At 54.7% G+C, this 106,184-nt stretch overlaps 1 protein-coding gene across 2 annotated transcripts; it reads left to right on the forward strand.

The window, feature by feature from the left end:
* The first annotated feature begins 16,923 nt into the window (after positions 1-16,923).
* Positions 16,924-97,606, forward strand: UNC5B (unc-5 netrin receptor B). 2 transcript variants are annotated; one of them, XM_077894880.1, is made up of 17 exons: positions 16,924-17,057; positions 76,596-76,820; positions 80,697-80,840; positions 81,198-81,301; positions 82,075-82,255; positions 82,890-83,057; positions 83,824-83,988; positions 84,212-84,244; positions 86,240-86,434; positions 86,783-87,172; positions 87,830-87,917; positions 88,806-88,974; positions 89,116-89,349; positions 91,171-91,320; positions 91,957-92,121; positions 92,918-93,099; positions 93,923-97,606. In XM_077894880.1, the coding sequence occupies exons 1-17, from the start codon at positions 16,979-16,981 to the stop codon at positions 94,086-94,088; spliced, it is 2,838 nt and encodes a 945-aa protein (XP_077751006.1). In that variant the 5' UTR covers positions 16,924-16,978; the 3' UTR covers positions 94,089-97,606. The 2 variants fall into 2 exon arrangements, with proteins under 2 accessions (XP_077751006.1, XP_077751007.1); XM_077894881.1 differs by lacking the exon at positions 84,212-84,244.
* Positions 97,607-106,184: the final 8,578 nt, after the last annotated feature.

The following is a 106,184-nucleotide window of genomic DNA, read 5'->3' on the forward strand; positions in this document are numbered from 1 at the left end:
TGTTTTTGCCACTGCTTAGAGATGGGATGAAGGCAGGCCCTCCAGGAGAGATGGGTACTCTAACCCTGGAGGCCTAAAATAATTCAGATTGAAAGGAGTTACTGTGTGTCAGGCCCCCTGCTCGGCATAACACAAAGCTCATCTCATTTCCTTCTTGGAATGACCCCACAAGGCAGGCATCATGCCCGCCTCCTGGATAGGGAATTGAGGGTAAGACAGGTCTTGTTCAAAGTCACACAAGCGTCCGTCTTGATGAGCACTGAGTGGTGCATGCAAGCGTTGAATCACTGTATTGTACACCTGAAACTAATATAACACCGTATATTGACTCGACTGGAATTAAAATGAAATGAAATGAAATTTTTTTTTAGAAAAATCAGCCCAAGAGTCAAGGAGAAGAGCTCGACTCTCAGCCCAAACAGTCTGGCTCTACACCTCTGGGTCTCACCCCTGAGCACACAGCCTTCCCACAGGAGGAGCACGTGGTGTGGTGCTTCTTCTCGCACTTCAAGGTCAAGGCTATGCCAGGCCCCAATCTAAAGGTGAGCCAAAGGCCATCGGAAACAGCAGCCAAACCTTTTCCCAGCTCAATAGCAGGATCAAAAAGCTGCTCGTGGCACCTGAGGTTGAGGAGAGCACTAATCACAGGTGAACTTGATCTAATTAACACCAAAACCCAGCACCAGTCAACTCACCTCGGGAAGAGGCTGCCCCTCACCCCAAGGTGGAGGAGAGTGTTTACCGGCTCTGTGAAAGATATAAGCAAACAAAGTAAAATTATATTTCCGTCCTCACATTTTTCCTAGATAGTATTCATAAAAAGGAAAGAAATATTTTAATTAATACATATGAAGAAGTAGGAAAATATGCAGCCGTGTGTTGGAACCAGCTGTGCTCATGAGAGCCAGTTGAGCACATCTTTTCATAATTCCACTCCGTTATGTTACTCTGTTATGCTGATATCTTGAACTCAGCTATGGTGGGAGTATTTACACAACCGACATTGGCAAACACTGCCAGATAGAGCTGCTGGGGCTGTTTGTTCTTTTTCTTTTTTCTTCTCCTTCTGAGAGCTGGCTTTAGGCTATTGTAAATTATATTTTTGAAAATTTTGATTTACACTTGTTCATTGCCAGTATATAGACATACAACTGATTTCTAAACATACTGATCTTATGTCTGGCAACCTTGCTAAATTACTTCTTAATTCTTGTAGCTTTTTGTTTTTGTGTGTGAGAGAGAGAGGTGAGCGGGGGAGAGGCGAAGGAGAAAATCTCAAGCAGGCTCCACACCCGGTGCAGAGGATGACACAGCATTCAACCTCACAACCCTGAGATCACGATCTGAGCTGAAATCAAAGCAGGTGCTTAACTGACTGAGCCAGCCAGGTGCCTCCATTCTTGTAGCTTTTTTAGATTCCATCAGGTTTTTTACATAGACCATCATGTTGTTTGCAAATAAAGACAGTTGTATTTATTTCTTACCAATTGGCCTGCCTTTTATTTCTTTTCCTTGCCTAATTTTAATGGCTAGAACCTATATAATTTATTTAGTTTCACTGAGATGTAATTGACATACAACATTGTGAAAGTTTAAGGTGTACAGCCTGTTGATTTGATGCGCTCCTACATTGCAAAATGATTACCACCTCCGTCATGTCACTTAATTAATATTTGTTTATGGTGAGAACATTTAGAATCTACTCTCTTAACAACTTTCAAGTATATAATATAGTACTATTAGCTGTAATCACCATGGTGTACATTAGATCCCCAGAGCTTATTCATCTTGTAACTGGATATTTGTGCCCTTTGACCACCATTTCCCTGTTCCTCACACCCTGCACACCCTGGCAACCACCACTCTCCTGTTTGTATGAGTCGACTTTTATAGATTCTCCATATAAGTGAGATCATGCAGTATTTGTCTTTCTCCGTCTGACTTATTTTACTTAGCATAATGGTCTTAAATTTCATCCTTGTTGCAAATGGCAGGATTTCCTTTTTTTTTAGCCGGTGTATATATCATATATATATATAGAGAGAGATCATACCATATATTTGAGATATATATATACATATATATCTCTCAAATGTGTATATATATTTCAATTATATAAATATTTATCTCTCTCAAATCTCAATAGTGGGTTAAAAGCCAATTAAAAGAATGGCTTTTTTTTTACTAGGTATGTTTCAACATACCTTGTAGAATGGCTACAATTACAAAAAGACTGTACCAAACATTGGCAAAAATGTGGGAAAAACGGAACATTCATACACTACTGGCGGGAATAGAAAATGGTATAGCCACTTTGGAAACAGTTGATCAGTTTCTATAAATATACACCTAGTGTATAACCCAGGTAATCCCTTCCTATATATTTACCCAAGAGAAATGAAAGCACATATCCATATTAAGACTTGCACACAGGGGCGCCTGGTTGGCTCAGTCAGGAGAGCATGCAACTCTTTCTTGGGGTCATGAGTTTGAGACCTACACTCTACACTGAGTGTAGAGATGACTTTATTTATTTTTTTAATAAATTTATTTTTTATTGGTGTTCAATTTGTCAACATACAGAATAACATCCAGTGCTCATCCCGTTAAGTGCCCACCTCAGTGCCTGCCACCCAGTCACCCCCACCCCCCACCCACCTCCCCTTCCACCACCCCTAGTTCATTTCCCAGAGTTAGGCATCTTTCATGTTCTGTCTCCCTTTCTGATATTTCCCACTTGTTTTTTCTCCTTTCCCCTTTATTCCCTTTCACTATTTTTTATATTCCCCAAATGAATGAGACCATATAATGTTTGTCCTATTGTCAATGAAATAATTGATTTATTTCACTCAGCATAATACCCTCCAGTTCCATCCATGTCGAAGCAAATGGTGGGTATTTGTCGTTTCTAATGGCTGAGTAATATTCCATTGTGTACATAAACCACATCTTCTTTATCTATTCATCTTTCGATGGACACTGAGGCTCCTTCCACAGTTTGGCTATTATGGACATTGGGGCTATAAACATTGGGGTGCAGGTGTCCCGGCATTTCATTGCATCTGTATAGAGATGACTTTAAAAACAAAAACAAAAAAGACTTGCACACAAATGCTCATGGTAATTTTATTTGTAATAATTAGAAACAACCCACACATCCTGTGACAGGTGATTGAATAAACAAATTGTGGTATATCCACATAATATGTTACTGCTCAGTAACAAAAGGAAATAGACTACTGATACACTTAACACATGGATGAATCTCAAAATTAGTATACTGAGAGAAAGAAACAGAACAAAAAAGAGTACATTTTATGTAATTCCGTGTTTAGAAGATGCAAACTAACCCACAGTGAAAGAAAGCAGGTCAGTGTTTGCTTGGGAGGGCAGGGAAGACAGAGGGGCAGGAGGGAGGGATTACAAAGGAGCATCAGGAAACCTGCAGGAATGATAGATAGAGTCACAATCTTGATGAGGTCATGGTTCCATGGTGTATAAGGGTCTAAACTTACAAGATATACATATCAAATAGATGCAGATTATATTATACATTAACATATATGTATACTTTAATACAACTGTTCAAATTGTTCAGAGTATACGGTATGGTCCATAGGTACAACAATGATGTAAAGTTTATATTGATTAATTTGATAGATTTGCTTGCCTTTTCTCTTATTGCTCAAGGCAACTATATTTTCTATTTATAATATTGGGCTGTAACATATAAAACAAGTTTTTCTTATCATGTAAGAAAAAGTTGTTGCTATGGTAATTTCAGGCAAAGCAGCCTCAAAACAAAGTGTTACCAGCAATAGAGACATAACGCCATGATAAATGGTCAATTTATCAAGAAGACTTGACCTTCCTAAAAGTCTATGTTCTCAATAATGGAGCTTCAAAGTACATGAAGTGAGTACTCAGGAAATTAAAGGAAGAAGTAGAGAAATTATATCTGAACATTTTAACATTATTCTTTCCACATTCGAATAAGTAGATTACAAAGGATTTGAATAAACAAAATAGATTTGAAAAAAGCTATCAATTTGCTAGTTGCTTTCAATAAACTACCTGAAATTTATAGAATGTTACATTGAACAATCACAGAGTATACATTATTTATATATGCACACAGAATATTCATCAAGATATATATGTTATAGGTATTCATGTAGAAAACAAATTATAATAAATTTTAAAGGGCTGAAGTCATAAAAAGTTTGTTCTGTGACCATATTTGGATAAATCAAATATCAATAACAAAAAGGTATCTGGAAAATACCACATATTTGGAAATTAAACAGCACACTCCTAAATAACTCATTGATCAAAGAATAATGCCCCAGGAAATGAGATAATATTTTGAAGTAAGTGAAAATGATTTGAGATATTTTCCTCTTTTCCAATGTAAGTTTTCAGTGTTATAAATTTCCCTCTCCATGCTCCTTTAGCTGCATCTCACAATTATGTTGTACTTTCATTATAATTCAGTTCCAAGTATTTTTTTTTTTTAGTGTTAGGAGATTCTCTTGTTATTTTTCTGTTATTGAATTCCAGTTTGATTCTCCTTGTGGTCAGACTACATTATTTCAATTCTTTTAAGTTGTTAGAATTTGTTTCAAAATCCAGGATATGATATACTTTTCTACATTTTCCATAAGCACCTGAAAATAATGTATATCTTACTATTTGAGTAGAGTGTTTTTATAAATACCTATTAGATCTGTTGGCTGATGCTATTGCTCAGTTTTTCTATATCCTTGTTGATTTTCTGTCTGGTAGAGAGAAAGGGATGTTAAAGTCTCCAACTGTAATTGCAGGTAAGTCTATTTCCATTTCTCCTTCCAGTTTTGTCATTTTTTACTTAGCTTTGTTGTCTGATGCATATACATTAAGGATTTCTATATATTCTTGGAATGTTGTCCCTTTTATCAATATTTAATGTCCTTCTTTGTCTCTGGTAATTTCCTTTGCTCTGAAGTCCACTTGATCGTATTAATATATACACTCTGCTTTTTTTTTTTAAAAAAGATTTTATTCATTTATTTATTGAGAGGGAGTGCACGTGCATGCACAGGTGAGGGGAGAGGCAGAGGCAGAGGGAGAAAGAAAATTGTGAGCAGACTCCATGCAGAGTGCAGAGCCTAATGTAGGGCTCCAATCCAATACCCTGAGATCATGACCTGAGCCAAAATCGAGTCAGATACTTAGATGACTGAGCCACCCAGGTGCCCCACCACTCTGCTTTTTTTAAATTAGTTTTGTAGAGTATATTTTTCCCTCTTTTCACTTTCAGCCTACCTATATAGCTACATGTGAACTGGGTTTCTTGTAGACACCATATAATTAGGTAATTTTTTATCCACTGTGCAAATCTCTGTCTTTTAATTGATGTATTTAGATGACTTACATTTAATGTGATTATTGACATGTTATGGTTTACATCTACCACTTTATTATTTGTTGTTTGCTCATTCTGTTTCTTATTCCTCTGTTCCCTCCCCCTATTTTCCTTCCTTGAAGGTTATTTGAACAAACTAAGTGAAATTGTAAAGAAAACATGTTAAAATTAATGGAATGCAAATAAAGTGCTGCTAAAATAAAGTATAGCTTTAACTGCTTATGTTACATAGGAATAAAACTAAATATCAATGATCTAAGCATCCACATTAAGAAGAAAAGAGCGTGTTCCATAGTAAGCATAAGGAAAGAATTAATAGAGTGAAAAGCATTAAAAAATAGATAAATGAAAAATTCATCAAAAACAAATATGATCACTTGAAAGATTGAAAACGATCTTATCAAAAGGTTGACAACCCTCTAGCTGGAATGAAAAAGAATAAAAAGGGAGAGCCAGAGGACACTCAAATTACCAATACCAAAAGCCAAAAGGGGATATCATTATATATCATTATCCATCTTAAAATCCCACACAAATAAATATGACAATTCAGATGAAGTGAAAAAAATTCCAGCAAAGTACAGCTTACCAAAACTAGCCCAAGAAGAAATAGAAAATAGTAATGGGCCTTAGTCTGTTAAAGAATTGGGTTAACGTTAAAACCTTCAACAAAGAAAATACTGGTCTCAAGCGGCTTCCCTGGTGAAATCTTTCAACTGTTAAAGAAAGAAATGGTACCAATCTCACACAAACTTTTTTCCAAAACTAGAAAAGGAAGAAATGCTTTCCTACTCATTTTACAATACCAACATGACCCTCCACTGAAACCCCACAAAAATATTACAAAAAATAAAAGTATAGAGCAACATCCCTCATGAACGTCAATGCAAACATTCCTTAATCAAATATTGGCAAGTTGAATTCAGGATATCAAAAGGAAAACATATGATGACAAAATGTGATTTATCCCAGGAATGAAAGACTAATTTCTCACTTGAAAATAAATTGCTATAATTCACATTAACAGAAGAGAGAAGAGAAAAATTACAATCATCTCCATCTATGCAGATAAAGCATTTGACAAAATCTAATACCCATTCATGATACTTAAAAAACTTAGCAAAGTAGCAATAAAATAGAAGGGAATTTCCTCAATATGGCAACAGATAGCTACAGAAAGCTGACAGTTAACATCCTACATAATGATGAAATATGAAGGCCTTTCCCCTATGATCCAGAACATGTGAAGAACGTCTGTTCTCACCACTTCTGTTCCACATCGTCCTGGAGATCTTAGCCAGTACAATAAGGCATGAGGAATAAACACGATTCATAACAATTGGAATGGAATGAGTAAAATGCTTTTTATCCACAGATAATATGTTTGTGTATGAGCAGAATCCAGAAGAATTGAGAATAAAACAACTAGTATTAATTACTGAATTTAGTAACTCACAGTATACAAGGTCATTATACAAAATCAATTGTATCTTTATACAGTTAGAAAATGAGACTAAAATCATTTTAACAGCATAAAAGCCTGCAAGATTTATAGGAATAAATATACAAAGCCTCTATAATGAAAATGATAGATTGATGCTCAGAGAAATTAAGAAAGTGAAGGGATATCTTTGCTTGCAGATTGGAAAACTTACCATTAGGATGTCAGTTCTCCCCAAATTGATCTATACATTTGATGACATTTTATCAAAATCTTAACTTTTTAAATGGAAATTAACAAGTTGATTCTAAAGGTAGTGGAAACGATAATGCTCTAGAAGATGCAAAATAATATTGAAAAAAGAAAAAAAAAGAGGGTTAGAGAGCTAACAAATTAACTGTAAACCTGTGGTGGTGGAGATGGTGTGGTACTGGTGTAAGAATAGACAAATGGATTAATGAAACAGAACAGAGGATCCAGAAATAGATTCACACTTACACAGTTCATTGATTTTTGATAAAGGGGGCCAAAGCAATTCAATGGGGAGAAGAAAGTCTTTTCAAAAACATGATGTTGAAACAAGTGGATAAAGAGATGGGGAAAGAAATGACCCTCGACCTCCACCTCACACTAAACATTAAAAATAATTAGCGACAGATAATAGACTTAAACATAAATGCTAATTACAATAACCTTTCTGGAAGGAAACAGGAGTATATCTCTATGACACAAAAAGCATTAGCCATAAAAGAAGAAATGTAAACCATTGATCTTTATCAAATTGGAAAATGTTGGCTTTTTTCAAACACTCAGTTAATGAAATGAAAAAGCAAACTACAGATGACAGGAAGGAAATATTCACAGAACACCTCTCTGACAAAGGGTGTGCATTCAGAATGTTCAAGGAAGTCCTATAAATCAACATTAAAACACGAGAAACATCCCAGTAAACATTGGGCAATAGGATTGAACGGATCCTTCATAAAAGAAGACATACGAGTGGCTAATAAGCACATGAAAAGGTGACCAGCATCACTAGTCATCAGAGAAGCGCCAATTAAAACTAAATTGAGATACCACTTCACACCCACTGGCTTCATTAAAAACACTGACGATATCAAATGCTGGTGAAGATTGTGCAACTGGAGCTCTCATACACGGAAGGTGGGAGTACAAAGTGAAACAATCACTTTGGAGAAACAGCTTTGGCAGTTTTCTATAAAATTAAATATATACTTACCTGAGGACCCAGCAGTTTCACTCCTATTTACTGCAGAAAATGGAAACATAGGTTTCCAAAAAGAAAAAAGTTGTTCAAGAATATTCACAGAAGCCTTATTCATACTGGACTAAAATGGGAAACAATCCAAATGTCCATTACAAGAGAATGAATAAACAAATTATGGTGTGTTCAAATAATTAATACTATTTAGTAATAATAAGGAACAAACTTCTGTTACCACAACAACCTGGAATGCATCTCAGTCATTATGGTGAGCAAAAGGAGCCAGTCGCAGAAGGCTACCACACATTATCTGATTCCATGCATGTGGCACTCAGGAATAAGCAAAATTAACCTACACTGTTAGAAATCAGAACAGTGGTTGCCTCTGCAGGGTGAGGATTGACTGGGAAGGGGACAAGGGAATTTCGAGATGATGAAAATGTTCAGATCTTGATTGGGATTGTGGTTACTAGGTGTGTTCACCTGTCGAATGTCATAGAACTTTACACTCAACACCTGTGCATTTCATTGTATATAAATTACGCTTCAATCAAATTCCTAACAAGACAGAAGAGGAAGCAGTGGGCAGGAACGTGGGTGTAACTTCTAGTTCTTGAACCTTCCTTTCCTTGACCTTGATCTTCTCCACCATTTGGGATCTCCTGGCTCCCACAGGTCACCCCAACCAGGCAACACTGGTCGGAGTCCTGACTTCTGTGCGGGCCCTTGGGTGATGGTAATCTGGGTAGCAATCACTGGAATATTGTACAGCCCTCTTAACTGGGAGCAGAAGTTTTGACTTGTTTAAAAAAATCTCTCACCCTACAACTTACCTAACTACTTGAAAAGCTCAGCCATTTTAAGAAAGAATATGTATACACATGCACACCGACAGAGCCTGCTTAAAAGATGCCAGCAGTGGATAAAGAGTCATCAGGAATAGCAGATCTAGAAGCGACCAATGAAAAGCTACATCAGTCCAAATTCATAGCTCATGGTAGAATTGATTTTACGGCAAAAGAGTGGAACAAAGAGAAATCTAAATATCCAGAACCAGATGAGCTGACTGCTGATATTACAAGAAAGATAGAGCAGAGGAAGTGATGAGGGGCGCTCCCCATATGGCCCTTCACTGTAGAGTCAGCCTTCAACAGAAAGGAGAGGTCTCCGCTATCTGTTGCCCCAAACACCCCCCCCCCACACACACACACAGAGTCTACTGGGATTCTTGCCTCTCCATCTTCCTCCAATTAAGATCTTTGTGGCCCATGCATCCAGTTCATGTGAGGACCACCTCAAGAATACCTTCCACGGAAGAATTTCTTTGCCATTTATCCTGTAAAAATCAAAGCGAGTCACCTTCAAAAGAACCTGCTACCGAAAATTCAGAAGCATGGAATCCCCAAACACATGGGAATCTTGTCTCCCTTACAAATTCATTTTGAATTCTCTCTCATTTTTGGTTTAAGCGACTGCTAGAACTTGAGCGATTCTACTTTTGCCCAAATGAAAACTTTGCAGAGTTATAATTATCAAGATAGTGATTTGTAAATAAAGTTGATTTAAATATTAATCTCAGGGAGTGAATTATCTTGTCCTCTCTGGATAGTATAAATATAGCATTCAATTCGATTAGCAGCCCATTATTACATGAACAATACAGGAAGCATCACACGAGCAGTTCTGAAATGGCACTATGTGAAATGGCAAAAGGCATTTCTACACACCAAGCACTGTATTGTTATAGTTTGAAGATAAATGTCAAGTGCCTGGATGTTTGCATTAGACCAAGTAACTTGGTGTTACCTGAACACATTTCAACTGGGATGTTTAAAAGAGCACAAGAGAGTTTACAGGGTCTATCATGCTATTTGAATCGTGTCCTTGTTACACTGCACCCTCTCCTCCCTCTCCAGAGATAATTCCCCACTCCTAACTCCAGACAGGATCAGAAGAGGCTGGTAGAATAGGGTTGGAAAGCTCAGAGTCAGTCCTGACCAGTTGTCCCTGGTTCTCCCCCAGCCTCAGTTTCCATTTGAAGGACGCCAGGATCAACACTGACCTCCAAGAACAACAGAGAGGATGGACAGGAAATCACTCTGTTAAAAGAACTACCCAGGGAACTTAGGCAGGCGGTCGGTCCCCTGTGTGTGACAACTGTGCGGGCTCTGAAACCAGACTGCCACGGTTTCGATCTGGCCTCCGTCTCCCACTAAGCAGGGAAATCTGAGTCACAGTTTTCTCATTTTTAAAATGAAGATAAGCATAGCATCCACTTCATGGGTTATCGTGGAGATTGAAGGAACTGATTTGTGTACAGCTCTTGGCCCGGCGTCTGGCTCGCGGTAATTGCTTAGTGTATGTTAGCTGGCTTTGTTCGCTTTTAAGACAGTGGCCACTCCTCTAAGCCCAGGTCCGTCCTCCGTTCACACAGGTATGTCGGGAAGTCCACAGGCACCTTTAACTCACCCTGTCCAAACCCAGATTCTCCACCTTCTCCCCAGTCCACCCCTCCTCCTCTTTTCACTACTCCTCCTATTGCAACCCTGCCTTCCCCTGCTGGGCTCTTGCAGCCCCCATCCTTTCCCCTACCCCCAGATTCCCACACTCCATGAGGCTCAGAGTCCAGAGTTTTCTTTCTCCTTCTGGGTCCCCACCCCCTGCAGTTCCAGGCCTGGTCTCATTGCCTCAGGAGCAAACCTGACTGGTTCCCTGCCCTGGGCTGTCCTCCTCAATCCACCCCTACACCCCAGCCTAAAATATGCTCCCACAGCTGGACTCCCTACAGGTAGCACCCAGGCCTCCCCATTTCCGAGCAGAATCAGTCTCTAGCACAGCAGCCCCTGCCTTAGCTGGAAGATTTCCCCTCCTGCCTTCTCTGCCCTTTTGTCCCCTGGTGGAGAGACTAGGGCCTGGCCACACCCTGACCATACACCATCCACATTCCTGGCCCTACATCTTTCTCACACTGTTCCCTGGAATGCAATCTTCTAGCAGGTTTATGGTTTCCTTCCCACCCTGGGTCTGGAGTCCAGCACTCCCTCTTCAGAGCTGTTAAAGCCCCTCTGGGCAGTACTGAGACTCACCAGCCAGACTAGGGCATATCCCAGGCCCCGCTCCAGGGCCTTTGCCCTGTGCTATAGACAGGACAGGTTACCTAATTTGTAGGACCAAGTGCAACATTATTTTGAACAGGGCTCCTTGTTAAAAAATCATTAAGAATTTTGGGGCACCTGAGTGGCTCAGTTGGCTAAGCATCTGCCCTCAGCTCAGATCTCTCCCAAATAAATAAAATCTTTTCAAAAAATTATTAAGAATTTTAAGATGGACAAATCCCAGCTGAAGGACATTCTACAAAATACCTAATCAATAATCCTCAAAAACATCAACATTATAGAAAACAAAGAAAACCTAAGAGACTATCACTGCCAAAAGAAGTCTTCGAGGTCATGATCACTATGTGTAATGTGGCATGCTGGACAGGATTCTAGCACAGAAAAAAAAGGATATTAGGTAAAAATTAAGAAAATATGAATGTAGTTCATAATAACATATCAATATTGGTTCACTAATCGTAGCAAATATAGTACATACTAATGTAAGATATTAATGGTAGGGGAAACTGGATGAGGGGTATATAGGAACTTGCTATATTTGCAATTTTTCTGTATATCTAAAACCGTTTAAAATTCAAAGTTTTTTTTAAATTAACAGTAGCAACAACAAAGAATTTTGAGAAGGCAACAGCAGAGAAAATGAATAAATTGTCCAAGACAGAGCCAGGATTTAAACCCAAATCGGCCTGACCCCAAGGCTTTTGTGACTAACTGCTTCTGTTGCCTGAACCCCAGGGAGAGGACCCTCTCCGGGGGGACCACAGAAAAGATGTGTGTCCGGGATGGGAGTGGGAGGAGGGCTGTCACAGTATTTATCCGAGGTTAAGAGCCCAAGCCTGATGGTCACGTAGTGTTGTGATTCCATTTATATGAATTTCCCAGAATAGGCAAATGCACAGAAACAAGAAAGTAGACTCGTGGTTGCCAGGGGCTAGACGAAGGGAAGAATGCGCAAGGGAAGCAGGGGAGGTAACTGTTTCATGGTGTGGGATTTCTTTTAGGGGTGATGGCAATGCTATTGAATTAGATAGTTGTGATGACCGTACAACATCCTGGATATACTAGAAAACGCAGGGTCATACATTTTCATTTATTTATGTTTTAGTAAACTTGACGCCCAATAGGGAGCGTGAACTGACAGCCCCGAGATCAAGAGTTGCACGATCGGCCGGCTGAGCCAGGCAGGCGCCCTGATAGGTTATGTGCATTTAATCTCAATTGAAAAAGAAGAGTACACACTTGAGACCATTCTGTCCAGATCTGCATCTCCACTGCACCGTTCCCGAGCCGTAGGGGACCCTGGGCAGGTGACCCGTCTGGGCCGCAGTGCTTTACCTGGCAAATAGAGGTAGTAACCAGTACCTATCTCAGAAGGCTGTGGTCCGCACATAAAGAACCCAGGACAGTACCTGGCATCTAGAAAGCACCCTGCATTAGCTATAATGATCTTACTACAAAGACATGGTAGTGCTTTAAGGGGCCTTGGGGCCTTGGGGCCTCCCTCCCCACAGTACAGGTGTTTGGGGCATCGGACTGGATGGATCAGGGGAGGGATTCTGAACTCATTCTCAAACCTCACCTCCCAAGATCCTCCAAACCGAGTCGTCTGAGAGCCCGCTCCCCTAGACAAGCCAGGGTCCCAGGAACCACTCCTGGGCGCCCCCCATCCCCTGGGGGTCTGGCCTTAGGCTGGAGGCCGCGGCGGCCTCGGTGGCGATGCGAGCTGCAGCGCGCCCCCTAGTGGCACCTGCGCGCACACGGGGCCTGGCCGCCGCGGGAGGTGCCAACCCAGCCCGGCGCCGCCGCAACCCGCAGCTGCTTTTCAATCAGCTCGTACCCAACCAGATAAGGGGCTTTCTGTATGTTCTTTTCAATTCTAGGAGGTACGTAGTGTTTCCATTTTACAAGCGAGGAAACCGATGCTAGGAAAAGGCTCAGCAGCCAGCCCACCTTCTCCCAGCAGGTCAGAGCTGGCCCTGGTCCATCAAACATCAGCTCAACTCCAGATTCCAGAACTCTCCTCTGCCACATGCTCTTCAGGTTTGGGGGAAATGAGGGTAGCCCACGGAAGCATCTGCAGACTCCAGTAAGTGTCAGAACTGGCTCTGTGTTGTAGGAAGGCAGCCCCACCTCCTGCCCCTGGCCCCAGGCTCCCAGGAAATGGAGGGGGAGGTCAGAGGCTCCTTCTAGGGCCCATTTGACAAGGCTGTGGGTGCTTTGCTCAGTAACCCCTCTTTTTCCAGTCTCACTGATGTTCTGACTCAACCAATATTGATTGTAGGCCTACCTTGGATGCTGTCTTCCAAGCTGGATGTATAATGGTAAACGGGAAAGGAGGTGCCCTGCCTCCAAGCAGCTCACCACCTCCTCCTCCTTCTTAACTCACAGCAGAACACCTTTGCTGGGTTTGGGAACACTTTAGTAATTTGTAATCCCATTACTCCAATGAGTCATCCCGGGGCCCGGGCCTTGCCCATTCACCTATCCAAGGGACAGGTATGGGCTCTGGGTATTATGACTCCCCCTGCAATCCTTTCCCTGGCTGGAGCCGAGGGCCAGCACGCACACCATGACAGCATGGGAGGGGATGCAGGGGAATTATGGAGGGATCCCCCATGTAGTAAGTTCCCCACCCTGATGTTGGAGTCATGGAGGGAAAACAGGGCCCAGGACCCTCCCCCCATGCCCCATAGGCATATTTTAAGAATTGAAAGAGTTTTTAGGCTGGGGAGGGAAGTGGGGCAGACACCTGCAGGAGAGAGGGAAATAAATAACCACTCTTCTTTTGCTTGCCCTCTCATCCCCCCTTCCCTGCTGCTGGGAGTTAAACAAAGCCCTGAAACCTGACATTGGGCTAGAAGGGCCTACCTGGTACAATTCCTGCCTGAACAGCAAGTCCAGAGGACTGGAAGTTTTCAGAAGTCTCCAATTCCCACTGGCCTTCTGATGAAGAGAGAGAGAGGGAGAGAGGCGGAGGCTGGGGAGAGAACACCAGCCCTGTAGTCCCTGCATGCTCTGTTTCTGCTGAGCTCCCAGCTGAGTTATGTAGCATAGTGTCCTTGACCATGTGCCCACACCCAGGGGATGACAGTCAGTAGTGGGTCTGGGTACCTGTGTTCCTATATGTGCTTCTTTGGGGTAGCTAGGTATCTAAGTATCAATTTGTCTCTTCTTATGAGTCCATTTGTGCTTTTGGAGATGTCTGTGTGTGAGTCTGTGTCTGTGGCATGGGGAATGTGTGCGCTTTTTTTTGGCCTCATGTCTTGGGTTTGTGGTTGTCTCTGCAATGGGGAACCTGTTTGTAAGTGTTTCTAAGAGGGTCATTTTGCACCTGTGGATCTTTGCTGCATGTTTACTTGTGTGTACTTTTATAGGTGTCTATAGGCCATGTGTGCTTATAACTGTGCTTGGGGTTTGTGTATGTATGTGTGCTTGTAATTGTGAGGATGGGTGGAGTTGGCCACTACACTTGCCTGGGCTGTCCTGGGCCAAGCTAAAGATAACCTAACTACCTTTGCCCACAGGGACCTTTCTCAGTTGGCCAAAGTTCTTCCCAGGTATTTCTGCTCCACCTATATCCACCCTCCAGATCCTGAATACCCAGCCAGAGAGGGCAGGGGAAGTGGCTGACTACAAGCACCATGCTCCAGATGCTCCAGGCCCCACCTGTGCAGGGAGAGTGTGTGGAGGAGGATATTGGGGAGTACTTATTGCTTTTCTGCCCCCACCAGGTCCCCTTCCAGCCTGCTAGATTGGTCCCCAAGTCCTTTCTCCTCCAATCTAGGAATTGGAGTGTCACTGGGACAGGTATCACATGTGGGAACATGTGTCACTGCGGACACTTTGCCTGATTCCAGCCCATCCCCTACTGGCTCCCGGGCCTGGCTGGACCAACCTCTGACTTCCTTCACCCCTTCCTGAAGTAGCCCACTGCACTTGTATTTGAGGAACGATTCTAGATCCGTGCTCCAGAAAAATCCCAAGTAGAGACAGATCAGAGCTAGGGGACACAGGCGTTCCTGCTGGCTGCCAGCATCCTTCTCTTTGAGTCCAGCCCCAGAGGAGGTGTGGGGTGGAGGCTCCCCAGCTCAGAGTTTCTTTCCAACTCCATCTCCCCTGTCCCCTTCACTCACTTATTCTCTCAAAGCTGTGTGTGATCTTGATCAAATGACCTTACATCTCTGTGCCTCCATTCCATCATCTATAAAATGGGGATATAACTGGTACAACTCAGAGTTGTTGTGAAGACTAACTCGGGGGCACAGGTTTCTGCCAGGGCAGCTGGTCCACCGCTTCTGGTATCACTGTGTTTCAGTCTCAAGACACTACCATCCCTCCAGCTCCACCTAGTTCCATATGCCTTTTGGCCCACTCTTGGGTAGCCAGGACTTTCCCCCACAAATCAGACTGGCAAGGAGAGGAGATCTTGGAAAGAGAGATTAGTGACATTTATGCAGTTTCCATACATATTTTTTTCATTCAACTCTACACCCCCTTATGAGATAATTATAATTTTTCTCTATTTTAGATGATGATGAAGGAAGCATCAGAATGGTTAAGTAACTTGCTCAAGGTCACACAGAGGGTGAGGAGCAGAGCCCAAGGGCTGTACCTCTCCCCTCTGCCCTACTGTTACCTTGGAGGGCAGCTTTTTAACAGTAGCACCTAAGGTGGTACAGGAGGTTTAGAGGGGTCTGGTAAACAGTTCTGCCTAAGGTCACACAGAGAAGCCGAGCCATCCAGGATGATCCGCATCTATACCTACGTTCACATAGCTGTAAGCCCCGGCTCAACCGGGCCTGAAGTGTTTGAGATTTTTCCCATTTAGGGAGTCTTTTTCTTTCTTTTCTTTTCTTTTCTTTTCTTTTCTTTTCTTTCTTTCTTTCTTTCCTTTCCTTTCCTTTCCTTTCTTCTTTTCTTTTTTCTTTTTTTTTCTTTTTCTTCTTTTTCTTTCTTTTTCTTTTTCTTTTTCTTTTCTTTTTCTTTCTTTTTCTTTTTCTTTTTTTTTTTCTTCTTTCTTTTTCGAAACATCCCCGCACTTTGAAGGCACAGGTAATAAGGACCAAGGCAGCCAAAAGCGAGAGGCCTCAATTCAATCAGAGGAGAAAGCTGACGCAGCCAAGCCAAGGAGAGCTGAGATACATCTCCCTGGTTTTTGAAAAAGGAAACCTGGGCAGCCTGCGCCTGCAGCCACGTTCCCGCGGCCGGGTTTTCCAGCTCGCCGGGCCGAGCGTCTCGCGAGCGCCCCCCTGAAGGGCCCCCAGCCTCGGCGGAGGCCGCGCGGCGCCGGCCGTCGCTCCCCCCCTCCGGGGCCCCGCCCGGCCCCGCCCCCGCCGCCCCGGCCCCGCCCCCGCCGCCCCCGCCCCCGCCCCGCCGCGCGCGGTCCTCCCGGGCTCGCGGACCGACTCGGGCGAGCGGGCGGCGGCGCTCGGCATTGTGGCAGGCGGCGGGGGCCGGCGAGGGCGCCGGGGCCGCGGGCGGCGGCGGGGCGCGGGGAGGCGCGGGGCCGGCCGCCGCGGGGCCGCTCGGGGCGCTCACCTGCCGGCGCGTAACTTCGGAGCCGGGGCGCGCGAGCCCGCGGAGCGCTCGGAGCGCCGGGGCGCCGGGAGCGCAGAGGGGCGCGCGGGAGCCCGGCCGGGAGAGCGGGCGCCGGGCCCCACGGACCGCACGGGCTGGCGCGGCCGGGCGCCGGGAGGACGGCGAGGCGGCGGCGGCGGCGGCGGCGGCGGGGCCGGGGCCGGGGCCGGGGAGCGCGCCCCGCGGGAGAGGCGCCCGAGCCTGGCCGCGGGAGCATGTGGGCCCGGAGCGGAGCGCGGGGCGCGCTGCTGCTGGCGCTGCTGCTCTGCTGGGACCCGAGGCTGAGCCGAGCAGGTAGGGAGCGACCGGGCACGCGGGCGGGGGTCGGGGCCCGCTGCGCCCGGCTGCGCGAAGTTGGAGCGGTCGAGCGCCGCGTCCGCCCGCACGGGGAGGCGCAGGGGCCGCGAGTGGGAAGGTGGGAAGGTGGGAAGGTGGGAAGGAAGGCAGGTCTCCCCGCCCCACCAGCCACCCCCGGGGGCGCGGCCGGGTGCCCCAGAGGAAGCTCCCCGCTCCGCCGCCCGGGAGGACCCGGCCAGGAAGGCTGGCCTCCGGGGGACCCCGGGCTCCCCGCACACGGCGGCGGCACAGGAGGAAAAGACGGGGCTCCGGCCGCTCGGGCCAGGTGTGCGCTGGCTCGCGGTTCGCCGGCAACTTCCCAGCCGTGCTGGCGGCTCGTGCAAGCTCCTACGCGCTGCGCCCCCGAGACCCGCAGACGGGAAGGAGCGAGAGACCCGCGGGGCGCCCCGCTACCCAGGGAGGCCGGCTGTAGAAGGGGGAAGGGCCGAGCACTGCTCCTGGCGTGGCCCGCGACCGCAGGATCCGCAGGTCGGGAAGGAGTCTTTTTTTTTTTTTTTTTTTCTCTTCTTTCTGGGGTTTGGTGTGTGTTGGGGTGGGGGCAGAGTACGTAGCGATCCTGCCAAGTTTCCTTGTAAATGGGTCACTGACATCCCCCCACCCCCACCCCCACCCCCCGTCCGGGGAGCCGGCGCGAGATGCGCTTGCCTACAGTGGGCCTGCAAGATGCGTTAAGGGGGTTGGTAGGCTCCTAAAATAAAGTCCCTACCGCCACGGCACCACCCCCTCGCCCTGGCTGTGCACACCTCTCGCTCGCCTGGAGCTGGGCCCCGCGCCGCCGACTGGGCTGCGACTCCTAAGGCGAGCGGGAGGACGCACGGGAGCCCACCTGCCTTGGGTGCGGGAACCCGAGGAGCTGGACGCCGCGGCTCCTGGGGCGGGGCTGGGGCAGGGGGCCGTCCCGCGTGGAGCCCTCCGAGTTGGGGCTGAGAATGGGGCAGGAAAGCTGGCGCAGAAAGTGGACGAGGTGACGCAGCCCCCCCCCCCCCACTACACCCCGATGGCCAAAGACTCCTCGCTCTGGAATTAATGATTCCCACGGCCTGGGAGCGAGGGCTTGGTTTTAGCACATCCTCCACTTTTTCCCCCCCCAGCCCTCTGTTGTAAAGTTACGACACAATCATTTGATCCGAGTTAATTACGATTTGGGCAGACTCAGGTATTTAAAGCAGTGTTTTGAAGTTGGAAGGTAATGATGGGGGAGGGGGCAGGCTGCTGAATGACCAACCTTGTTTTAAAGAGCGCAGTTGAAGGTGGGAGTTGCTGGGCTGGGGTGTTGGTTTCTGGTTTGAGGGTGTTTGAGGGGAGGTGATTGAAGGGTAGGGTGAAGCCTCTGTAAACGCCACTTGGGCAGCATCGGGGCTTGGGAAACTGTTTTAGAACCAGCCGCGCAATGGGATCAGGGATAAATACTGAGGTTACAGGGGAGGGGAAGGGAGGGGAGAGGAGGGGAGGGGGGAGGGCCTCCGCTGGGCAGGAAAAAGGCAAGACTGGTTGGCCTAGAGTTGGGCTGGGGAGGCTGGGGGTGGCCTGCCTTTCCTGCTTAACAAAGCATCCAGCCCCCACCTTCCCCAGAGGAAACCCCAGGCCCAGGGCTTTGATGGATTTGGGCACAAACGGAGCCCAGCCAGAAGTGGCCTCTAATACCGGGCTTTGATTTCTCACTAGTGAGCAGAACCGGTGTTGGAATTGTGCTCATTACTTAGCGCGGCAGGGGCTGCCTGCCCACCAGCCTACAGTGGGCCCAACTGGTGGGGTCCGCGTGCAGTCCCCCCTCTGCCCAGAATCTGAAGCCCTTAGAAAATCTGCCTTCAAGGAGGGGAGAACATGCCCCCTCCTCCCACGCAGCCCGTTTCTCCGATGCCACAGGCACAGAACATCTGTCGGAATGTTCTTGGGGTCTGCCCAGTGGATCCGTCACGAGTCCCATTTCACTGCTGGGGAAAAGCAAGGCCAGAGTGTTGGCTCTTCTCAATCTTGCTTGACCACAGATGGCGGACTTGCGTGCAGGACTGCTCCTCTCTAATAGCCAGGCTGCTTCAGGTCACACTGGACGCCTCCTCGTGGCCCCATCCACCTCTGCCTGAAGGCATATATCAAGCTGATGGAGATAAGGCTGTCTCCACAGAGCAGGGCTCTCTCTGGGAGGTGTCCAAGCTCCGTCAGGTGGCAGGCACTTTGTCTCTTTTCCCTCACCCCCCTTCCCAGTGGATATGGGGATGAGCTCCCTTTACAGCACTAAGGGATTTTTAAGCCATAAAGTTTGATGGTGGAAAAATCAAACCCGGAACCATAAAATACAGACCCTTAGAAGGAGGAGGTGTCAGCAAGTGACTGGCCAGCAGAGGCCACTTCAAAAGCCCCTGTTGGCCCTCAGGATCTCCTCTCACCGTACCGTTAGCCTTTCCAGGAGTTTTTAAAGAGTCTTGCCTTGGCTTCTGGCTGGGATGGTTGAGAAGGGACCGTGGAATCATGATAACACATCTTTTTAAGATGCAATTAAAGTCAGAGTTTTCCCAGTCTCTGCTGTGTGTGCATGTGTGTGCATGTGGGTGGGTGTGTGCATGTGGGTGGGTGTGGTGCGGTGGCCCATTTTGCGTCACCCTCTACACTGTAGCAAACACCCATCTCAAACAAATGGAAAATCAAGAGTGTCTTAATGTGCTTTCTCATTAAAGTGAAAGTATCACTGCAGGGGAAGAAATTCGGAGGTAATTTCTCTCCTTCCTCCTCTCTCCACCCCCACCCCAAACTGGGAATTCCAGAGGACAAAACAGTTCCCCTCTTTTCCAACCCCTTTCCTTAACTGCTGAAGCTTTGGGACAGGCCCTGACTTGCCCTGGGGAGGGGGGGGAAGGGGGGTATATATGGGGACTCAGGGATAGATCTGGAATCTGAACTCAGGCCTCACAAACCTCAGGCTAGTTCTGGCTCCTTCTTTCCACCTGGCTGCATGGGTCTGGGACTGAGCTGTTGAATTGAGGCCCTAGGGAAGGCAGGCTGCTAAAGATAAGGTTTGTTTGGTAGTTAGGTCAGACTGAGACTTGTAGTGGGATGGGGAAAAGAGGTGGAGTCAGGAATGCTGACCCCAGACAGGTGTAAAGGGCTGGGCCAGAGGTCAGGCCCTGAGACTAGCCAGGTGCCCAAAGGTAGCTCCACCCCTGATCCCTAACCCATCCCAGGTGAGATAAACCACTGGCCACGCTCCCTTGGAGTGTGGGACTAGCTGGCTCTACATTTTAAAACTCTGCCTTCATTTGTATAGATGGGACAAAATATATTTTTAGTTTTTATTTTGAAGCTTTGGGGAGCCCATCTCCTCCCCACCCACTCTGTTGAGTTTCTGGCTGTCAGGCCTGAGATGAGATCTTCCCATCTCCCCTTCCCTTCCTCCCCACACTCTTCTAAAGAGGGTGTGGGCTGCTTAGGACTTTGGGGATGAGGGTAGAGAAGGACTCCCTCATTCCAAGTGCTTAAGAGAGTAAGGTTAGTGATTTTAAAGGGTCCGTCCTGGATCCCCCCTCCCTCTAAGTGTGTTCTTCTGACCCTCAGCCCTGGGGTGGGGTCGCAGAGAGACATCCATCCGGGAGCCCACCTAGCAAGGCCTGTAGGAAAGGAAGGGAGGCGGGGTCACGGGACTTAGGGAGTAAAGAGAACCTGCCACCAAGGCCGAGTGGCCCCCAGCAGAGAAGGGAGGGTGCGGGCATCCGAGGCCACAGCCGAGCCTCTCAGGGCCTCCTCTTCCTTCTCCTCCTCACCAGTTTCCTAAACAGCTTCCACAAATGGAGTCATTAAAACTGTGAAGGCAAAATGAAACCAAACAAGTGCCTTCTGTGCTTTTCTGTTTCTTGTCTTTATTTTTTTTTAAAGGGAAAATTAAAATTCCGTAATTAGAATAATAGGAGGAAGGGCAGTTTCAGGAAGGTCGAGGGAATCAGGTGCACTGGCCCCTTTGATTTGCTTCCCGAGTTGGGGCTGGGGCCCCAGCTGCCCGGGGGATGTCTCCCCACCCTCGTTATGGGGAGCCGCGGGCGCCCCGGAGCTGGCCAGGGCTCCCGGCTGTGAGCTGGGCGCGTGGCGGATTCGCACTCAGCCCCGCGCCCCCACCGGCCGGCCGGCCTGTGCAGGTCCCGCGGTGCCCCTTCCTCTGCGCAGCTTTTTCTCGATACTGGCAGCAAAAACACATGCTGGAGTGCGCGCATACAGCAGCCGCGTCCCCGCTCCCCAGCCCTTTCCTTCCCTCCCTTCTCTCCGAAAGCGCCCCGACCTGATCAGCGCCTCCAGGCCCGGCACGGAGTGGGCTCGGGGTGGGCTCCTTGCCTCCATAGTGCCGCTTACCTGGGGCCACGCATCTGGGCGCCCCGCCCCTCCACCCTGCGCCCCCTGCTCCGCGTCCCCCTCTCCTTCTCACCCTCTCCTTGCATCCCCTTACCTCCCCTCCCCTGCCGAGCTGAGTCCTGGGAGAGGTGGGGGGAGAGGGGGAGCCTCCTGGAGCTCCAAGCCACCTGAGCAGGTGAGGGTACCCAGCCCAGCCTCCATCCTCACCTCCCAGAACCGCCGGGCTGCCCCCAGCGCCTCATAACTTTCCCTGCGGGGCGAGGCCCGGTTTTCCGGGAAGGCAGGCTGTGGGTGTGAGAGAGTGTATCAAGGACTGTCGGTGTTGTAGGGGTGAGAACGTGTATTGCGGAGGTGGGAGTGTGCAGTGGGAAGGGAGAGTAGGTGTGGTGTTGCGTTGGGGTGTTGGGGAATGGAGATGAACGTGCGGGACCAATAGATGTGCCGATGAGGGTTGTGCCTTTTGTATATGGGTGCGTGCGATGGAGGTGACTACGTGTGTTTGGGGGTGTGGGGGTGTGTGCATATGGGCACAGCTGTGGTGTGTTTGTGTATAAATAGGTATGTGTGGTGTGGGGACAGTGAGTCACCACCAGGCATGAGAAGCTCCATCCATTGTATTCTGTTGGGGATGTCTCTTCCTGATGGGACCCAGGCCATTTGCCCTTTAGCACTATGGAGATCTTATTTTGCCCTGCACTGGGGGTTGTGAGCAGGATTTGGTCCAACTGCCAAGTTCTGGAGTTGGAAGGCAGAGGCCAGCTTCCCCTGCCCCCCACTACACACACACACACTCTTGAGGGCAGATAGGTCAGGTAGGTCCTGCTGCTCCAGAGGGAGGAAGGTCAACCATAGATAAGTCCTAAAACCAGTCCAGGAACTTGATCGATGGCCCCCAGGACGAGGGTCTGAGTCCTTGGGTCACCTTCAGTTGACTTGCAGCTTACCAAGAACAGTGGCAGCACCCGTGGTTTGGAGATCTGCTCTCTGACCTGGCTCAGCCTCATGCTGCAGCCCTCTGGAGACAATGAGGTCTCCTCTGGAATTTGCTAGAGTAGAGGCAGGCAGAGAGCTTGAGTGAGTGGCATCCCTACATAAGCAGGCATGGCTGGGGCTGGGGCTCTCAGTGGAGGCAATTGAAACAGGACACTTGCACACAGACACACACAAGAGCCGTACTCCACTGTCCTCACCACTTCCTTGGTCACCAAGAGTCCCTCTGCTTTCCCACTTCTGCCTATATTGATTGACTGCCATCCTCAGCTCTAGGGTCAAAGATGGGCCCTTGTGCAGCAGGGGGACCTATAGGAAAGTCGCAGCCCCGCTGCTGGTGCATATTGGTTTAGTTTATAAAAAAAAAAACCCAAACTCTCTTATAGATGGGACCTCACTTGGTCCTTGTAAGAACTCCACCGGCCAGGAGGATGGTCACCTAAGAAGCTGACCTGGATCCCAGGTTGGAACCAGAGCAGCCCTGGTGCCAACCCTCAGGGTGGTCACTGGGCTGGATGCTCATGTCCACTTCAAAACTGTTAGGACATTCAGAGAGTCTCAGATGCCAGGTGAGGGCGGTGATGGTATATGTAGGGAGAGCACAGCAAAGAGTAAACTTTCCTAGCCTTGGGGCTTCCTGGAGGGGGTGACGTGAGCCAGACCTTGACTCTCTTTTTCAGGTCTTTCTAAGAGCATGTCCTGAAAAGACGGGGTGGGGGCCTGCTAGCTGGAGCACCTGGGCAGGGGGGCCTGGCCCCAGGCCTCTCCCACTCTCAGAAAATTGGCCCTATCGGCACCTGCTCAGCCACCATCTTGGGCCAGCCCAGTCCTTGGTGGGGCAACCCCTGGTCGTATGTCCACTCCTGGGCCTCTCAGCCTCATCTGAAGGGGTGCGCCTTGGGAAACTGACCCTCAGCTACCTCTGACTGCAGGCTGGGACCTGGGGCGGAAGATTGAGAGGAAAAGCTATCTTATTCCTTGATTCTCTCCCTGTGGCTCTTTTTATTTAAAAGAATTTTTTTAAAGATTTTATTTATTTATGCGTGAGAGACACAGAGAGAGAGAGGCAGAGACACAGGGAGAGGGAGCCCGATGTGGGACTTGATCTCAGGTCTCCAGCATCAGGCCCTGGGCCGAAGGGGGCGCTAAACTGCTGCGCCACCTGGGCTGCCCCTCCCTGTGGCTCTTGAGGATGAGTGAGTCCAGGAAACACTTCTTAACCACTGGTCAGCTGACTTTCTAGAGGGGCCTCACTGGCCTTGGCAGCTCACCTTGCTGTGCTGTGCCTCAATTGCCTCATCTGTAAAATGGGGGTAATAACACCATCCTCATGGGGTGGTTTTAAGAATCACACAACCTGATTATGATAAAGCACTTAGCATGGGGCCTGGCACATAGCGAGTATGGACAGCCCTGTGATGCCAGAGTCAGCTTCCTCTAGGGGCATGCGAGGAGGAGAAAGGCCTAGGCCTAGCAGCTCCTGGCCTAGGAGTTAGGAGACTCTAGTGTTTGCTCTTATGCTGCTGTGTGATGGGGGCCTTTTACTCTCTGGGTTCTGGTTGGTCTCCCCTTCTGGAAGTTTGGGGTGGGGAGAAATGGAAGGATGACCTTTAAGGGCCTTGGGGTTTGGCTTTTGTTTTGCCTAGTTCCATCTGAAGAGGCCCCAGCAGCCAGCAAGAGGCAGAGGTAGCTGAGGCCCAGAAGCACTTGTGTTTACACAGGCCCCTCTAGAAAGTCAATATATCGACTGGAATGCCCTTGTGAACATTATGTGGCCCTGGGTCTCTCTCTCTCTCTTCTCTCTCAAGCCATAAATCACCCGTCGGGACTTCAGTCCCATGTTCGTGCTCCATGAGCGTCTCCTGTCTCAGAGGCCAAGAGCCCCAGATGCCAAGCAGGGCCCAGGGGCAGAAAAGGACCCTACAGGCAGAGGCAGCGTGAATATGCAAGAGAAGAGGCACTTGTTCCCACACACACACACCCTGCCACCCCCATCAAGGCTCAGGGGGCGCTGTGGAGGAGGTGGGGGGAACACACTCTCAGACCCAGCCAGACCATTCACTGTTTCATTTTGCAGGGGTAGAGGCTGGTCCTGCGGTTGGGGAAGGAGGGATCCTGTCCCCACATCCTGTTGGAACACCAGCCCAGCCCTGAAACTCAGGTGCATGTGCATATTCATCCAAATAGAGCAAGCACTGGGCGATACAGTCCAAGTGGGGCAGAGCAGGGGCCTGACCCTTGAATGGATTTGTGTCGCTTTTTGAGGCCTGAGCCATGTGCCCAATGTGTGCTGCTGGGGTGCAAGAGTGGGAGATGGTGCAGCAGAGAGGAGCTCACTCAGGTGAGCTGAGCCACACGCACGGCCCGGGAGGGATCCAGTGCAGTGCTTGGAGGGCAGGCTGTGCAGTCAGACCACTTGGGGTCAGGTCCTGGCTGGGGTCCCATCTGGCTCCAGGTCCGGGAGCAAGTCGTCTACCCTCTCTGAGCTTCAGTGTCTTCATTTGTAAAATGGGACTGCTAATAATGCCACACTCATCAGATTGTCATGGGGAACAATGAGGGAACATAGACAAGTACATTGCACCTTCTCGAGTGCTCAGTTGCATTCACGGTCCTCAGCAGCAATCATCATTACCGATGCCATGTATTGGGTGGTACAACAGGAAGTGCTGAGGCTGTTGAGAGAAGCTTCCTGCGGGAGGAGGAAGGTGGTGTTTGGCCTTTGAAGGAAGGACAGAGTTTGGGTAGGCAGAGAGGGCGTTCCTAGTAAGGGGGTGGGGGTGGGAACGTCTGGCTCATCAACCCAGGAAACAAATTCCTAATTCAGCCCCTGACTTGTATCTGATCATCTGGTACAACAGGAATTCTGGGCCCAGGGGTCCCTTGATACTTTGAAAGAGCCAGGCTTTGGAATTAAAAGCACTCACTCACTGAGAGCCTGGGCCAGGTGGCTCAGTGCTCTGGACCTGTCTGGAAGGTGACCTGCCACCTTCACTGGGCAGTGGTGTGCTGTGAGATGGCAAAGGTAATCCTGGCATGGAGTAGGTTCTCTTGATTTCTATTGCCTTCCCTCCTTCCTGCCTCCCCCCCCACCCCCCAGCCTGATCTATCTGGCTAACACCTGGGGTGAGGGTGCTGAGCCTTGCTTTTCTCTGTGCATCTCTGGGCAAGAGAGCAAGAAGACGGAGTGGAAGCTTCCAGGTTGACCTGAGAGCCAGGGAGAGGGGCAGGATGAGGGAGGCTGCCTGCCTTTTCTGGCCCCTGGTGTTCACCGAAGCCTGGCGGGTACCAGGAGGCATCCCCAAGGTCTGGGAGGCACATCTTCTGAGATCACCCAGGAGCCTGCAACCCCCAGGGGCCTCCAGTGGCGTCTTGAGGCATTACCGGGGTCAGGAGACAGGAGCTGAAGGAAAGCAGCTCTGTAATGCAATCAGAGGCGCCCGCCTGCCCAGCCTGGGGCCTGAGCACCCATGGAGGATGGAGAGCTTACAAGAAATTGAGTCAGAAATTCCAGGAAAGTTGTTCCTGGTTCCTTCTCCCATCCTACCTTTGGGCATTCTGTGACACAGCAGGGCAGAGCGAGACTCAACACAATGAGCAGTGGCCTGGGACCAGGTGGCAAATGTTGCAAGGGGCAGCCTCCCGCCCTTCCCTTCCCTTCCCTTCCCTTCCCTTCCCTTCCCTTCCCCCTCCCCTCCCCTCCCCCTCCCCCTCCCCTCCCCGAGCCAGGGCCCTGGGGACCTGGGTGGAGGCAGGATGGGGTTGAACAACTAGGTCATGAAAGAGCAGCTGTGATGCTAGGTGATGAGGGGACTGGGTCTGATTTTGTTCCCTCGCATGTCCCTGGTGCCAAGCACAGTCCCTGGCCCATAGAAGGTGCTGGATAAACAATTGTAGAATGAATGAATGAGAACTCACGGTCAGGCCTCACTCACGCAGGTAGTCGCTATGATTCAGTCCCTACCGTGCTGTGGACTTGCTGCTTGAATGTAACCAAAGAATCAAGAGATCCTAGTTGCTTCGCTTGCAGCCTCCCTCTTTGCCTACCTCTCTCCCTTCATTCTCTTCTGCTTCTATCTTGGAGCATTTACTAGGTACCAGCCCTGATGAAAGTCAGAGCCAAGTCTTCAGTGCTCAGAGCCCCTAGCTATGAGAGAGTTTAGTCACTAGGTCCAGGGGAGCTGCAGAGAATTAACCAAGCATCGTAGCCAAGTGCCTTCAGGCCCCTGTGTGCAGAAAGTGGCCTGGCAGGCATTTGCCAGGCTGGTTAACTTTGTACTTACCTGCAAGGTGGCCTTCACATGGGATAGCTGGCCCAGCCCCTTGCAAAATGTTTGTTTCCTACTTATATTCCCAACCCTATGGATCATTCGCCCCCAGCTTGCCTCTTGGAGCTCAACAGAATGCCCATTGCATGCGCAGGGACTCTGGGGCCTGGGATTACATGTGGGCTGAGAGGGTATTTCTTGAAAGCCCATGGGCAGGGTCTGACCACAGCTCTCAGCCCTCCATAGCAACTGCCACCAAGGATCTGGGTTTGGTGCAGGGGAACAGTTTTGGCTGCAGGGTCTGATGGAGCCAAATTCTCCCTGGCACTGTGTTCAGTGCCAACATTCAGGGAGCTTCCCTGGGAGATTGATCAACCCCCTCGGGTCCTTGGCCGAGGCAGCAGTAGGCCTGGCCAGTACCATGCTCGCAGCTGGGCACCCACTGGTTCTTGCCAGGAGCCCCGATCCCAGGCTGAGCTGGAATTACTGCCTGGTAGCCAGATAGCCTGGGGCTGCTGGGCATGATGACCCCTGCTGCAAATCTGATCTGGCCCCATATTTTCCTGCTGGCACGCCCCACTTCTGTACACAAACACACATACACTCACGCAGAAGAGACAACAGCAGAAAGAGCCCTGAGCTAAGGATTGGGAGGCCTCCTGGATTCTAGTCCTGTCCACACAGCTAATCTACAGTATGGCATTGAGGTAGGCCCTCTCCCTCTCTGGGCTTCAGTGTCCTCATCTGTCCAAATGAAGAGGGTCTGGCCTAGAATTAGAAAACTGCATTCAAGTCCGATATATCTGAGTCACAAACTGTAATTTCCTGAGCCTGTACCTCCTCACTGTAAAAAAGGAGCCCTGATTAGTTGTTGGGGAGACCAAATGAGATGGGGCATGGTCAGTAAATGTTGGTTTTCTTTTCTTTCTAGCCAGAAAGAAATGAATCTGCTAATTGCTGGTTTTAGCCCTCGCTTCTTTCTAGTAGTCCCCTTTTGGCATGGGAAATATCAGACATAAGATTCAGCGTGGCCCGCAGGGCGACTTGGTGATCCACCTGTGGTTACAGCAAGGGAAGAAGCCTGCATGTCATATGCATTTGGAAAGAGCACTGGACAAGACATCTAGAAGCTTCAGCTCTAAGGCCAACTCTATGACCAAGAAATCACTCCCCGTCTTTGAGCTTGAGTTTACCCATCAGCAAAAGGAATCAAAGCAGCTGCATGTCAGATAGGGTCAAAGGAGAATACACCCAGAGAGATGCTTTGGAAACTTCTGCAAACCCAAGGAGCTGATCTGAGGTGGAAGGAGGCGGGCAGAGCAGGATCTGTTGTGCCAGGGACTACGCAGTTCATCCGAGAGCTGTTTGCTGTGGGGCAGAGAGGGCCTACCTAGGTTTCCTTCCCTGGCTGGAACCCCCTGCCTGTTGGTGGGGCCTGGCTTCTCCCCTCACCTGGCTGGCCATGGCTCTTGAGCTAGATGACAGAGTTTGGGTCTCTTCCCATCCCTTACCATGCTGCACACCCCAGAGCAGAGGAGGCCAGGGTGCCACGTCAGGGAAGGTTAGTGTCAGAGCTGGCTTTGATGTGTCTGAGCCAGCACACCATCTGCCATGCCCACCAGAACTTACATAATCCCTCGGCCAGCTGCCCGTTCTTAGAAAACGGGGCAGGCAGGACCAGCAGGGAGTGAAGGGGCAGGGTTTTCTTCTCTCCCCTTTATTTCCTGGCAGCCCACACCTCCTCAGACTAGCATTCATTCTCTGAGCTGCTCCTACACTGTCTGGAGCCTGAGACATAAATGCAAAGTCAGAGTAAGGCCCAGGCTGGATGGGGTTATGGCAGGCCTCAAGGGCTGCTCGCTGCCTGGCCTCGCAGGCTTCAGGGGCATCTACAGGCTGCTTTCTGATAGCACTTGGCTAGTGTGCTGGCCAGCCTCCTCTCATCATTCCTCTGTGGGGCTCCAGTGGGGTGGGGCCAAGGGGGCAGCTCAAGCTTCTGGGAAGTAAGAGCAGATCCTCCCCCACTTCCTACAGAGATGTTCCCTTTCCCACATTTTATCATGTAATGAGCATTTTTAATATGTCAGAATAATAGCCAAATAACACCGCCCATTTATGACTAAGACCCAAGATCCAGTCATATCTTTTATTTGCTGACTGTGTGATGTTGGCCAGGGTGCTTCCACACTGTTGGTCTCCATTTCCTCATCTGGGAAATGAGAATAATAAAGCCTGCTTCCATAGCTGTCTTGAGGATTGAATCAGTTAATAATGCATGTAGAGGACAGAGAAGGGGTTCCACGAATGCTAGCCGTCATCCTTGGTACTCAGTTCCATATTCTCTCTCTCTCTTTCTCTCTCTCTCTCTTTTTTTCCCCTAAGAAAGTGATACAGAATGACCAACTCTGGGTCATTCTAGGAATGCAAGGTTGGTTCAAAATCCATTAATGTTCATGACATATGCCAAATTAGTATTACACACCAGAGTAATGAATCTAGGGAAACAAATTCATATGATTATCTCTAGAAATGCTGAAAAAGCCTTCATCAAAATTCAACATCCATTCATCATATAAACCCTCAAAAAATACCAATTAAGGGGTTCTTTTTAGCATGATAAAATATATACATGCCCTAATCCTAAAGCCAGTATCTTATCTAATGGGGAAACACTAAAGGCCTTTCCTTTAAGATCACTAATGAAGCATGGTTACCCACCATCTCTTTTCTTCAGCACTGTGCTAGAAGCATTCGCCAATGAGATTAAATGAGAAATCACTTAGAGGCACAAAAATGGGAAAAAATGAGGTAAAACCACCTTACCAGATGCTAAAACATACTGTAGCGCCTCCATAATTAAAACCGAGGCATAGGTGTGTGAATTGTCGGACAGACCAGTCAAACCTAATAAAAGTCCAGAACGAGACCCAAGTGCATAAAGAAATGCAGTATATGGCAAAGATGCTATCTTGGCCCACTGGGACAGAGACAGACTTTGAAATAAATAGTGCTGGGATAATTGGGTAGCTAGCCATTGGAAAAAGGTATAAGCTTTGATTCACATTTCACACCATAGAGGGAAAAAACAAACTCCAAATGGATTAGAGATCCAGACTTAAGTACTAGATGAAACCATGGGTGAATTTCTCCTTAACATTGGGGCGGGAAAGGCTTTCTAGCTATGATTCGGAATCCAGAGGCAATAAAATAAAAAATTGATCAAGTTTATTACATAAAGACTAAAATTTTTTTTGACAATAAAGCACCCTACACTAGTCAAAAGATGAAATATTTGACAAACCAGGAGGAGATGTTTGTGATATATTCCTCAGGCAAAGAACTAATACCCCAATTCAGAAAGCACTCTAAACTACTGAGGAACAAAGGACCAAAAGCCTGGTAAAAAGAAAAAGGAAGAAAAGAGACAATTCACAAGACAAGATATATAAGTGACCCTCATACACGTGACTTCTAGAACTCTTCCCTTCAGGTACACCTTTATTGATACAAAAATACATACGCCCCCCCCCCCCAAAAAAAATAACGCTCATCATTTGTAATTGCAAAATATTGGAAATCACTTGAGTGCTCTGAAATTCAATCAGCTATGGCACAAGCACTCATCACAGCTCTTCAGGAGCTGACAGGGTATGTGACTCCCAAGACATACTGACGAGCAAAGGAGGCACGAAATAGTATCTATAGGATGTTGTCTTTCATGAAAGAGAGAAGTGGGTGTGACACCAGGCCAGATCCAGATATCTCTCTCTCTCTCTTAAAGATTTTTATGTATTTATTCACAAGAGACACAGAGAGAGAGGCAGAGACCTAGGGAGAGGGAAAAGCAGGGTCCCTGCAGGGAGCCTGATACGAGACTGGATCCCTGGACCCTGGGATCACACCCTGAGCCAAAGGCAGGTGCTCAGCCCCTGAGCCACCCATGTGCCCCTGGACCTCTCTTCTCATTTTGTTTTCATGGCTGCTTGAATGCTTTCTGCTTCCTCATACACGCACCTCCTACTTTGCTCATAGGTCCAAACGGTGGGCCCCGCAGGGGAGAGAGGTTCCCCGTGCTATTCCCAGGGAAGATGGAGAGGGCAGGACCCACCAGTGCTGTCCCTGCCCTGTCTTGAATTGTGACTCCTGGCTCCGTGTGGGCCTGAGCAGACCCCTTCAGCCCCCTGGGACTCGATTTCCTCCTCTGTAAAATGGGTAATGAATCCTACAGCACTTGCCTCACAGAGAGGAGGTGGGATCATCACCACAGTTCATGTGTGTGCAAAGGGCTTTATTTATTATTTACCTACAGGGTCTGCAAGTTGCTATTTGGGCCTCAGATAAGCCTTGGATCTTCCTTTTCCAGTCCCTCGACACACACAGGCACGCACACACACGCACAACTCCCATTCTTTACAGAGCTGTACAACATGCTGACGTGGCTGCTTCGTTTGCTTTTACTTTGATTAGTGAGGGTCCCGTCCACACGCAGTCCATCTGTGTGCCAGGTGTGTTGTAGGCCCCCCAAGGCCCCGGCCACCCTCCTACTCTGGGCCTGTCCTCTTGCCCACATTCCGTTTCATAACTTGTAATCACTCTGGGAAGAAGGTCTCAGACAACCAGATGAGGGCTTGGAGAGGTGAGGTGACCCACCCCAATCTTCCAGATTTTATGTCAGAACCGGGTCTGGGTGTTACCCAGCCTCTAGGCTCCGAATTTAGTATTCCTTCCAGGACCCCACTCTGCATCCACTCCCCGGGCTGGGACCGGGTCTCACCCCCATACACCTCCCTGGACATCCCCCTGAGAGCTGGCTGCGCAGTGATGACTTGGGGAGTCATTGTGTGGTGAGTGCACAGAAGCCCCACAGCAGCTTTGTCAAAGGCAGCAGCCCCACCAGTGTGCCTCCGGTCATCTCAGTAAAGAGCTGATGGTCGGAACTGGGCTTTTCCCTGGGACCAGTCCGGGCCAGCAGGGCAGCCTTCTCATTCCAGCCTCTGCCTTTATAAAGGTTGGTCAGAGAGGGTGCGTATTCCTGTGGGAGGCTGGGAAGGAAGGGTAGCAGCCCCGAGGGCAGCTTGTCTGCATGCCTCAGGCCCCTGAAGGACAGGCATGGTCTGGGGGGAAGCGTCCCCCCCAGACCTGAGTCTCCCCAGAGAGGGAGGGGCCTTGGGCAGGCAGCGGAGGGCATAATTGCCGGAAGGTCATGCTCCAAGCCCTGAAAACTCTGCTAACCAGTCAATAAGTCGTTTATTACACCCTTGACAGCATCCTTCTTTGCCTCCGCCCTGGGTCCTGTGCAGTTTGCAGAGGGAAGGGCCGGGCCAGCTGAGGGTCTGGCCTCTCCAGGGAGAGGGGCCTCTGGAAGCCTGAAGTCAGTTGTCCTCCCCACCTTCCCACCACAGCCCACCGATCGCAGTGCTCGCAGAAGCCCCCCGGGCTGGGGGGAGCCCCGATCACTGCTGAAAAAAGCCAGCTAAACAAGTTTCCAAGTGCTTGAGCATCTCCACCTCCCTACCCTGGACTTCCTTTCCAAGGCTCCTTCTAGGGAATCCTAGTGCTTATCACGCAGGGTCAGTGTGCGGAGCTTGGCAGGAGCCATGGCCTGAGAGAGCTTCTGAAGGGGCACGTGAGGGCCCATTTTTTGGCTTTTCTGCCCATCACATGTCAAGGTGATGCCCATTGCTCATAGGCAGGGAGCACTTCGAGCAAAGAGCATCTTCACATGTGAATCTCAGCTGCTTAACGGCCCGGGAGGTCGTCAGGGTGATAGTTTGCACTTCCTTCTTGCCAGTGGGGGAACTGAGGCAGAGAGAGAGGGATGACTTACCCAAGTTTTTAAGGGACTTGCTTTGTGGCTGGCTGAGTTTTCACCCTTGCCAGACCTTTTCCACCCCAGCACAGCTGAGAAAGATTAAGAAAAGAAGCATTTTAGACTATTCTAGATTGTCTTTCCAGGGCCCCCATGTCTTACCTCTAGGACTTACCTCCAGGGAAGTCAACAGGAGATTGAGAGGAGCTGTCCGGGCTTTAGCTCTGAGTGTTCTGAGAGGGTAGGGGTGTATGCCCACTCATGAGCAGGCAAGCTGGTGGCCCTACAACAGGCAGTGCCTGGCCTCAGCCCTCCTGGCTATACCACATTCAAAGGCAGAAATCAGGCTTGAGCAAGAGCAAGCCAGCGGCCACTTCCAGCGGTCTGTCCACACAGAGTGACCTGGTTGACCCAGATGGCTCCTGGGCAGGGATGCTCCAGAGATAGCCATCACCCTTCTCTCTGCCCACTCTGCCCTCCCTGCCACATCAGGCCTCTGCCTTGGGGCACCTGGGCCACCTGTCCCCTCCCCAGAATATGTCCTACCCTTCCCTGGGCCGCTCACCATGGGTGGACAGCTGGGACCAGCTTTCCTATAAGGGAAATTCCAGATCCCACTAAATTCCAAATTCCATGGCCTTATCTGGCACCATTCTGTCTGGCCTGCGATGGGCTTCCTGGTGTGGGAGGAAGAACCTCCCTAACAGAGCAACTATTGGGGGGTGCCCGCACTTTCCCACCACCCAAGCTCCCTGGGTGTGTCCTGCTAGTTTAGACCATGGCTGGAACACGCAGGTCGCCTATATGGAGAGCAACAAGCAGCAGTTTGGGGAAAAGGGGGGGGCGGACAGTGGGCTTGGAACGGCAAGCAGGCCCCATAGAGGAGTCCTTGTCTCACATGTAACCCTTTTCGGAGCTGAGATGCCCATCAAAGCAAATCACAGCCTCTTGCTAAGCCTCGGTTTTCCCATCTGATAACTGTAGGGTGGGGGTTAAACTAGTGAACTCTGAGGCCCCTTAAAGCTTTCAGCTACACATTTTCTAAAATCCCTCTTAGCCCATCAGCCTGTAGAATTTCCCGAGGTCCCAAGAGGGCAGTTGCGACACTGGCTCTTTCCCAGTACTTCCTGTCTAGCCAGGACCCTGTAAACAGCTGACAAGAGTGGGTCCTGCAGCTGCAGGAATGTGCAGCCCCCATGTCAGCAGACATGCCTCTGCACGGAGTGACCCCCCTCACAAGCCACTGGATTTGCCATTGCTGGCTCCTTCCTGTCATCCTCATCCAGGTCTTGGCCCAGATATCCCTTCCTCAGAGAGTCCTTCCCTGATCCCCTGTCCCTTTTACTTTTCTTCTAGCACCTACTACAGACTGAGATGATTATTTGTGCACGTACTTCTGTGCTAGCTGGCTTATTATCTGTTATGCTGTGGCCTGTAAACTCCATGCAGGCAGGACGTGTCACTCACCCAGTAATATACCCACAGGGCCTGGAACAGTGCCTGGCACAGAGTGGGCCCTCGATGGGCAGGTGCTTGGTGAATGAATAATCAAGGTTGTACATGTGAATCTCTTAGAGTTTTTTCAAGATTCAAAATTTTTTCAAAATGCCTGGCCTTCACCCCTAGCGGTTCTGGTTTAGGAAGTCTATGCATATATGAATTTTGACCAATGCACCCTTGTTAAAGAAAGACCCGCTCAGTGGTTCTCACCCTTGGCTGAATGACGGACTCACCTCTGTCTGGGTTCCCCCCAGAGATTCTGACTTAATTGGTCTTCGGGTCTGACCTGGGCATGGGAAGCCTTCAGAGCGCCCCAGGTGATCCTGCTGTGCTTCTAAGGTAGAGGACCCCAAGATGCAATTCTCTCCAAGGCCTTTCTGACCCAAAGTTCTGCATTCTTGGAAAGCCCTGCAAGTTTAAACCACCCTGTGTTCCACATGGCAAACCCAAACCTCCAGTGGGGTAACCTCCTTGCCCTCCCCTCCTGCACAGATAAAGAGTGGCTTGCTATGACCCTCGTGGGCAATCAGGGGCATGCCCAGAGCCCTGTGGCCCTTCTCCAAGTGACTTCCCAGGAGCGCTGGTGGCTCTGTGCATAGCCCAGCACCTCCTTTTCCTGGCAAAAGGGCTGAGCTCTGTTGGAACCTGTCTCTTCCCCTCCCTTGATAGCACACAGTTTTAAATAAGATCTTCATTTACCAGAAGTTCACACCACAGCTTATGTGTTATATGAGAAGCAGCAATCTTGTGCGCATGGGGAAGTGCGCTGAGCCACAGTCAGGGGGGCTGGAGGAGAAGCAGCGGCAGAGGGGGTGCGGGAGGAAGGAGGAACCCGTGGAATCCGAGCTGGCACCCTGCCCCGGCCCTGGCAGTGCCATGCTCCTCTTGGCTCAGCGCGTGGCGGGTGGGGGAGGTGCCCTCGCTCTGCCAGCTGACCTCACGGCTGCTGGAAAGCTTGGGGCTGGGTGGGAGTGTGATGTCACCACCAGCTCTGCCAACTGCCCTCCCCTGCCCCCCACTGTGCTGCTCTGGATCATTTACATGTCTTCAGTTGCTTGAGAAGGGGCTCTTGCCCTTGACCTGCTTGCTAGGTGCCACTTGCCTTGCCTTGGAGGCTGTGATAAGGAAGGGATTTGGTGGCTGTGGACAGATGCCACTCCTCCCCCACGGTGTCCTGCCTCACTTCTTCCCACCTGGCCTGTGCAGCATCAAGATCAATAAACTAATTCCAGTTGTACAGGACTCGACAGTTTCCAGGGTGTTGTCATGCATTCCTCCCAGCTGATGTGGGTATGATTACCTTGCTTGTGCAGAGGGAGAAACTGAGGCTCGAGGGGTAAAGACTCTTGGGGCAAAGCTGCGGCCTTGTGCCAAGATCTCTGTTGGCCCTGCCTGTGCCCAGTGGGGGACTGGAGGGCAGGTCGCATCAGGTCTCTCAGTATGGTCTGCACTGTTTTTACTCTAGTGGTGTTTGTCTCTCCTGGTGACCTGAAAGCCAAGAGATCAAGGATCGAGTATCAGAGTGCCTATGACCTTGAGCCAGGCTGCTTCTCTCTTTAGGCCTCAGTTTCCCCAAAGGTAAACCAAAAGAGTTGGATTAGGTGGTTTTTTGGGAAGGTACTACCCTTCAGGTCCTCCTTGCAAGTTGTCAAATGTGCCCTCAAATTGAGGAGATGGGGGAAGAGGGTCTTGCAATGGCCCTGTCATGAGATCCGTGGTACTAGGCCGATGTGCATGTAATAAATATTGAGCCAACAAATGCTAAGCCGCATCCCCAGCCTCTGAATAAATAAAAAGTTGCCCAGAATAACAGCCCGGAAAATGCTCGGGCTCCAGCCAGCACTCACCTTCGCCCCTCCCACTGGCCATGCCTTTGTGCCTCCTCCTCTGGCTGCCTCCCATCCCCCTCCCTTCTGGTCCCCTCTCCATCACTCACTCCAGCCCCAAAGGCAGGCCCTGTCCCAGACTGGCCTTAGTTCATGGCTCTGCAGATGACAGCTGGAGGACAGGCCAGCCAGGCCCTCATGGGGCTAGGGGTGGGGCTGGGGGATGTACTTTTAATCCCCACTGCCAACCAGAAGTCTTTCCTTCTTTGTAGGACCCTCACTAGCATTTCCAGCCCCTTCCCTGGGAGATCTGCTAGCCAACTCCAGCAGAGGCCTTCGACTCTGACTGCCCCTGGCTGAGGCCAGCAGGAAATGAGGGCCAGGGTACCAGAGGTGGCCCCAGAATGCTCTAGGATATACTGATCACACTTAGTTTGATACTGCTTTGATGTGTATAGGAGTGTGTGTTTCCTGTCTCTTGCTGTTACAGTCAAGGTTTATAGGGGCAGGGACCCAAGTGTCAGGTCAAGCATAAAGGCACAGAATGCTAGAGCTGAAAAGGTATCTCTCTTTTCACAGTCAGGGAAACTGAGGCCCCAGGTAGGCAGGTGGAGGGTGAGAACACTTGCCTGGGGTCACACAGCTAGAAAGAGGCAGAGCCTGGATTTGAACCAACATCCAGGGCCTGTGCCCTTAGCCCACACTGACAGTGCTCTCCTCCCAAGGCCCATAGGTGACCCGCTCATCCTCGAGATTCAGTTTAGGTGCAGAGGAGCAGTCCAAGCCAGGGGGACCCAGGCTCCTTGGTTCTGTTCTTGGTTTATGGACCACCCTGGGAAGACAGTGCCTCATCAGAAAGCCTGCTTTCTGCTTCATAAAAGGAACCACTGTCATGTTATAGGGTTTCACTGAAAGTGTAGGGCTAGTCCCAAGAAGTAGCGCCCCTCCACGGCTTTCCTGTGGGCCTCCAAGCTGTGTGAGAAGTAGCTGGCAGCCTCTTGGAGTGGAAGGCTCTGAACATCAGGGGGAACACGCACCCCCTTTCCATGACCCTTCCTAGTCTTCACAGACAGGGTCTCCGTGGAGGATTCTAGTAGTTCAGTGCAAGAGGCAGTGGGGGTTTTCATCCCCATTCTACAGGTGAGAGCGCCAAGGCATGGCTAGTCAGGGAACAGCCGCAGTTGGAGGCTAAGACCCCGGCCCAGCCAGTTCAGTCTGGGTCTGGGTACCCTGCTGTCCTGCTGGGAATTTGGGGGACTCCCTTAGCCCCTCCTCCTCGTCCTCTTGTGGAGGTCCTGGTGCCAATCTAAAACTTGTGGGGCCTGTGAGCTGGCCTGGAGACTGGGTCATCTAGAACCCCTCCTGGGCAGGGCCAGATTCCCATTGGTCCTCAGGTTCGCGGAACAGACCACACTGTCCCCCTTCCTCCCCAGCACCCAGGGCAGGTCCCCTCCTCCCCCCCTGGCTGCGAATGCAGGGCCTCTGTTGCAGGACTCTTGCCCTGTTACTGCCTCTGACATTCCGCCCCAGTAGATAAGGATCCTGTCTGGCGCCTGAGTGCTTTTTTCCTCCTTCTTTCCGAATCTGTTCCCTGATTATCTGCAGACAGCCCCTCACTAGGGGGCCACTGGGGAGAGGGCCCAGCCCACAGAGAAAGACAGGAGGGGGTGGCGACCAGGAAGGCCTGTGGCCACCAACCGGCCCTTCTGGTCAAACCCTGCTCACCACCACCCCTCCCCATATGCATCTTGGGGCTTGACAGCCATGTACTAAGCCCCCCAGCTTAGCACAGAGCTGAGGGCTGGTTTCCCTGGGTGGACTGACCCACTTTAGTGGGAAGAAGGGGTATGTATGTGGCCTGGGGGATGTGCCAGAGTGGGCCAGAGGGTGGGGTCGCTTCCGTGGTCGGCGTTCCTCAGCACTGGGCCTGGACAGTGCCCAGAGGGGATGTGGTGGCGGCTACAGCCAGCCAGACGGCCACATCCTGTGGGAGACGTGGGCCCTTCCCAGGCCAGACGGGGGCTGAGGACACTTAGGGACAGGGGGGTGGGCAGTGCTCCAGGGTTCCTGGAGCCTTTCCCCCAGCTCTGGGGACTGGTCTCAGAGATGACCAGGGCTAGTGCAGCCTCCTGGCCTCAGCTTGGAAACGAGGGACCCCCCATCACCTGGGCCCAGGACATGGCTCCATGGGGCAACCCCAGCCTTAGAGTGCCAGGGCCGCCCCTAGAGAGCATCGGGTCACAGGCAGGCAGCGTACAGATAGGGAGGCCCGTTCAGACCAGGAAGGGATGCTGGCCGCTCGCCCACTGGCAGGCCGGATGCTCTTCCATCTTCCAGGGCTCCGGGGTCTACATCGGGGCCCAACCGCACTGGGAGTCAGCCCTGGGTTCAGGTCAGTGTGTCACCACTCACGTGCTGTGTGACCTTGGGCAACTTCCTCTTCCTCTCCGGGCCTTTCACTCTTCAGCTGTAAACTGGGAAGGCGGCCTGCGTGGCATGAGGGCATACGGCCTCGTGTGGGAGGTGGTACCCTGGCTTGGAGGAGGTGGCCCGAGAACACGCTCCTGTCCCGCCATCAGCAGCTCCGCAGCAGGAGCCGGGCCGGGCGCCGGGAGGCTGAGGGGTCCCATTTCTCTCCGTGCGTATTTGCTTATGCGGCTCCGGAAAAGGCCCTGCGCCGTCCCTGCTCCCAGCCTCCACTCGCCCTCCCTTCCCCCAGCCCCCTAAAACCATTTGGGGGAAGGGAAGCAATGCAAGATCATTTTTTATGGCTTCCTGGCCCCGGAGCCAGAGGGCTGGGGACTGGGTGGTGTGGGCTGAATTCCTGACCCTCCCCGTCCGAGCCTCCAGCTCGTAAATATGAAGCCCGGGGCCGGGAGGATCTGGCCGTTAAGCTGTCAGCAGAGCGCCCACTTAGAAAGTCGTAAAGTGGTTCTCGGAGCTCCTCGGAGCTGGGCCCGGGGCTCTCCCACCCTACCCTGGTGGGCAGTGGACTCCTCACTGGTGGGTGTGGGGCTCCCTCTGCCTGAGCCACCAGTGCTACCATTAGCTGTGCCTCAGTTTCTCCTCTGTGCAAAGGAAACCAACCCGCTGTGCTTCTCCTGTGGGAGGATGGATGGGGAGTCCGGGCTCAGGGCTCCCTGGAGCTCTTGGTGGGCTAGTGGAGGTCTCACAAGGCCTAGAGCGGCCCTGTTCCTAGATACCTCCTAAGAACAATGAAGCCCTGATTATTTCTAATTCCCTTCTCTGTGCGTAGCCTAAGAAGACCCAGAACCTGCCCCGAGGAGCCCACAAAATTGCAGTTAGGGGGAAGAGATGGATGCCTACGAAGAAAGAGCCCACGCTCTCTCTAGCTCAGAGGTGGAGGGTCTCCATGGCTGGGATGGGGAAGGCTTCCTGGAGGAGGCAGGCTTGTGGGCAGGACTCAGAGCGGGAATATGGGAGTGGGAGATGGGGCTGCCTGAGGTGGAAGGCACCTGGCAGCCCAGGGTGGGTGTGCAGTGCAGTGGCAGAGGCCAAGGAGCCAGGACCCAAACTTGGGGGGCTGTGAGAGCCATGGGGCTTTGTGAACACACTGCCCAAGGACCCCTCTCTTGGTCACCAAGACTCGTGCTTACGTGGACAAGCTCTGACAACAGAAGGGGTCAGTTGCCACCTTCCCCACTGCTTGGCCATGTGTCCCTTGGACAAGTTAGCACATCTGAGACTCCACTTCAACCTCAGAATGGAATTAATAGCCATCTATTCCTTATAGCATCCGTTGTCATAAAGTTTAAATGACACGTTGCAGGCGGAGTGGGGGGCAAGTATCACTCAGTGGTTAGGGTTCTCTGGAGTTGGGAGCCTGGATTCAAGACCCACTTCTACGTCTTACCACATGGCCTCGGGTGATGATGTTACTTCTGGTGGCCCCGGTTCTCCTGTCCGTGAAGTGGGGTAGGGTAGTGGGGATTCCACGCTAGCTGTTATTACACGAGGTGCATATACAGTGTCTGTTGCAGGGTAGTTGTCTCCATCCTCAGATTGTGGCCTCTGTAGGGTCGGGAAGGGACGGCTTTCCTGGGAGTAGGAATGGTCTTTATTGTGGCTCCTTAAAAGTTCTTTTTTCTGTCTCGAGAAATGTTTAGTGCTTACTTACTAATAAGGCAAGTAAAAACAATAAATGCCAGTCCATTTTCCTCATTTATGGTGAGCCCGGGGGGGGTCGGGAGAGGAGGGATGGTAACCTGAGCTGGGGAGGATGAGTAAGGTGGGAGCGAGCCCCACCAGGCAGGTAATTGGGGCCGGAGGGGACTCCTCTGTCTTCCTACAGTGGGTGGGAGGGAAGGCAGCTTCTGTGTCGCCTCATTAAACTCCACCGCAAATAGCCTAGCTGCCTGTAACTCCCTGAGGCAGAAATGGGGCGGGGGGGGGGGGCATTCAGCAATGAAATAAATAAATAGGAGTGTAATCATTAAAAATAAGCTGCTCTGGTGGCCCTGCCCCAGGTGGAAACACCAGTCTCCCAGCAGTTTGGAGCCCCAAGAAGGGATTGGTCACAGCACTCAGGGGTTGACCACTCTGGGGAGCAGCTGCTGCTCCCAAATGGGTCATGAAAGCCCGGAGGCTGGCCTGGCATGCTTGGTTATGGCCCAGGGAGGCCCTGTTCCTGGGCCACTCCCCACCCCCACCCCCAGCACCCCATCCCAAGATGCTCTTGTCTTCTCAAGGCTTCCAGTTCACACTCCTGTCCTCTGTCCTCCCCACTTGCCTTAGCCTTCCTCCATGCATTCCTTCTCCTCCCATTGCATCTACAGTCTCCTGCTGGGCCAACTGGGCTCAGATTTAGAAACTGAGGCCTGATAACTCCCTGCTAACTTCCCTGCTTCCGAGCTGCTCTGGCTGGTGGCCACCGGTCGATGGTGGTTGGTGAATGGGGCATGATGGTAGATGGTGGATGGTAGGGGAGAGGGCGGGTTCAGGTTTGAGTGGCCTCTCCTCCAGCCACCATAAACCTCCCCTGTGTCCCCAGGGAGCCTCTGACCCAGGAGAAGCTGGCTTATCACCAGTCCCCTCACAGACACCTAGCAGTCTAGGATTTAGAAGGCAGCAGATAACTTGGCCAATAGTGCAGTGGGTTTTAGCAGCAGCCCTGGGGCAACATCTTCCATAATGTTAGGTCAACAGAAAACTCCCCCAGGGAAACCCACTAATGGGGAATGGGGCTCCCAAAGCAACAGGACGCCCAGGCCCAAGGGATGAATGAGTCAGAAGTAGCCATCTCATTTGTGGAGTGGGCAAAAGAAGGGACAGCTGGGTGGCAGGCCGTGGTTCGTGCTGAGCAGTTAGGAGCTCCCCACAGGTGTCACTGGGCAGATCGCTTCACCTTGTGCCCTCTTTGCCCCTTACCAGCAGTACCTACCTTATGGGAGGCTGTGAGGGGTCAGTTGGAGGAGCCCTCCCTGACATGTTCAGCCCAGGGCTGGTAAATTGGAAAGGCTCAGAACGTTCCCTCCCAATGCCAATATTAGTATTTGGTGCTAAGCTAGACAGGGCCCAGCCAAGGTAGGCACCTTGGCCACCCCTACCCCCACCTGGTCCTGTTCTCTGTTCCGCAGTATGGGAGCAGACAGTTCCCCAGGTGGGCGGTGGGCAGCTGGCTCCTGGTCGTGAGTGACGGCCAGTGCCTGAGGGTCCCGGGCTGAGTCCCATGCGCAGATTTCTCAGCTTCATCGACTTCTTCCCTGCTTCTCCACATGCACCCTATGTATATAAACCTCCGGGCCTGCCCCTGGGGAGCCGCCTGCTAAACCCACCAAACTATTGGCCACAGGCTTGAAGAAAAACACACTGGTGTCCTCCATGGGGTGCTTGGAGGCGGGGCCAGCGCACTCTGGGGGCTTCAGACAGGTGCAGGAGGGTGGCACGTTAGATGCCGAGCCAGCCCCTCCGCTCCCCCTCCTGCACTGTGGTCCTTCCTCCCCACTGAGCTCTGCCTCCAGAAGAGCTCTGGATATCCTAAGCCATACTTCTCACGTGCCAGCCTCTGCTCCACACCCCTGAGCGGCACTGTCATTCTCCTGCCATGTGGCCCACTCCGTTTGGGGACGACTTGGACAGCTGTTGGTCCAGCCTGCATCTGCTTTTTCTGGCTCCCACCACTGGCCTTGGGCCAGCCACTTGCCGCTACAATTCCTCTGCTGACATAACCTGCCGAGCTGTCAATTCCCCTTTCCCCAGGACCCGAATATCCCCATTTCAGGATGGCCAGCACCCCCAGAAACCAGTGGTCCCAGCCAGGGAGGTACTGCCTGTGGCCTGCCTCCCATAGGCTCCAGCATGGGCGCAGGGCCAGCGCGGTGGGTGTGGGTGGTGAGGCCTGGAAGGGCCAGCTTTATCCCTCATCCTGCCTTCTGCTCCCTCTGCCTCCGCCTCCCAAGGGGCCCACGCATTGCTTCCTGTTAGGGTCACGGCAAGCAGAGGCCAGCAGCAACAATTTCCTCCCTGCCCAGCAGACGCCTGCCTTCTCTCTGACCGAAGCAGATACCCACCTGCCCCCTGCCTTCCCATATGCCCTCTGGTCCCTCTCCTGCTACGTTGTCTCCTTTCTAGGACACCAGGGGGAGGATAGGGGTAGGGGCAAGCTAAGGGCATATTTGATATTTCTGGCCATCCTGTCTAGCCTGAGAACGCCTATGGCTGAGAAATCAGAAGAAAGTTCCCTTTGATGGCCCTTAGAAATGAGAGGAGGCAGGCTCCTGGGTGCCAGTCCCCAAGAGCCAGAGACAACTTTGGTGGGGATTCCTGCCTGGAGGGGGATTTAGGATGACCCGCTAGGCTGCTTTTCCTTTTACAGCCTGGAGAGTCCACTGATTTTCTGGCTTTGGGTCTGGATATTTCTGAGTCTGTCATCACAGTGGCCCTCGTATATTGGAAGAACTGTTCCACGCACTCTACGTGCATTGGCCCCACTCATCCTGAAAGCCTCTTGAGGCAGGAATTCTGTCCCCATCTTCCAGACCAGCCGGGGTGCCCCCCTCTGGCAGCACGCCTCCAGACCTCACCCCGTAATCGCCACACTGTCGCCTGGTCTTCCGGGATGCCTGGCTGCCTTCTACGGCCCTCAGAGCCTATTTCTTGAGATTCAGTTAGCTGTGATTGGCTTTAGCTAGAGGAGAGGTTGCCCAGGCGTCCTTGAGGAGCCCAGTGGGTCACAAGTGGCCGAGGGGCCCCCTAGAGAGCCCGTAACTGCGGCCGGAGCCCCCATGCAGACGTCCTAGACGTTGCCTCGGCTTGTTGCAAAGGCCTCCCTTCCTCAAACACTCTGCGTCTGTGCTGCAGCGCAGCCCTCTGGAGTCCGCGGCTTGCGTCATGGAGCCTGGTGGCTGACCACGTCCAAGGTTAGTGCTTGCTGGCTCCGGTGGCCCTGGTCTGCTCAGGGGATGGGCCAGAGGCCACAGTGAGCACGTGAGCCCTAGGGCTGAGAGCTGCCCTTGGGGGTGGCCTTGCTGTCCTCTCCCCCCTGCTGAGTGCCGCCCAGGTAGCCCTATCTTATCTGGGGAGGGGGGAGGCAGGCAGGGGCAAAGTGCTATCAGGCGTATCTAGCTTTGACCCTGGGAGCATGGGCTGGACCCGAACAGCAGCAGTAGTAACTGGCACGGAGACGTGGGGCTTGCCTTCTTCTCCGCCTGGCGCTGCCCCAGGAGATCTCTATCTTCAGATCACAGGCTGTCAGAGCTGGAAGGAGCCTCCCATTACCATGGCCCAAGTCGAGGCCCTGAGCCTCTAAGTGCTACCCAAGGACACAGGATCATAATGGTGCTCCTGGGCCATTCGAGTGGGTTAAGGCCAGGTTAATCTTATAATAAACCTCTAACAATGGGGATGACAACAGCCCAGGCCTCTGCCCTGTTATCTTGCACATCACCTCTGATGAGATTATAGCCCAGAGAGGATGTGGGGCTGGCCCGGAGTCCCAGGATGGAGAGATGAGACTTTCCAGGAGTCCCTGGCTCCTAGTAAAATGCCCACACACGGTACCCTCAGGAGGCTGTACAGGGGAGCGGCCTACAGTGGCAGGCGTGTTCTCCACCTGCAATGTCCAGTATGGTAGCATTAGCTGCATGTGGCTGTTGAGCCCTGGAAATATGGCCATGCAACTAAGGAGCTGAATTTTTCATTTTAATTAATTAAAGATTAAACAGCTAGTGGCAGCCGTGTTGGATGGCGCGGCTCTGGAGGTTCTGGGAAGATGCCATCCATCGTGTGTCTAGAAATGCATAAGCATTCTGCTGGGGAGTTAGTCCTTTCCCTGCTCCCCAGAGACCACTCCCCACCCCACCCCGCCTGCGAGGCCAGGGCAGACTGGAAATCTGTCTGCTTGTCTCAAGCAGCATAGAGGGAAGTAGCAGCTGTGGTGCTAGGGATCACATAAAGTGGCGGCCGCTCTTAAAATCTCCTCCATGCCTGGTAGTGACGACATTCAGTGAGAGCTAACTGAGCAGCAGACACCGTGGGAAGGGCCTGACATGTCATGCTACTTAAGCTAAGCATTGTGCTCCCCGTTCTGTGGTTGAGGACACTGAGGCCCAGAGAGGGGAAGCAACTAGCCCGAGGGCACACAGCTAGTGTGCAGCAGCACCAGGATCTATGCCCAGGTTGTCTGTCTCCAGGGCCCATACTCTTTTCCTAACCACCCCCCCACCACTGTTGCTTCATCTATTTACCCTCCACCTATTCCTCTGTGGCCAGTCCTGGGCCAGGCGGTATTGAGGACACAGAATGATACGATATTGGGTCCCTGCCCTTCAGGTGTCCTTCACACATCACTCCCTGTACAGAAAGGGTAAGGGATGCCCCAGTGCCCAGTCAGGAGCCTCTGAGCCCCAACCTTCACGGGGTGCAGCAGGTCTTCTTGGCATCAGGGCCAAAGCCCGTGGAGAGGGGGTGTCTCCCCAGCCTGGGACCACTCAGGCTTTATGGCTACACCCTAAACCTGGATGCTGAGGTCTGAGTCCTCATCTCTTAAGAGGACACCCAGCACCCAGGAGTTTCCTGGCACTGCAGAAGGCTTGCAGCAGAAATCAGTTGGGTGACTGTTCTCTGGTGTTCTCTCCTCAGTGAGCCAGGCAGGAGAATCACAACTCATCTTTCAGGGGAGGAAACTGAGACTCAGAGGAGCCTCAAGGCTCACCCTAGGCTATGCCTTGCTCGGGGCAAGGCAGGAGGGCCCCCGGCTCTCCTGATGCCTGCTCCAGGGCTCCGTCTACCCCCTAAGGCTGCTTTTCTAGGAGAACCAGGGAGCAGGTGGAAGGAAAACACTCAGCTTGCGTAAAGAGGCAGTCATAAATATAAAAACATCCAAGAGGAGGAGGGAGGGCGGATGCTGAGAGCAAGGATGTCCGCTTCCGAGAACCTGTGTTCTCCGGCCCTGCTGTGAGCTAGGATCCTGCGGGTCACTGGGACTACTTTGAGAGACAGAGAGAATGTGTGTGCACGCGTGCCCCAAGTCCTGCTGGCGTGGCAGTGTGCATCTGTGGGTGATCACAGCACACAGACTGTCTCCAGCTCTCTCTGCCTCCCCCCCCCACTTCCCAGTTCTGCAGCAGCCAGATGTCTCCCAGATGTTTCTCACTTCCTGCCTGGCTCCGTGCAGTGCGTGTGTGTGTTTATTTTGGACAGCCCACTAAATAATAACCATTTTAAGAAAAGCTTTTCATAACCCTGTTCCCACGAGGAGTCAGAGTTCAGGAAATAATCCCAACTCTATTCACTATTGTCCCCAGGCTCTCTTCTCTCTGACCTCTGCTCCCCCCCCCCCCCCCGCCCTCAGGGACCACTTTTGAAAAGATTTCTTTTTATTCTACATGACGTGTCCTCTCCCCATGACGCTGGCTCTCCAGGAAGCTGAGGTTGGGTATTTCTGAAGAGCGCAGTGAAGCTGGGGCTCAGAGCAGGGAGCCCCTTAGAGCTATGCTACTCAAAGTGTGGTCCCCAGACCAGCTTCACCTGAGAGCCTGTTAAGCCTGTAAAGTCTCAGCCCTGTCCCAGACCTCCTGAACCAGAGTCTGCATTCCAACAAGATCCCAGGTGATTCCTATCTACTGCAAGTTTGGGAAGTACTAGTCTGGGCTTCTTGTTGATGGGTAATGGGAGCTGACTCGAAGTAGGATTGGGGGTCCTGCCATCAGGAGAACCCAGGTGGGGTCTAGTGGTACGAGGAGGCCCTGAGCTCACCCCAGGGCTTGGAGCCTGAACTGCCCGAACGGGTGGGCTGGGGGAAGAGACAGCCCAGCTAGCCCCTGGGAGGGGACCTGAGGGGGCAAATTGGTCTTGAGAATGTCATCATCCCACCCCTGGCAGCCAGTAAGGCAGCAGACTATGTGCCTCCCCAGGTGGCCATGCAGCATGGTAAAGAGGTCTTGGGCCAGCCCTACTGTCTGCTTCTTGGGCTCCTGTTAGTCCCTATCCTGGGCCTTCTGGAGATTGGGTGGGGCTCTCCATCCCCAGGTGATCTCGGCTCTTCAGTGGGGTGGTCAGAGTTTGCATACTCTTGTCTCTACGTGACCCAGCTTGTGGTCCTGCCTCCTGTGAAAATAGAGCAAATAATGTGAGCTCTGCTTGCTTCATGGGGGACCTGTGATCACTCCATAAAGTATCCCACCCTACATGTGCCCAATGTTATGTCTCCCCTTCCCTCCATCTCTCAGCAAGGGTTTGTGGAAGGCATGGCATACCTGGCTCGGGGTGGGGGCAGTAGATGCTCCAAGAGGCCTGAGACCGAGGCTTGGGCTCAACTTCAGGCAGCTAGTGGCTTAACTGGGAAAACGAGACTCCTGCCTTTGGAAGGTTAAGGAAAAATCTGACCCCAGGACTGGAGACCACCAGCTGGTAAAGGCTGCCCTTCAAGCAAGAACAGAGCTGACAGGAGTCTCTTCCTGGACAAGATGGGGTTGCTGGGAGGGGTGAGATTCTAAGGGGTGTGATGAGTTATGGGGAGGTTGTAGCAAGGCCCGCCCTTGTAGGGACTCTGGGCTCTTTCACCGCAGGTGACCACATCCTGTGTCAGAGTAGGTGCCCATTAAACCTCAGTAATCAGTGGATGGGTGGCCAGGTGTGACTGGATGGAGAGGGAGGGAGGGAGGAACAGTGCATGGTTGGACGGATGGATGGATGGATGGATGGATGGATGGATGTAACCATGCTAGCATTCTGTACTTGTCAGAACCCTCTCCCATCTGCCATGCTTTTGCTCCCACACTTGCCCTCTGAGGAAGAAGAGCCATGAGCACTTCTCCATGAGGTCAGTAAGACTAGGGCCCAGACCCAGAGGGGTACAGACCACTGGCCAGCATCTCCCATGAAGAGCACTTCTTCAGCACCCCAGTTTTCTTGTGCTCCACAGTGGGAGGGCTGGACACCTCATCATCCACGCTCCCTGGCCCATTCCCTGTGCCACCAGGATCCGTGCCCGCCAGGCCATCCATAACCCGTCTGATCACACCCCTGCTGCTTGGAGAACACCGGTGCCAGTGGTGGCCCCGCCCCAGCCTTCCCCAGATTCCGGCACAAATCAGATGAGAAAGTCAGTGGCCCTGATTGTCCACCGGAGGCATGTCCAGGCCCGGCAGGGTTGTCCAGGAAGCTTGTCGCTGAACATTTTCTGAGCACCAGCTGTTTGGCAGTGGTTCCTCGAGACAATAAAGGATAATAAAGGTCAGTTTGTGCTGCAGAGGTGCTCGCTGTGGTGTCTGAGAACAAAGAGGTCACCCTGAGTTGACAGCAGCTCAGGCTATGGTGCACACATCCCTGACACATCAGGGTAGGCTTCTCGGAGCAGGTGCTGGTGGAGCTGGGCCTGAAGGGAGGGTTGGGGCCCATGAGGAAGGCACTGTTCCATCTGGCCAGCCACTCCAGCAGGTCCCCAGCACCCCACCCAGGTAACATGCTGGAGAGGAGAGGTGAGTGAACAGGCCTGACTTGTTTCTTTCTCGCCCACCGAGGATGGATGAGCTCTCAGACAGTGCCCTGTCAGCTGGGGGCCTTGCCTTCTGAGCTCCCCAGACCTGATCCTCTGTACTTCTAATCTGATACCCATCCCCAGCCTAGCAGAGCTGTTTTGGGGACCTGAGACGGGGTCCTCCTCACCTCTGCACCCCTCGCCCCCCAGGCCCTGGCAAGGATATGAGCAATGACCATGCTCCCCAAATTAGAACCTGTGCATGGTTGGGAGTTCTGTGCCCTACAGGTCTATGAGAAACCAGGCAGCAAGTTGCAGACATCAAATAGAGAGCCTTAGGGAAGACATGCTTCTTTTGGTTTGCCTTAGGGTCCAGTGCCAGGGAACTAAGCCTCTCTAGTGATTTGGGGTCTTGTGTCCAAGAGACCCCTTTCGAGGCCTCAGGGAATAGGAGAGAGGACAGGGAGCATCATATCTGCCTTTGGCTAGCTGCTGGTACCCCCCTCCTCTGTGTCATAAGAGGTGGACTCAGTGACCCCCCGCAGCCCCTCTTTTAGTGCTGCCCTGCCACTGTGTGATATCTCGGGGAAGGAGATGCCAGGTTCACCCTGGGGACCTGTCTGAGGGCCCCGGACCCCTGGACCCGCTCTCATCTCCTGCCGGAGGAGCCTCTGAGTAGGAGGCAGTTGGGTTCCCCCGCCTCCTGGGCAGGCAGCCTTGCCTCTGGCCTCGGCAGCGCTTACCCAAGCAGGAATGCCCGGGGAGGCTGCCGCCAGAGAGGAGAAAGGAAGAGAAGGAGGGAGGCAGTACAGACAGTGCGGAGAGAGCAGTCCTGGAGCAAGAGGAGGCCCTCCCCTGCCTGGGTTCCTCTTGGGACCCGCACATCCTCACTCCATCCAGGAGGGATGAGCCGGTGGGAGGGCCCACCCTCCCTTTCTTCCCCCTGAGTTGGCACTTTCTTTCTCTGGGTGTTAAACTCAGCTCTTCCTTTTTCTCCCATTCCCTACTGCCTGTTAAATAATTTAAATATTTGGGCCTAAAGGGCCTCAATTATCCTTTAATTTACATTAGTAATTTATGTATTAGGCAGAATGGACACGCGGTTAGTGTAACAGCCCCCAGTAGACCGGCCAGTATCTGCTGCACTTTGTGTTCTTAAGAATCTCATCATTTTCCTTTGCAGCCCAGGGTCTTTGTTTTAAAAGCAGCTCCAATAATGCACCTTTACACAGCCCCGTGCACGCGTTCCTGTGTGCACACAGGATGCCTGAACTCACAGTAGACACTGACATGCACCTACTTATATGCGTGGACACGGGTTATACACACACACAGGAAGTTGTAAAACACACACCCCATTGGCCTGCAGTCGCCACTCCCTCTGTCCACCCTTATTTCTACAGGCAGTGGTGCACCTGGATGCTTGTATTTGCATCAGTTGGCCAGGTGGTCCCACACACAGCTCCTCCTGGCAGAGGTGGGTGGCTTCCACCGGTGCCTGACTGAGCCCAGGGTCGAACACACACATGAGAGCAAGATCACCTCTCCACCCGGCTCACATACCACGGACCGTCACCAGCTCCAGGCTCCTTCTAAGCAACTCTGACAGGCTGCCCACCTGGTCCTGGCACCAGAGCCTTACAGCCTGGGCACAGCAGCCTGAGCCCTTGCCCTGACACAGCCAGGCTGCCAAGGGGAGCCCATTTGGGATTGCCAGCTCCCAGCTGCTCCTCCAGGGCTAGCCCAGCTGCCCCGGTGCCAGCTTGCAAGGGCTGGGGCTTCTCAAGGGATGGGGACAGTAGTGACAGAGAACAGTGTTCTCGCCTGCAAGTGTATGTTTCTGAGCTCGTCAGCTGAGACGGGCCTCTAGCCCTGTGGGAACGTACTTTGTCTGTGCTGAGACCATGCTTTCCAGGCGAGAGTCTTTGGATCCGGAGCTGTTCTGGAGGATGTGGCTTGCTAGCTGTCATCCCTAAGTCTAGGAAAGCCCCCTGTGCAGCTCCTCCCTCCCATCACTTCCCATTTGTCCCCAACAACCCCGTAAAGCAGAGGTGGGTAGGAGGCAGGTAGCCCAATGGGCAGTGCAGACTTCCAGTTGAAGCAGCCAGTCGGTCATACAGAGGGTAAAGCAAAACTGCATCTTAGGGCACAGGACAGTACTTAGTCCCCTAGAAAAGTCCCTTGTAGGGTACTGGCCACATATCCCAGTGGCCGTAGGGCCTTTTGGAATGCAGGTTTCTCTCTTCCTGCTCTGGTACTTAGACTGCTGCCCTGCTATCTAGGATGCAGTGGGGATGTCCCTTTCTTCCCTGAGAGCATGTCTGGGGTCAGGAGAACAGTCTGAGGGAGCCGGGTGGAAGATGCATGAGCCACTGGTGCCCATTCCCTGCGCCCTCAGGTGACTACGGTGGCACAAGCATCCCCCACTCCTGAGCAGGCAGGGACACTGGGAGCCCGGGGTACACTGGGCCTGAGCCTGGGCCTCCTGGCTGCTGAAAGCCTTCATTGTGGGGGTCCCAGGCCCTGCTCCCAGGGTGGTCCTGATCTTCCAGCTGTTCTGCTCTCTCCAAACAGGATGCTCCCTTGCCTTGGCTGGTGTGCTCCTGAGGTCCTCCTGGAAATCACCCCCTCTCCCCAATCACGTTCCTCCCAGCTTTGGCCTCTTTCTCTTCCTAGCCTATCTGGTCTGGCTTGGGTGTTTGGGTGCTTCTCAAGTCCCAGCTTAATTCCTGCCTCTCCCAGGAAGCCTTCCCTGATAACCCCAGCCTCCCTGGTCCGGTAGCCCGTACCTCAAAATCTAGGGCAGCAGTGGCACAAAAACAGGTCACCTCCTGTGGCTGTTTTGAAACCCAGAGGGTGACCACCTGATGTGCTACATTCAGAAGAATTCTAGGGCCACACTTGATGTCATTTGTGAAGGTGGCAGCAGTTAGGAACGTCTGCTCTGGGCACAGGATTGGAGTTAGTGGTACTGAAGCCAGGTATGTGCCATCACGGGCCCAGAGCTCAGGCGCAGCTTTGTTATCACTCTCTTATGGCTGCACGAGGGCTTTTCCCCCTCCTGACTCCCAGCTCAACAACATAGGCTGTACTTCTGTGAGCAGAACTTACTTCTCCACCCCCCACCCCCCACCCCCCACCCCCCAGATTCTAACACAGGTCTAGATCTAGTGGAAACTGAAGAGGGGGGATACTTAGAGCATGCTCGAGGTGGAAGGACCCCAGAGACCATCCAGTTCAGGGGTGGCAGGTGGGCCTCCTCTTGTCTACCAACCCTAAACAAGCAGCAGTGACCTCCAGGAGCTGTGTCGATCCTGAGGCAAAGATCAGGCTCAGCTGATGAGAGTGCCGTGAGCAGCTAGTGATGTCTGTCACGGGCTCCGCCGTGGCAGCCACTGTACAGCCATATTGTACAGCCGTCTGGGTTTTATTTCAGTCTTCTGAGTAGGCTGGTATGGAGCTGGGAGCCAGACAGGGGTACTGTGTCAGACGTCATCCCATTGCTTGGTCGAATAGTTAGAGAATCCTAAGCTCCTGCTAAGAGAGTCAAGTAAAGAAGGCAGGTGTTTTTCCAGCACATTCTTATGAGTCTTCACTTGTACTTACAGGACTCACAAACTCACTGAAACACATACCCCCATATACACACATGCTCCCAAATATATACAAATACACCCACGCACACGCATGCACATGCATGCACGCCATCCTCTGCCTTCGTGCTCGGCTGGTCGGTGGGACAGAGGGGCAGCTCCAGGGAGCCCTGACAGACAGGCTGATGATGTGTCTTGTCTGAGTCAGCTCCCTTTAGCTGCAGCCTTCCAAAGTCTTCCTGCAGGTTTTAAACTCTTAAACTTTTACCTTTTACCCTTTACTATCGGAGGTGGCTGGTGCGATAGAAACACTGTAAATGGCACTCAAAGGCAGATTGGATTTTCTTCTGGCAGCTGCCCTGGACTGGAGACCCACAGGCCACAGAACACACCTCCCCGTCTGCGAGAGCAATTTTCCATCTGCCCCAGGATGGGAGATGAGACTCCGTGGTGGGCCGGTGTGTTGCAAAGGTGGCTTGTCCTATATAATGCGCTAGCTTTCCGACGCGGCCTCTCACGTGTGCTGCACATGCCTGCAGACGAAGTGATGCGAGTTGCAGATTGTACAGGGTCCCTGCGAAGACCCTGAGCTCTGTCTCCATCTGACCCCCCCTGCCACCCATTTGTGGGCAGACAAAGGGATGAATGAACCAAGAAAGCACTCCTGACCTGTGAGAGTCTCATATCTGCACGCAGGCACTCAGGCTCGAAAGAAGAGGCGATGCTATTTACTTTTCTTTAAGCCTTTTTTCCCCCCTTTTGAAAAAAAAGGGAAAAAAATCCACAGGCTGAGAGTGTGTATTTCCAGCCTATCATTTCGTTTACTGTCTGATTGACTATACTTTTCTGGGACTCTGCTGCTTGAAGTCAATCAGGTGTGCCAGTTTGGGAAGTAAATGAAGTGAGATGTAGTGAGTTTTGGAAGTACGTGAAGTGAGTGCTTCTCTCCCCCTTGGCAAAAGAGTGAGCTATGATCTGGATTAAATTAAGAATCATATGTATTACAATATTTTTCTAAATGTCTGTAACTTGGAAAAAAAAAAAAAACGGAAAGGGGGAAGGAGTTAACGGCTCTCTCAGTGGTACCTGAATCTTGCTTGAGTTTTATATTTCTGGTTCCACTTCCTTCAGAGCTGTTCACTTGCTGTGTGGTGTGACCCTGGCTGGTCTATTGCCCTCTCTGGGCCTCTGTGTTTTCACCCATCAAATGGGATGGCGTTGGGCCTGGGGCAGCAGAAACCGAGACAGAGCCCCTGGCCAAAGTACATGGCTCGCATTTGTGTCTGTACCGGGGCAGGGCAGGTTTGACCTGTGTGTCCCAGGGGGCCGGGCATCAGTCTCCGAGCACACAGCCTCCTGCCCTCCACCTTGCCCGCTCCTGTTGGCAGCGTGAATCCCTATCTCTCATCTCTTTCTCATCTCAGTCACTTCGCGAAGGCAGGGCTTGCACTGCATTGTACAAGGGAGGAAACCAAGGCGCCAAGAGGTTGCTAATAATAACAGCTATGAGCAATTTTTAAGATTTTATTGCGTGCCAGGCACTGTGCTGAACATGTATTAAATCACCCCCTTTGATCAGAACAGCGCAAGAGGTAGGCATCCTCCCATTTGGAGTGGAGGAAACCGCCTCGGAGATTTGGTGTGACTTGCCCCCGGCTAGAGCCCTTCCTGGGGACTTGCCTCGCTAGGCAGCACCTGTGAATTCTGGGGGAGCCTGCAGGCATTGAATGCATTACGGTGTATTCCGGAGACCAGAGCCTAAGTCCCTAAGTCAGACCCAGGCAGTCTGTTCTTCCCTGAGGAGCAGAGGGCAGGCAGGAGAGAGGGGTGGGGGCTGGGGAAAAGAGGGGGCTTTTCCTGGGGAACTCCAGGGGCACAGAGAGCAAGGGCAGAGCTCAGGCTGTAGGGTTCTGGGGTCTAAGGGCTTTTCCGCCCTGTCCCTCTTAGCTCTTGGCTCCTGCAGCTCAGACCCTGACTCCTCCCCCACACCCTCTCCCTCACCAGCTGTGGGTTCGGGGGACCCCCAAAGCACTGACTATTAGAGGTGCTGCACCCCACAGCAAGGCTATACTAGCCACCCCACTGTGCCAGGCCAAAGGCCCAGGAGCCGAAGTAGACCGTTCCCTGAGCTTTGGCCCTTCCCCTGGCACCATGCCCCAGAGATCCTGATGCAAGGAGCAGCAATGGCACTTCCCAGAGATGAGGCTTGCTTTCCACCAGTCCCTTATCCATTGCCAGGCACTGCCTGCAGCAGGTGGACAGACTCGCAAGCAGGGCCTGGGTTGCACCGTTTTGGTCCAGGCTACAGGGGTGGAGTGGGGTGTGTGTGTGTGTGTGTGTGTGTGTACATATGTACATGTGTGTGCTGAGTCCGCTCTATCCCTGGACAGCGTGGGCTCTGCTTGCCTTTCCCTGGGGCCCTCCCAAGCTCCCTAGCACCTGGTTCAAAGCAATTCCAGGGTGTCAGAAGCTGGGCTTCCCCGAGGGCTGCCAGGGGAGGAGGGGGAGGAGAGCTGGGTGGGGCTGAGAGCACTCTGCCTCCCCAGGGACCCCCACAGCCTGGGGGGTGAGAGGTGAGCACCTGTGGGAGGGGAGGGCGCTCCAGAGGCTAGAGCAACTATCTCAGGAATGTCTCCCAGGAGGGATTTAGGCAGTACCTGTCGCAGGTGGGGGTCACAGCTTGAGAGGGGCATCCCAAGGACCCCCTCCTTGCTCCACGTGTGTCCTTGTCACACATGGAGCAAGTATCATGCTTATATTATTCACCATATCATGTCAGCTTACAGACCAGCCAGCAGTCCCCGGTTCAGCAGGTGGGAGACCCATGTCTACAGAGGGCGGTAACCTGCTCAAGGTCACATGGAGGTAGTAGGATTGTTGGCACCGAACTTCAGGGTTTCTGACTCTTGGTCCAGTGCACTTTCTACTAGAGCAGGTGGTTATCGAATTAATATAAATTGTATGCAGATGTCCATGGCTCTCTGTCCCTGGCGTGGCAGGGTGTGTCCTGGGGGAGCTGGTGGGGATCTCTTCCCTTCACAGACTATCAGATCCGATAAGGCCCATGGAGATCATCCTGCCTGCCCCAAGGCCGGGGTCCCAGTGGGCTGTGGTGAGAGGGGAGGGGTGTGTGTTGGCTCTGGGACCGTGGGCGCCTGGCGTCCTGCTGCGGTGGCGGGGTGGGGCCGACAACGCCAGGAAATATCCGGAGGAAGCCTCCAAGATGGGCCCCCAGAGTCTGTCAGACGCCATGGGCCCAGCACAGGGAAGTTTTCTCACACATCCTGGGAAGGTGACGAGCTCTCCCCAGGCCCCCTGGGTCCCCCCATCAATAAGCTGGCCTGAATGGAGACGCTGGGTTGGGGAGATTTATTTCCTGGCTTTGGAACCAGCCATTCTTTCTGCCCCCACCTTCCTCCTGGCCAGAGAACAATGGGACGTCCCCAGAGAGGCCCTCCTGGGGCAACAGGTGCACAGAGCAGAGTGGATGGCCTCTGGCCCCCCAGAGCTCCCGCCCCGAGGCCGTCGCATGCTCCGTGAGCCTAGAATGTTGGCTAGGCTTGCCAGAAGCGCCTGGAGGGGCCCTTGTTACACTCTCTGAGGCTCTTTGAAACACCAGGCTCTGGCCTTCTCCCCAGTCTGGACCCAGTACGTCTGGATCCAAGATGTATTTGTTTATTTGCTTGCTTATACAGTCCAGATAATGTGGCCATATCACCCCAGATGGTGGGAGACAAAGATCTGAAAGAGCAGCAGCCATAATCCGGCCCCCTCGGACCCAGCCGCTGCTCTCATATTAGCCTGTTTCCTTCCAGGCCCAGGCCTGGGTTTGTTTTATGGTGAAATCAAAGTAAAAACGCTTCATGTCACCCTCGGGGCTCCTCACTTCACCTGATTGCGTGAACCTTTCCTGTGTGGTTACGTAGACTTCCTACCTAGCACCGTTCCCACCCCAGGATCATCCATCCTGGGGAGATACTTTACTCCACTAGTTCCCCCCGTGCGGCTATCTTACCCTGGTACATAGCGCTGCACGCAACACCTCCACGCACGCAGCTTGGTTGAGCTCGGGAGAGGCTTCCCAGGAGTGGAATTCTAGAGAAGACATGCCGTCCTTGACACGTGGCCGTGTAGCTCTGTGGCTTTGGAGCAAGAGTTATCCCCAGGTTATCACGCTGCCAGGCTTCACCAGGTGCCCCTCATTATGGGGGAAGGGAATGTGGATCAGCCTTGACTTCCAGAGTCCCTAACTTAGAAACACCGGGGGGCCCCTAGGGACCTGCTTTACTAAGCGGGCCACTCCTCGTCGGTAATTAGCGCCATCCATCTGCAGTGAGATCTGGAATGAGCGGAAGCCCTTTAAAGCAATTTGCTCTTTTAATCTCACCCCTGTGATCTCATTTAATTTTCTCAGCCAAACTTTGTTCACTGAGGGTGCCAGAGGCTCCTGGACTCCAGCAGCTGGCCTGAGTTCTCACCCTTTCTAGACGGGGTCGACTCTGGAAGCTCTGCTGGCATTTGTTTCACCTCTGGCAGTTTGGATCTCAAGCAAAAGACCAGTCCCCTATAAAAGGGAAGGGTAGGGCAGCCCGGGTGGCTCAGCGATTTAGCGCCTCCTTCAGCCCAGGGCCTGGTCCTGGAGACCCGGGATCAAGTCCCACGTCAGGCTCCCTGCATGGAGCCTGCTTCTGCCTCTCTCTCTCTCTCTCTCTCTCTCTCTCATTAGTAAATAAATAAAATATTAAAAAAAGGAGGAGTATAGTGTAAGAGATGTGGCTTCAGACATAGGCAAGAAGATGGCATTATTTACTGAGTTATGCTCTTTGGCGTGTGTGTGTACAGGTGGGGTCCTCAGGTAATCCTCTCGTGAACCCTATCAAGTTGGAGTATGATCACCCCCATTTTACAGACCAGGAAACTGAGGCTTTGCGTCTCAATGACTTGCCAAGGTCCCTACCACATCCCCTAGCAGGTGCCCCCCCCCCTCGGGAGCTGGGGTGCTGCTGTTACCGTGTCATGTCCCTGCCATGAGATGACTGGGTAAGTGGCCGTGTGTCTATCATACCCTGTACCCTGTACCACTGCCACTCACGTAGCCGCTCCAGCCCTGGCCCCAGCTCCTCCAGGAAGGGAGACTCAGCTGAGCCAGCAGAGCTCCCAGACTGTCAGCAGCCGGGCTAGGAGAGAGCGAGCCACGGTGATTTACGGCTGCCTCATCCCCTAGCGCCCTGCCTGGGTCTGCTGTGCTTACTGACTAATGGAAGCCCGGCACGGAGGGAAATAACTCTGCCAGGAGTTGGCTCCAGTGACAGGGGCAACCACCGCTGCCTGGGGGAGAGGACAGGATAGGGAACACGAGGGAAGTTGAGCAGAGATAGAGACGCATCGTGAAGTCCCCGAGAAAGCAGACAGAGCCCAAGCAGACACTCAGAGGCGCAGAGAATGGCACCGCCTGGCAGCCCAGGCCCTGGACCACCTTCTCCAGGGCCCCGGTGGGGAGCCAGGAGGGGAGCCAGGAGCCCAAGGTCCCAGGTGTCCACCAGCATACCAGCCTGAACATTTGGTGTGGCTTTTGATATTCATAGAGCATCAGAACTTCTCACCTAACCCCTCAATGACGGATGAGCTAGCAGCGACTCAGAGGGGGTCAGGGAATTGTTCAAGGTCACACAGCAGTTGGTTACTGAGCTGAGACAAGAGCCCCGGTCCCCTGCTTCCCTAAGATGACACAAGAACACTCCAGCCAGTGTGGAGCCCAGAGGGATGGAAAGGAGGGCCATAAAGAAGGCACAGATTGTGAGGTGAAGCAGAGAGTACGGGGATGGGGGTGGGGGGAGCCAGTCCGGTCCAGGGAGAGCAAGGATCACAGGATTAAGGAATTACACTAAGGAGAATTGGGGCAGCCCCAGTAGCAGGAGGGGAAGGGAAGGGAAAGGAAGGGGTCCAGCAGCCAGTATAAACCATCCTGGCAGGGACAGGTTGAGGGGAAGCCCTGGAAAGCTCCGCCTCGGTGGATCCCCTCTGCTAGTGAGCAGGAGCCCCCAGCACCTCCCAGGCACGAAGGGTTGAGGAGGAGGAGGAGAGTCCGCTATACCCCTAGATTGTGCCTCTCCACCAGCATCCCCCAGCCAGCGTACCTGGCCTCTTGGTAGGAAGAGAAGAGCCTTGGGGTCAAATCCCAGCTTCACCACTAGCCCAGGTTCGGAGCCAGGCATGCAATTCACCTCTCTGAGCCTCTGTTTCCTTAATCTACTAAGTGGGACCATTCTGTCCACCACCAAACGGTGAACGGGGACGTTTGGGCTGAGAGTTGCCGCTCATCTCAGGCCAGGTGTCTAAGGACCCCTGTGTCTCTCTGGGACCTCTTTCCCCTTCAGGCCACCCAGACCAGTCACATAGGTGGCCAGCGCCTCCTCAGTAAGACGTCCATGAAATGGGCAGAACGAAGGCCACAGCCCTCGGGGTCCCAGCTCCCCTCCAGCCCCAGGCTGGACGGCATCCCGGGCTGGGTGGTGAGCTCCCGCCTCCACACGCCAGGTGCCGCGCAGAGGTGCTGCGTGGGTGTGGAAGGTGTTGCTCCTGGCTGGGGACTCAGCAGCCACCTGGGGCCTGACAGCCAGGAGTGAGAAAAGCTGGGTCTGTGGCAGGGCAGCCCTCCCTGGGGCAGGGGCGGGCTGCGGCCAGGTGTGTGAGGAGCTGTGCCAGGTCACCAGGCCTTGGCGGCTCCCACGGGCGGCCAGCGTGCCTGCTGTGCACCAGGCCTGTGCCGAAGCCCATCGTGCGTGTGACCCATTCAAGGCGGGCCACGTCCTGATACCCACTTTCCACTCTGACCACCTGCTGGCCAAGTGCAGGATGGGAGGCGAGGGCTTGCAGGTCAGAGGCTCCTAGAGTGAAGCCCTGGTGCTTTCAAACACACCACCCCACATCCCCCCCCAAACCCAGCCCTGTGGCCCCCAAAACACCTGGCTTCTCGCTGAGCTGTGTGGAGGGGCTGGCTTCCCTATACCTTTCCTGGAACACCTCTACTCTGAGCATCTGCGAGCAGCAGGACATGCTCTTGAAGAGCATCCTTGTAGAGGAAGAAGGTCCAGAGAGAGGAAGGGACTTACCCAAGGTTACACAGCTTGGGGCATCCCGTGGAACCCCTGGAGTTACCTCGGAGAAGCACAAGGAAGAACCAAGGTTGGGCTTTGTCCAACTGGCTCCCACCAGTGCCCATCTGCTCCCAGGGCCACCCAGGCCCCCACCCTTGCCCCACCCTACCCCAACATTGTCTTTTCTCTTGGGGTTGGTGTCCAGCCAAGCAGGGGATTCACCAGTGGGTAGATTTCCTCCCCGGAGAACTACACATCCAAAGCCCCTCTTCCCCCTCCCTGTCCAAGGACCCGCCCGTCCCCAACCTGAGAGCCAGCTGGCAGATGACAAGGGATAGGCTGAGCCTCAGGGTGGGAAGCGGATAGAACTGTCCCAGCCTCGCCTCATGGGCAGGGTGGAGGGAGGGTAGGTGTAGCTACCTTTTCATTAGAAAAAGAATCATGAGTGATCTTAGCCGTGGACCACCTTTCACAGGTTGTAAAGCACTTTTGCATCTATTAGAAGAACCTCCTGTTCTTCTGAGATGAGGAAACTGAGTCCCACAGAGGTGAAGTGGTTTTGCCCCAGCTCACTTAGCCTTAACATATGAGCAGGATGTGAAGGTAAACAAGGTTTCCTGAGCACGCCAACCAGACCCCGTGCCAGTTACTCTCACATAGGTGACTGTTTACCTGAACGGCAGGCCTGGGGGTTTCATGTGGATCTCCCTCATTTATAGATGAAGAACTTGGGGCACAGAGAAGATGTGTGGTGCGGTGCCCTGCCCACAGGCCAGTCGTGGACCTCGGCCCCCTGTCCCCACTCCTGACATTTAGGGGCAGACAGCCCCAGGCAGCTCCAGGTCTGCCCATCTTGGATGGTGGAGGGGGGAAGACGCCTGGAACAGCACCGTTTGGGTGTGAGCCAGAGCCTCTAGGAGACAAACCAACCTGTGTCATTGTCCCTTTTGGTGGAGAGAGGTAGGGGGCACACAGGGTCGGGGTGGAGGCTGTAGAGACCACTTCCTTTCATGGCCCAGCACAGGGGAGGCCCGGAACTACTCCCACCTCCTGGCCAGAGGATGGCTTCTGCGTTTGTCAACTGTCTCCAGCTCTTGTGTTTCCATGCCTGAGATCCCCAACTCAGTTTGAGAAAACATACCTGAGATATCCAGGGTTTCTTTGCAAGGGCTCCACCATAGGGGTGGCAAGCAGAGGGGCTCAGGGATCTACCCCCCAACCCCTTTCCTCACAACTCCAGGGAGGAGGTGGCAATAGGTGGAGGCAAGACAGGCAGGCTGGGCCTGGGAGTTTAGAGGCCTCTGATGGCACCGGGTGTGGCTATAATCCTGCTGGCTGGCCGCCCTGTTCCCTAATTAAAGTGTCCTTTTGAAAATGCCCTCCGGTTCAGGCCCGGCAGTGCTGGGAGAGGCGGGCACCTCCCAGAAATCTCAGCAGCTTTCTCACCTCCCCTGGAGGGCTTCTAGGCTCAGGGCCTTGGTCGTCCTGGTGAGGCTGGGGGAGTCATGCACACTGAGGACTCAGGCTTGGGCCCGTCCTATCATGGTCACTGTCCTCCAGGCCCACCTCTCTCCAACACCCCTTGCTGAAGGCAGTGGCTGTCCTGATCCAAGAGCCTGGAGAGCCCGGATCAAAGGCTCCATTGAAGAGGCTTGTTAGAGCGGGGGATGCCAGGGGCAGAAGAACGGCTGGGGGCAGGTAACCAGAAGACTGAGTCACCACGGGCCAATTGTGGTGAGTGGGCAGCGAGTGGCTGGAGCCAGCTTTTCAGGCTGGGAGGAGAGCCCAGCCGAGAGGCCCAGGAAAGGGGGTGCTGGCAGAGGTTGCCACTGCCGCACCAGAACTCCTCCGCCGGTGAGCAAGCTTGTCCCTATGAGGTCCCTTTGCTCAGGGCAGCAGACCAGCTGACCTGGTCAATACTGCGGGCTGGGGCCAGGGCCAGCTCTTGAGTCTCCTGAGTCTTTCCCACACTTGAGGCCCAGGGTTCATGGGGCCGGGCTCAGGGTGCAGTGGGAGTGGCCGATGCACACCCATGGAGGCCAGTCACAAAGGAGTAAGAGCCACCCCATTAGTGGGCCAGGTGGCCTCAACTCTCTGAGCTCTGTTTTCCCCTTGGGTTAAATTGGGGTGAATGGAGACAGTTCGAATCAGAGATGGTGGAGTCTTTCATCACTTGATTGGTGTGGCTGGGTGTAGTCCTGTGTTGAGAAGGAGTCTGAGGCCCTGTCCCGACAGGTCGGGATTGATGATTGATTAGTGATGTCTGCCACAGGCTCGGGAGGGGCCAGTCTGCTGTGCTTGCACCTCAACTAGATTTTCTCTGCAGCGCTCATACTCTACCATGCCGAGCTTCTGAGGCCGACAAGGCCTCCCTCATCCTGGCTCTGCCTCTGGATCCTGAGATGCCAGTGGCAGTTAGTCTCAATTTCTCCATCTCCAAAAGGTGGGGGAGAAGGCTTTCACCGCAACTCTTAGGCCTTCACTCCTGAAATTCAACATTCTCGGGATTACCGGGCCCTTTCTGACACCCGGCCCTGTGCAAGATGGAATGTGCATGTGCCCCGAAACCTTCTCCCTGTGTGGACCTGTGTCCTGCCTTTCTTTCACTGGCTGTGTGATTGGGGACAAGCCCGTTTAGCATGGAACGGGGGTTGTAGTGTAGGGTGATGGTGCCTCTGCCCGTGAGATACAACCGTGCACGCAGAGGGCCCAGCCCCAAGATGTGGTGCTGATGAAAGTATCGGAAGGGCTGGGTCCTTTGCCCGCTCCTGACCTGGGCTTTGGCTGGGAATTTTGATGAGGGTGGGGCGGGGGAGGTTCGAGGAGAGTTTCAAAGCATCGCAGGCCCAGACTTTCGGCTCTCTGCCGCGCTCTGCTGCGCCGAAACCGCAGCCCCAGCCTGAGCTGGCTCCCCCGTAAACTCCCCAGTCCCTCCCTCTAAGCAGCCCCATAAAAAGGGAGCAGGGCAGGAGGGAGTCCGGCTGCAGACTTTGTAATTTGGCTTGGAGGCGGCTCCTGTTCGTTTTAACCAGGCTGTAATTACGGCTGGCACCCAACACCCCTCATTACCGGAGCCTGGGAGGAGGACTCTAATTATAGCGTGCTGGGTCCCGGCTGGGGTGGTGGGGGGCCAGCAGAACTGGGCGCTGCAAGGCCAGCAAACAGCCCTCTGGGGTGGGGCCGTGGGGGCCTTCCCCGAGGCTCCTCATTTCTCTTGCTTCCAGAGTCATTCGTGGGAAGGGTGGGTCATAGGTTGAATCGAGGCCTCTTAGGGAGAGAGGACCCAGAGTTGCCCAGGATTCATCTATTCAGGCAAAAAAAGCATTTGCAAAGCGTCTGCCGTGTCCCGTGCTGGCGCTGGGCGTCAGCAGTGGGCACATATGTGCCATCCAGCCAGGGATGGTGTTCAGGCAGAGGGTGCCAGTGAGGACATCCTGCTGCTGAAAACATCTGAGTATGTCCACGCTGGGTGGCAGAGAGCAGTGCCCCGAGGCTTCAGTGGCCCCAATGGCCCCATTCGCTCCCTCCCCAGCCTCCCTTGGCACAGTAGGGTCTCCACCCCGGTGGTTCAGTGTTGTGACTGCCCCCTGGGATGAGTCGAGGAGCTGGGGGAGACTCAGGCATTCAACAAGGAAACACACAGATGAATATATAACTAAAAATGGTGGCAAGAGCAATAAGGAAAAAGAAATACCAGAGGAAGAGCCAGGGCCCCGGGGTTGTCGGGAGGGGCAGGCAGGGCTCGGCTCTCTGGGAGGTGACCTTTCAGGTGAGGGGTGGCGGGGTGATGATGCAGCATTCCAGGTGTCTCCACTGGAGGCCAAGAGAATGAGAGGCTTGCAGCCTGGGATCTGACGCTCTGAAGTGTCCCCACGCTGGCTGGGAGCGAAGACGGCAGTGGGATTTCTCCCGCACGTGGTGCAGAGGGCGCCAGACCATGACTGTGGGCCTACAGTCCAGGCCCAGCTCTGCCAGAGTGCTGTGTGACCTTAGGCCAGTCACACCCTCTCTGGGCTTTGGCATCCTCACCTGTCCCCTGGGAGGCCCCTGTTGGCCACAGGCCTCACCCCTGGGTGTTTGGAGAGGCTATGACCAGCAAGTCTTGTTCAAAGACCGCATTTTGGGGACGCCCCAAACTGTGAAGCAAGGGCTCTGCAGCCGGGATGGGGGGGAGGGCCAGAGGGCTGGGGCTGAGAGCTCTGGGCTGAGAACTCCACGCTGTCCCGTTCTCTTTGCTGAGTTACTAAGAGCCACCCGGAAGCAGACACAAAGGCAATTGTCCTGAGCTGGAGTCAGCCCCTAGCCCCCCAGCCGAGAACAATTGGGGAGGAAAACCAAGGCCGTGTGTCCAGCACGGAGTGCGGCATCGGCGGCGGCTGGGAAAAATGCCGAGTATTTCTCAGCTAAAATTAGACGCCTACTAAACCTTTTACATCAAGGGCAACCTGAAGCTTCTATTGTTTTGAACTTGCGATCCCAGAGGATGTGGGGGCAGGAGGGTCTCAGGAGTAGTATGTGACCGTCCCCCTCTCAGGGGCGGGACCAGCCAATGCCAAGCCAAGCCCTGCGCCTGGAGGGTTCCCAGTAAGGAGAAGCAGACCAGGGGACACAGATGGACAGACAGGGAGGGAAGGGGTCTGGCTGGCCAAAGTCACCAAGCATGGGGGGCTGACATAGCTCTGGTTTCCTACTGGAGACATTCTCCCTTCAGCAGTGACACTCTTATACCCTGGGCTGGGGGGTAGGGGGGGGTCTAGAAGGAAGTGCAGGAAACATAAGTAAGAAAATAAATACGAAAAATAAGTCAGAAAATAAAAAAAAATAAAAGAGAAAATAAAAAATAAATAGGGAAATAACTCTCCATCCTTTTGGGAGGAAGTGGGCATCTTTCTTTGCTCGTGGAGGACAGGTCCTGCCACTGGGCTCCCAAACCTGGCTTCAGATCCTTCCTCCGCTGCCGCTTGGTGACTTGGGCCAGTTTGCTGAGCGACATCAGGTAAACAACGGAGGTGGATATTACAGCAACCTCACAGGGTTGTTGTTGCAGAGACAGTATAGATGATGTAGATAGTGGCAACGACAATAATAACAACAATAACACAGCTTATACTCGATAAGCCCTTTTGAGGTGCCAGACACTGCCCTCCCTGTGTGATGTGAGCATAAAGCGTGTTCAGTCCTCCCATTTCACGGATAAGGAAACTGAGGCCCAGAGAGGGTAAGGAGTGTGCCAGAACACAGGTGCCGGTGACGGCTGTCATTCTCCTTACTGCCACACACCGGAGCCGATTTAAGCTAAGGTGGCCAGCACCGTGCTGCCCTGTGATTCCTCAGGTTCCTTTTGAAAGGTCTCCGGCTGGATTCTAGAAAGGGAGCTGACTCCATTAAGCACAGTTGTGTGTGCCAAGTGTTTTATATTTCTGTTGGGCGGCCAGAGTGCGTAGAGCAGTGGACCGCGGCAGCACCGGGGAGCTTGTTAGGAAAGCACGTTCTCAAGCCCCACCGAAGGCCCACGGGTGATTCCGGCGCATGCTGCCGTTTGAGACTCCCGGCATGGAGGTGAATGATAGGGGCTTAGAGTCACGGAGATCCGGATTTGAGTGCCAACAGCCCTGCTCTGTGACCTTGGGCAAGTTGCCTAGCCTCTCTGTACCTCAGTTTCCTTACCTACAACCTGGGGATCGTGATGAGAGTACTTGCCTCAAAGGTGGTTGGGTGTAGTTGCTCTATACCAAGTGCTCCGTGCGGGGTCTGGGAGGGGGCTGGTCTGTAAACAGCAGTGGTTACTGGCTACCCGTGTGACTCAAGGCCATGGGAAAGAGAAGGTCGATCTGCATGGCCTGGGAAGCCCCCGAATCCCAGCTGGAGTGCAGCCCTCCCTCCAAAGCAACCTAGCAGAACCAGAGGTAACCCCACTCTCCTGGGGCTGAGGGGTCGAGCGAGGGCAGCTGAGATGGGCACGTCCTCCCCACCGGGCTCCTTCCCCGTCTTTCAGGAGCCTTCAGTGTTAACCAGAGAGACACATAAACTGCATGAGGCTCTTTTCTCCTCCCCTTTCTCGGGGAAAGAGCAAAGGCGTCTCCAGGGAAACCAGGTTTGACAATGAGTCTGGAGACAGGGTGATCTCCAGACCCCGGGCTCGTGGGGTCAGGGCCCTCAGCGGCACGCAGGTGGCCTTGCGGTCGCCAGGAGTGTGTTTTGGCTCTTGTCCTCACCACCTGTGTGTTTTTGACGCCTCCTTGGAGGCCTCTGGGGAACCCTGTGCTCCTCATCCATGCCTTCCTCCCCGCGAGGAGGCTCCTGGGGCCAGCCTGGGCAGAGAGCACAGCCCCACCTCCAGGCTCCTGGAGAGAACCCTCCCACAACTGTCCCCAGGTCCCCGGAGCCACCCACATGCTTTCGTGTCATGTTGCACTTTCACACCCCTGGCTCCAGCTCTCTCTGCGAAGCGAGCACAGTTAGGGGCACGGTGCTGTGTCCATTTTACAGATCAACCCAGGCCCCAGGGCAGTGAGGCAACTGGCCTAGTCATGCAGGAACTATTCCAGTGTTTTCCTCCCACAGAGCCACGCTTCTCCCATAGGTCTTTTCCCTCTGACTTCTTTACCCCCTTGGAGAAATACATGGAAGATTGACACATTGAGGCTATCATGTGACAGGCTCAGGGCCATGGGACAACTGCCCTGAAGTGACACAGTGGCAAAGCTGGGTTGACCTATGTTCCACTTGCTCCAGCGTCAGTGGAGCAAGTGCTCTTCTCCGTGCTGTGTTTCAGGCTCTTTCTGCCCCTCTGCTGTCAGCTGCCCCTCCCTGGAGAAGAGCCCTGTCAGGGTGTCCAGGGGCTGGGCACCTGCCCTCTCCCACTCCCTCTGGCTCCAGCTCAGAGGTCAAGGGGAGTGGGCCGAGCCCTGAGCCAAGGAGGCTCAGCAGTTACATCAGCAGGTACAAACAAGCAGGCAGGAGCAGGGCCGGGAGTCCCAGGGGGGCCGGGGGTGGAGCTCCACCTGCCCCACGCGAGTCTGTTTCCTTCACTCCTTCCAGCTTGCATCAGCCTTTTTTGCAGCTCCATGTCATCACTGAGTGGGTCCTCACTGAGTGGGCTGGGGCAGTGGCTGGGAGGCTGGGGAGTGGGGCGCCTAGCCAGCACCTCAAACCCAGAGGAACACCCTAGAGCTTTTGGTCAAGATGTGGGCCAGTGACCCTGGCAGCCCCAGGAAGGCACATCCACCATTTCTTAACTGCAAAAAAAACAGTACTAAAAATTAGCCAGAGCACGGGGCTGCCCACCTGGCAAAAATAGTTGCACACTCCTGACATTGTGAGCCCTGGGACTGCAGGGGGCAAAGCAAGTAAAAGTGACTCCATTTCCCAGAATGCAAGATTGAGGCCCAGAGGGAAGCTCACTCAAGGTTGCTTCACGAGCTCCATGTGCTTCAGCCCAAGAAAAAGATGAGGGATTATAGGGACCTGGAGAATGAGAACTCCCTATGGCAGTCAAGGTGGAAGTAGTCAAGGCGTGCTTCCTGGAGGAGGTAGGCTGGCTCCCTTAAATGAGGAGGAGGGAGCTACAGACACAGCTGGAGATTGGTTTCTGCACTGTCAGTGGGTGAGCAGGCAGAGGGGCAGCCCTGTGGGGCTGGGCTGGAGGCAGACAGAGTAGGAGTCAGAGTCAAGATGTTGGATCCTTCACCTTGAACTTTTACTGTGAGCTTCCCATGGGTGTGACCAAAGCTTGGCCCAGCTCACCAAGGCCCTACCGTAGGTGGTGAGGACGTTTGATGAGTGAACGAAAGAGTGGGGGTGAGTCCCTACCCAGCACCCTGTCTCCCTCGAGGTGCACCTGAGCAGCCATGCGGGTCCTCCCCTTGTCCTGAGCCATATGTCTCCCCTCCGTCTTCACCGCTGACGACTCAGCTGTTCACCCAAGCCCAGGGCCGGGGTCTCCCCGACCGATACAACCAGAGAGAGGCAAGGGCAAGAGCACTGGGCTGGGTGCCAGGATGCCCAAGCTCTAGTTCAGCTTTGCTTCAGCCCCGCTCTGTGACCTGAGACCCTTTACCCCTACCCCTGGGAGCCAGAGGCTACACCGTCTGCCTCCCTCGGGGCCCCTGGAACCTTAGCCCAGTCCGGGCCTCGGGGAAGACGCAGAGCAGGAGTATAGATGGAGACCAGTGATGGAGGCCACCTCCCCTGGCTCCCGGGGCCTGAGCGCAGACCCCCGTGGACTCCAGGCTCCAAAACATACCAGGAGGAGCCCCCCGCGCCGCTCCCCTCACCCTCCACTGCCGGTGCGCTCAGCTTTCTCTTGCTCTGTCCCTCTCTCTGTGTCTCCACCTCCACCTCTGTTCATCTCTCCTCCTTTGTCCTATGCCCATTTCACAGATCAGCAAAGGCCAGGGTCTGCCCCCCCCCCCTTCTCTCTGGCCCTGCTGGGGCTCCCTTTGTGTGAACGTGATGTCAGGATGCTAGGGTTGCTGCAGGCACTGACTGGCTGTCTGCCCTTGGACAAGTCACAGCTCCTGTCTGGAAGTGAAGGGCTGGGACTCAGGTCTAAGGGCCCCGCGGCCCAGGCTCCGCCCTGCCTCCTGGTGCCTGCCGGGTGGCCCACAACCACACTGGGGCAGGGTCTGGCCGGGCGTGGTGACCGTGCTGACGGCAGCAGGCAGCGATCATAGCCGATTTTCTGCTTGGCAGTGTGTTGGCAGTTGTCTGCCCTTGGCGAGGAGGGGTTGTCCATCCGCAGAGCAAGACGCTGGGAAGGAGAGGAAATTCATGCCTCAGGCACTCTAAGAAATGCCTGACCTGGACTTCCCTGGAGGGCATGCAGACACCTCTCCTGGAAGGGCAACAGGGACACAACCACTGCCCCCTCAGGCAGCCTCTGAGCCAGGCTCGTTCACTTCCCCGGGAGACAGGGACAGGACCCTGGGCATCTTTCTGCCCAGCACCCGAACATGCAAAGCCAACCTGACGTCATTGCCCAGTGGCTCCCCGCACCAGCTCTGCATCCTCTCCAGCGACCCGGGACGCTGTGCCAGGGTCATCAGCCCAGCTGGCCTGCATCCGTGACGTGTGAGACTGTGCTGAGCACCAGAGAAATTCCTTGTACATTTGGCTTGTGGTCTCAGAGTCCTTAGTTAACGGTCCTGCAAGGGAAACAGAATATGCAGCTGTACATGGTGGCACCTCAGTAAATCACAAAATATGTGTCATATCTAAAAAAGTCCAGGAGGACCATTGTCCCATGTTAATTCTGGTAAACTGGGGGTGGTGATGGGTGGTTTTTATTCTCATTTTTCTTTCTTCCTAAATTGTAATCAGAAAAGGCCAAAAAACAAGGCCAAGAAAAGGCCTTCATTAGAAGGAAAAGGAGGATTTTAAAGATAAATTCCCTCCTCCTGCCCTGGAAACCTAGAGCCCAGTGTCTCTACGGGCTCTGCTGCTCAGGGGCTGTGTGATTTTGAAGCCAGGCCACACCCTCTCTGATCTCCACGTCCTAGAGGATTAGATGGTCTCTGAGGTTCCATTTGTTAGTGGCATCCTAGAGGATTGGGGTTTCCAAAGGGACTGCCTCCCATGGCTCAGGTGGGGTTGGCCCAACCTGTGCACAGTCATCTCCTCTGGCCACTTCCTCCCACCTCCACCTGCCACCCCAGGTGTTGGAGAAAGTTCTGCATCCCCAGTAGGCCCAGCTAAACAAGCAAACAGGATTTCCAGGTTCTCCAGGAGCTTGCCTTCCAGAGAGCAGACCTGTCCAGACACAGACAGCAAACAATCAAATACAGGAAGAAGGTATTCCAGAGAGTGATGAACTGTCAAGGAAAACACACAAACAAGCAAAACAACAAAAAACCCCAAGACAACCTGCAGACGATACGGGGGAGAGCCAAGGAGGGTCGGTGTCCACGGGGCGGTCAGGGAGGGCCTCGCTCGGGAGGGGCAGGTGGCACTGGGGTCTCAGTGACCGAGAGTCGCCACAGGAGCACAGGGAGATTGGCCGGCGGTGTGCCTGCATTCCAGGAGAGAACAGCAAAGGCCCTGTGGAATAAAGGAGGCATATTCAAGGGGCAGGACCACACCCGAGGTGGGGCACTTGGAGCACAGTGGCAATGGGTGAGCATCTGAAGTCAGAGGGTTCGGTGACAGGTGAGACCTCATTACAGGTGCAAATGGCAGCCAGAGGGTGCAAGCAGGAGAGGGAGATTTCTCTCTGTTTCATGAGAGGGCTCCAGCAGCTGTGAGGAGAGGGGATTGGAGGGGGAGGTAGGGAGCACAGAGAGGAGGTCCTGGTGGGAGGACATGGGCTTGGGGACTGTAGCGAGTGTTGGGGGACAGTCATGTGGTTTGAGGCACACCTTGAAGGTTTGCCTAGCAGCATCCAGGTCCATCAGCAGCATGGGCAGGATGCCCGGGAGGAAGGGGAGGCCTCCCTAGGTAGGACTGGAACAAGTCAGACACACCCCATGCCATCCCTGAATGGGGGACAGATGACCAAATAGGATAGAGGGCCCCCCATGGGCCAGAGCCACAGCCATTGCCTTAGAGCATTGACATAAACAGCCCTAAGAACAGAGTCACTGTCCCAGCCCTAGCGGGGCTCTCTGGGGATCCAAGGGGAGGCTGGTGGCCTGTGACCGCAGGTAGGGTCTGCAGGTGTCCGCTGGGGTGAGTGTGTGTGTCTGAGTGTGACATCTCGGGGGCCGCAGTGGGCTAGCACAGGTCCCTCCAGGCTAGGATGGATCTCTGCTTGTCTGGGGCATCCAGAACAATCTGGGACTTGTCAGGCCCTCAGAGGTAGCGAGGCCAGGTGCTGGGGTGACAAAACCAAGACCCTCTTCCCTTCCGGCGAGCTGGTAAACTCTGGTGAGACTCTATTTGCTCATCTGCAAAATGGGCAGAGAAATAGCTAATCCCTCAGGGGCACTGTGGGCCAAAGGAGGCCTGTGGTTTAACAAGAAGAGCTTTCTTGGTAGCTGGGAGCCTCCGTCTGCTCCTCCGTGACATGAACCCCTCCTCCGCAGGATCGTTGGGTTGATGATGTTTGTTATCACACTGCGTGCTGGTGAAAGGTTATAATCTAGAGTGTGATGCATAAGAGGGCTTTGAGCGCCTTGTCTGTGAGAAGAGGGCAAAGCAGAGTGCCCTCTCCTTGGGGCCTGAACCTCCAGGCATAGTGACACCCCGGCATCTGAGGCTCGGAAGGGGAGCCACCAGAAATCAGCCCTGGAGAGGCCCAGGCCTAGGGGGTCCAGTGGCCAAAGGAGAGGTGTGCGGGGAGCGCCTGGACTCTTGGGTGTGGAATACGCCTCCTCAGGCTCCACTGAGCATCTGAGGGGAGCCCCAATAACCGTAGTGTCCCTCCCGACTTTGTAAGTCGTGTGTACCCCAGTTAAATGGGGTCCGGGCTCCCTTCCAGGACCCTGTGCCTACCCTGGGGCCTCAACCCCAAACCTCCCATCAGCTCCTTTGCCTGCCCTTGAGCCCTTCCAGGGGAGACATTTCTCAGGATCGGCCAGGATGCAAGCTCTTGCCCCAGGTGGCCGTCCCAGTGAGGCCACTTCCCGTGGCCAGCACAGGAAGTGATGTCATGGGCACAGAGGGTATGGGAAAAAGGGCTGTGCAAGGGGCCTCTTTTGTTAGGAGTAACTCCGCGTCCCCCAAGCCCGCCAGCCCCCATTTGTCATCGGTAACGGCCATTGTAACCGCCTCTGAGGGGGGCCCCGGCCTGGACCCCACAGCCGCCAGAAGCCAGGGCCAGATGGAAGAAGGGCTTTGTGTTCAGGGAGGGGTCCTTCCATGGGGGGGCGTATGTGTTTTTAAAACATAATAATAAGTGGGCTCCCCCCCCCCACTCTCCACACTCCCCACTGGGCACATCAGCCTCGCGGTGAATGGAAGAGATTTTCCATGCAGTGGGAGGTCAAGTCTGGCGAGAATCAGCCCGCGCGTCCAGGGGCTGGAGACTGTGATTGCTGATGATGAATGTGCCCAGCGTGGGGTGTTTCTCTGTCCCTCACCTCCCGCCTGCTCCTCTGCTCCCCTCCTGGCCCTGCCCCGTCGGCGTGGGCCAGCCCGCCCTGGAGACGCAGGGCCCTGCTCCAGATGCCCACCTCCCGCTGCTGAGCCTGAGCCTCGGGCTCTCAGGCCTGGCCTTGTCACCACCGGGGGACCCCAACCCAGGCCCTCCTATGAACCACCGCAGCCTCGTGCTGCGGTCCCTGCCCCGTGGCCAGACCAGAGGTGGCCCCCGCTGAGATGGGTGCTAGTGGGTTTCTGCCCCAGGCCGGGGGGCAGATAGAGGCACTGCTGCCCTGGCCTGGCCTGCTGTCTCCCCGCCTGAGCCCCGAAGCCGAGACTGCGCTCTGGGCCGGCTTGGCTCCTGATTTGCTGCGTGATGTTGATGAGTCACTTTCTGTCTCAGGGTGGAATGTAGGGCTCCAGGCCTCTCCGATTGGGACTCCTCTGCATCCCATCGATGACCCGAGAGGTGAAACAACCTTCCCAAAGTCCCAGTGGCGGACTGGAGATTGGAACCCGTTGCTCTCAGGGTCACTGTAAGGGAAGCGGAAGCCCACTGGCTTCCCTGGGCATCTGGTGATAGCCTCTCTTTCAGGAAATGTCTGGACCCTGTAGCCATAGCCCCCCCTCCTCTCAGGGGGAACCTCTGGAAAATACAGTCTCTTCACTTCTGTCCTGAGGCCACTTTGTTCACCACCAAGGCTCTGGCTCCTGCTTATTCTAGTGGCTTCGATTCTGAAACAAACCTGTGGCCTTGACCTCCTCCCTGCCAAGTGAGGGAACCTGTGTCCCCACGCTGGGCCCTGCACAAGCCCAGCCCCCCAGAAGGAGCATTCAACCTAGCACGGCTCCTCCCGTGGGGTGGAGATGGGGCTCGGGCTCCTGGCTGTGTCCTGCAGGCTCCCGCTCCCCTACTGGGTGATGGTTATTCAGTCCCAAACAATGTGGGGAACACCAGGGAAGGTGAGTTGTGCTCCCGCTCCCCAAAACTGCTAAGGAAGCTTGGAGCTGCCGGGAGCCGGGATGCACCTGCCAGCCCCCGCCCTGGTCACCTCTCCCACATTTTAAGTGGGTTGGGAGCAAAATGGAGCTTGTCCATGAGGAAGCCATGGGGGGCGGGCAGCGGTGTGCAAAGCTGCATCTCATGAATATTTGAGAGCAAGGAGAGAAGGCCAGGGAAGGCGCCTACACGCTCCAGGGGCTGGGAAGCTGTCACGCTGGAAGAGGAAACACTCTTTTGTGAACCTCAGAGGTTAAAATTGTGGCAATGGTGGGAAGCTCAGCACATTTCAGTTGAAAAGAAGGACTTTTCTGTTAGGTCCGTTCAGAAGAGGACCTGGCTCAGAAAAGCAGTGGTGAGTTCCCTGTCCCTGGAGGTGTGTAAATCAAGGTTGGATAGAGTGGTGGGGGGGGGAGGAGGTGTTGGACAAGACGGCCCTGACGGTAACCTCTCTCCCTGTGCATCTGCGTCCACGTGAGACCAGCTGACAAGGGCCCTCAGACGGGCAGCTGTAGGTAAATTGGAAGTGAGGGTTTGAATGGCACCCACAGGGGTCCCACCTGGAGGCGCTGGTGGTCCTCTTGATCTGAGGCCTGGGGTGGGAGGGCCTGGGCCTGGTTGGGAGAGCCCAGCTGCAAATAGTGCCTCCCCCCTCCTCCCTCTCTGGGTTCCCCCCATACTGTGCCTCAGGACCACAGTCTGTGCGGGGCCTTTGAGCTAGGAATAACAGTGGCAAAAAAGGTGACCACACGTGCAGGACACTCACTTCTGGAGTTAAAGATGGACCCAGTAGGACACCGTCATAGGCCGACAGGTTCCGCTTACGGCACCTTCCAGTCTCAGGGTGAAAGAACCAGAGTAAGGCTTGAGAGGAAGGCCAGCAGCAGCGCCAGTCCCCGGCTGGGCTGCAAACCCAGAGCTCCTGGGCTTTTCCAGGGTTTGACCGTCTGTGGCTCCACCTGGCCCAGGATGCGTCCTCCTTCCCTCATGCTGGGATAGCTGGGCCATTCGTGCATGTGGCTTTAGAGGCAGCTTGCATTTTAAATGAGGACTCCTATTAGAAAAACACACTTCACGTGGGACCTTTTCCCACCGGCAGGAAATCCAGATCCAGACCCGGACCTGGCCTGGCCGAGGCAGGCTCTCCTCCTCCGGGGGCGCCTCTCAGGTGTTTGAGTCTCCTCTGTAAGGATGGCACTGAGGGGAAAGATGTAGCGAAGCCAGGGTGACAGGTGACGGAGAGACACGGCCCTGCCTCCCATTGACCAGGTGACCTTGCTATGGGGCAAGTCCCTAGGAGCCCCATGTCTTCATCTGGAAAATGGGAAGATAATCCTCACCTTGGGGGTTGTGGGAAGTAAATGGGGCAAAATACTTGAAATGCCTGCCACATAGTGGAAGTCAATGCCAATTCCAATTCAGAAGTCAGGTTTAGGTATCCGACCGCCCAGATTCGCTTCCTAGCTGCATAGCCCCGTGCCGGTTACTTCATCTCTCTTGGGCTCCATTTCCTCATCTGTAAGAGGAGCGTAATGAGAATACCTACCGCATAGGGCTGTGGTTCCCAAACGGTGTGCCAAAGCACCCCAGGGTGCTGCACACGTTCCCAGGGGTGCTGTGGGAAGTTAATTCATCTGGAGGAAAGACAGCCGTCCTGAACAGCTGCCAGACACCACCACAGCTGTTAGCTCAGGATAGCTTTCGATTTCAAAATCGAAAAATATCACATGATACCCCGCTTTTTCCCTTCACACGCCGTCCTCTCTCTGCAAAGGTGGGAGGTGAGCATTTGGAAGGACTCAGACAGACGATGGGTGGCAGGGGCGGGGGTCCAGTCTGATTGCAAGACCTGAGAAGTTGTGCCGTGTGCAAGCGGCAAGCACATTCCCATCGCTAGTCGCTGTGGCTGTTTAGGAGTGGAATACAAATCTTATTTTTTCTTTCAACTTATGGGTGTTGTTTTTTCAGATGGCTACCAGGTTGTTAGCGCGCACACAGACACAGGCACACAAGCTGTTTGGATCTAACTAATAAACAGAACCACTAGGAACTTCTCTTGGCCTTGGGGTAAAAATTAACCAAGACACTAAAGACCAAAGACATTTTGGAAGCTCTGTGTGGGTTGTTGCGGGACCCAGTGAGTTCGTAGGAAAGCATGAGGCAGAGGAAGGCCCCGGGGACCCTGAAACTCCATCACTCTTCTTCCTCCAGGCTGGCCCCTGCAGGACAGGCTCAGGCCACCCTCAGCCGGGACGCCTGTGGAGTCTCCCTGGGCCACGAGGGCCCAAGGCAGGGCCAAGGAGGAGGAGAGGTGTCCAGCCTAGCTGTTCACCAGGACTGCCCCGCCCCACTTTTATTTAATTTGCATTCACTGAGCACCTACTCCACGCCTGGCAAGCATCTAGTCTGCCCGTGGCCCGCCTGCGGAGGGAGTCTCAGGTCAGACCTGATCCTTCTTGGCTCCCAGCAGCATCTGAATCCAGCATGCCTGCCTTGGGGGGTGGGGACGCTGCAAAGGGACAGTGGCTACATCAAGAGCCACCCCCCCTGCACTGCTGTGCTAGAGAGGCACCCGTGAGGATGCCCGGCCACAGTCCTGCCAAGGCCAGAGAGGAAGCTTCGTGCCAGGGTGGAGAGGAGGGCTGGGGCAGGGAGGGCAGGGCCGGGGGCCGCCAGACCCGGGCCTACTGCACTAATGGATGTCTAATGTTTACTTTGCTCAGCCGCGTCTGCGCCTGCTTTATAAATGAGCCGCATTAGGGTTATAAAACAAAGTCATAAATACAGCCTGCAGTGCCGCAGAGAGCCAGGGCAGCCATCACCTGGGGGCTGCACGTTAGAAGGTAGAGGTAGAAGGCACCTGGACCCACAGGCTCCCACACACCTTCTCTGGGGCTGCTACCCCCCCAGGGGGAGGCCTGGTTCCCCCTCATTTCACAGATGAGGTGCCTGAGGTCAGTAAGGGCTGCAGTCTCCCCAGGCCTGAGACTGAAGCAGGGTGCTGGCAGTGTGGGGTGGGCACGGAGCCTTGCCGGTGCTCTGTTGCCCACATGCCACTGGGAGACCCAGTGCCCAGTTCCCCGGGCGCTGTTTCATCTTGCCATCAGCTGCCCAAGCTCTCAGACCCTCAGGGTGGCCAGTCTTCTAACCTCCAAAGAAGGTGTCTCCCTGCCTGGCTGAAGGATGTGGGTGTGGAGAAGCTCTGGAATCCTCAGTGCTATTCCCAGTGTAGCTGCCCACAAGCCTCGGTGAAACAGCTCTTAGAGTTGTAGGGTCCTGGCTGGTGTCAGGATCTATTAGGATTCTCAGATGCAGGGACACTCACCATGTTATGGAGCTACTCCAGTGACATGCAGTGTGGGGTCCTGGGTGGCATCCCAGACGCTGGAATCTGTTTATTGGGTTCAGACCTTGGCTCTGTCTCTTGCTAGCTCTGTGCCCTTAGAACAAGTTTTTTAGCCTCTCTGAGCCTCAGTTTTCCCCCATGTAAACTGAAGACTTGCATAAATACCTTATAAGGCTGTTCCAAGAGTTAGGTAAGTTAGCTGTGTAAAGTACTAAAAACAGAGCACCTAATGTGAGGCAAGTGTTTGTTGCCATTTTCATGCCACAACTTGCACCTGCTATGTGCTAGGCCCCTCCTGGGCACCCTTGCTTGTCTAGCTCATGTGGTCCTCAAAACAGCCTGGGGGAGGGTGTTTACCTCCCTGCCACCTTCAGAGACAAAGTAACAAGCTCGGAGTTAAAGGGCTGTCCTAGGACCACACAGAATGTGCTAGATGGAGCTGGATTGACACCTTCTGGCTGGCTTCCCCTTCACTCCTGCAGGTCGCACACAGGCAGCCTACCCGCGACCCAGCATCCAGAGCCAGCGACAGCCTGTGCATGCTCTCAGAGCCCCTGCAGCCCCCCACCCCCACCCTTAGCAGGAGCTCCGGGGTCCCCAAAGGGATGGCACAGCTTGGCATGCCAGGCACACTTTGTTCATTCTGCTCTTGGAGAACGGAGTGTCCCCTTGCCCCCTTTGTACATCGGGAGCTCCCTAGGGCCGAGCGTGTCCCATCGTGACCTCCTGGGACCCCACCCCCCTTGAGGGACTGGAGTGCTGGAACAGTGACAGGCCACAGCTGGCAGTGAGGGGCGGGCAGATGCACACCCTGCAATTGGATTCATTCCCTCTGGAGCTTCGCAGAGGAGGACAGGCCCCCCCACCGCTTGTCCCAGCCACCTGACTGACGCTTCGTGTTGGAAAGTCAATTTTCCTAAGTGGACAGTGGACCAATAGGCTGGCCTGGCCTAGTTTCCCTCCCTCCCTGCGCTGGAAGAGGCCGGCCCCTCTCCCTTCCTGTTTGTCTCACCTCCTGAGGCTCTGCTCTTTCCAGGGGGGCAGGCGGACCAGGGTTCCCATTTGGCCCCTGGTTGGGGAGGACGTTGTTGAGACCCCAGGCTCTGCAGTTTCCTTGTCTGTTGTCAGGGTGGAGGATGTGGGTTTGGCCGAGGTGGGAAAGGCTAAGGCGTGGGGCAGAGACACGCTGGGGAGGTGGTTTCCCCCTTTATGCTGCGCCTGCCTTGGGTTTTCTGGAGGAGGAGGCCCTGTTGGAGGGCCAGGCATCAAGGAATCCAGGCCCGGTGCAGCCATCTCACATCACCCCACCTTATGCCTCTGCGGGTCCTGGCTCATCTCCCCACTTCCATCAGCTGGGGCTGCAAAGGGCAGCTGTGGCTTCAGGGCAGAGCTGGCCTGCTTTGTGCTCCGGCCTCAGCCCCATTCCAGCCCTTCATGGTTGGGGGCATCACTGTCAGCAACTGGAGGGTAGACTCAGTAGGTCCAGTGCAGGGGACACTGGGGAGAGCTCCTCACCCAGACGGGTCACTTCAGCTCTCCAGGCCACTCTGACATCTGTCTGTAAAGAATCACCCAGCATTATAGAGCTAGGACTGGCTCCAAAGCACAAACTCTTAAAAGCTGGGTGGGCTGGGGAAACCGAGGCCCCCAGGAGTGCCAGACCTTGCCCAGGTCACAGCGCCGTCCTCCCTGGCGTCCAGCTGCCCACCCCTCCTCCTAGCCTGCAGCCTCACGAAGCCTACCCTCCCTCTGCAGGCACTGATTCTGGCAGCGAGGTGCTCCCTGACTCCTTCCCGTCGGCGCCGGCCGAGCCCCTGCCCCACTTCCTCCAGGAGCCCCAGGACGCCTACATCGTGAAGAACAAGCCCGTGGAGCTGCGCTGCCGCGCCTTCCCTGCCACACAGATCTACTTCAAGTGCAACGGCGAGTGGGTCAGCCAGAATGACCACATCACGCAGGAGGGCCTGGATGAGGCCACTGGTGAGCCTGCCTCCCTGGTTTGGTCACCCCCAGGACACTAGGGCAGGCCCCGGGGGGTGCCAGGGACACTGCGTCCTGGGCCTGGCTCCACTCTGGGCTCCGTGTGGGACCTCACTCGGCCGTGGCAGCCCCCTGGGCCTCAGTTTCCCCTCTGGGATTCATCCTGGGTCAGGATCTCCCCAGAGGTTGACCACATGTCCCAGTCTGACTTTGGTTCACCAAATGCAAGAGCCCCGAATCCTTGCCGAGTGCTCATTGCCATTTCTGGTTTCTCTCCATCTCCCGCCTACATCAGGGAGCAGTCTGGGGCAGGGCTGGGTTCTTACAGGCACACACGCATGCACACCTCAGCCCCTGCTACGCTCCCTGTGTGACAAAGAGGAACTGCCCTCGGCTCCCCCCACCCCCCAGCCCTGCACGTACCCCAAATCCTAGACCATCATTCATGTTTGTGGGAAGTGAGTCTGTTCCCCTTTGTAAGAATGCTGCGTCTCCTTCATAGACGTCAGCTGTTTTCCTTTTAAAGCCCGAGGTTGGTATTATTATGGAAATAACCATAGAGGTGGTGCTGGGACAGAGCCCAGATGCTGAGAGTAGGGTGCATGTGGGGTCCCGGGCACCCCCCCACAGCCGTGCCCCCGAGGCCAGGTGGAGGCTTATCTGTCCCCAGGTCCCTCAGGGGGTCCTTTCCAGGACTCAGGCTGGGACGGGGCCGCCTGCTGCTGGTGACCTGCAGGTGGCCAATGTCGGGCAGCCCTAGCCAGGCCCCAGCTCCGAGGGCCCCTCACCCCACAGCCCGCCTCAGCTTTGGTTCTGCTGCTACTACCTCTTGCCTCGTCCTGTTCCTCCTTTTTCAGCCTTTTCTTGTTTCCTTCTGTCTTTCCCACCTGTCCCTTCTCACCCCTGTCTCTCTCTCTTTTTATATGTCTCTCTGCTTCCCCCCAACATGCTCTCCTCACGCCCTCTCCCTTCTCCCTCCTTGCAACTTTAATTTTTCTTTGAAAAGCTAGCAGATTTCAGAACCATCCAGGCTTAACACCATACCCCAAAATGTACTTAATGCCACTCAAAGGTAGATATTAAAATGGTAAGTTTTAGGTTATATAAGATTTTGCCAAAATTAAAAAAAAAATAGATGTGGAGTCTCCTGCCTGCCCAAACTCTAAAAATTTAAAAATCCCCCCCCCCTTTTTTTTAAAGAGAAAAATAAAAGAAACATACCCTCACTGCCCCCATTCTCTGGCTGTGTGACTCTGGGAAGTCACTCACCCTCTCTGAGCCCCACTTCCTCTCTTTGTAAACTGGGATGGTAACGGAAGGTGCTGGGGGGAATGGAACAAGGTGGTGTCTGTACAATGTTGAGCATAGTGCCAGGACCAAGCAGGCACTCAGTAAACCCCCTGTCTTCCATCCTCTTTCTGGTTTTTTCCTTCGCCTCTTTCCTCTTGAAGCCTGTCCTTATTTCTCCATCCCCCTGGGCCCCACCGGCCTATATCAGGGGTCAGTCGTGGGGGTCCAGACAGAGCAAAGGGATGGTGTACCCTGCTGGGGTCTCTCGCAAACCCTGCAATTACTAGTAATAGTAACAGCATGGCTCCTACTCCCCTGCTACTAGGCACACAAGCCCTGCCAGCCCCAGAAATTGGGGCACTCTAGTCCCCATTAGCTACAAAGAATAGACAGTGGTCCTGTGGGCACTCCCTTGGCAGCAGTGTGGCTGGTTCCACCTCAGCCTGCTGCTCCCTGCCCTGGCGCTCTCTGGGCCCGGGAGAACAGAGGATGACAGCTGTGGGCCAGAAGAGGCAAGACGAGCCCACCCACCAGCTCATGCCAGGTCGGGGCAAGTGGCCCAATCCTGGGTGTCCTGGCTCAGGCGCCACCTGCCACTTGGCCGCTGTGCCGGAGGGGGACACCTGGCGCTGGGGCCCAGGTCTGGGAGATGGAAGGTCCCGGTCTCCTCTCTGTCTGCTGGTGACCGTCACCAAGGGGTTGAGCCCCACTGGGTGCTGGTTTCTCTGTCGGGCTGTTGGGGCTTCTGGATAGGATGACCCCCTTAGGAGGGACCCCATTCCAGTTTCACAGCCTGATGAATAAGGGGCAGGGGTCCTGGCTGTGCTGCCCCGGGTCACACAACATTGCTTGTCAAGCCACTCCCCCAAGAAGCAGCCTCTTCCCTCCTGGTGCTCCCCAGTGGCAAACCCCCAGCTTCCTCCCATTTAGATCCCGGGCCACCAGGAGGAGGTTTTCCTCACTGTCTGGGCTCCCAGTGCAAAGGCCATCCTACCCCATGATCCAGGACAGTTAAGGCCACGGACTTCACTAGGAGAGGTCCAAAGAGGTCATGCATTTGGGGATAGAGCTCTGACCAGGGCAAGACCCCAGATAGCTGATCTCAGCTCAGCTGGCACCTTGAGGTAGGACTTGCGGCCTGCCCCACGACCCTCTCTGAGCCTCTGTTTCCTCACATGGGAGGAAGGAGCTGGACGGGATCCAAATGACCTTCCAGAGTAGATTTGTGTTCAGCCGTGGCAGAGTAATCGTCGTGCTTCAGAGTTTACCCTGAGTGTCTAACTGTGATGAGGCAACTGAGGCTCAGAGAGGCTGAGTAACTTAGTGACGGTCACATGGCTGGGGAGTAAGGTTGGGGCCAAGAGTTGCCAAACCATCCAACCCTACACCTACTGTGTGCCCACCATGCCACAGTACCACAGAGGGTACAGTTGACCATCCTGCCCTCAAGGGGCTTATCAGAACCCACGTGTAAGCATGAGAGGATGAGCTGGGGATACACGGTAGGGCGGAGCAGCTTTAAGAATTCTGAAACCAGGGTAGTCAGGAAGGGCTTCCTGGAGGAGGAGGCCTCGCAGTCCTCCCACAGGCTTTGGGGAAGAGCTTTGGGTGGGCATCCTAATCCAAGGGGGTTCACTCCTTTTCTGAGCATAAAGGGCTTTGTTGAGGATTAGCAGAAGAGTGGTTGATCCTCTCTGGGTAGCTGGTGGAACCAGTTATCCAGTGAGGCCTCCAGGCCCTGGCAGGGAGCTGTTGAGAGATGGGGGGCTCCCCAGAAGAGGGGCCTCCCACCAGCTCCAGCTCCTAACCAGAGAGAGGCCACACGCTCTCTTCCTTCACGTATTTGTGGAACACCTCGTCTGTGCCAGGTCCTGGGCCACAGCAGTAAACAGGGCAAAGCCCTCTTTATTCCCCTACAGGAAATACATCATTAACACACCACCACAGCGATAGGTGACAGAGTTCCAGATAGTGGTCAGTGCCGTGGGGAAACCAGGCTGGGCAGGAATGATCACTGCATAGCCCAGTGCTCAGCGGGGCACTTTGAGAGTGGGTGGGGGGTGGGCCAGGGTTAGGGGGGCTGCCCCTCTGGAAGCGAGGCCCAGCCCAAAGCCAATAGGGACTAGGAGTCCAGGGGGCACAGAGAGGACAGGGTGTTCAGGCAGGGAACTGGATATGCAAAGGCCCTGTGGCTGGGGGTGGGGTGGGGTCGGGTGGGGTGGGGGAGATGCCCAGTGAGGTTGTCGTGGATAGACTGTGTAGGGCCCAAAGGCCACGTGGAGGATCTAGGCCTTTATGTTGTGAAGACCTGAGGGCACAACCAGGGGAAGGACCTGGCATTTGTGCATCTTGAGGAGCACACACTGGCTTTAGGGCAGGAAGTGCATCGCACGGGGTGGAGGCTCGCGCCCTCTGTGGCCATCTCGGGGTGAGTGGCCGCGGCGGCTCGGGGCCAGAAGGAGGCAGAAGGGATGAGGAAATGGAAACGGGAGGCATTGGCAGAAGAGAGGCAGAGGTCACGGTGCCATGCCCTGCGCTTCACCTCCACCGCCCTGCGCCCTCCTGACGCCTGTCTCCTCCTCTCAGGCCTGCGGGTACGGGAGGTACAGATCGAGGTGTCACGGCAGCAGGTGGAGGAGCTGTTCGGGCTGGAGGACTACTGGTGCCAGTGCGTGGCCTGGAGCTCCGCGGGCACCACCAAGAGTCGCCGGGCCTATGTCCGCATCGCATGTACGCCGTCCCGACACCCCCACCCCACTCTCCGGGGGCCCCTTCCCCGGCTGGTGCATCCTGGAGAGAAAACCCCCCATCTGTGGGGGGGCATCCGCAGCGACATCAGGGCACATGGGTGCCCGCTCAGAGAGGCCTCCTAGACCCAGACCTGGGCCAGCTCAGGCCACAGGATTCCTAAGGGCCCCTTTCACCTACTTGGGTGTAAGGGAGCTGCCCGCTTCCTCGCCATCCTATAGTCCCGACCCCGGGGAGAGCCCATTCCCTTGGTGCGCACTGCCACCTAGTGGCTGCAGCCGGGCGCTTCGGGCTTCTGTTCTGCCTAATTGTGCCCGGGGACCCCTCTTCCTTCTCCAGACCTGCGCAAGAACTTCGATCAGGAGCCTCTGGGCAAGGAAGTGCCCCTGGACCAGGAGGTTCTCCTGCAATGTCGCCCACCAGAGGGGGTGCCTGTGGCTGAGGTGAGCGAGGACGAGGGGAATAGCCAGGCGGGGTATCTACCGCCAGCCTCCCAGAGCTCGCCCCATTTCGTAGATGGGAATTATTGAGGCTGGAGCCCGAGAAGGGAGCTAGCACCTCTGCAGAACTCAGCATGTGCTAGACCCCGGCTGGGGCCTCCAGAGGCAGAACCCAGAGGCATGGGGCCGAGCGGGGCCAGATCCCTGAGGGGCTGCTTGGGCGCACCCCAGGCTCAGTCTCTTGCAAGGGAAGTGCCTGTGGCCAGATCCTCCTCCCCCCCCCCCCCCCCCCCCGGAAGCCAAAGTCTCAGCTTTATGGATGCCAAAGTGTCTCGGAATGTGCGTGTCCGAGCCTGGATGCCCCCCACGTGGCCTTTGCCTCTCGGTGAAGGCCCGCAGTACTAGCTAATGCTTATTGTACTTATGGGGAGTACTGTTCACACTTTCCACACTCACTTGTTTCATGCTTGAAACAGCCCATGGTGTAGATGCTAAGAAATTCTGCTCTACGGTTGATGAAACCGAGGCTGGTGTAAGTCCCTTTCTGGGACCGTCCAGCTGGTGGGTGGTCGTCACAACCCCTGGGTTCTGCGGAGCCCAGCGCAGTGCCTGGCTCATGAAGGTGTTGCCTCACTGTGTCACCACCGTGTGTGGATGTGGATAGAACCCCTGTCCTGTTTACAGCCGGGCCGCCTCTCCCCTCCAGAGCAGGCCCCTGCCCGGATGCAGGTGAATAGGTGCTGGGCGCTCACGCCCCCCCAACCGCGCTCCTGCAGGTGGAGTGGCTGAAGAACGAGGACATCATCGACCCCACCCAGGACACCAACTTCCTGCTCACCATCGACCACAACCTCATCATCCGCCAGGCCCGCCTGTCAGATACAGCCAACTACACCTGTGTGGCCAAGAACATTGTCGCCAAGCGCCGAAGTACCACTGCCACGGTCACTGTCTATGGTACGGGCCCCACGTGGGGACAGCCTGGCCAGGGGAGTGGGAGGGCCGAGGCCACATGCCTGCCTCACCGCGTCCTGCCCAGGAGGCCAGCAGGACCCTGGAAGACAGGTGGGAGGATGGGCCCAGAGAGGGGAGGTGCCTTCCCCAAGATCACACGGCAAAGCTAGCAGTCAAGTCTGCACTCATGGGTTTGGGGTTGGAACGGGGCCTAGTGTCCCAGCAGAGTGAGGAACCGCTGCCTGGGCCTGTAGGCTATTCCTTGCTGTTCTCTTGGGTGGGAGGGCCAGAGCTATAGCTGAGATGCCTCGAGTGTGCTAGAAAGAACCCTATGTCGGGTTCCAGCCCCAGGTCCTCCATTACCGGGCGGCCTTAGGTAAGTGTCAGCCCTCTCTGGACCTCCATTCACCATTGTACCATGAGAGCTGGAATAGGCCCTGACCTCCCTGGTCCCCTCTGGTGCTGGTGGTTGCAGTCCCGATCTGGCTGCTAGTCACTGAGTCCCCGGTGCCACGACAGGAGGGGTCCAGTTAGGAAAGGCCAGGCCTCAGCAGAAGGGCTGTGTCACTCTGGAGATGGGGGCGGGGGCACGGGTCACAGAGCTGGGCCAAGCGGGTGACACCCGCTGCCCTTGCAGTGAACGGGGGCTGGTCCAGCTGGGCCGAGTGGACGCCCTGCTCCAACCGCTGCGGCCGTGGCTGGCAAAAGCGCACCCGGACCTGCACCAACCCGGCCCCGCTCAACGGAGGCGCCTTCTGTGAGGGCCAGGCCTTCCAAAAGACCGCCTGCACCACCGTGTGCCCAGGTAAGGCCACGGGCCAGCTGGCATCCTACCCACACCCGGTCCCACCCCGGGCCCCGGCCCTGGGGGTACCCCGCACTCAGGGTGGCCACTCTCCCCATATCGTGGGGAGCGGAAGGTGCTGTCCTGGGGCCCATGGCCAGCTGAGCGGGCCGGACAGGATGGTGCAGCCTCTGGCCTCTCATTCTGTGCCCGGCCATGGGAGAGACAGAGACGGGGGCTCTGAGCCTCAGTCTAGGGGGGCTCTTCTGTCCTCCGGGCTGAGGGTTCTCAGTGTCAGGCCCCAGGGCCAGGGTCCCAGCGCCACCGAGGGGTCAGAGGAGCCTATGCTCCTGCCCTTAATGTAGACACATCTTGACCACCACCCCAAATCCCACAAATGTCCCCTGGTCTCCTCTCATCTTTGTCTCACCCTGTGCGTCCCTGTCTGTGGGTCCTTGAATGTCTGGTTTTGTCCCGTCTCTGCTGGTTTTATGTGAACAACGTGGTGTGTTTGCTCTGGGTTTGAGTCTGCGTGAGTGCACTGGCTCTAGCTGTGTGAGTGACCTTAGGTGTGTATCTGTGTTGTGTGTGCCCCCTTGGTGCCCCTGACTGTGCTGGCGCAGGGCGGTGTGGCTGGGGGTGGGTCTCTCCACGTGGCTTGTGTGTCGTTGGTTCCTCTCCCGCCATCGTGCATGCGTGGGTGCGTGGGGGTGTGTGCACTGCTGTGCTCTGCATACGTAACGGTGCGTGCCTGTGTTCCCACGTGCTGGGTGCGGTGCTCCTGCAGTCGATGGAGCGTGGACAGAGTGGAGCAAGTGGTCAGCCTGCAGCACAGAGTGTGCCCACTGGCGCAGCCGCGAGTGCATGGCGCCTCCGCCCCAGAACGGAGGCCGAGACTGCAGCGGGACCCTGCTCGACTCCAAGAACTGCACGGACGGGCTGTGCGTGCAGAGTGAGTCCTTGGGACAGCGGGCCCCGGGGTGGGGGCTTGAGCCGGATGAGGACCCCCCTGCCCCCAGCCAGCCCCAGGCCTCAGGTGCCGGCTGCAGTAGAGTAGCCCCTGGGGCCTCTGCCCACCTGCCCCATGCATCATCTCATCTGCGCGTTTCCTGTCACCTTCACCATCCTTTCTCTGCCACCCATGTCATTGTCTTTCCCTTTATTTCCCTCGACAGATAAGAAAACTCTAAGTGACCCCAAAAGCCACCGTAAGTCCCATTTCATGGCTGTCCTCTTTCCTCTGGGGATCCTTGGTTCTCCTTGGCTGGCTTTTCCAGGGTGTGGGGTGCAGGGCAGGGTGGGGGACAGGGAGACTTGAAGGTGCCCCCTCACCAGCCCTCCATGGGGTCCCCAGCCCCCAGTACCGCACACGTCATGGCCTCCATCCCGCGCAGACTGGCGGGCCCGCAGCTGACAGGAAGGGCACCATCCCGACCCTCCCATTATAGGAGAAGCTGAGTCTCAGAGTGAGGAGGGGACTTACTCGAGGATCCAGCCAGATTTGAACCTAAATAGTTATATGGCCAAAGCTGGTGCTCTTAGCCTTGTGCCCTCAGCCTTCCTCTCTGCGACAGAGCCAGCACACAGGCCCACACCCACCCGTCCCGGTGCCCCTTACTGTACCCCCAACAGTAGGACTAGGTTCTCCAGGAAACCCACGGCCCAGCGTCAGCCCCAAGGGACTGGTCCACCGACTCCCCCAGGCTGTGCCGTAGCAGCACCAGAGCAGTAAAGCTGCTTAGGCAGGTTGACCTGTGGTAATGAAACCATAATTTCCAAATAATTCAGAATCATAAAAATCAAGCAGTGAGGCCCTGGGCCCAGCTCACGGAGCGGGGGTTGGGGAGGGGTGGGCTGGTGACCCCCCCAGTCGTCAGGGAGACCATCAGGAGGCAGAGCCAAGCCCCGAGGGCCTCCTGTGTCAGCCCCCCACCCCTCCCCCTGGGTGCTGGGATCCTCTGGGGAGCCCAAGAATGAGGGCCTCTGGGGAGAGATGGGGCCCGAGAAGGTGACAAAAATGGGCAGACACCAGGGAGGTGGGCTTGGGAGGGTCCAGGCAAGGAAAGCAGGAGGGGAGACTGGAATTTGCTTCCTGGAGCTCCCAGAACAAGCAAGAGGGAAGAGCAGGCATCTTGGCTCTGGCCGTGGGCTGTCCAGCGTGGTGGCCGCTGGCCACCTGCGGCTCTTTCGACTTCTAGTTAAGTCAGTTAAAATTAAATACGCTTGTGTAGACTAGTTCCTCAGTGCCACTGGCCACACTTTAGTTGTTCATGAGCCATAAGCAGCTGGTGGCTGTCATGGGACCACACAGACATAGAACGTGCATCATTGCGGAAAGTGCGGTTGGACGGCGCCGCCGTGGACGCTGCCTGGTGACCATGACTCGTTCCTGCCTGGCCCCTGTAGAGCTCTTTGCAGCTGTGTAGCAGCCTGCGGGGGGGAGGGATGTGTAGCGGTGGGTGGCCTCCCTGAGCCCCTTCCTCCCCCCACCTGTTCACCTTCTCTCCACCCCATCGCCTGCATCTCATTCTCTCCTCCTGCTCCCCCTCTGCCTCCACCCCCCACCCTCAGCATAGGATGCAAGTTGAGCTCAGGATGGCCGCTTGCAGAGAGTCCTGGGAGCGGGGACCTCGGGCCCTGGGATGTGCTGCAGGCTGCGACGGGGCCCTGAGCTTACATCCTGGCTGGGACAGGACAAACTGAGCCGCAGCCCTTGTCTCTTTCTCAGCAGTGAGCAATGAATTCACTGTTGGGACTGACCACGAGTCGTTTTGCCTCTCCTGTGCCGAGAGGGAAGCAGGACAGGGGATTTGAGACACTTTTACTTGTAGAGACTGATGCACAGAGCAGTTCAGGCTTGTCTGAGGTCCCAGCCAGTTGTGGCAGGGCTCAGACCAGGAGCTAGCATAGTGCAGGTCTGCCCTGGGACCTGGGTCTCTGTCCCCAGACTAGGATCTCTATCTGGGGACCTGGGTCTCTGCCCTGGGATCTGAGTCTCTGCCCCCAGACTTGGGCCTCTACCCCAGGACTTGAGTCTCTGCCCCCAACCTTGGGTCTCTGCCTTGGGACCTGGGTCTCTGCCCCCAGATGTGGGTCTCTACCCTGGGATTTGTGTATCTGCCCCCAGACTTGGGTCTCTACCCCAGGTCTCTCTGCCCCAGGTCTCTGCCCCTGCCCCTCACACAGCCCTCCTGTGCCCGCAGTTCTGGAGGCCTCGGGGGATGTGGCTCTGTACGCGGGCCTCGTGGTGTCCATCTTCGTCGTCGTGGGCGTCCTCATGGTGGTGGGGGTGGTGGTGTACCGCCGCAACTGCCGGGACTTCGACACGGACATCACCGACTCATCCGCTGCCCTCACTGGCGGCTTCCACCCCGTCAACTTCAAGACTGCGAGGCCCAGTAAGGACCTGGGAATACCTGGGGTGACGGATGCAGGCAGGGGCACCCAGAGGGGCACGGCAGCTGGCCAGAGCAGCCAGACTAGAGCATGGGTTCCTGCTCCCTTCCAAGGTTTTTCTAGACTTTGCTCCACAGATGACTGCATGAGTGTAGGTCAAACAGACCCAGAGAAGGGAAGGGGTAGCCGGGTGGTGAGTCCCCAAAGCTTCCTGCAGCGACGGTAACTGAGCCTTTAGCAGCTGAACATTTGGGTGGGATTTTGCAACAGAAGGGTCCCCAGCAGGAGCAGAGGACAGGAGTGGGCCAGCGAGGCACAGCTGGGTCTAACCATAGCCCCAACCCCTGCAGACAACCCACAGCTCCTGCACCCGTCTGTGCCTCCGGACCTCACGGCCAGTGCTGGCATCTACCGCGGGCCCGTGTATGCCCTGCAGGACTCCGCGGACAAGATCCCCATGACCAACTCCCCGCTGCTGGACCCCTTGCCCAGTCTCAAGATCAAGGTCTACAACTCCGGCACCACCGGCTCTGGGCCAGGCCTGCCAGATGGGGCCGACCTGCTGGGGGTTGTGCCGCCTGGCACGTACTCTGGCGATTTCACCCGGGATGCCCACTTGCTACACCTGCGCAGTGCCAGCCTTGGCTCCCAGCAGCTCCTGGGCCTGCCCCGTGACCCGGGGAGCAGCGTCAGCGGCACCTTTGGCTGCCTGGGTGGGAGACTCAGCATCCCCGGCACAGGTGGGCTCCCGCTCTGCTGGCCTGTCAGCATGGCCTCAGCATGGCCTTCTGGGCATCCCAGCACCCCTCTACCAGCAGAAGATAGGACTTCCCTGATCCCATTTCTCAGATGGAAAACACAGGGCCCAGGAGGAAGAAGGGACTATAAAATAGAAGTCTTAGGGTCTAGGCCTTTCTCTGCCTCTCCAAGGCAGGGGAACTCTGGGCCAGCCTCCCAGTAAACCTCATCTGTTAAGTGGGAGAGAGTACCTCTTTGAAATTCAGCAGACCCACAGAGCACTGCTGGGAAGGCAAGGCTGCCCATCTCGGGTTGCAAAGCCATCAGTTGATCGTTTCCCAGAGTCACACTGATTTAAGGCTACAGCTGGCACTGGGACCTTCCAACTTTGAGTCTTTGCCCCATCTCCATAACCCGTCACAGTGCCAGCGGCCCCCTGTGTTACCAGACAAACCTCCTGCTGTAAGTGACTGGGCTGTCCTTGTACCTACTCCCCAGAGCTTCTCTCCCCAGCCCTTGCTGTTGACCACCCAGATTTTAGGAAGTATCTGTCCCCACACTGTCCCAAGCTGGGAGCCACCCCATGCTCCCCAGCTGCCCCCTATTCTAAGCTCTTAGACTCCCTCCAGCTCCTCCCTGCTGACCTCTTCTCCCCCTAGGGGTCAGCCTGCTGGTGCCCAATGGAGCCATCCCCCAGGGCAAGTTCTACGAGATGTACCTCCTTATCAACAAAGCAGAAAACACCCTGTGAGTAGAGAGACCCCGGTTCCGGTGTGGGCTGCCCTCCACCCCTTCCTCTCCCTGCTGCCCGTCCGCCCTGGGTTCAGATATCACCGTCCCCCACTCTGCACCTGATCCTAAGGCCAGAGGGGGTCCTTCAAGGAAGGCGCAGACAGACCTTACTATGTCCGCACATAAACTGTACAAAACGAGCACAACAAATCATAAAACTGAAAGGCAATTGACCAAGTAGCTACTTTATGACAAGAGGTTAATATCCTTACTATGTAAAGAGGCTTTAGAGACCAGTAAGAAAAATTGAACATCTCATTACAAAAATGGAGGATGTGAACAAGCGATTCACACATAGTCTCTGATGCACCCACCCTCACACGCACACACACACATATACACAGGCCGATAGATTGTGAAAAAACAGCCTAATTTGTAGTCAAAGAAATAGTCATTCAAACAGCCAGAAGATATGAGGAGTTTTTTGCTTCTTGAATTTACAGATTTGTTTTCAAATGATAAAACCTTCCTATTGACAAAAGCGTGGGAACTCGGCCCTCCCATGACGTGCCCGTGGAAGGCTGGACGGGTAGCAGCTTTCCAGAGGGCAGTTAGCAACCCTTGTCAGAAACATCCCAGGAGTACAGAACCTTTGAAAATGCGAACAGAGATATGGCTGCGAGAACGTGGCAGCGAAACAGCAGAAATCTGAGAACAATCTTGAGGCCTGTGCCATCCTTGTGCCTCTCCTTAACCCCTGACCTCTGGGAGCCCAGGGCTGGAGACCCGCCTTTGGCCACCCAGGAGCCAGGGCAGAGGTGGGAGCCCCGCACCAGCCCCAGCCCTTGCTGAGCTCCCCACCTCGCCTCACTGCCTCCCTCCTGCCCTCTGCTGTCTCCCCAGCCCGCTTTCAGAAGGGACCCAGACAGTCCTGAGCCCCTCGGTGACCTGTGGGCCCACGGGCCTCCTGCTGTGCCGCCCCGTCATCCTCACAGTACCCCACTGTGCTGAAGTCAGCGCCGGCGACTGGATCTTCCAGCTCAAGACCCAGGCCCACCAGGGCCACTGGGAGGTGAGGAGCCAAGACTGGGGGGCCGGGGCCGCCATCCCAACCTGCTCTGGGAGGCCTCAGAAACGGAAAGAAGGCCCAACCTGGGTGGACCTCTCCACGGCCTTGTGACCCGCGTGCCTCATCCCTGCCGTCACCCTGCAGGAGGTGGTGACTCTGGACGAGGAAACCCTGAACACCCCCTGCTACTGCCAGCTAGAGGCCAGGTCGTGCCACATCCTGTTGGACCAGCTGGGCACCTACGTGTTCACGGGTGAATCCTATTCCCGCTCGGCAGTGAAGCGGCTCCAGCTGGCCATCTTCGCCCCTGCCCTCTGCACCTCCCTGGAGTACAGCCTCAGAGTCTACTGCCTGGAGGACACCCCTGTGGCCCTGAAGGTAAGGCCGAGCCATAGGCACCACCCAGAGCTGGCGCCCCTGGCTGACCAGCTGTCTGGAACCTTCGGGATCTCCCACCCCAGAATCCTGGCACCCCTCTACCATCGTCAGCCTCATTCATCGTTCATTCATCGCTCAAACACTGAAATGGCATCAGACCCTCGAGACACGGAGATGAATCAGGCACAGCTCTGCCCTCACCGAGCCCCAGGCTAGAGGCGAGGAAACGGGGCCCACTGACAGGGGGCTGGGAGGAGAAGGTCTGGGAAGGCTTCACAGCACAGTTAGCCTTAGACCTATGCCCTGAAAGCCAAGGAGGGGTGCCAGGCGGAGCAGGGCAAAGGGCATCCCAGCCCACAGAACGGCTAACCCGAAGGCCGGCGTGTCGTTCCAGTGTGGCCAAAGCATGCAGGGGCTGTGCGTGCGTGAGTGAGGGGGAGAGATGGGCCGGGCTCAGCTCCCCAACAGACCCGGGAGCCGAGTTCAGGAATTTGAGATCTATCCGGTGGGCAGGGGCAGGTGCTGTTTTGAAAGCCCCTGAGCTGTGTTGCGGGAATGGGTAGACAAGAGGCAGAGAGGCCAGTTGGGAAGTTGCATCTGGACCCTGGACAGCAGGCAGTGACAGCAGCGAGGACAGGGGTGGCTACTGTATGAGTAGAATGGACAGGGCCAGTGACCGATTGGAGGAGAGGGAGAGGGGAGGTGCCAGGGCTGACCGCCAGGTTCCCACTATAGGCCAAAGGAGGTTGCAGCTGGGGCGAGTGGTTTGGAGCAGGGAGGGCAGAAAAGTTGAAGGGGTCGGATTTGAGCACGTAGAGCCTGAAGTGGCAGGTGTGTTAGTACCACCCTGTCTCCCGTCAGCCTCCGAGGCCCTGTCCATTGCCTCCCCAGCCCCCCACCCCTGAGTTCCTAGGACCTCAGGCTCATCCTAACACTGGAAAAACACCGCCCCTTGGCCCCGTGTAAACCTTCTCCTTCCATCCACTGCTCTGCGAAGCTTCCAGGCCCTTTCTGTAGCTCCACGGTCTGTGGTCTCCGCTAGCTGCTATCTCCCAGGCTCACGTGACTTGTCCCAGACTACAAGTTGCGTACTGAGGCAGCACAAAGTGTAAAGGCCTCACAGGAGAGTGAGTGTCTTCTGCTGGGCCAGGCTGGCCTGAAATTCCAGAAGGCCCAGAATGGGCTGGAGGCTCTGAGCAATGCTCTTGCGGTCTCCATCTCTCAGTACAGGAGCAGGGCCAGTGTCCCGCTTTGGTCAGAGAATGGAAGGGAGGTCTGGAGGGAAGCTGCCACATTTTGGCTTGATGGCATTCCTTATCTCTTCAGTCCCCATTTGTCTGTCCATCCATATGTCCGTCCATCCATCATCCATCCCGCCTGCTGCCAATCTAGCTGTATACTCACTCACTCGGCAATGCCTCTGTCTGTCCAGCCATCACCAACCATCCATTTGTCTTTCCTTCCGTCTTTCTATTTATATACCCATCCATTTGTATATCCGTCTGTACACCCGTCTGTCTGTATCTATCCATCCATTTATCATCTACCCATCCATCCATTTGTCCACCTGTCTAGTCATCTATAAATCCAGTCATCTATCCATCTGTCCCATTATCTGTCCATCCATCCATCTATTCACACAGTATGTCTTCTCTGAGCCCTTAGCAGATGCCCAGCCCTGTGCTCAGTTGGGTGCCTGCGCTCAGTATCACAGCCTGGCTCCCTTGCCCGCGTGTGTCCCCAGACCCCAAACTTGCAGCAGGAAGAACCCATTGGCCAAGTATGATGGGCTCCCCCTTCCCATTGCCTCCTGGCCCACAGGAGGTGCTAGAGCTGGAGCGGACCCTGGGAGGCTATCTAGTGGAGGAGCCCAAACCCCTGCTGTTTAAAGACAGTTACCACAACCTGCGCCTCTCTCTACATGACATCCCCCACGCCCACTGGAGAAGCAAGCTGCTGGCCAAGTATCAGGTGAGGGCTGGGCCAAAGGAATTGTGGGAGAAGGAACCTGGGGAGGGGGAGCATTTGAGGGGCTGCCCAGAGAAGTCTACTTCCACCCCCAAGCCTTGGCCCAGCCTCCTTCCTCTAGCCTTGCCCCTCACTCCCCGAGTCTCTGCCTCCCTCCCACACCACTCTCCAGGCTCCCAGTCATCTTTAGGCACATCCCCAAGTTCGGTGCCACTGGCAGCCAGGCTCCCCTCCACCCCGTCACACACTCCCACATGCCAGTGTCTATACACCTCATCTTCAAGGAGGCCTTACCACCTCTAAGAGTGTTTGTGCCCGGCAGACTGTCCAGAGCAATCTTGGATGGTCACATCCCTGTGCCCACACCAATCCACATAACAATGAGGCTTCCAGCCCAGACATACCTGCACATGTGCACACAGATGCACACACACACACACACACACACACACACACATGCACGGATCCAGGCTTGTGCCTTCTCCCCCTCTCTCAGCTGAAGGGCCTTGGAGAGGCCCACACTGCCCCCTGAGAGGGCCCAGCACTCCCTGAGGCTGGCCTCTTTCCCACCTCTGCCTCCGTTCCCTGAGGGCAGGGCAGGCTAGCCTCCTATCCTTGACCCTGCCGCCCCTCCCACAGGAGATCCCCTTCTATCACATCTGGAGCGGCAGCCAGAAGGCCCTGCACTGTACTTTCACCCTGGAGAGGCACAGCCTGGCCTCCACAGAGCTCACCTGCAAGATCTGTGTGCGGCAGGTGGAAGGGGAGGGCCAGATCTTCCAGCTGCACACCACTCTGGCAGAGGTGAGGCCAGAGGACACCAACTCTGTGGGGCCAGGGGTTGGAGCATTCAGAGCCCCGTGCCCCCCTCCCCCGGCTGGGTGGGAATGCTGTCTCCCATAAAGCTCTGTCCCCTTCACCTCCCAAGTCTGAGCTGGGACCTGGGCATGTTCTGCTAAGAGCTACCACTTACCGAGTGCCCGGTGCTGTGCTTGGCAACATAGATTACTTCACTGAATCAGAAAGTAGGTTTTAGGGAGGACAGATACCGCCGACCTGGGATCAGGTCAGCACTTGGCTCACGCCTATGGTTCTCCCCTCCCTATAAATCCAGATTGAGGTTTAACAAAACCCAGTCCACCCAGTGCTAGTACCTCCTTGCAGTGCAGCGTAAAGAGCGCTGGCTATGGGCCTAGACGCAAGTCTGCCCCTAACTTGGCATGTGACGTGGGCAAGTCACTTCCTCTTTCTAGACTTCATTTCCACACATGTAAAAGTGGGTCTGTGTGGATTAGACCATGGCTGAGGCTCCTTGTGGCTTTGTAATCATGAGATTGCATCAGCATTAGCCTGGGACAGTGCATGAGCATGGAACGCCCCGAGGGCTGTGGGTTGGGCATGCAGCCCAGGCCCTCGGAAGCTAACCTTCCAGGGGAGGAGGCCTTTGACTGAGCAGCTGGAGCCTTCCCAGGATGTGGGGAGTGACCAGAACCTCTGTGATTGCACAGACCCAGGGCAGGAAGGTTGAGAGGCAGATGCCAGTACTATGCATGTGGGGGAGCCCTCGGCCCCTCTCAGACCTTGCCCCCTCCCCTTCCAGACGCCTGCCGGCTCCCTGGACACCTTCTGCTCTGCCCCTGGCAGCACAGTCACCACCCAGCTGGGACCCTATGCCTTCAAGATTCCACTGTCCATCCGCCAGAAGATATGCAACAGCCTGGATGCCCCTAACTCACGGGGCAATGACTGGCGGCTCTTGGCGCAGAAGCTCTCCATGGACCGGTGGGTGTCAGGCCAGGCCCGCCCCATCCCAGCCTCCCTGGGTCCCCAAGGGGCAGGTGGGGCAGGCAGCCTGGCAGTCCAGGATCAGATCCCTCCATCTGGGGTAGATCGGGAGCTCAGGCATGGGTGTGCTCAATCTGAGAAGCCCATTCTTTGAGGAGTGCCATGCTCAGAGCGCTGGCCTGTGGGGATCGGGTGAAACCAGGTGATCACCATCTGTGCCCCCGTGCCCGGGACAGAGCAGGTGTTCTGCAAATGTTTGCCAAGTGACAGGGGTATATATTTTGGTGTCAAAGCCCTTTCGGAGAACTTAAAATGCTGGATAAATATAATGGCAATGACAGTCCTTATTACTACATTATACTTTCTGAGAAACCCTTTGATACACCTGCGTTGAGCAGATGCCACATGCAAGACCCCTTACTGGAAATGGATGGGCCTCACAAAGAGTCTAAGGCTTTGTTCCTGCTCTCAGGAGAGCGTGGGGGGCAAGACCCATCAGGGAACGATGTGGGAGGAGGAGCGGGAGGAGGAGCGAATGCAATGCTGGGTTCGGACAGTCTCTCCTGGGGGCTGGTGTCTTTCAATGGTAGTGCTAACGGTGATGACGGATGGTGATGAGCAAGACTGTTTCCATCTTAAAGATGAGGAGGCCAAGGCTCCGAGAGGAGCAGTGGCTTGACCAGGGCCACACAGCCCCCCAACAGAGGGGCTAGGGTTATGGGAGCCTTCCCACCTCCCCCGGTGCTCTCTCCATTTCCCAAGCTCCCTGGAGGTGCTGGGTATTTGGGGAGCCCAATGGCCTCCTCCTTCCCTCCGCCAGGTACCTGAACTACTTTGCCACCAAAGCGAGCCCCACGGGTGTCATCCTGGACCTCTGGGAAGCTCTGCAGCAGGACGACGGGGACCTCAACAGCCTGGCGAGTGCCTTGGAGGACATGGGCAAGAGTGAGATGCTGGTGGCCATGGCCACTGACGGGGACTGCTGAGCTGCCCCGGAACCAGAACCGTGGGCTGGGAGGGTGGGCAGGAGGCGGGTGCAAGGAGGCCCCGGGCAGCCTCCTGAGAGGTGGAGCAGCCTCCGCTACCCCCCAGAGCTCAGAGCCGGAGTTGCTCCCTCCTCCCCACCTCGACCCACTCCCAGACCGTGACCAGCCTTAGCAAATCCATGTACTCCGTTGTTGTCTGGAGGAGCCAGTGCTCCTTCTCCACCCCCTGCTGTCCCTCGTGCCCTCAGATCTCCACGCAGGAACCACCATGAGGCCTCTGGAGGCAGCTGGGTGGGTGGGGGCAGGAGCCCTCCCCACTCCTGCCACCCCACCAGGCCACCTCCACCCTGGGAGTTCTGGGTTACCTTTGTCGTAGTTGCGTCCTTCCAGTTTCTTCCTCGGTTCCTGGTGTCTCCCTCCCCGCCACCACCCCGCCCCGAGCCCCCTTCTCCTTTCACACCGTTTTCCTCTTTGAAGAGTCAAGTACAATTCAGACGAACTGCTTTCTCCTGTCCAAAGCAAAAGGGAAAAGGAAAGGAAGAAAGACACTTCAGGCCGCTAGTCAGGCTCCAAGAAGAAAAAAAGAGCAACGCCAAAACCACAAGGGAAAAGAAAAACCCAGTTTCTTAGGAAACGCACATGATTTATTATCCAAATATTTGGATAAGTCCTTTTTAAGAAAAAAAAAAAGAAAATGAAAAAAACAACACAAAAAAAATAGAAAACTCTTTTCTTGAGTGCGGGTGAGTGCAGGCTTGCTCACGGTTCTGGCCAGGAGTGAGCGTGTGAGTGTGTGAGTGTGTGTACGTGTGTGTGAGATTATCAGGGAGAGAGAGAGAGAGACAGAACAGGGAACACCTTGCTGCTAATGATTCCGTCTTAGACTAATTCCTAAAAGGCCTCAGTTTCCCCAGTTGTACAGGGTCAGATGGGGTTTTAGCCATGGTACCACGTTTCCTTCTAAAATCTTAAGCAGATGCCGAATCTGTAAAGCCAAGGAGCCCTGAGGTCTGGAGTGGGGTGGGGTCATCTCGTCCTCCTACCTCCCCAGGCAGGTGCCCCACAGGCTCCCTGGGCCCCTGGGGAGTGCAGATTACAAGGCCCTGGGGTAGAAAGTGTGGGCAGGCCGTGCTAGCTGTGAGCCAGGGACAGGGTCTCCAGTGTCCCCCTCTGGGGGCTCCCGGAGAAGGGGACAGGGCCCAGAGATGGGGCCCCAAGCAGAGAAAGAAGCCGATGGGAAAGGGGAGGGAAGATGAGAGTCTCCTGGGGACACTTCTCTCCCTCACCCCAGGGTGGGACCAGCCAGGTCACCCATCTGCCCGGCACCCCCGAGCCTCAGTTGGCTGGGGAGGTTCATCCATAAGACAGAAGGGATGGATGAGAAGGCCTCTAACAGCAGAAGCCTGAGCTTCTGGGCCCCGGTGTGGCTTTGAAGGCCGTGTCAGCAGTCAGCCCTGCGGGCCGGGAGGCCGGGAGGTAGGTGGCCTGGCTGTGTTGTTCCACACGCCCGCCCCAGTGGACGAGCACCTGGGGAGGGCTGTCTTCCAGCTCTGACCCCCACTGGCACCTTCAGCCCGGGTCTCGGCCTCCTTCTGCAGTCTGGGAGGTCTTGAAGTGAGCTGTGAACAGGCAGGGCTGCCAGAGGGGAGGGGCCAGTACCCCCTTACCAGCCTGCTCCAGCATGTCCAAGGGGCCATCAAATCAAGGTCCCTTGTTGACCAGCTAACAGTGGCTGCGACCAGGCTCTTAGAACTGGCACAGAGCCTCATCACAGGCCTCTCGCTCCTCTTTGGCACCCGGAGCAAAGCAGTGCCAGGCCCCCCCTCCCCGGACAGCTCTGGGCGGGCACTGACCCCAGGGCTTGCCCAGCTTGCCCGTGAGCAGCTGCTGGGACCAGCCTGGGCATATCCTGGCCTTTGAAAGTCTAGTCTCCTGGGAGGAAAGCAGATTTGGGGGCTCCAGTCCCATTTGGTGTCCCTGCCATGGACTCTGGGGCTTATGGGGGTTCTCAACCACCTACCTACCTCCCAGGGGTTAGGTCAGCCACGGGAAGACAGGCTGGCTGGTTTCGAGAGAGGAGTTTTTGTATAGGGCCGCTGAATGGGCCAGGCCTGCATTCGGGGCTGGGCAGCAACAGCTCTTCACTCCAGTGCCTTTGTGGTGTTGCCTCAAAGGCAGCGAACCTTCCTGCCAGAGGTGCCCACCGCCGTGGGCTCAGCGTCCCTGATGACTCCGAGCCTGCGCTGTGCAAGCCTGTGTGGCAACACGGCTGTGGGAGCAGCCTAAGCAATGCCGCTGCACCCTTCCCGTCAGTCCCTACAGTGCCCACGGGCAGCCCGGGGTCCAAAGACCAACACATTCCAGCCCCAGCTGTGCCATTAGCCTGCTGCGTGACCCCAGGCGTAGGACTGCCTTCTCTGGGCCTCACTTCCTCTTTACACCTGCAGCTACCGTCTGACTCCCTTTGGGTCCTGACACGTGGCCACTGTAGGTTGCTGGTGGGGGGAGGTTGGCCGTGGTCCGCCATGCCCCTCCTCTCTGCCCGGCTTGCTCAGCACCCAGGAGGGAGCCCCTGGTGGATGAGGCCAGGCCAGCTGCTCACGTGCCATTTCTTAGCTGATTTTCAGAAATTGTGTACCGGGGCCTGGGGCACAGAACCGATAGGCTGGAGCCTCCTGGGAGGGTTCGAACTGCCTGGCTTTATAAGAAACGCCTGGAAAGGGTTGGCTGGGCTCCATCCAATCAGCCCTCTGCTGAGGCTGCTGTGGCTGTTATCCCACACGGCCCGCCTTGGGGTAGGATCAGGATTTCTCCTCCTCTGTAGACCTTAGAGGCCTCCCTACATGGCCCACGGACCCCACAAGGGGCAGACCAGGGCCCCCCCACCCCCCGCAGGGCTTGCAGGGGCCTCGCGTGGGTGTTTATGTGTCTCTCATCTCTGGGGCGTGTCTGCACGTGCATGCATGGGTGTGCCCTTGTGCGTGTGCTTTTGTCTGCAGGCACATCAGGGTGTCCGTCCAGGAACATGCCCCCACCTAGGTGTGAGCATGTGACCTCTCTGAGTCCACAGGGTCCATCGACGTATCCTCTACGTGCCTCCCCCTCTGCCTTCTCTTGCAGTGAGCCGGGCTCCAGAACTCCGGGCCAGGGGTCCTCCTGAGGGCGTGGCGGCGGGGGGGGGCTCTCCAGCTCCTGGGTGCTCCAGGACCCTCTGGTCCCCTTTTCCCCAGCAACCAGGCAGCTGAGCCAGGTCCCTTAGTATGCCCCCTGAGGGAAGGTGACCAGGAGTTTGGGTGCAGGGAGCAGCTCTCCTGGGGGCAAAGGGCTGGACCCCCTGCCTGGGCCATGGACATGGTTACGTGTCCCAGGGATGTAGGGCTGCAGGGATGGCCCGATCCCACCGCCGTTTGTTCTGTAAACTTCAACCTGTAAATAAAGTTTAGCATTCCTATTGTAACAAAATTAATTTTTACAAAATAAATTATATTTCCTAGTCTAATAAAAAAATTGCAGTTGTATTCATGGTGTCTTCTTAACTATCTGGCAGTGAGTGGAATGCCCCATTTTGCTTTTCTCAAAGTTCCATGGGTTTGGGATCGGGTGGTCACCGTCAGAGCTCTCTGAGCTCCTGGAAAGGATCAAGCTCTACTGCTTCGTTTTACAGAAGGGAAAGCTGGCCCAGAGAGAGATAGGACTCCTCTGTGGTCACACAGCAAGTTAGAGTCCGTGATGGATCTGGATCCCAATCCCTGCTCCCCAATCAGCAACATTAATGCATAAGCATTCACAGAACATGTTCAGGAGTCAATCATTTGAGCCTGCTGTGGGCCAGGTGATAGGTGGGCTTGAAGCCCCCAGCATCCCTTTCTGCCTCCAAGAAATGCAGAAGGGCTGAGCCTGAGAGGTCAGTTTAGAGCACTCACCTAGAACACGATGGTGCACGTAGATAGCGATTGATGGGTGGGCTGGGATCACATAACTTTGGACCCAAGGCCACTACGCATGGTTGGGCAGGTTACACACTGGACAAGAGTGCCATAGCTAAAGGGGAGAATGGTGCCTTTCCCCAGGTTGTAGACCTGTGTGTTTACTATGAGATGTTTCCAGCAGGTGGCAGTAAAGGTTTGTTCTAATAAAATCAACATATTGGTGTTAATTTTCCTACATATGGAAGTATCTTGAAGGGGCATATTTTTCTGCTTTGCACACAGGTGTGGTACGACTGGCAGGGGCCCTGTTAGCTGGTCGTCAAGCCTCCCTATGTGAACTGAGTCCACTCCCAGCATTTTCTAGCTTGCCGTGTCTGCTTCGTGGTGGATTCTATGATATCTGAGGTTTGGCATGAAAGTACCCTCTGGTCTCATAGTGGAGACCCACAGTGTCCATCAGCACACGAAAGACTCTCAAGTCCTGAGAGAAGAAGCTGGTGTCCTCATATTATTATAGTGTGTCCCCGATGTATTTGGCCATAGACCCCTTTTTAACCTCCATGCCCTGAGCTGTGAGGTACCTATAGGCCTGCCAGCTCTGACTTCCAGAGACCTGTGGCCCTGGGATGTGTGCCAGATGTCACCTGGCTGTCCCACGAGGGGTAGGGAGCACATGTGGGCTAGGTCCTCTGGGAGCTTGTGGCCCAGTGGGGCAGGCAGGACGGTCAATGCCCACTTGCTCATGCAGGCACACAGACCCACCCCTGAGATGGTCATCATTCCCTGGAGACCCAGGGTACCTGGAGCATTCACATTTGTCCCTGGGGGTGTGTGTAGGAAGGGAAGGGAGGTACAGCCTGAGATGAGGCAGCAGTGTAGGGAAGGAGGGGGCAGAGTCAGGTGTGGGACGGTTATTTCCTACAAGCAGGCCCTGCACACAGGCAGATTGTCTGGTGTCCCCCCAGGAATCAAGGAAGCCCATTTAAACCCCCTACCCTCTGCCCACTACCTAAGCAGAAGGGCCTCTCCTTGCCACCTGCCCCTTGTTGGGTGCAAAGAATTCTGGCCTAGGGCACAGGGACCTAGGTTCTAGTTCTGATGCTGTGCAGGTCACTGCTCCCTGGGCCTCAGTTTCCCTATCCATGAAATGTGGGCCTTGGATATGCTGGTCTGTAAGTTCCCTCTGGCTGGTGTAGTTCTATAATTTGAGGGTCCTGCTTCTAGGTAGGGGTGTGACAGCTCCATCTGGTGGGCCTTCCTCTATCATAGACCCAGGGGTGACAGGAAAAAACAGAAGCCAGCAGTAAATGGGCTGGTTCTGACCCTATAGCCAAGTGGCTTCCGCAGGAGGTGCCCTAGATAGAGCAGGGCAGTGAGGTGACGAAGCTGGCACAGCCAGCGGACTTCAGGCCACCAGCTGCTGCCCAGGAAGGGTTGCTGGGTGTGAGTCGGGCACCAGCTGGCCCCCTCCACCACTAGGGGCCATAAGAAAACCCATTCCAACCCCAGCCTAGGGCTTGAGATCACACACAGGAAGACCTCATCCAGTTCTGTTTAGCAAATTTGTCCAAACCCTCACCCATTTTAGTTCAAGACATGATACATGCCTGTGGCTAAAAAAAATTATAATAATAATAAATTGTAAGGAACAAAAGAATAGGTGAGAAGTAGAGGCCCCTCCTTCTGTCTCACCATCCCTTCCCCGGCTCCCTCCCTATCCCCAATCCACCCACCCCCCCTCCCCGAGGCAATTGGTTCATTTTTTTTATATATCCTCTCAGGAAGATCTATGCAAATACAAACATATATTTGTACATGTAAATATTTAAATATAATGGATCTGATCCAAGAGTCTCAACCCCTTGAGGTACAAACATGAAATAGTTTTATTTTTCCAATAACTGCTCGGAAATTCATTTTGCCGACGTTGTGTTTCCCACAGGATAACAGGCTCCCTTAATGATGTCCCCATGGAAGTCCCTAACTCCCCCCGCCCCACCGCTGTCATTAAGACGGTCTCTATCTCATTTGGGTTGCTAAGGCTCAACCCATTCATCTCGGAACTCCAGCCTCCTGTTTAACTAAAGCCCATGGAGTGCCTGGCATAGGCCACTGGGGGCTGCGGCTGCTTGCCCTCCACACCCCTTCCCTTCACAGCCTCTGCCAACCTCTCTCAACTCCTTTCTCCCTCCCGGCCTCCTCCCTCAGCACCACCGGGCAAGGGCTGCCAGCCAACCCATCACTCTGCACTGGGCACAGGCATCCCACACCGGGAGCCCAGCCTTCTTAGCACTGGGTCCTGGAAAATTGGGTGGCTGTCCTCAACCACAATCCCTGCCCTGCCTTCAACACTCCAGGGACAGGAGGAGCTCGAGATTTGGAGCCCCCCAGTCCTGACTTTTCCAAACACAAGCTGGCGGGGCACAGAGTGTGGCTCCACGGCTCACCCAGCACACTGTGTCTGTCGATCACTCTGGGGCACAGGGGAGGGGTGGCACACGCTGCCCTCCGAGCCCATGGCCTAACCCAGAGATAGAAGCCAGGGGACAAGGGGGCCATGGGAGCTCAGAGAGGCCGCTGACCAAGCTGGGGGTGGAGAAGGGCTTTCTGGAAGAGTGATAGTTTAAAGATTTTATTTATTTATTTATTTATTTATTTATTTATTTATTTATTTATTTATTTATTTCAGAGCATGAGCAGGAAGAGGGGGAGAGAGAGAGGGAGAAGCAGACTCCCTGCTGAGCAGGGAGCCCGAGATCACGACCTGAGCCAAAGGCAGATGCCCGACTGACTGAGCGACCCAGGCGCCCCGGGACAGTGATATTTTAGAACAGTGTGTTTACTTTCCCTGAGCCAGAGCTTCTCAAGTATGCATTTTGGGGGAGATGCTTTTAGGCGAAAGTTTGCAGCAATTTCTTTTCTGAAACTTCTTTCTAAGAGAACACACTGATTGACGCCCCTTAGCAGGTAATAGGCCAGATGTCAAGGCTGCTGCCTGCCGCAGGTACTGAAATGGCCTCGGGGCCCTCTCTGGGTGTGTCTGCTTGTGGGAGTGGGGGCTAGCAACCTCTCAGTGACCGTGACCCAGGAGATGGGGGTAATCCCAGGGAGGGGGCACCCGTGAGTCTGTGCTGTTCCAGCAGCCGTGAGGGCCTGACCCAGCCCAGGCCTCACTGCAAGTAGCTTGAGTCTATCCATCCCAGCTCCTCGGCCTAGAAAAGCTTCCCCAAGGAGAGGGCCTAAGATACCTGGACATTCAACCAACATTTATTGATCTAATCCACAGATGGGCACAGCACAAGGGGTGCTGGGCAATAAATCACACCTGGACACAGCTCTCTAGCAGCTCACTGCAGAGCAAAAAGTGAGTTCCCATAGTACACGGGGACTGAGCAGCAGCCAGCCTGGGATGGGTACCCACATGGTACAAGCAAGGAGATGGGGTGGGGGTCATTCCGGCTGGCCCGCCTTGGGTCTTACCTTGGAAGCTAGTGGTGTCTAGACAGGTGGGGATCAAGGTAGAGGGTGGGGTCTAAGGAACCACCAGGTAGCAGGAACTGCATGGCCATAGGTATGGCTCTGAGAAAGCTCATTGCAGAGGGATTGAAGGATCGGGTTGGGAGTGTGGGAGGGAGAGAGGGGCCATGCTGACCCAACTGCCATAAGCCACCCACTCCTGGCTCACGCAGATCTGTTCCTCGACATTGGAGTCAGCCTCAGGGCTTTGTCGGTAGGCCTGGGTCAAAAGCAAGTATCTCTAGGATCCAGGCTGCTCCTTATATGAATAAGAGAAGCAGCCGTATCAGCACTTCACAGAGAAACGTGTCCTCTTGGTGGGTTCTTGAAACATAAGATCTTCTTAGCATATTGCCTGCTTCCCACTTTCGTTAGCAGCGTGGATCTCTACTTGAGTGAAACAGGAGGATAAATGGCCTCTCACGCTTGGCCTCAGCACGCTAGGGAGCGACAGGGAGTAGTGGAGACTGTAGCTCACTGGAGGCCACACAGCCCCCTGGAGGGGAAGGCCCTCGCCTTCTCCTGGCTCAGATTCATGGTTGCCGGGCAGGAGTGAGTGCCCAGGACTGCTGTACCCTTCTGCTTTTAGAAAACAGAAAACAGGATTAGGATTAGTATGTGAGATTGTTCCATTTGGCTAATTGTTGGCCCTAGTTTTCAAACACCATGTAGGTCAAACGAGACCCACCCAGTTCGGGATCTGCTGGGCAGTGGTGGGCTTTAGAAAAGCGTTGAAGCAGGGGAGGATCAGGCTCAGAGCTGCTTTGGCTCAGGGGTGTGCTGGCTGGGACAGTCCTGAGCCCCTGGCCCTCGCTACAGACTGCCCAGAGGCCCCCTGCCTCGGCACCCCTCCTGCATCCCTCTGTGGGATGGTGGCCTCAGCTGGCCCTCTTCCCAGGAGCTTCCGCACTGCCCGACGAACCCCAGGGCAGGGCTTAGCTGCCAGGCCCTGGGGTGCCTACAATTCCCCTACCACCAGGTCCCCAGGGACAGATGCCCAATGTTCAGACCAGTAAATATCATGATTACCCAAGGGGGTTACAGTGGGCAGAGGCTGTCCCTGAGAACTGCAGGGCTTCACCGGGATCCACTTTGCTGACCTTTAAGATAGCAGAGGTGGGGGGTCCCTGGCCATCATCTCCTCCTCCATTTCACCTGAGACCAGAATTCCCTCCACCGTAGCCCAGATGGGGGCTTGTCCAGACTCCACTTGACTACCTCCAGAGATGGTGAACACACTACTTACTAAAAGAATAATAATAAATGGCATTTATTGGATGCTTACTTATTTTCACTGTAGGGGCTAATTTTACCCTCAGCAATCCATAGGAGTATGTCTAAGTCTTACACTCCCTGACAGCTTTTCAAAGATTTGGGAACAGCTCTCATGCTCCAGCCTGGAGCCGCTCCTCCTCCGTCCTGAGGCTTCCAGGTCCTCCTGTGGCCCAGCTCAGCACCCACCTGCCCTTTTGTGCTCCCTCTGCCTCCAGGCGGCCTGCCTCTGTCCCTTCGACTCCCACAGGGGAGCTACAGTGGGTCGAGCTCACAGGATGGGGGAGGCAGAGAGCCCCCAACAACCGGGAGGTGCTGAGCATGGGGGCTGGGTCTGATCCCCTTCTGGCTCCAGATCCCACCCCGTCCCCTTCCCATGGAGGGGGACAGCTGCCCTGTTGTAACCGGAGAGAGAGGACCCAAAGCTGATGGGGCGGATTTCGCGTTGAGAAGTGAGGACCTTCCTCCCTGGTGGCTTCTGCTGTCTTCATCAAGCAGGAGGCAGGAGGCAAGACCGTCTCAGGAGGGGGTGTGTTTAGGGGTGTGAGGCGACTGGAGGAGGAAGCAGGAACTAAGACATGTCGCGGGACTGCTGCAGTCCATCTCAGGTTGGTAACCATGAATTCCAAGTGGAGCCGCTTGCCAGCTGGGGACTGGGGACTTTCTCCATCAAGGCTCAGTCTACTCAGATGTAGGTGGACACATCCAGGGTTGGCCAGTGGTGCTACTAGGAGACAAGCGACATGGGAGTTCGGGGCGTTGCCAAGATGCTCCTGCAGCCATGGGCCATGGGATCTAAGCTGACTCAGGGTGGAGGGAAAGGTACCCCATGCATGGAGGGGAGACCGAGGGGCCAAGGGCTGGAATCTCCAGGAGGCCCTGAATTCTCCCAAAGGGAGCCATGGGAGACACGTGGGTGGCTCAGGGTTGAGCGTCTCCTTGGGCTCAGGTCATGATCCCGAGGTCCTGGGATCGAGTCCCACATCAGGTTCCCTGCAGGGAGCCTGCTTCTCCCTCTACCTGTCTCTCATGAATAAATAAATAAAAATCTTTAAAAAGGGGGTTAGGGTTGAGGGAGCCTTGGGACACAGAGGAGAGGTAGTTAGAGTCAGAGGGCGGGTTTGAACCGGTGATATGAGAGCAGAGAATTAAGCTCGTCAGTTCCCCTGTCGCCCAGGATCCATGCGCCCTGCTTGGGGGCCCAGTAAGGCCCAGGGGGCAGGAAGCACGGCCTCCTGCACGCACTGCAGTGGCAGGGCACGGTCGCAAGATGGCCTGCCAACCCCGTGCCTGGAGGCCTCAGCACCCACCCCGCTGTGTGAATATGCAGGTTCTTCCAGTTGCTTATCCGCCTACAGGTCAGCAGGCTTTAGCATAAGACCGGGAGCTGGTGTGACCACCCCCTTTGATGATGTCCCTGACCGGGCTCTGGAGGCAGTGAGGTGTTGAGTCTTGGCTCTGCCACTTAGCAGCTGTGTGACTCTGAACAAGACACTCTCTGTATCCCTGGGTCCTCAGATGCAAAATGAGGCCAACTAGTGTCCCTATCTCATGGTGTTGTACATGGGACTCCAGTAGGGGGTCTCTGCAGGAGAGAGGTGGGGGGCAGCCAGAGCAGAGCTCCGTGAAGACCACCCTTCTTGGCCAGGCATCAGGACAGCTCACTGGCCACCTACTCTGTGCTAGAATTGCTCCAAGTTAAGTTCTGGATCTCCTAAAAACATCCACCCAGCCCTGGGAGGCCAAGCACAGCACGAGGGACTCCCACCGCCCCCCCACCCCAATCAGGGACAGCATCTGGGGAGGTCTTCAGCCCTTTGGGGTTTTTTGTGATTTCACTGTGGACAGTGGCTGTTTTGTCAGCTGTACTTAGTGCGTAGGATAGGAGCATCTCGGGGGAATCTGGCTGTTTGTCCCGATCTGTACATGGAACATCCAGCCTGCTGAGCAAGCGCAGATTCAAGGCAAGTCTCCCTTCCCCCCAACAACCACACAGGCCCTCCAAATCCTCCAAGACAGTGTCCCAAAGCCCCCCCACAGCTCCCTCCTGCCCATGCCTTCCCCTCCTTTCGGGTAAGGCCCACGTGTCCTGGGCTGGGTGCTACAAAGTGTGCGGACTCGGTTGGCTTAGGGAGGCAGGGCTGGAGCCAGGATGGTTCAAGGCCCAGAAGGGGGAAGATACCAAATTAAAACCTTGCAAAGGTGGATATGTTGGGACGCCTGGGTGGCTCAGTGGCGTGATCCTGGGGTCCTGGGATCGAGTCCTGCATCAGGCTCCCTGTGGGGAGCCTGCTTCTCCTTCTGCCTGTGTCTCTGCCTCTCTCTGTGTGTCTCTCATGAATAAATAAATAAAAATCTAAAAAAAAAAAAAGGTGGACCTGTTTTCTTAGGCTGGACGAATCAGTCAGATATTGAAGCCAAGGGGCCCCACCCATTGCTCTGCCCACGATCAGCGATCATCACAGTCACCCCTCTACCCCGGTGGGCCCTGTTCCCCTCTCCTGCAAACCCTTAAGGAATGCTGTTCCATGGAATGGAATGCTGTTGCCTGCAGGGTGATGTCCACACTCCCGGTCCAGCTCTCAGGGCCACTCCTGTCCCTGCCCTTTCTCAGAGCCTTGCATCCCTCCCTCCACCGACAGGTCAGCACTCTTCCCTCTGCCTTTGCTTCAGCCTTCTGCTCCTTCTGGAAGGTCCTCTCTGCTGTCCTCCACGAGTCACAGGCATACCGAAGATTCTGCTCCAATGTCACCTCTCCTGAGAAACCCTTTGTAGAGGCCACTCACAGGCTTGAGCAATGGTAACATGTGTGGGGTAGAAGGGCCCCCAGTGATCCCTGCAAACAGGTGACCCACCTGGAAATAGCCACAGGCCCTAGTTGACCAATGGGCTGCTTAAAACAGGGCACAGTTACCAAAAAAAGCAAAATTCCATACGTTTGCCAAACCTCCTCACTGTCCCCCTTATGCAGCCCCCCAGCTTCCCGCCTTCTAGCAGACAGTCTCTCCTTAGCTCTCCTGCCCACTGCTCCCTTGCAGTATAGTCAATAAACTTCTATCTCCTTTGTTCTGCCTCAGATAAGTTCTTTTACCACCTGGCCTCCACCAGATCGGGACACCCCCCACCCTTTCCCCTCCAGCCTAGTTCTTACCCTACCCACCTCCAGGCCCTTAGGAGGGGCATGTGGTGGAGCAAAAGCAGGTAACACCTTTCGAGTCAGACGTCGGGGGGGCAGATACAGGCTCCACCATCCTGTGACCTTGGGCCAGCTACTTACTTTTACCAGCCTTGGACTTGCGCCCTGTGAATAGGGCTAACAAGGATGGGAGGCCACAGTGAGGGTGGCCAGGTGCCCAGTTTGCTGACCTCCATCACCTGC

This window comes from Canis aureus, chromosome 4, assembly GCF_053574225.1.
Source record: "Canis aureus isolate CA01 chromosome 4, VMU_Caureus_v.1.0, whole genome shotgun sequence".
NCBI lineage: Eukaryota > Metazoa > Chordata > Mammalia > Carnivora > Canidae > Canis > Canis aureus.

What these genes read in the sequence shown, in the direction of transcription:
- UNC5B (XM_077894880.1), top strand. Translation starts at nt 16,979, where the DNA reads ATGTGGGCCCGGAGCGGAGCGCGGGGCGCGCTGCTGCTGGCGCTGCTG. An exon ending in AGGGGGTGCCTGTGGCTGAG is followed by an intron (nt 81,302 to 82,074) that starts GTGAGCGAGGAC and finishes GCGCTCCTGCAG; the next exon opens with GTGGAGTGGCTGAAGAACGA. An exon ending in AACAAAGCAGAAAACACCCT is followed by an intron (nt 87,918 to 88,805) that starts GTGAGTAGAGAG and finishes CTGTCTCCCCAG; the next exon opens with CCCGCTTTCAGAAGGGACCC.